Below are 124501 nucleotides of genomic sequence, written 5' to 3' on the forward strand. Positions count from 1 at the left end.
GAGTTGATAGATCATTTGTAACGAATAAAAAAAACAAACATAAATATGCACTGTTTACATAAGAAGGCTTTCCCATTTTAAATTGACACATTATAACTTTGAAAATCAGTGCATTGTGACATCACAATACAACAAAGGGAAGTATTTGAACCTTGTTATATTCAGACATGACTAATCATCCCAAATATAGATGTTGACCCGTAGGTCAGTGGGATATCCGATCACGTTTGTGTCAACAAAGACTTGAAGCTCCAGGCAAAGAATATGAAACTGTGTATGAAGTTAAATGTAAAAAAAAAAAAAAAACACTGTTAAAGTCAGCCAGCCCTTCTGCCACAGTTACACAACATCATTGTTCACATTCCAAACATACATGAATATAGAGAGCAAGTCCAAAACTAGCCTGTACCGTCCTGAAAAACAAGACACATCCGTCCAAAATCTTTAAAGAAAAGTTAAGAATGCAGTTAAATATTTGCATTACCTTTCCCCCCTTGCCTTGACTTTTGAGATCAGAATGTCTGTTGTTACCCAGACTTTTTACAGATCTCATGATTGAAGTTTCCATAATCACAGGCGTCACAGTTCAGGAATGTTAAAAACAGTTTATTCTTTCATTGACTCCACCGCCGTTATACGTGGCCTTTCCACGGTTACATGACATCCACAGCAGAAGTTCTTCTGGGGTTATGGTTAACTGTGGTTGTGATCATTTAAGCTAACTTATACCAGAGGGAACCAGACAAAAATGAAACATTCAAACATCCCCAGAAAATATGTGCATGTTTAACTCACACTGTGCTTTCTTTCAAATAAACCCCCTTTGGTCTAATTATTATTTTTTTATTTCTAATGCAATGACATTCAGACATTTTTAAGTGTGACTTGTAACTCCAAAATCTTTATGGGGCCACTGTACATGTTTCGTAGCATGGATTTCCTGAATGAGGCAATGGCACACCAATGCCCAGTCACTCTTTATAATACTCCCAACCACACAGGAAGTACTATAGAGGGGCAAAGAGAGTGAATATTCAGATTCACTCCAAAATAAGGGCACTTGTAAAAAATAAAAAAATAAGTACACAATTAATTCAGTAAAATATTTGCTCCTTCCGTCATAGCTCTCAAATCTTATTTGCACTATATTGCTAAAAATTTTAACTTGACGCATCACGTTCGGTTATGAGACATGCCAGAACCAATGCCATTTGGTGTCATTAACTAAGTTTACATCCAAATTGCGAATTTAGTTGGGAATACTGCAAAAACAATTTGTGAATAAAGCAGCTTCTCCATCCCATGTGTTTAAGAAACCAAAATGGTCATTTCTGGGGAAACTGGTGCAAAATAGAAATGAAAATGGAATTTGAAGCCACTGTGGCTCTTTTATTAAATGTAAGATACAGTTGTGCTGAAAAGTTTGCATTGATTTTGATAATATGACTGATCATGCAAAAAAACTGTCTTTTATTTAAGGGTAGTGATCATATGAAGCCATTTATTATCACATAGTTGTTTGGCTCCTTTTTAAATCATAATGATAACAGAAATCACCCAAATGGCCCTGATCAAAAGTTTACATACTCTTGAATGTTTGGCCTTGTTACAGACACACAAGGTGACACACACAGGTTTAAATGGCAATTAAAGGTTAATTTCCCACACCTGTGGCTTTTTAAATTGCAATTAGTGTCTGTGTATAAATAGTCAATGAGTTTGTTAGCTCTCAAGTGGATGCACTGAGCAGGCTAGATACTGAGCCTTGGGGAGCAGAAAAGAACTGTCAAAAGACCTGCGTAACAAGGTAATGGAACTTTATATAAAGATGGAAAAGGATATAAAAAGATATCCAAAGCCTTGAAAATGCCAGTCAGTACTGTTCATTCACTTATTAAGAAGAAGAAAATTCGGGGATTTCTTGATACCAAGCTAAGGTCAGGTAGACCAAGAAAGATTTCAGCCACAACTGAAGAATTGTTCGGGATACAAAGAAAAACCCACAGGTAACCTCAGGAGAAATACAGGCTGCTCTGGAAAAAGACGGTGTGGTTGTTTCAAGGAGCACAATACGACGATACTTGAACAAAAATGAGCTGCATGGTCGAGTTGCCAGAAAGAAGCCTTTACTGTGCCAGTGCCACAAAAAAGCCCGGTTACAATATGCCCGACAACACCTTGACACGCCTCACAGCTTCTGGCACACTGTAATTTGGAGTGACAAGACCAAAATAGAGCTTTATGGTCACAACCATAAGCGTTATGTTTGGAGAGGGGTCAACAAGGCCTATAGTGAAAAGAATACCATCCCCACTGTGAAGTATGGTGGTGACTCACTGATGTTTTGGGGGTGTGTGAGCTCTAAAGGCACGGGGAATCTTATGAAAAGTGATGGCAAGATGAATGCAACATGTTATCAGAAAATACTGGCAGACAATTTGCATTCTTCAGCACGAAAGCTGCGCATGGGACATTCTTGGACTTTCCAGCACAACAATGACCCTAGGCACAAGGCCAAGTTGACCCTCCAGTGGTTACAGCAGAAAAAGATGAAGGTTCTGGAGTGGCCATCACAGTCTCCTGACCTTAATATCATCTAGCCACTCTGGGGAGATCTCAAATGTGCGGTTCATGTAAGACGACCAAAGACTTTGCATGACCTGGAGGCATTTTGCCAAGACGAATGGGCAGCTATACCACCTGCAAGAATTTGGGGCCTCATAGACAACTATTACAAAAGACTGCACGCTGTCATTGATGCTAAAGGGGGCAATACACAGTATTAAGAACTAAGGGTATGCAGACTTTTGAACAGGGGTCAAATCATTTTTTTTTTTGTTGCCATGTTTTGTTTTATAATTGTGCCATTCTGTTATAACCTACAGCTGAATATGAATCCCATAAGAAATGTGTTTTGCCTGCTCACTCATGTTTTCTTTAAAAATGGTACATATATTACCAATTCTCCAAGGGTATGCAAACTTTTGAGCACAACTGTATATATATATATATATATATATATATATATATATATATATATATTCTATAGGAGTATATTCGGCAAATGTGTTTCCATTGTAGTTTCTGTGCATGTCTTTAAGAATAAAAAAATTTAACCACCTCAAGTGAGGTTTTTTGGAAACTTTATTCACACCTTGGTGTTTCAACACAGAATTTGTATGCGATATACCAAGATCTGCAAACAAATATGTGGATGGAAATACAGCTTTGGCGTGATGCTTCAAGTTTAAATATGCACATCCACAAATGAGATTTAAAAGATTAGAAGACAAAGCTTCGACAGAGGGTAAGACTTTCAGAGAATAACTTCAATTTTGGTCTATTGTATCACTAAAGACGACTTAGAATATAACACACAAGTCACATTAGCTACTTTTATGGTGATTATTCTTTGTCCTTTTTGTAGCTCAACAGCCCTAGGTCACTGTATGCTTTCATTGTTTGCAAAAGAGCAGTCTGATCATTCTTCAAATTTTCAGAGTTCCAAAGAAGTCATACGAGTTTAGAATGACAATTTAAATTTTTTGGGTTAACCATTCCCTTAAGAGGAAATTAAATCATTGGTCATATTGCCCTTCAAACATGTTTCATATCCTTATGAATTTCCACATAAGTCTTCTGACTTCAGATTAAGTTTATATCACTTCACATTTTTAAAATAGCACAGAGCTTTAGCAGACCTTTCCCTTCAGTTCCATCTAGTTCAGTAAAATAGTTACACGTAACAGGGAAAGAAAGCAGCATTCAAAGCATAGCCTGAGCTATTTTGAATGGCAACGTGGCTATTCAAATAGTGTGGAATGTGAGGGTGTGTGTGTGTGTGTGTGTGTGTTCCTGGCAGTGGGATGGTTTTCATTTATAGAGGAATGCTCATGTGTTGCTTATTTTGCTGAGCTACAGTAAATATGAAAAAAGAGAGGAAAGCACAGTGCATTCTGGGAGAGTGGTGCTTGCCCATGCAAAACTTGCAGCCACAGTGATAGGATGTTGTGGCTGATTGCCAGAGTGTTCTTATGTGTTTGAAAAGTTGTTCTGAGCAGATCTATGTGGTTGCTAGGGTGTTCTGAGTGGTTATATGCAGTTGCTAAAGTGTTCTGAGCAGTTATATGTGATCGCAAAGATGTTCTGAGTGATTCTATGTGATAGCTAAGGTGTTTTGAGTGGTTCCATGCGGTTACTAGGGTGTTCTGAGTGGTTCTATGTGGTTGCTAGGGTGTTATGAGAGGTTCTATGCAGTTGCTAGGGTGTTCTGAGTGGTTCTATGCGGTTGCTAAGGTGTTCTGAGCGGTTCTATGTGATCACAAAGGTGTTCTGAGTGGTTATTTGTGGTTGCTAAGGTATTTTGAGTGGTTCTATGCAGTTGCTAGAGTGTTCTGAGCAGTTCTATGTGGTAATAAGTTGTTCTGAGTGGTTCTATGCCATTGCTAAGGTGTTTTTAATGGTTCTATGCAGTTGCTAGGGGGCTCTGAGAGGTTCTGTGCGGTTGATAGGGTGTTATGAGTGGTTCTATGTGGTTGCTAGGGTAGTTCTTATTGGTTCTATGTGGTTGCTAAGGTGTTCTGAGTGGTTCTATTTAGTTGCTAAGGTGTTCGGAGCGGTTCTATGTGGTCGCTAAGGTGCTCTGAGTGGTTCTACGTGTTTGCTAGGGTGTTCTAAGTGGTTCTATGCGGTTTTCTAAGGTGTTCTTAATGGTTCTATGCAGTTGATAAGGTGTTCTGAGCGGTTCTATGTGATCGCAAAGATGTTCTGAGCGGTTGCTAAAGTGTTCTGATTGGTTCTGTGTGGTTGTTAAGATGTTCTGAGTGGTTATATGCAGTTGCTAGGGTGTTCTGAGAGGTTCTATGCGGTTGCTAGGGTATTCCGAGTGGTTCTATGCAGTTGCTAGGGTGTTCTGAGTGGTTATTATGGTGTTCTTATTTGTTCTATGCAGTTGCTAAGGTGTTCTGAGTGGTTATACGTGGTTGCTAAGGTGTTTTCAGTTGTTCTATGCAGTTGCTAGGGTGTTCTGAGTGGTTCTTTGCAATTGCTAGGGTGTTGAGTGGTTCTATGCAGTTGCTAGGGTATTCTGAGCGGTTCTATGTGGTTGCAGTTGCTAGGGTGTTCTGAGTGGTTATTATGGTGTTCTTTTTTGTTCTATGCAGTTGCTAAGGTGTTCTGAGCGGTTCTATGTGGTTGCTAAGGTGTTTTGAGTTGTTCTATGCAGTTGCTAGGGTATTCTGAGCAGTTCTTTGTGGTAATAAGGTGTTCTGAGAGGTTCTATGCAGTTGCTAGGGTGTTCTAAAAGGTTCTATGTGGTTGCTAAAGTGTTCTGATTGGTTTTATGCGGTTGCTAAGGTTTTCTGAGTGGTTCTGTGTCATTTCTAGGGGGTTATGAGTGGTTCTATGTGGTTACTAGGGTGTTCTGAGAAGTTTTTTGTGGTAATAAGGTGTTCTGAATGGTTCTATGTGTTTTCTAGGGTGTTCTGAGTGATTCTATGCAGTTTGCTAAGGTGTTCTAAATGGTTCTGTGCAGTTGCTAGGGGGTTCTGAGAGGTTCTATGCAGATGCTTAGGTGTTTTGAGTGGTTCTACTGTATGTGATTGCTAAGGTGTTCCGAAGGGTTCTATGTGGTAATAAGGTGTTCTGAGTGGTTCTATGTGGTTGCAAAGGTGTTCTGAGTGGTTCTGTGGTCGCTAAGGTTTTTTGAGTTGTTCTATGTGATTGCTAAACTGTTATGATTGGTCCTATGTGGTTGCTAAGGTGTTCTGTGAGGTTCTATGCAGTTGATAGGGGATTCTGAGAGATTCTATGCAGTTGCTAGGGTGTTCTGAGAGGTTCTATGCAGTTGCTAGGGTGTTCTGAGTGGTTACTATGGTGTTCTGATTGATTCTATGCAGTCGCTAAGGTGTTCTGAGTGGTTCTATGTGATCACAAAGGTGTTCTGAGCGGTTCCATGTGGTTGCTAAAGTGTTCTGATTGGTTCTGTGTGGTTGTTAAGATGTTCTGAGTGGTTATATGTGATCGCAAAGGTGTTCTGAGTGGTTCCATGCGGTTGCCAAGGTGTTCTGGGTGGTTCTACAGTACTGTGCAAAAGTCTTAGGCACATAAGATGTTTCACAAAAGCATTTGTCTTAAGATGGTTATTTATATCTTCAGCTTTAGTATGTCTATAGGAAATATAAATGTTAGACTCCCGAACATTACTTTTGCAAATAGAAAAGATTAGAATAGAAGAACAGGGAGCCCTGCAACAAATGTCATGGCCCCCACAAAGCCCCCCACTGAACATCGTGTCAGTCTGAAATTACATAAAGAGACAGAAGCAGTTGAGACAGCCTAAATAGATAGAAGAATTGTGGCGAATTCTCCAAGAAGCCTGCAACATCCTATCTGCCAACAACCAAGAAAAACTGTGTCCAGGTGTAACTAGGAGAATTGGTGCTGTTTTAAAGGCAAAGGTGGTCACACCAAATATTGATTTAGCTTTTTTATGTATACTGGACTTTGTATGACATTAAGTGATCAATGAAAACTATTTATGTCATTATTTTTGAAGACATCCTCACTATGCAACATTTCTCACAAGTGCCTAAAACTTTTGCACAGTACTATATGTGGTTGCTAGGGTGTTCTGAGAGGTTCTATGTGATCGCAAAGGTGTTTTGATTGGTTCTATGTGGTCGCGAAGTTGTTTTGAGTGGTTCAATGCAGTTGCTAGGGTGTTCTGATTGGTCCTATGCAGTTGCTAAGGTGTTCTGAGAGGTTCTATGCAGTTGCTAGGGTGTTCTGAGAGGTTCTATGCAGACGCTAGGGTGGGTCTGAGTGGTTACTATGGTGTTCTGATTGGTTCTATGCGGTTGCTAGGGTGTTATGAGTGGTTCTATATGGTTGCTAGGGTATTCTGAGCAGTTCTTTGTGGTAATAAGGTGTTCTGAGAGGTTCTATGCAGTTGCTAGGGTGTTCTAAAAGGTTCTATGTGGTTGCTAAAGTGTTCTGATTGGTTTTATGCTGTTGCTAAGGTTTTCCGAGTGGTTATATGTGGTCGCTAAGGTGTTTTGAGTGGTTCTGTGCCATTGCTAGGGTGGTCTGAATAGTTCTATGCAATTTCTATGGTGTTATGAGTGGTTACATGCGGTTGCTAGGGTATTCTGAGAAGTTCTTTGTGGTAATAAGGTGTTCTGAATGGTTCTATGCATTTGCTAAGGTGTTCTGAGTGGTTCTATGCATTTGCTAGGGTGTTCGGAGTGGTTCTATGCAGTTTGCTAAGGTGTTCTAAATGGTTCTATGCAATTGCTAGGGTGTTCTGAGTGGTTCTGTGGTTGTCAGGGTATTCCGAGCAGCTCTTTGTGGTAATAAGATGTTCTGATGGTTCTATGCATTTGCTAGGGTGTTCTGAGTGGTTCTATTCAGTTTTCTAAGGTGTTCTAAATGGTTCTATGCAGTTGCTAGGGGGTTCTGATAGGTTCTATGCGGTTGATTAGGTGTTCTGAGAGGTTCTATGCAGTTGCTAAGTAGTTGCTAAGGTGTTCTGAGCAGTTCTACTTTATGTGGTTGCTAAGGTGTTCTGAGCGGTTCTATGTGTTTGCCAAGGTGTTCTGAGTGGTTCTATGCAGTTGTTAAGGTGTTCTGAGTGGTTCTATGTGGTTGCTAAGGTGTTTTGAGCAGTTCTATGTGGTTGCTACTTATCTGAGTGGTTCTATGTGGCCGCTTAGGTGTTCTGTGTGGTACTATGTGGTTGCTAGGGTGTTCTGAGTGGTTCTATGTGGTTGCTAGTGTATTTTAAGTGGTTCTATGTGGTTGCTTAGGTGTTCTGAGCGGTTTTATTGTATGTGGTTGCTAAGGTGTTCCGAAAGGTTCTATGCGGTTGCTAAGGTATTCTAAGCAGTTCTATGTGCTTGCTAAGTGGTTGCTAAGGAGTTCTGAGCGGTTCTATGCATTTGCTAAAATGTTCTGAGTGGTTCTATGTGGCCAATGTAAGTCTATGGGAATTATTTCACCAGTTTTATTGACAAATGGGCAAAAATTGTAAGCCTGATCACTCAGAAAAGATAACACACTTATCCTCAACAAGTAACATGATTTGACATATATATGTCTGTAGCACAAATGGTGCAGGACAAGTTACGTGCAATTGTTACGTGCTTTTAAACCTAGGGTTAAGTGTTTTATGTGATGTTTGCAAAAAGAGTGAATCCCCTGCAAATCTGACATAAGACATGAACAAGTTTGTTTAATTTAATACAAAGCCAAGCATACTTGATCAAAACCACTTCCTCAAGTCATATTTATTGACTGAATCATCATAAGTACAAATATAGATACAAACTATTTACATGTCAAAATAGGGGTGAGAAAACATGCTTCTGAAGAGCTTCTGTGCAGGCTTAGTTTCACTTTTGCTCTTTAAAGACACATAATTTCATAATTGTCCACACAAGAAATATTAAAATTCGACTCGAGGTGTTTTAGAATGAGGTTACAGCAAGTTGATGGCTTGTGAGAACAAGGCAACACCGACTCTGCTGTACCTGGTGTGTGAGGAGAAGTTTGGTTGACATTTTGAAGTTAGCATGAGGTCAGAAGAAGCATGGTTGACCTCCAGATGCATGGTTCTGAAGGAGCAAAGGGCTCAGACGCAGCAGAGCACGAACAGGAACTCCTAACTGACTGCTCTTGAGGAGCAACTCTGGGAAACAAGAACATCCTGGATGGAAAGACCAGAACATAAGGAAATGAAGTTCAGGATTGATTGGAAATAAGAGGTTAAAAAAAGACCACTACTGGTCTTTTCACACTATAAATTGTCAAGTTTATGATTGTTCCACAGCAGGGCTTCATAGTGCAGGAGTAAAACCCCCATTCAAAATTACAAGTGTGAAACATTGCTAAACCCAGCGTTAAAACTGACCTTTAACTGGGGTTAAAAATAATGTTAACTTACGGTCAAGGTTAGTGTGAAAAGCTCTTATGTTCAAAACCAGAAGACAGACTCTCTAAACAGGGATCTCAACTGTTATCTACTGTACCTTCCAGGTCAGAGGTCACCATATTCTTGAGGCTGGGGATGGAATGATAGACCAGGAAGCAGGCCAACATGTTGCCATGAGTGTCGTTGTTCATTGGCTGTCCGCTCAAGTAAGCACGCAACACACGACTGTTATCTGTGTGTAAAAAAACAAACATAACAGTAAGCTTTATTTGCATTAACATTATTTGCAATTTCCTTATATTAGCTGGGTCTTCATTCACTATTTGTATGCACAAATTGTCATATTCAATTCAATGCAACAAAGGATGTTTACGCAAATTGCCTCATATTTAATTCCAAATGAACAATTTAAATAAAAATGGTTTTACAAACAATTTACACAAATTCCTTCTGTGCATGAACTGAGAATCTCACGAAGAAAAGTCATATTTCACCAGAGAAGTAAAAAAATAAACTTAAAAAAAACAATTGTCAATATTTTCATGACAATTAAGCATATTTTCCCCTAAATTTACTATACTGTAATGTGTAATTATTTCTCAGTCTAATTACTGTAATACATTAATGCAAATGATCTTATATGTACTTACATGTAAGTGTTTGTTTTTTTATTAAATCAGTTTAAAGGAATATTGCATATTAAGTACAAGTTAAGCTCAAAAGACAGCATTTGTGCCATAATGTTGATTACCACAAAAAATATCTCTTTTTCTCAAAAAAAAAAAAAAAAAAAAAAATGCAGTTACTGCAAGACACTTACAATAGAAGTGAATGGGGCCAATTTTTGGAGGGTTTAAAAGGCAGAAATGTGAAGCTCATAATTTTATAAAACGACATTATTTTAACATTTTTGTATTATTTGAGATGTACAGTTGTTTAAACTTTTGTTTACCGGGATTACAGGGTTTACGGCTTTACATCGTCATGGCAACAAAGTTGTAAAACTGGATATAACTTTACACAGAAAACGTATGTGATTTCATCACACAACAATCATGTTTACACACATGAATTTGTATTGAACTTGGAATATTCACTTTAATTCAGTACAACCATAATCAATGAATGCTTTAAATCATTTATATGTATTATGGCCTATAATATTGATGACTGATTCTGCTTTAGTAAATTCAGATTTTTTTTATTTTTATTATTTAACAAGCTGATTAATTAATTTAATTAATCACAATTAATTGCATATTTAAATATTTGCTGAAAAAGGCCCTTAAATAACAATAATTCAATATAGAATGATTAAATAATTATAGTAATATTTAAATGATTATAAATATAATATACACTCACGGAGTACTTTAATAGGAACACCTGTACACCTACTTATTCATGCGATTATCTAATCAGCCAATCATGTGGCAGCAGTGCAATGCATAAACGGGTCAGGAGCTTCAGTTAATGTTCACATCAACCATCAGAATGGGGAAAAAATGTGATCTCAGTGATTTGGACAGTGGGATGATTGTTGGTGTCAGACGGGTTGGTCTGAGTATTTCTGTAACTGCTGATCTCCTGGGATTTTCACACACAGTCACAGTCTCTAGAATTTACTCCGAATGGTGCCAAAAACAAAAAACATCCAGTGAGCGGCAGTTCTGTGGACAGAAACACCTTGTTGATGAGAGAGGTCAATGGAGAATGACCAGACTGGTTTGAGCTGACAGAAAGGCTACGGTAACTCAGGTAACCACTCTGTACAATTGTAGTGAGCAGAATAGCATCTCAGAATGTACAACATGTCGAACCTTGAGGCGGATGGGCTACAACAGCAGAAGACCATGTCGGGCACTTTATTAGGACCATAGTTCCTTATAAAGTGCACAGTGAGTGTATATTATAAATAGAATAATAATTACAGAAAAGTCAGATAATTAAAAAGCATTACATTATTGGGATAGATGAGCAAAGCATTGATAAGACAATACAAAAAGTAGCTTTAGAAGGTAATATATTTTTTATTTACATATTATTGAACATTGGTCTATAGTCCACAGCAATCCATTTTGCAATTAAATTCATCAATCTGTCCAAACTGGATTATCTAAGGACACATCGGATGGACACGTTTGGAGCATCTCACTTTGGTTGCATCACGTCAAAAACACAGCGAATTTAGGTCATTGTGTTAAGTTAAACATAGTTTGAAACTTAGAAAAACACGAATTTCTCTTCTTGTTGAATGCAAGAATGCATCCTCATCTTGTGCTGACGCTAGTGTCAAGTAAGCCAGAGTTTAGTTTGTTGTCTGTACTGCTGAAGTTTCGCTTACTGCCCCTTCTGAAAAAAGGTGGTACTTCTAGCTTGAAGTGCTCCGATGATAGGAAAATTCCTTATGTTCCGGGGACATTTTTTTTAAAGGGTTAGTTTTTATATAATCAAACACACTGAATTAACGCATTATATCAAAAGCCCTAGTATTTTTGTTTTGCATAACGGTAATGAGGTCTAGATTTTATGCATTACAGTATGAGCCATTTCAGTAATATTCTTAATTGTCATGAAATTGTCACAATGCCAAACATCATAATGGACTAGGCTAGATAGACTAGAATTTCTTATTTTCTTCTTATGATTTTGGGATGAAATATGACCTGGACATGTTCTAGACCGGCCTTGTGAGATTCACTCCATTAGCCTTCAAGTTACCGGCTCTGCAGAGCACAGACATGACTACAGTCTTTCACACATGCTCAAGGTGTTGACCAAAACACTAAACACAAGCGAGTTATAAACACTGACTTGAGGGGTTATACAGCAGCTCCGAAACAGAAATTATTGGGTTAATGATACTAGATACTAGCATAGGGTATGAGGGGTATGTGTTGTTTCTCACCACAGAGCCAGTGATCAAGGGCTCGGTCCGCTGAGCTCTTCATGACGGGTAGAAACTCGGAGCTGAGCAGCAGACCATGGCCCTGTCGATGAGCGTCTCTCAGTCTCAGCTGCAGAACTTTGCTCTCACACAGCTCTAACACCAGCTTCATCTGCCACAGACTGAACGTCTCGCATAGATCACCTCGCTTCAGAGTCCGCACGGCCTACACACACACACACACACACACAAATGTGTAGGTATCCAGAAGTGTTGAAAGTCTCTAATTAAAGTTTATTTAACTTAACTTTCCTACACTTTTTGGAAATTTTTGACCAAAATCAATTTGTCCAATGTAATAAAAATGGTTACAAGAGTAGTACAAGACTTGGTGACTTTTCCTCTACTTGCCATCTGAACACACACACAATAAGTCTGCGGTCATAAAAAAAAAAAAAAAAAAAAACTTTTTTGTTTGTGGTCAAAATTGACTGACCAAAGGAAATAAATGGGAAAGCACAGAATTTTTTTATAATTTATCTAATACAATCTATAAACCAGTGCACACAGAAATGAAGTGGTGAAACTATACAACATGCAGAGTGCAAAACATATACACACGAACTGGTGACACTATAACACAGAGCAATTTTTATTTTATTTTGTCAAATAAAATGTATAAATCAGCCACAATGCAGAACACACACACAGAAATAAATAAGTGAGACTATCAACGCCAGAAGGCAGAACGCAACACGCAGTTTGATAATGTCTTAATAAATATATATCCAAATGCATAGCGATTAAGGCCCTTCTTGATCAGAATAGGAGGGTTAAGAGGTTTAGTTTCATAATGCTGCCTTGGCACCAGTGCTGTACAGTACAACAGTTTTGAAAATTCTAATAGGCAACAACAAATTTTAACTCGAGTACTATTTTCTGCTACGAAGAGTGCTGCAACTAAGAACATGTACATGTGGTGTCTGCTTTGCTATTGCCAAATCTCAAGCTCTTGAACTTTAGCAGGTTGCAGTGGACACGTTGTCAAGGTTGTGATAATGTTACTTTCACGCTGTGTGCTGGTCAAGAGCCTGTGCGCAAAAAGAGACGGGCAGAAACGGATACAATCAATTAAAAAACGTGAGATATTATTCTGCCATCAAAGTCTGTGAGCATTTAATTGCTTGATTTCCAGACGACAATTTAAACATTGACGCTTTTGACTCTGTGCTTGACTTGATGCTTTTGCGTTCCTCTAATAGGCTATTCAAATTAGTAGTCAATGGATATGGTTTTTTTCAGCGGTCTACTCTTAAACCTTTTTAATTGAGATGCTAATAAAAAATTATAAAAAAATATAAGTATTGTTGTTTTTTATTTACATTAAGAAAATGTAGGAAATTATTGTGATTGTAAAAATAAAAAATTATCTTGTTTCAAACTAAATGTTTATATATATTTATTCATTTCAATAACTTTTTGTAAATGATACATTTTTATTACTAAATTATTTTTATAATATATTTATAAAATAATTATATGTATGTGTATACTCTCTCTCTCTCTCTATACACACACACACACACACACACACACACACACACACACACACATATATATATATATACTGTATATTTATATTTAACTAAATAGCTGTAGTAAACTAGTAGTAATTAATAAAAATAGTAATAAATTATTTAAAAAATAAAATAATTTCGACCATACTCTTCAGTGTGCTAATAAATTTTAATTTGTGCTTATTCATTTAGTTCACTAGTACAGCTCTGCTCAGCAGGTAGCTGCCTATGTAAACAGAAGACAGTGGGGCGGCTAAATAGTGTTTGGAATAGTCTAATGCTGAAAATAGCATACTGTCAGAGTACTGTCATATTCTCACCCCGAAGCACAGTAGTCTCACAGATGAACATTTTGAGCATGTGCTTCTTTTACGTTATAACAGTAAGATATGCACCTCAGCTAAGGAACAGGTCATGGACTAAGTGTTAAAAGTAAGTGTGACAGAGTTTTGAGCTGTTAGCTTTGACCTAGCAATGTCATTACTGTTTGTTCATGTAATGTTTCTATTGTTTTATGTACTTAAAATGAAACAGATGTGTTTAAAAATATATATATATTTCTTACCACCTCACCAGTGGTGTGCAGCTTACACATTGAACTTAATTGCTTCAAAGGATTTAGTGGATGCCATCCCTAAGTGTCCTGCCCGAAGGTTACACAAAACAGTTCAACTGCAAAATGTGCAGCAATATGGAACAAAGCCCTTCACTCTGCTGTTGCAGTGGAGTCCACTGCATGAAACTTGACATAACTTGACATAATTGTTCCTTGTGTCTCAGTGGAACTCCGCTTTTTTTTTTTTTTAATATTCTGCTCTTTTAGTATATAAAATAGAATAGAATTAGGATGAAAGTAATCCAAAAGTAATCGGATTAGATTACCCCAAAAATGTAATCTATTACTGATTGCATTTTTTTTTTTCATGTAATTTGTAATCAGTATCTGACTACAATTCACAAGTAATCCGCCCCACACTGTCCAGTGGCATGAGTAAAATGTCCAGTGGATGTGCACTTCAAAATCTCAGCAGATGTAGCAGATCATCAGGGTATTTCTTGCCAACACTTTTATGAACACTGAGGATTCAGACATACTAATCCACCGCCAAAAATGCTATGCCATAGTGTCACATCAGCAGAGGTTCCGCAAAGTGAGACATGATTTATTGTAACTGACCTGGTCAATAGACATGTGTGTTGGCAGCATCTCTGGGTTTTCCTGTGTCACACATTCATACAGAACTGCTGACAGTAAAGCCACTGTCCCTTGCTTCTGTAGAACAAGACGGGAAGATAAAACATTGTGTGAAAACTACAGCAACTCGTACCTCAGTCTGTAAAAGCAAACAAAATGTGTTTACTGTATTTACACTAATAATGGAAGCTTAGCATGCAAGTGGGACAAAAGGTTTAAAAGAACTAGCTAGTATTGACATGAGTTTAAATAATGCTAATACAGGTATGTGTAATATTTTAGAATTTGTGGTCAAATATAAACAGGCCTTTTCTTCATGAGATTCATCCATGTATACTGTAAACACAGTTACTGTTTGTGTTTACAATCTGAGGGACGAGTCAAAATTATTGTTAATCAACGGCATGCTACAGTTCCACAGACATTAAGTTGAAACACTACACTTTGCGCTCCATTCACTTCCATTCAAACGCATCCAAAACCGGACGATATCGGAAATGCAAGCTCATGCGAAGACATTTGCTCCAACCCTACCACGACTGCGTAAGATTCCTTAGAGATTAAGTGTGAATTTTCGGTCACAAACGTCACCAAATTGAATCGCAGTTTTTTAGAAAGTTTTGGGGAAAAATCAACCTACAAATGTCTGAATATTAAGCTGGGGAAAGAGAGAGTGTTTAACATTTAAAAAATAACACACTTCACTATTAACCTCGTGTGACCCCGCGTACTCATGCTTGGACGTTGCATTTTGGCTTCGCTATATGCAACGCATAATTTAATTTAAACTGACTGATCTCAGTTCAGGAGTCTCTGTGCTGTCAGTAAAGGGTCATGTGACAAAACAACATGGTGCCGATCACAGCAGAGTTTGTCTTTGGGAGTAACGGCAACAAAACTATATAAATCTGAGTGATTTATCGCGAAACACCACGCTCCTAAACACAATGTACACTAATGTGGACTAACGCACACTTTTTGCTTAGAAATCCTAAATTTACTGTGCATTTTCACATTGAGAATAAATGGGTTCATCTAAAAGCTGAAAAATGTTGCCTTCAGAAGCTTTATATGGAGTTAGGATTAAAATAAGGTACAGTTCTGAGACCAGTGCAGACAGACAGCACACTGGCGGTTAAGTCATTCACTAAATAGGAACCAAGGGCGCAAGGGAGCATCCTATATCTCTCTATGCAGCTAAAGTTCAGTTTCAGGCTGCAGATGATGTTTGGATCACTCAACATGTTTGGCAGACATGGGACAATGATAATCAGTACATAGATTCAGAATTTATAATGTATCATTTTATTTTAACATGATTGTCAATGATTGGATAATACTGGCCATTACTTTGAATCAGAATTAATTATGCTAATTTCTGATGTAATATCTGTATGTCTCAAAAACATGAATAACCAACACTCCTGGAAACAAACTATTTGATCAAAAAACTTTCTATAGCTTGGCATTGTTTGAAATTTCACAACTTAGTCCTGCTGTCCACATATGTTGACATACATTTTTAGGAAACCTATTTCCTATAGAATTGTATTTATTTATTTATTTGCATGGTAATTAGGTGCTACTAGTGACAAATCAAAAAGGGAAATGGAAAATGCACACAGCAGTCACACTCAGGTCCCAGGAGGTTAATGCATCAATAAACAAAAACTGGGGCTGGATTCACAAAATGTTCTTAAGAAATTTCTTCTTAACTATCATTTTCTTCTTAATTTCGAACTTAAAAATGTAAGAATATTTTATATTCCCGAAATTCAAATTCTCGAAATGCTTTTTCTTAAAAATAATCAAATAACATCAAAGTTATGATAACCTCACAGTTAAATTCTAAAAGGTAAGATGATAAATGAATTCACTGGGTTTTTCATGTTGAGTCTGAAGTCGCAATGGGCTGTTTACATAGAAATGTTATTTTAGACCAAAACAATTCAAACAATAAATGTTGTTTTGACGCTTCTTAATGTGGTGACCAATCATGCTAATTCAAACGGATGTGCTGCATATTGCGCTCTCTCAACACGATCCTTAGAGTTCATAATTATAACATTAGAAAGCTGAGACTTTTTTTTCCAGCCCCAATCCACATCCCTATCAGAGTTGGGCACAGCGGAGACAGCCTCCACCACCCTTTCCCATTTACCCGCCTCTTTCCGACGTGATCTTATCAAGCTTCCAAAGGAGAACTTTCCTCAACAAGAACATCCAGCTCTTGTCTATTGAAGTTTTTGTTTCTTTTCTTTTCCTCCATGTCAAATTAAAAGTTATCAAATGGTTAGCAGCAAGTAGATTCTCCTATGACGGGTAGAGTCGTTAAAAAGTAAAACATCTCACACACTTTACATTCAAAAAAATGTTTGCGAAGTGCATGCTACTTTAAAAAAAAAAAGGTACATTTATCGTTATGATTTACCAGTGTTGAAGTACTGAATTTGTTGTAGGATATTAGACAAGGCAAGCCCTTGAGCAGGCTGATCAGACAATGTCAAAGCCTGTCTTTTTATTCTTAAGAAAATATTTGAGAACTTCTTAAGAATCTTTCAAGAATTGCACTAAGGAACGTTCTTACGAACTTCTTATAATTTATCCTAAGAAATGTCTTAGAACATTTTTGTGAATCCGGCCCTTGAAGTTTAACAAGTCCACTGAGAAAACATTTATCACTGCACAATTGCATCCTGTAGGCTGAGGGCCTTCTAGTCTCCTAAGCAGTTATTAAAAGATAAAGTCGTCTCAGAATAGGCAAGTTTTGGCTCTGACAGCTATTAACTCCTTACGACCGCAAAAGGAACATGAACAGGACTAAACCTCTGTAGGCAGTGCCTTTGGAACATTCACATATGAACACTTTCGACTGAACAAGTGAAACAGGGCTTTGCCTTAAAACAACATGTTTATTGTCTCACATGCTTCATGTTTTCCGAGGCTCTGCAGAAGTATTTGGCGAAGGAGACCAAAGCAGCGTCAGAGGTGAAGGTTGAGATGGCCTCAGGCTGCGGGGGAGACAAGCGAGAGAGTGGGTGGGAAGGGAAAAATAGCTCACTGACATGAAAACAAAATTCTTTACTCCTCTCATAGAGAAACACACTATGCTGAATTAATCCAGCTTGGAACACAAATAATGAAATGCTTGACTTGTACTCCTGCTTTACAAACAAACTGTGGAAAATGATCTACAGTAAACATTGACAGGCCTTGGTCAAACCTGTTTGTGCACTGTGGCTTTTTTTGTCATATTAATCGTGCACACAGTCCGACCTTGAAAGTGCGGAGTTCAGGGTTTCTGTTGTTGGGGTTGGGGGCCAGCAGACTCTTCCAGCCATGAGGGTCATCCTTGTAGGGTAGCTGACCAGCTCGCAACTTAACGTACAGAACGCCATCTCTGGAGAGAATGGATCTAAAACAGAGAACTTACTCAGCACACTTTGTTCTTAATCATACACATAACACTGAAGGAACTGTTCCGTGTGGCTTTTTCTTTCTTTGGAACACAAAAGAAGAAATTTTGAAGAACCTTCAAGCTGCTCTTTTCCATACAATAAAAGCATACAGTGACCAGAGGCTGTCAAGCTCCAAAAAGACCCCCCCCCCCCAAAAAAAAAACACCTTAAAAGTAGTGCATATGACTCATGCTTTATATTCCAAGACTTCTAGAGTCATTCAATTTTACAAAATTAAATATAAAATTCAAATTATTCACTGAAGATCGTTCTCAAATCTCATTTGTAGGGTTGGGAACCAAGAACCGGTTCTTGTTCAGAACCAGTTCCATTCTTTAAAAAATTATCTACGTGACTTTCGGATCCGTTAACGGTTCTCCAGCGTGCAATTTTCCTCCGATGTGGCTGGAACACCATCCCCAAATACTCTGACAGTGTTTCCAGAAGTGCATCTCTGCAGCAGCGCTGCCCTCTACTGACTCTACAGCATAAAAACACACAGTTCTAGCAGTGTATTTAATTCCCAGACGAACGAGTCTCGAGCCAGCTCTTTTTACAGCGCAAAACATATGCGCTTCCGGTACAGTTCGAGTCCCGAAATAATTATTCAAAGGAGCTGGTTCTTTTGAATCAACAGCGAAAAACATATGGTGCTTCTGGTATAGTTCGATCCTGAAAGAACCATTCTAATGAGCTGGTTCTTTTGAATCTACGGTGCGAAACATACAGCACTTCCAGTATACAAGTAATCTTGAGAATAAGGCTTCATTTCAGTGATTCAGTTAAAAAGTGTTTCAATTTATCGATTCAAAACACTGATTCAAATATTCATTGCATCATCCCTAAAAAGTTTCATAAAAAGCACGCATCATTTTTCATGTATTAATTTTCTGAAGTAAAAAAATATGTTTGTTAAAAATAATTCACTCAAATCCTTGTTCATTTAGTGAAAAAACATGCCTTGATTATTTAACTACATGATTTATCTAGATTTTTACTTCTTGCTTTAAATACATTAATATCAATATATATTGATCGTTTTTAAATTCATATATATTAGCCTAAAAACAAATAAATTATATTTTAGTAAATATAATATTTAATTAAAATATAATTTGTAAATTAAAAATATTGATTACGAAAAAACATCATTACGGTTGCAAATGGTTTGATATGGACAACCTGTCAGTAATGATACTGATTTAAGTTTTGCATATCTTAGGTATACATAACAGCTCTTTATTCATTCCTGAATGTTTTGAAAACTTCAGTTAAACAAGTGGGTCAAATGCTGAATCAGTAACTGCTCTGACTGATTCAGTGAGTCGTTCAGTAAAGATTTCATCAGGAATGATTCAAACCTCACGAGTTTGTGAGTATTTTGAACAATTCATTAAAGTAACCGGTACAAAAGAGTGTGTTTTTGCGTGCAGCCCGCAAGGACAACTCAAAAGAAAGACTATTATACTTTATCTCACTGCACTCAATCTGAAGTGCCATTTCAGAAGGCTTCAAATATAGCTCAAAAGTCATATGGACTACTTTTATAGTGATTTTAAGGTGGGTTTTTTCCCCTTTTTGGAGTTTGACAGACCAAGTCCCCATCTACTTCGCTTGTATGGAAGAGAGCAGCATGAATATTCTTAAAAACATCTCATTTGGTACTAAATTTATTTTAAACGTTTTGGGTGAACTACTCCATTAATCTACACACAAACTTACCGCAGATATTGAGTTCCTTTGCTGATGTCGATGTTTAGCTCCCAATATCTTGGCCCTTTCACCTTAATCTGCACACAAAGAGACAGAACGTGTTCATAGGCAAATTAAGATTTCTTTATTAGAGCTTGTATGAGCTATATTTGGGAGTGCTTTTATTTATTGCCTGTTTAAGGAGGTGAAGTTCAGGCAGCATGGTGGGAGCCATCAACTCCACGGTCGTCTCCTCATACCACTGCGTCTCCTATTAAACATAAACACCACGCACATGCACAAACAGATTACAAACCTAACAGCCATGCATCACAATGTATACATCTACTACGCGTGATTGTATGCCTGCTTGAATAGAGGCGTATTTGTAATTGAGGTGAACAGCTGGTCTCCTTCCTTTGACCGTCGTCATTTAATTGAAATGATTAATCCTCTCCAAGCTCCAGGAGAGAAGCGTTCAGATGCCATGATCATCCTTCAACAGCCCTTCACTGTGTGTTTATCACCCAAGAATCTCTTTGATGTGGCCTAATGTCCTCACACACAACAGGGCGGCTAGAAATTGCAGCGTGGAGGAACGTGATAATTACAGTCATTCCATCACTGTGTGTCATAAAGACTTTAAAAGCTATTAAATCTTTTTCTTACAGAAAAGGTTCTTCCAAAAATGACAATTTTGTCATCATTTACTCACCCTCTTGTTGTTCCAAACCTGTACTTTCTTTCTTCAGTGGAACACAAAAGGAGATATTCTGAAGAATGTTCACTCTGCTCTTTTTCATAAAGTGAAAACGAATAGGGACAGATGCTGCCGAGCACAAAAACTAAAAGCAATCATCTTAAAAGCACCACAAAAGTATCCCATACAACTTGTGCGCAAGATTCCAAGTTTCCTGAAGCCATATGAAAGTTTTATGTGAGGAACAGACTGCAAATATAGCAGCAAGCAGCGATGACGGGCGCAAGCACCATGAGTCCATTTCCACCCGGTGGCTTTCGGAAAACAATGCAAGGTGAACATGCATTTGGCATTTGACATTATTCTAAACAATTTTGAAGCAATTTGGGTAAATATAAGAGGACTATTTTAAAGTCTGTTGTAAGAGCCACACTTCCTGCTAGCAGGTGGTGGCACTATGACCTTGACCCAAAATAGTCACATCCATGTGATTAGCCCCCAAGACTGAACATACATCTAAATTTTGATCTAAATCACACATTGCACACTGAAGATTTGAGACACTTCCTGTTTCCCATTTTTCGCCATTAATTTAATGCCTCGCCATGGCAACACCGTTCGATATATCAAAATCTGTTCGCAGTTTAGCATCTTCAAAGTCTTCGCATAATGTTGTTTAAATGTGGTGACAGTCTCATGAATCACCTAGGAGGAGTATTTAAAAGTTCAGAGACTGCAATATTCAAACAATCCAAAATGGCCGACTTCCTGCTAGGCAGACCTAATAACTATAATTATGAAAGTTGTCCAGCTTGATGAGAACTATATATGTACCAATTTTGGTGACTGTAGGTGAAAATGGGGGTGCTACAGAGGCCGTCTTACACATCCATTTTAAAGGGGGTGCTATAGAGATTTGAATTACGGAAAAACAAATGAGATTTTAGAGCTGCAGCGGAGGGGAAGATTTTCAGTGAATAACGGCTTAAATTTATGTCTGTTCCTCACACAAAGCATTAGTCGTATGAACATCTTTTATTATACTTATTTGTCCTTTTTGGATCTTGTCATGCCTTGCTCACTGTATACTTCAACTGTATGGAAAAACAGCGTGAACATTTTCCTTTTGTGCTTCACAGATGAAAGTCATAAAAGTTTGGAATGACATGAGGGTGAGTATAAAAATTTTAATTATACTAACTCTTTCCACCTGCAACTCCTATTTTAAAAGTGCACGTTTTAAAGATTTCGTCAAAACATGCAGCACGTGTGACATTTACTGTACCTTGTAGGTGACATCTAGCAAAGCGTAGCACGGTTTAAGTGTGTCCACGTCCACAGGCACAAGCAGACGAGGTTCTGCTGCAAGAACAGCCAGGTGACGCAATGCCTGGAGGTGATATCTGCAGAGAGGAACACAAACATATTTTTACATGTTAAAAAACAACAATTAATCCATCATCCTTTCAACAATAAACCCAAACCTATCCACCAGTCTGACATAGCTGGTCATAGTTAGGAACTTTGGGATTGCGCTTTTCTATCTTTGTCAAGTCAAATTTGGTTTACTGTCATCTCTGTTTTAACTAGTAAGAGTCAGTGCACAGCATATACAGAGGCCCCAAAAATAATAACATTACTTTCTGCAATGACTTGTGGTGTGGCAGTGATTTTTAGTGGAGGCAAGTTCTCCTCAATTTCACACAGGTGTCCGTGCAGAGTCACCACAGGTGGAGTTCAACACATTAAAATGTTCCACTAACATTAGACAGCCACAGTGTTAATACTTTTACTCTTCATTTTGAACTGGGTATCTTAAGATGAAGTTTCCGTTTACAAACAAATGCTCGGCAGTGGCACTTTCGGGTTCTTTTGCCTTGTTCAGATTGAGCTTAAGTGGCCCAAAAGTGCAGTGTGTGGGGTTGAAACACCCCGTTCCCTAAAGATTATTGAAGATTTCGGCTTCTTTAGATTTCTATCACGATTTGTAAATCAGGACAAACTCAGGATTTGACAAATTATAATATTCAACGGACCAGCGTCATTCTTTATCATGTCAAGTCATTTTTATTTGTATAGCGCTTCTCACAACACACATGATTTCAAAGCAGCTTTACAGAAAATTGTGCTTTAACAAAAAAAGAACATTAGAATACTGAATAAGTCACATATTTACTACTGAATGTAGACCAAAAACTTTAGTAAAGATGCATATTGCATGTTTGCAGTAGGGCTGGGCAATTTTTTTGATTAATTCGAATTTACATTTTGACAACTATTTTTCTTTTTTTAAATTGAGGTTTTGCATAAAAATATTAGCAAACACTATAATTACATACGTTGTTAATCCCACAAAGGCTGAATAAAGGAAGAGAAAAAAATGCGCTTGGCTTGATGCCGCTCCAATCTGATCAGATGCATGTGTGCAAACTCCAAATGAATGTAACAGGTTAACAACATGGAGACTGATATAAAAGACACAGGTAATATGTCAAGTATGACTATACTGTGTGACTGTAGCTCAACTTAGTCCATCATGCATGTATACACCGGCTTAAGGCCATAACTGGGCTTGGCATTCTGTGCATGTCGATGAACGGTCTCGTTTCTTTTTTTTTAATTCCCCATAATAAACGTTATTTACGTGACAGTTATGGCCGCTTTATATCAAACCACATCGATAGGCTATAAATGAGACAATCAAACATCCACTGCTCTTTTTACCATGATTATTCAGATAGATTGCTAATTATTGCTTTGATCTGTGACTTGTTTCAAGTTTACTGCATCTATAGCCAACATTTGGCAAGCAATCATTTTGACAAACTTCGCAAGTTGAATTGTAATGATTGTAATTATGCAGAGGGTGCCGTGTGCCCTGGAATCTATCGGCAGCGGTTTATGATTATGCATACAAATTGTTAGATATACAATGAGTACTGTCTAGACAAACTTGATATTGATTTCTAGATAACTTTCTAGATATAACTGATTTAGATAAAAATTTATACCTGCATTGGCTAAGTAGTATTTCGCGTTTTCATATTTTATACTATTATTTCTATTAGATTTTAATTGGTTTTAATTTGAATCATGTTGGAGTTACTTTTTAGTTGAGTACATTTAAAAGCTGAAAAACTGAATTGTTATACCGCTCAGCCCTAGTCTGCAGGTAGTTTTCAGCCTTAAGATAAAATGCTTTATTTTTTTTTTTTACATCAATCTATACTCCATACCCCATAATGACAAAGCAAAAACCAGATTTTTGATAACTTTAAAAATGTATTAAAAAGAGTATTCAGTATAAATATTCAGACCCTTAACTCAGTAATTAGCTGAAGCACCTTGGCAGCAATTACAACCTCAACTCTTTTTGGGTACGATGCGACAAGCTTTGCACACCTGGATTTAGGGATTTTCTGCCATTCTTCTCTGCAGATCCTCTCAAGCTCTGTCAGACTGGATGGGGACTGTCGGTGGACAGCCATTTTCAGGTCTCTCCAGAGATGTTTGATTGGGTTCAAGTCCGGGCTCTGGCTGGGCCACTCAAGGACATTCACAGAGTTGTCCCTAAACCACTCTTGCATTGTCTTGGCTGTGTGCTTAGGGTCATTGTACTGTTGGAAGGTGAACCTTCGGCCCAGTCTGAGGTCCTGAGCGCTCTAGACCAGGTTTTTATTAAGGATATCTCTGTATTTTTCCTTCAACCCTGACCAGTCCCCCAGTCCCTGCCACTGAAAAACATCCCCACAGCATGATGCTGCCACCACCATGCTTCAGTGTTGGGATGGTATTGCGCAGGTGCTGAGCGGTGCCTAGTTTCCTCCAGACATGATGCTTGGAATTGAGGCCAAACAGTTCAATCTTTGTTTCATCAGACCAGAGAATCTTGTTTCTCACAGTCTGAGAGTCCTTTGTGCTTTTTTTCTTTCTTGACCTGAAGAGAGTCTTCCATTTGGCCACTCTGCCATAAAGCCCAGATTGGTGGAGTGTTGCAGTGATGGCTCTCCTTCTGCAAGTTTCTCCCATCTCCACACATGATCTCTGGAGCTCAACCAGAGTGACCATCGGGTTCTTGGTCACCTCTCTTACCAAGGACCTTCTCCCCCGATTGCTCAGTTTGGCCAGGCGGCCAGCTCTAGGAAGAGTCCTGGTTATTCCAAATTTCTTTCATTTAAGAATAATGGAGGCCACTGTGCTCTTGGGAACCTTCAATGCAGCCGAAATATTTTGTAGCCTTCCCCAGATCTGTGCCTCAACACAATCCTGTCTCTGAGCTCTGCAGGCAATTCCTTTGACCTCATGGCTTGGTTTTTCCTCTGATATGCGTTTTCAGCTGTGAGACCTTATATAGACAGGTGTGTGCCTTTCCAAATCATGTCCAATCAACTGGATTTGCCACAGGTGGATTCCAGTCAAAGTGTAGAAACATCTCAAAGACGATTTAGAGAAATGCGATGCACCTGAGCTAAATTTCAAGTGTCACAGCAAAGGGTCTGAGTACTTATGCCAATGTGATATTTCAGTTTTTTCTTTTTAATACTGTGACGAGGAGGAGGGCGTGGCCGGGCCGAGAGGATTCAAGCCCGGCTCTGAGTTGCCCAATCAGCAGGAGAGAGATAAATGGCGGAGCCGGGGACGCCAGAGAGAGAGAGAGGCACGCAGCTTTTTGTGTTTTGTGTGTGCACTTTTAGGTCAGTGTTTTATATTGAATTAAAGTCTTTTTGATTGTTAATCCAGTTCCTGCTTCCTCCTTTCCCGATGAACGAGAGGCTTGTCTGCCACAATGGTGCCGAAACCCAGGACTGGAGGAAGATGCGCAGTCAGAGAGCCCTCGCTGCTGGCGGAGGATTGCGACGCCGAGGAAATGAGTGGTTTGATGGTACTGGAGCAGTCCACCAGGAAGCGGAGGAAGCGCTGATGTCTGCCAGGAAGCGGAGGAGCTGTTGCCATCCACCAGGGGAACGGAGGACCCGCTGCCGTCCGCCGGAATCCAGTGCCATCACCCTGGTGTCGCGGAGGATCGCTGGACAGCTGGCTGAGGACTGAATTGCGGCTCGGTCGGGATCTGGAGTTTTTTTATTTTATTTTTTATTTTCTCTCTCTCTCCCTCTGTCTCGCCCGCTATCTTTCTCTCTCTCCTCCCCTTCCCTCCCCTCATCCTACCCAGGTACCCATGTAAGTCAGACCGGAGGTTTCCCCGGCCTGAATTAGGCGGTGTGGGTATGTGACGAGGAGGAGGGCGTAGCCGGGCCGAGAGGATTCATGCTCGGCAACTCAATTCAGCGGGAGAGAGATAAAAGGAGGAGCCGGGGACGCCAGAGAGAGAGAGAGACGCATGCAGCAGTGTTTTGTGTGTGCACTTTTGTTATGTTTCAGTTCAGTGTTTTATGCTGAATTAAAGTCTTTTTGATTGTTAATCTGGTTCCTGCTTCCTCCTTTCCCAATGAGCGAGAGGCTTGTCTGCCACAGATATATTTGCAAAGTTATCAAAAATCTGGTTTTTGCTTTGTCATTATGGGGTATTGAGTGTAGATTGATGTGAAAAAAAAAAATGTTTAAAGTATTTTAGCATAAGGCTGCAACATAACAAAATGAGAAAAAAATGAAGGGGTCTGAATACTTTCTGAATGCACTGTATATATATATATATATATATATATATATATATATATATATATATATATATATATATATATATCTCAGAGACAGTAAGCATCAGCTTGCTACATGTCCAACAAAATCTTGTTCCAATGCAAGTTTTAACTGTAATGCAAGTTCTTCACTATAAACCATAAATCTCCCTTTATAATAAATTTTATTAACATTAACAAACTTTGTTAGATAATACAATGCTTAAAAGATTATTTAAACCATAGTCTGAAGAACCTTGAAGTCACAGTCATTTTATCTATTGTTTTATCATTTAAAACCAATTAAAATAACGCAAAAATGCCACTTGGTTTGATATTTCGTTATCTGATACAATGACATTTTTAAATGTGGCTTTAGTGTCTAAATACTTTTAGGGCCACTGTAACAAAACAACATTATTTTGAGTTTACATGTGCAATAAATATAGCCACAAAGTGGTTTTCCTCAGAAGAGAAGACAATATAGTTCCATTACAACCATTTTTTGCTCATTGACAGACAGAGTGTTTTAACAGCTGCTGTGTTTTTGTTTTTTTACCTGTTGTCTGTGCTGTGAGCTGGAAAATGGGGATAAAGTGCACACAGGAGAGCGGCAATGGCTGAGTTGGAAGTGCTGAGTGTGTACCTGTTAGAAAAAGTCACCTTACATTGTTTAAAAAACATTAGGCACGTTTGTTAATATTTTCAGACTTGTTTAGGTTTTTTACTTTTCTGTGACAGCATAATACCAACTGAGTGTGGTAAACAAATCAACAAACAATACAGAACAATTGATGTCGGAAAATTAGTGCAAAAACAAACAATGAGCACGCATGCTACATATTCAATTGTCCCCCGAGGCAATTGTCTAGCGAGGGAGGAAATTGGTCATCCATTGTTCAACGCTACTATTTGTGCTCTTTAAAAGGTCTCACTTAAAAAATAATGGGCTAGTTGAAGGGTACACTTGAACAGGTTCTGACAGGAAGAGAGGCTCTTATTGTGCCAGCCATAGACCTGGTTAGAGGTCATTTCTGTTTAAAAAAACCCACTTGTTTAAGAGCCCTTGTTCCTGCCCACCACACCACCTGCAAGTGCGTCACAGAGGCACGTTTTTGCTACACTTGTTATGAGGCTGAAGCAATACAATGTGTTATCACAACAAGAATTCTTCCTTTGGCTGGCGTCTGCCATTTTCTGATATAGCTAGATTTTGCGCAACATTTTTGAAATGCATTACTGAGCAGAAAATAGAAACTGGGGTCAAGAGAAATAAAGAGATCAGTTAGGTAATAAAGGTCATAGCACAGGAAGCGTCATAACAAAAGGCAATTATAATTTCTTTAAATGGCAAAACAGGAAGTGTCAGGGGCCAAAAGTAATGGATCAAGTTGGGGGCCAAAAATATAAATTTACTTTCCGTGTGGTTATTTTTAGCATTAACTTAACTTAGCCTGCTATTGTTTAAGCTATGCACGACAGTTTTGGGGAAATTACTAACAAACAGGAGTAAACGACACTGAAGCTATTTAAAGGGAACAATATGTTCTAGATCAGGGTGACAGCATGAAATTGAGCACTAAATAGAGCCAATAAAACTAAACATTAAATTGAAAACATTTCAGAGAAACACAGTAACTAAATATTTATTTTGCGAATTAATAGAACAAGTATAATGACAAACTGAGACTTTTGTAAACAATGTTGAGTGATGGTTCATATGAATCAGTGAATCTATTTTTTTGAACCAGTTTACTAAAAATAACCACCGATTCACTTTCTGCCTGAAGCAAATATTGTAAACAATAATAAGTGAATCTGTAAAATTATTATTTATTTATTTATTTTTTTTTTTACCAAGAATTAAAACAAGGGGCCTGGGTAGCTCAGTAATATTGACACAGACTACCACCCCTGAAGTCGCGAGTTCGATTCCAGGGCGTGCTGAGTGACTCCAGCCAGGTCTCCTAAGCAACCAAATTGGCCCGGTTGGTAGGGAGGGTAGAGTCACATGGGGAAACTTCCTCGTGGTCGCGATTAGTTGTTCTCGCTCTCAGTGGGGCGCGTGGTAAGTTGTGCGTGGATCACGGAGAGTAGCACGAGCCTCCACATGCTGTGAGTCTCCGTGGTGTCATGCACGACGAGCCACATGATAAGATGCACGGATTGACGGTCTCAGAAGCGGAGGCAACTGAGACTCACCTGGATTGAGGTGAGTAACCGTGCCACCACGAGGACCTACTAAGTATTGGAAATTGGGCATTCCAAATTGGGGGAGAAAAGGGGATTAAAAAAAGAAAAAAAAGAAAGAATTAAAACAAAATCACTTAAATGAAAAAATTCACGAAAACAAACAGACTTTTGTGAATGATATTGAGTGAATCAGCAAATCTATTTGCCAAAACAAACTGGCTGAACCATCTTTTGAGATCACTACTGAGAGACAACTTATTTAAATCTGCAAATCTATTTTTGAACCAGTTCACTCAGATAAATTGCCTGAATGAAGCAGTTCACTAAAAACTATGTCCAAAGCGACATTTGTGAACACATTTGATGTTGACTGTTATGAATCTGCAAATCAATTTTGTGAATCAGTTCACTGAAATGTACTGTCCGAATAAACTGATTGGCTAAAACAACTTATTCCAACACTAATATATAACTATGAAAACAAAGTGGACTGAGGTGCAGGGTGGTACAGATAAAACTAGACTCTGAACTGAATCAGATAATGATTTTGGTAGAAAGATTCACATCAAGCTCACTGGTGAACTAACCTTCCTCCACCTAGGAAGAGCAGGCCCAGAGCCATGTGGTGAGCCATGTGAAATCCATAGTTCATCTCGCCAAACGTGCGTTTGTGAAGAAAGCGACATAGTTGTAACACTTTCAAATTCCCTGAACCGGCCATCACCATGGAAACAGCCAAGAGCACCATACTCAAACACGTCTGCAGGTTATACTGACCAGTCTGGAGGATACACAAACACAAGTTGAGTGAACAAGCATTTTTGATTAAATTAGGGTGGATTCAATAAAGGCAAACAGCTGCTTACCACCGTAGTCGTAGATGTTGTCAGACACTGCATGAACTTTCGTGCAAATTTGTACTAAAAAAATAAGTGAGGGAGAAAAAAATTGAAAACTTTCATGGTAACATACCATTCCCATATTCATTTTTTCATGGTTTTACCAAAGAAAAAGTCCAAAAAAGAAAACATGGTATTACCCAAGTACCATGTCCAAACAAACATGGTAATATTTGGTACTTTTTTTTTTTATTAGCAACAGTTAAATGTCCTCTCTCACCAGGCAGTCAAAAGCATCTGAATTTGCAGAGCCAGCAAACCGGAACCCAACGGCCAGGCAACCTCCGGCGATTATATAGTCATGAGCTTGACTGAAGAAAGAACGACATTTTAGCCTTATTTCACACATTCACCTTCAATGGAAAAACTCTCAGACTATCAATGGAACATTTCTGAATACACCTCCACATCAAAATACTAAATGTCCAATTAGAATATGTGGCAAACAATACTGTATCAATGTTTAAAATTCTGTTTTGATGTTTAAAACATCTTTAAGAGAATGTTAACTCACACTAAGGTTTCCATGTTGAGATCTTCAGAGACGTTCGCCTGCTCCTGGTTTCCAATGTTTTCTTGGATGATCTAAAAAAAACAGTTTTATTAATCATGAGTCTTACACCGAGGGGGGAATTCACTTACAGTTGCAGCACTTTTGCACGTGGTATTTTGGCACAAATACCTGCGTCTTATTCACTAAACAGCTGCAATATCATTTTAGCAGGCGCAATCAGCACTGAAATTGCACAGCATCTTGAGTCATTGTCATTCCTTTCCTCGCAAACACGCCTCCTTCATATGTAAATTAGGCTCATTATAGATTGCGCTTCACAAAAATTCCCTGGTACAATTTACATCGCAATATTACCGCCAGATGAAAGCAGGTGGTACAATGGCCTTTATTTTTTTTTTTAAAGAGATGTTTGTGTACATTTTCTATCGATCATATCAGCAGTGATTCATCAAATAATAATCAAACAATGGAGAAAAGCATTATAACTAAGCGTTATAACCGCCAGTCGATTCAAATGTTAAATCACGATTAATCACATATATTTTGTAGTTAATCTGATTAATCGCAGATTTTGAAAATGATGAACTTTGACACCATGTATATTTATTTTCCTGTCAAAATACATTTATTTCCATCTTAGGAAAGAAAACAAAACAATATGTAACAATATAATGCTTTATTAACATTTTCCAAACAAATCCATCCATAATAGAATGTCACCTATTCAAGTAACAAACGTTTCCAAATTTTTATTGGGAGTTTGACTTATTAAAAGAATCAGTCCCCATAGGTTGAGTATTCAGTCATATTTTCATTAATTTCATATTTCTATATTCATAATTTTAAATATTCATCTCATAACATTATTTATGCATTTGCAACTGCTGTGTAAAAGCATTTATTCCTGCTCTGTGAAAATACACCTAATTGCCACTTCAGATGCAGCTTCTATGCCACCTTTACTGTGTAAAGATGATTTACTGTGAAGTTGGCTTTAGTTCCAATAGGTTTAGTATTCATTGCAATTGGCCTTAAATCTCTTAAACTCTCATCCTCCACAATATTAATCTGCCGGTACCGATAGACTGTGACTATCCGCTTTCTTATAGTAATCGTGAAGCTGTGTTCATGATTCACGTCAGAGCGTCAACGCCAGCATCCAGAGCCACTTTGAACTCCACAGGAAAATTGGAGTGATAGTTAAGACTTGGCGTGCTTCAGTGGTAATTAAAATGCGCTGAAAATACTTGATTTCTATCACAAGTCCCATCTAGGCTTTTTTGTACAACAAATAATAATGCTAAGAGGTCCTATTTCCATCTTTTTATCACTGACAGGGAAGCGCTGTTGTGGTGTGTCCATCACTTTAATGACTCCGGACGGATACATCGCAAAGGTTCTGCCCTCACGATAAGCGTTTATCATGGTTCATGCTGTATTAACGGTAAATGTGTTAATCACCATTAAGAAAAATTAACGAGTTAAACTTTAATTAATCGTATGCGATTAACGCTTTAATTCCGACAGCAATAGTTGACATGCCTGACATGCATCCAGATGCGCGGTGTAGTCGAGCACTTTCGGCATGTTTAAGAGATGATTCAGGTGTCTGGATCACAGTGATGCTGTACAGTCCCGGCAGAGTGTGTCCGATCGCTGTGGTCTGCTGCATCCTCCGCTTTATAGCGCTCAGAATCAGACTGCAAGATTTGATTTGTGTGTGCAAAGTGCCTTCTGCATTTTTTTTATGAGCGTTTTTGCGCTGTTGCTGCATAGTTCCTGATCTGCAAAGTTCCTGATAGTGAATTGGGCGCTAAACAAGGGCATGCAAATAACCGGCATCTTTATCGGGACAATTCATTCTTAGTGAATTTTAACAGAAGCGATTCATCCTAAGGAGGAAGTAATCAGAGAAGTGCTGTAATGTACAGAAGAGTATCAATGCCTTGAAATTGATGCGGTTAACCATTGCTAGCCAGTGCAGAACGATGAAGAGAGAGGCGTGATGTGGGCTCTCTTAGGCTCATTGAAGACCAAACGTGCCACCACATCCTGGATCAATTGCATAGGTTTGACTGTACATGAAAGAAGTCCTGTTAAAAGAGCATTTCAGCAGTCCAATCTAGATATAACAAGAGCCTTTACAATGAGATGTGTAGCATGCTCCGATAGGAAGGGTCTGATCTTCCTAATGTTATACAGAGCAAATCTGCATGATCGGGCTGTTCTTGCAATGTGGTCTGTGAAATTCAACTGATCGTCAAACACAACCCCAAGATTTTATGGTCAGGAGTTATTTAAACGTATTAGAAATGAAACGCATAATTAATTTACAAATTTGATAGTTATTACCAAATAAAAGCATTTTATTTCAGACAGATGGAGTAAATAAAATGGTCGTAGCAAGGCTTGGGGTCAAATCGGTAGATTTTCCTGATGATTATCGATATATATATATATCGGGATTTTTTCGGATATAAATAGGCACATTCTAAAATTAGAAACAATTATTTATTTTCTACAAAAGGTACACACACTGCCAATGCTCAGTGTCAAATTTCTGAAGTGCCACTGAGCTCAACTTTATTTTTCCATTAAATTAGACCCAAATCATTATCAAAGGACAAAGATTATTTACTCTAGCCATCACTGGATGATCTATTGTTTATATGTATCTTTCATATAGCCTACACAATGCGTTTTCAGTTACAAGTATGTCGTTTTGTGGTTTGACAGCTTGAATGAAAGACCTACATAGAGAGCAACTGCATAATAAACATTCAGTTATTAATCATTCAGTTTGCACAATTACACCAGTTTCACTAACCTAAAAAACTCCTCAACGTTCATTTTTGAAGTACCAAAATTTTGTAACTTTGGACAACCATCTCCTGTGCCCTTTCAACTCGTCCTGTGTGTGTGTGTGTTCTTCAGTTAATTGTATATATACCATCTTGTGGTCTCCCAACACTACTATGCCAGACTGTTAAACAGAGGCCAACTGAGTTTACTGGAAAGCATGCAAATTGGGCTTCTAATTTAAATGTCAGCTAATTTTAATAAATCGATGCCTCAAAAATATATCACTAAAAAAACGCGTGGATCAATAACCGATATATCGATATTTTATGACATTCCTAGTTGTAACTGAAAGCTGTAAGTCCAAGTCTTTGTGAACACATTCAATGGGCCGTTTTCAAATGTGTACATTTTAAAAGACAAAGAACTCTTACTGGGCCCAAACTGCAAGATTTTTGGGTAATTCTGCACAGAAATTAACTCTAAATAAACTGCCACTGTAGCAACTACAAAATGGTGTATTTACTTTACAATTAAAAAGGTCTAGCACACTTTGGGAAATCGCAATGACCTTCCTTTTCCGCTTTTCTGTTACCCAGTGAACCACAGACCACCAGTACAGCTGCAGTGACCAAACAAAGTCTTTTGCTTTTGCAACCCTATCATTGCTAAATGGTTGACAGGACTATGAACCGAAATGAGCAAGGGGGAAATGGAAACATGACCTGAGGCAAACATGTCAGCTTCCTCTTTTGAGGAACCAATCAGAAATGGAATGCAACATCGGGCTGAGCATATCTAACAAGCTCTATCAAAATGAGTCGGAAGTCACAAAAATCATATCAGTAGAAAGCTCAAAACTTCCTTTTTACATTAGTACAAAAAATGTATTTTGCATCAGTGTGACTCAAAATGATGGAGCAGGTCACACATGTTTGAGGAGTTTTGCTGCAATCCCTCTGATATACCTGAGGAACATTGCTGGTCACCCAATCAGCGTTTGGAAAGATCTCGTCCCACATGATTAGACATCTGGCCAGCGTCTGTAGAGAGAACAAAGACTCTTTCAGTGCTACTAAACAGAGAGAGCTCGCAATAAACATTTTAAAGCTATTTGTCAAGAGGGAAATGTTTTACATTTACATTTATTCATTTGGCAGACGCTTTTATCCAAAGCGACTTACAAAAGAGGAATACATTATAAGTGAATCATCTTCAGGAGACAGTGGTACGAAAAGTGCTGCATTACAAAGTTTCACTAGCATCAGAAAAGCAGTATTCAAGACAGATTAAAGTGCCACAAGAATTGAAACATCTTGAAAAGTTTGAAGTCACTTTCTTTGGAAACAGTGTTAATGTTTTAAAACATGTATGATATGTTGGTTCCAAAACCTAGTGAGCACTACTTACTCTGTATCCCAAATGACACACTACTCACTATGCACTTACAAAATATACTATGCACTCAGCCATGTAGTGGATGAATTTTCAAAGTGTAGTATCGTCCCAAATGGAACACTTACTGTTTTTTACTACAAGGATTGTTTTTTACTAACTTTAACGCGTTAGCCAACCTCAGTTCAACACTTGTATCTTAAACAACATACATATTCACAGTGTGGGGTGATGGTAAAGCATTCAGCTCACATTTGTGAGGTGCTGTATCCAGTTTCGCTAGCTGCTACATTCTTCATTATTTACAACTGTTTAGTAGCACAGCCAGGTAACTCCGCCCCTTCCACTATGTACGGCAAGCCGCGTGTTTGGAGCACACAAAGTGTCCAATATTCCACACTCCATTTTGATGGCTGAAAATGTGCATCATCCAGGTACTTAAAGTACACTACTTTTTGCTGCATTTTCAGTTAACACACTACTCGCACTACAAAATGGCGTAGAATATTGCAGAAGTGTGCGGTTTGGGAAGCAACATTCGTGTTCAGTGAGAATGTGCATTGTTTAGCACCAAAAACAACACACAAACGCGACACTGCGAGCTTATCTGATATTACTCGTAAACATGGAACAGACTTCAAGATTTTTACCGTATGACTTCAGAAGACTTCTTGAATGGACTACTTTTATGATTATTTTTCATCCTTTTTTGAAGCTTGAAAGTGAATCACTATCCACTGCCACTGTATTGAAAAGACCGACCAAGAAATTCAATAAAACATCTCCTTTTTTGTGTTCCCCAGTAGAAAGCAAGTCATATGGGTTTGGAACAACATAAGGGTGAGTAAATTATGACAACAGAATTTTAATTTTTGTGTGAACTATTCTTTTGTTCCATTTTGGCAAAAAAATGGAACCTCCTTTTTGATTTGTAACTAGTAGCACCTAATAAACGAGCAAAAAATTCTAGAGCAAATAGTTTTCCTAAAAATGTATGTCCACATATGTGGACAGCAAGACTACGTTGTGAAATTTTAAATAACACTAAGCTATCCACAATATTCCTGAGTCCCATGATGCTTTGCGGGCGATGTGGGCAGAACTTCTGGTTAAGCGTAAACAATCGTTATGCTATGTACTAACACAGCATTAATGATCACAGAATTTTAGCAAGGCGGTGTTCTTCCCCACCTATCTGTTAATGATTATGGGTTTGAGGATGATGGCCAAATATTGTAAATAGAAGCATTTTAGTTATTTTGTTGAGTTTATCCATCGATGGAAGAACCTGAGCAGACTAACCTCAAAAGTTGGACATGTTTTGAGAACTGTAGATAATTGTTTATTTTAAAGAATATATTGTTAGTTTATATACATAATATCCATATCTAAATGCTATAACCTACATGAAATGTTTTAGTGTTGACTGAACAACTGATCCTGTTGATAGATTGAATTTATTGTTCTTGTGTAGGAAATAACAATGTATTAGCAGCCACACAATAAACTGTACCGTATATAAAGAACTACATGCAATACAAATAAACACATTTATTTGGACATACATTATAAACGCTGTACACAAAAGTTCAATGCTCTCAGTAAAGCACTGTACAAATAAATTTAACTGACACTAAATTAATGTCCACATTGTTTTCCAAATAACCTTTTCCCCCTTAAGAGAAGACATGCACAATCTGCAAAGACACTCAAAAGAAAGTGAATTGCAGCCAGGAAAAATGCAGGTAAGAGGAAAATCATAATACAATTAATTTCACATGTGATAAAACATCTCACTACTGTACATGTCTCATCTAATAATTATGGTCTTTCACTGTAGAATTTGTGAACACCAGTCCGATGGAAGAAGCAGTATTTGCGACAGGAGCGCTTTGCGAGTGGTTTCTGATCATAACATGCTGTTTTAGATAAAACTTTAGTTTCGCTTGATTATTTGGAAAACCATTAACTGCACACATTGTCCGGGGAATTTATAAGACATCTTACAACGTTTAAAAAGCAAGAATCTAACCGCAAGACACGCAAGCAAGCAGTGACCGGCTACACACAAAACGGCAACTTCCGCTAGCCAACTGGAAATTCCGCCCACCTAGCGAAATACAGTGGACTCGCTGAGAATACTGTGGATAAAAAGTCCGATTGTTTTCATCAAATTGTTTATGTTTCCAGGAGTGTTGGTTATTCATGATTTTGAGACATTACAGCTGATTTTCTGTAAAGCTGAATAAATAAGTCTGATTCAAAATTATGTTCAGCATCATCCAATCACTGCCAACCATGTTAAAATAAAATGTTGCATTCTAAAATTCTGAATCTACTGTATGTACTAATTACCACTGTCCCATGTCTGCCAAACATCTTGAGTGGTCCAAGATCATCTGCAGCCTGAAACTGAACTTTCAGTCAGATTTTAGGACTGAATGCACTTTGCTGCATATTAAGCTATATGATGATGCTCCTTTGCTCCCTATTTAGTAAATGACTTAATCTTCAGTGTGCTGTCTGTCTGCACTGGTCTCAAAACAGTTTGAAATGCACCTTATTTTCATCCTAACTCCATAGAAAGCCTCTGAAAGCAACATTTTTCAGCTTTTGATGAACCCATTTATTCTCACTGTGAAATTGCACAGTGAATATAGGAATGCATTAACTAATGTTAATAAACAGAGTCGTAGGCTTCCTAAGCAACCAGTTGGCCTGGTTGCAAGGTTGGGTAGAGTCACGTTGGGTTAACCTCCTCGTGGTCACTATAATGTGGTTATTGGATGCTGCGGAGAATAGCGTGAAGCCTCCACACGCACTAGGTCTCCGCGGTAATTCGCTCAACAAGCCACGTGATAAGATGCGTGGATTGATGGTCTCAGACGTGGAGGCAACTGAGATTCGTCCTCCGCCACCACGAGGACTTAGAGCGCATTGGGAATTGGGCATTCCAAATTGGGGAGAAATAAATAAATAAATAAAATTAAATAAATAAATAGAATCGTATGGCATAGAGAAATTAAATATAACAAAATTTATATTAAATGAAGCTAAATGAAAGTTATTCAAAATAACTAACATGTTTTTTCTACTTTTGCAGTTGTGTTGCGTCACTTGACTCTGTGCAGCTTTAAATGACAGTCTTGAGTCTTGTGAACAGTATTCAGTAGGTTTTTATTCATTTAAATTATGCGTTGTGTATAGCGAAGTCAAAATAAAACGTCCATGCATGTGGACGCGGGGTCGCACGAGGTTAAACATTTTGGATCAACTTTCACATCGGGAGCATGCCTATGAATGTTGCCGACGTATGCAGCTCACTAGGTTTCGGAACAGACAGAGCCATAGTCTGTTGGGCAGAGAAAAACCTCAGAAGGAAATGAGGTTCCTTTTAGTTAACAAGTACATCAGGCTCTTCCGAATTGACCCCATTTGTGCCCTTCAAAGCCGTCATAAAACATGAGAGCATCCCGCAACCCCTCTGGGTAAAAGGTGTGACTGAACCCAGCATGAGCTGTTAATGTGTAACCCTTCAGACAGCTCTCCCTTACCCTCAACAGCAAAAACTCAGGCTTGATGAAGTCCAGAAGAAACATGGTGTCTGGGGCTTTCAGCCAATCAGCTATAGACCTGGAGTGGGCCAGAAAGACAGGTGTCAATATAAAATATTTTTTGGCCATAAACCAAACCAACCAGCTCTAAGGTGAATCACAGCATTACAAAAAACAACAACAATGGAAATGTATAAACTACTGATTTTAGGTTTTAATACATTAAAACCATTCAGATTAATGGCTTCAACAGAAGCATATACCATTGATTAACAACCTCAGAGCTCTCAGCGGTCTTAAAAGGTTTCGTTTAAAATCAGTTCCCCTATGGAAATATTGAATATGGGATTTTTACTTTCGGAACCAGACTACTGCATCACACGGGGTAGCTCCATCCACAGTGCAATCTCATTGGACCAAAATCCTGCTCCACATAACTTTATAATAAACATCAAATGTTCTGTTTGGCGCACCATTTTTCGTTTTCAGTGAGGACAAAAAAATGGATTTGAAAAATTAATGTTGTAATCTGTTTGTTGATCTATCCAAATGTCAAACTAAACTAAATAAGTGACAATAAAAAAAACTCACCTGTTGTTTGTTTTCAGGTAGATCATGGCAAGGGCAAGTGTTGCACCAGCACAGGTCACATCCACATTGATAGTGTCACCCTCCTAAACCAAATAAACAACAATGTTTAATTAGAAACATGCTTTTTACGATTATTAGTGTAGTCTAACAACAAGTTCAGAACAGTATTCTAGCAGTCAACTCTATCAGTATGCAGTATGTCAACCATGCACAGAATCTATAATACGCACATTTTCGGTATGTCTACTTTGAACTTGCATTTAAATAGAAAACAAAATCTAAGGACATTGACGATGTGGCAACATTATGACAATTAAGCACATTTTCCTGTAATGTGAGAAATGATTATATTTTATCTAAGAATTCATCTATAGTTGGTAGTATTTGTTGAAAAACAAAACAAAAAGTGTTAGAAGAGAATGATTATATTATTTTACTTTAGTAATGATTTATTTATTTTATTTTTTTAAATGTGCTTAATTATAAAGCAAAAGAGTCTATGACATGATGGCCATTTTTTTGTTCAGATCTATTATTTTAAAATACATTACAAATGCAGTTCACACAAAACTTGAAAACACCCCTTCTATTATGAACATGTAACTTCAATGTCATTTGAATACATTTTTTTCAGTGGCTTAGTCAAAAATGTACATGATGGAGAAAAAAAAAAAAAATTGGTAACACTTTATATAATGCATTGTAAAGGCATTATAAATATATTATACTGCATTCATAATGTCTCATAATACACCTTAGAATATGTTATAACTTCTCAGAAATAAATTATAACTACAGTTATAATACAATATATGACTTCCCCTATTCATAGTTATACTTTAGAGTATAATGCATTACAACACAAGCAACATCCAGTTTTAACGCAGCAGAAGTGAATAAAGTTAATCATATAAGTGCTGTATAGTGTAAACAGTCAACAGGCTTTATGACGTGATCATATTATAAGTGGTCTTTGCCTGCTTTAAGTAAAGTTACAAAAGCAATATCTTCTTATAAACAGCCATAACATAAACTTGTAACATACAAGTCAGAATTATATAATGGAAGTTATTTAGAAAATAAGTCTCTAAATAAGATGCACAAACATTAAACTTTAGAGTCCAGTATAGAATTTCATTTATATATAACTATCACAATATTTATTTATTTTTTATTCTTGGGTGTGTTTTATAAGACATTGCTTTTGTCACTTAAAGCATACCTATTATATATATTACAAATACATATAAAACATTATAACTTCTGTAGATAAAATTGATTGTTGCTTGTGTTATAATGCATTATACTGTAATGTATAACTATGAATAGGGAAGTAGTATAATGTATTATAATTGAGGTTACAATTATTTATGAGATGTTATAATGTTATAACACATCATTATAATGCCTTTACAATGCATTTCAAATATGGGCTTCATAGAAAGTGTTACCAGAAATTTTATTAAAAGCTGAAATTCTTGAAAAGAAAAATGTTGGCATGAGTAGTGCAGAAAAATCTTTAATTATTTTTTATATATTATTTATTATATATATTTATAATAAAAGATTATTATAAATAATCTTTGCATTGATGGGATTGTAGTTCATTCCCTGATTAAAGATGTTAAGTACACAGTCTTGTAACTTTCTTTTTTTGTCTGATTTTCAATTTATTTTTTTTTGCTTCAAATCAAAGTTTGTAATGTTTAAAATTTAATTTGTCATAATTAAAAATCAATATTTTGACATTTTTATGAAAAGGCACAATTTGTTCAGGTAATTTGGTGTAACCCTGAGAAAACTTCTTGATATTTAGACTCAAGTCATGATATTTAAAAAAATAATAATAAAAATTTAAAAAAAAATTATGAAAAAATAAATAAAATAATAATAAAATGAAAAAATTACCTTGAATTTGTTTTTTAGAAAACTTTTTTTAAATTAATGATTAAGTTGCATATACTTCTGTATTCAAGATGCAATAAAACTATTTTAATACCTTTTTATTTTAATCACCTCAGACAACCTAATTTGTCAATGACTCACAATACAATTTTTTTATTTTGTTCTTTTGATCTTGTGGTTAAATATGGTCATATTACTTTGTGAGATAATTATTTAAAATGCAAAGCACAACCACATGAGCGGCATTAAAGCTCCAGATGAATATTGATGGTTATGTGATGACTCCACCTTGATCTGGTAGCTGGGAGACTTGTGCTTCTCTCTGTTGGTACCAGCATGAGTGCGGTGATGTCCACCGACCATATACTGATAAAGCTGCTCAGGCACGTTCAGGTCAGTCATCCCAATCAGGTTACTGCCATGCTGCAGTAAACAAAACAGCAGTGTCAATGTGGGAATAACTCTGCTTCTGTCCTCTCAGAGGAACACACAATACCTCTCAACACAGCACAGACTACACCAATCAGCCACAACATTAAAACCACCTGCCTAATATTGTGAAGGTCTCCCACATGTTGCCAATACAGAACCAACCCGCATCTCAGAATAGCATTCAGAGATGATATTCTTCTCACCACAATTGTACAGAGTGGTTATCTGAGTTACCGCAGACTTTGTCAGTTCAAACCAGTCTGGCTGTTCTGTTTTTGCTTTTTAAAAATGTATACTTAAGAAATGTAGAATAAAGTTTGAAAATATCCTACTGATTTACATAGTTAAATGCACAAGGTTCCCACACCTTTTGAACCACTGAATTTCAATTATTTTTCCACAACTTTTCCAGTGTTTATCCAGTACAGATTACAGGATACATTTCTGCAAATATTTAAAAATATAAAAACATTAATTTCTTATTTAATTAAACTCACAGCTTTATCAAGCACTGGCATTTACAGAGGTATTTGCGTGAAATTGTTAACAGTTACTGCTGACTATGCAAGGTCTTTTATATAATTTAGGAAACATTAAGAATCTCACCCCAAGGCAGACCATGCCAAGTGCCAGCCCTGCTGCGAGTGAGTAGGACTCTCTATCTGTACAGTACTCCAGCTCAGGACCAGGTGGACGTCCTTGAGAACAAATCCCACATTTACAGTTGTTACAGACTCAATACTGTACAGTATTACACAGTTAACCCTTTAAGCTCTGAGGGTGTTTTTAAAGAGTTCCTGTTTCAGTCGCATACCCAAAATTAAGGCTTATAACGTGAAAAAACAAAACGAGGAGGGTTGTGTTTATTTAGTTGTAAAGAAAACTTTAAAAAAATTTTATGATATAGATTCTGATACATTTTGAGAATCTCAGCCTAAGAAACTGCTATAAAAAAAAAATCATGTGAGAGCCAAAAATTTACTTTTCCCCCCCGTATTTTTCTGATTTGACATTATTTATCTCTAAATGCAAATAAGGTGGCTATGAAAAACTGCTTTTGTTTTGTTCTCAAGCATGTCAACTGAAACTGAGAAAAATTGTGTTGATACGACAAAGCAATCAAAAGTTATAGCATTACAAAAGGAATTTATCAGTGTCCAAAAACATCTCCAAACAAACAAAACATAATAATTGTACATAAGAACGAATTACACATGCAAACACAACAATGACTAAAGGTTTGCATAGCATGCAGACATGATTATAGTAAAGAGATTTCACAGAATGAGTGCCGTTTGACTCATTGAGTCTGTGTCATGTATTTGGCGCCATCTCCTGGTGGCCATATGTAAAATTGTGCTTCATGTGATTTATCTAATGATCTATGCATCTGATTACTTTGTGGGTGGGCTTGTAAGATAATCACCTCCTCTAAGTAATGGTATGTGATATTTTATGTTTTGTTTATTTTTCGTCAAGTAATAAGCGAAAACGCGGCCTATAAGCAACACCAAATATAACGAAATATGAAACACGAATGTCAAAGACATATGCTTAGCTATTACTCAATATATTTTTGTCTGTGAGTAAAACAAATAAGCTGGCTTTATTCTCCTCTTTGAGAACAACAACATATGACATATGGCTGTTTGATCAGTCTGATGTTTTTTTACTGATTGCAATAATGTGGGCAGTGCAAAATTATTTATAAATTATCAAAATGAAACACTTCTGATTTGTCTGCAAATTTCAAAGCACTTTTTCAGTTTTGGAAATAATGCCTGCATACATTGGAAAGTACAGCTTCTAAGCTTTCAAACAATACCCATTTTGTGTTGGTCAAGACTGTAGTTATTAATATTTTGATAATTATTTTTGTCTCGCAGGCCCTTTCGAGCTTAAAGGGTTAAAGGAACATTTCACCCAAAAATAGAACGTTCTGTCCAACCCATATGACTTTCTTTCTTCCATGGAACATAAAAGGAGATGTTAGGCAGAAATTAGGCTTTTTGTGTACAACAGAAGAAAAGCAACACAAATGAGTAAATTATGATAGAATTTATGGGTGAACTATCCCTTTAAACAAATGAGAAGACTAACCAATCTCTGCCAGCAGCACCTCAGCGTTGTGCCGGTGGCCGGTACCCTGGTAAACCAAACCGATGCCGACCACAGCAGCCACCTGCACACTATGCGGTACATCCAGCTCAGTGGAGGTGGGGGGTAACAGAGCAGGAATATGGATGCTTAGCAGACGTGTGATGGACATGTCCATGGTGCCCAGTTTGGCGGCAGAAACGCCCAGCAATAGCCCGATGCTTGTCATCTCATGACTCTGGAAGAGACAAAATAAACAACGATTAGAATTTCATAATAGCTCCGTTCCAAAACCAAGTGTGCTGCCCAAGTAAGCAGGATTTTATGGCATCATAGGTATTTCAAAAGGTACATCCTAAAATACCTTGTTTTAGCCTACTGTAATTCTAAGGCAGCACTGATTGTTTCCAGTGTTGGGTAGATTACTTCTGAAATGTAATCTGATACAGATTACAAATTTGATTATTAAAACTGTAATCAGTATCATAATCTTTTTGGTTATACTTCAGGTAATCAAATCTTACTACTTTTGGATTACTTATGTACTTACTGCTTATGATGAAAATCTAATTTTTATGTTTATTTAGTACCAATTTACATTAATTAAACATTAGAAAGTAAGAAAACAAAACCAATTTAACTTGCCACAAGACTGATATAAGTAGTAAAAATTTAATGTAATCTAATTAGCAGTGCTGTCAGTCTATTAAATTTTGTAATTGAGTTTAATCGCATAATTTTTTGTAGTTAATCGCGATTAAATCGCAGATTTTGAAAGTGCTGAAATTTGACAAAATATACTTCTTTTCTGTCAAAATGCATTTATATACTTCTTAGGAAAGAAGAAAAAAAAAAAACAATATGTAACAATATAATGCTTAACATTTTCCAAACAAAGCCTTCATCAGTATAAAGATAGAAATGCACTAAAATAGCACCTATTCAAGTAACATTAAACATTTCCCAAAGTCTAAGTGTGAGTTTGACTAATTGAAAGAACTAGTCCCCCCATAAATTGCATTTTCATTGCATTAGGCATTAAATCTCTTAAACTCTCATCATCCACAATATTAATCTAGCGGGAGACTGTGGCTATCCACTTTGTTACAGCAATCGTGCAGCCGCGTTCATGATTTGCGTCAAATCATCAGCGTCAGCGTCAAGCACCACTTTTAACTCCACATGACAAGCGCTTGCAAACAAAAATGTCTCATTCTGAGTTTTGGTGATAGTTAAGACTTGCTTCTGTGGTAATTAAACTGCGCCTTACATAGGCTGAAAAATACAGAAAAATTTGTACAACAAATAGCATTAAGAGCTCCTTTCCCCATCATTTTATCACTGAATCACTGCTGTGTGTGTTGTGCGCCAGTGTAATGACTCCAGGCGTTAATTGCGATTAAGAAAAATTAATGCGTTAAACAAATTAATCGTAGGCGTAAATGCATTAATTTTGACAGCTCTACTAATTAAAAGAACTTTATTTTTTTGTAATCTGATTGCATAATCCAGATTACATGTAGTCCATTACTTCCCAACACTGCATGTATCCTTCATGGAAAAGACTATGAAATTATGCATTGTGATGGCTATAGTGGAAAAAAATTATGAAAAGTTGCCGGATAAAGCCATAGAAGTGTAAAAAGAGTTAAAACATTCAATCTAATGAAATATTATTTGTGTACGCAATGTGTTTTTGCTTGTTAGCGTATCATAGTGCTATCTTAGCATCATGCTAAAGCCAAACTCTACTGAAATCAATTGCCAATTAAGTCTACCATGTCCTTTGAATGACACAGAGTTGCTACCTATATGGAGTGTTCCAAATCACTGACAATATGAGGTTTCACTTCAGTAAGGATGCTCCCTATGCAGACAACAAGGTAGCACACTTGAAACCTTGAAGCATTGCGACCTGCATCTATTCTTCATTCATTCATTAAATTCACTAATTCATTAACTCTGTGTTTGTATGAAGTAAAATAGGATGTTTTTCTCGGAGATTCTTGTTAAAACGGCATGAATACTATGAGAGACTAGAAAGCTCCGCCAAAGAAGTCTCAGTGTGGGAGCGGGCAGTGTAAATACCAAGCTAGCTAAAGGCTCTATATAACTTATAGATTACAGATACGCACAGCGACCACAGAAAGTCTCAACAAAGCCTGGCCTGACTGGAAATGAGAGACATCAGCATGCGTTACTGCCCTGTGAACTGTCAAAATGAAACTGAGCTTTACGTTTGCCTTTCATGTGACAAAAACAACAGGATAAGAGCAAAAACCCCAAAAACCCTGCAAACCTGACAGCTCCAATGCTAAAAATGGAGAGATAAGAGAACTGGGGGAGGAGGAAGATGGTTTCGGTTTTCAGGAAGAACCTCTTAGCTCTCCAGGTCAAAGATTCATGCTTGCCTAAACTGTATTTTTAAAAGTTGGCTTATATACACATGCATCAGATGCAAGTCTTTGGCCAAAGCATCACGTCTGTGTGTTTTTTCACATAGTCATGAACCATGATTATGTTGTTTTTAAAATGTTGTGATAAAAATAGTTATTTTAGGGGGCCTGGGTAGCTCAGTGGTAAAATACGCTGGCTACCACCCCTGGAGTTCACTAGTTCGAATCCCCGGGCGTGCTGATTGACTCCAGCCAGGTCTCCTAAGCAACCAAATTGGCCCGGTTGCTAGTGAGGGTAGAGTCACATGGGGTAACATCCTCGTGGTTGCTATAATGTGGTTCGTTCTCAGTGGGGCACGTGGTGAGTTGAGCGCGGATGCCGCGGTGGATGGCATGAAGCCTCCACACGCGCTATGTCTCCATGGCAATGCGCTCAACAAGCCACGTGATAAGATGCGCAGGTTGACTGTCTCAGACGCGGAGGCAACTGGGATTCGTCCTCCGCCACCTGGACTGAGGCGAATCACTACGCGACCACGAGGACTTAGAGCGCATTGGGAATTGGGCATTCCAAACTGGGAGAAAAAAAAATTGGCCTATTCCTCCAGACAGAACTGGTGTAACTGAGTCAGGTTTGTAGGCCTTCTTGCTCGAACATGCATTTTTAGTTCTGCCCACAAATTTTCTATCGGACTGAGGTCAGGGCTTTGTGATGGCCACTCCAATACCTTGACTTTGTTGTCCTTAAGCCATTTTGCCACAACTTTGGAGGTATGCTTGGGGTCATTGTCCATTTGAAAGACTCATTTGCGACCGAGCTTTAACTTTCTGGCTGATGTCTTGAGATTATGCTTAAATATATCCACATAATTTTCCTCCCTCATGATGCCATCTATTTTGTGAAGTGCACCAGTCCCTCCTGCAGCAAAGCACCCCCACAACATGATGCTGCCACCCCCATGCTTCACGGTTGAGATGGTGTTCTTCGGCTTGCAAGCCTCACCCTTTTTCCTCCAAACATAACAATGGTCATTATGGCCAATCAGTTCAATTTTTGTTTCATCAGAGCAGATGACATTTCTCCAAAAAGTAAGATCTTTGTCCCTATGTGCACTTGCAAACTGTAGTCTGGCTTTTTTATAGAGGTTTTGGAGCAGGGTGCGTGAATGGGTGAATGAGTCACAGTGTAAAGCGCTTTGGAAATGCTAAGGTTAAAAAAAGCGCTATAAAAGTGCAGACCATTTACTGTTCCTTGCTGAGCAGCATTTCAGGTTATGTCGATATAGGACTTGTTTTACTGTGGATATAGATACTTGTCTACCAGTTTCCTCCAGCATCTTCACAAGGTCCTTTGCTGTTGTTCTGGGATTGATTTGCACTTTTCGCACCAAACTACATTCATCTCTAGGAGACAGAATGCGTCTCCTTCCTGGGTGGTATGATGCCTGCATGGTCCCATGGTCTTTATACTTGCATACTGTTGTTTGTACAGATGAACGTGATACCTTCAGGCATTTGAAAATTGCTTCCAATGATGAACCGGACTTGTGAAGGTCCACAAGTCAAGCAAAGAGGCACCGAGTTTGAAGGTAGGCCTTAAAATAGATCCACAGGTACACCTCCAACTGACTCCAATTAGCCCATCAGAAGCTAATTGGCTAATTGCCTAAAGCCTTGACATCATTTTATGGAATTTTCCAAGCTGCTTAAAGGCACAGTTAACTTAGTGTATGTAAACTTCTGACCCACTGGAATTGTGATATAGTCTATTAAAAGTGAAACATTCTGTCTGTAAATAATTGTTGGAAAAATTACTTGATGTCCTAAAGGACTTGCCAAAACTACAGTTTGCTAATTTTAAAGATGTGGAGTGGTTAAAAAATGTGTTTTAATGACTTCAACCTAAGTGTATGTAAACTTCTGACTTCAGCTGTATATATACCACATCTGGCTGGACTATTAAATAAATCAAGCCATTTTTCGCAGATTCAGGGGAATAGTGGCACAATAAAAATGCTACAACTGTTTAGTAAATTCGCTCTTCAGTGTTTGCATAGTTACTGCATGTTGGCTTTGTAGGGCATTATACTGTTGCTGCAAATTGCTGATGAATCGGAATGCAAAGGACCAATTAAAATGATGCCATAACCACCACCACCAAAAAACAAAAACATTTTGTCACGCAATTGTTGTTTTCATGATCGATCATTGTCACTTTCGAGTTATCGTTTCCATTCCTAATTAGGTGAAACACCATATTCAACTTAAAGTAATATTCCGAGTTCAATACAAGTTAAGCTTTTGGACAGCATTTGTGACAATGTTGATTACCACAAAAATGTATTTCGTCTTGTCCAACCTTTTCTTTAAAAAAAAATCTGGGTTACAGTGAGGCACTTAAATAGGAATCGAGTAGGGCCAATTGTTAGAATTAATTTTTGTGGTAATCATCATTATGCCACAAATGCTGCTGATTGAGCTTAACTTGTACTGAACCCGGAATATTCCTTTAACAATGAAATTCAACCAACTTTAAGTGTTTCTCTGCAGGGCCATTCATCGTTGTGTCCAATTTTCATCAAGTGGGAAGTCAATTACATTTTTCATTAACAACTTTATTAACAAATATTCCATTGAAACCCGTTACGCTAAATGCTCGTTTCGGTTTTTCCCTCTGAATAACCACGAAAATTAACACATTCCTCGCAAACGCCCAGTTCTCATCTAGATCTCACATATAGATAAGCGTCGGTGACTCACGTAATCTAAGGTGAATCATTCTGTTAGCTACACATGAACGTTTGGATCAGTCACACATTAGTGGACGGTTGCTATATAAGATACGTTCCCTGGGCAATCTTTAGTGAAGCCCTACTTCAGGGCCTGTATTCACAAAAAATCTTAAGGCTAAAAGTAGCTCTTAACTATTCTCTTAAAATCTATATTAACTACCTATTTACATCACGGCTCCACAAGCGTACGAATATGAAATCAATATTGCAGCTTTTATCACGACAACAATTAAAATGTTGTCGTGCTCCACTCTGCTCCAATATAAAATGAAGCTGCTAACTAACCTTGGTGAGGTAGTCATGGATGTTAAGTGTTGCTAGTTTGGTGAGGTGTCCGTTAAGACCCAATGCCATGAGGAAACCAGCGTACTCGTTTGCCAGGTCGGCACTTTTTGGTTTGTTATAGGCAATCCAGGCGGATTCAACCTGAGAGACAGGAGCTATCTTGAGCCCGGCTGCCACGCCATTATGGAAGCTCGGCCAGCTGGTCATGTTGGGTGGCACATCGATGTTACCGCTGTTTAAATCCACCGTAGTGTTCCTGGGAGGAGCCCGGCCTGAGGGGGGAAACAAATAAAAGGGCAGTTTCAGTGAAAAGTTCATCCAAAAATGAAAACTACGAGTAACAGAGGGTAACATTTTCAGTGAATAATGACTTAAATTTTGGTATATTTCTCACACAAGACGACGACTTAGAATATAGTGCTTAATTCATATGGAATACATTCATGGTGCTTTTTTTAAGCTTTTGGTGGGGTTCTTTTTGGAGCTTGAACTGTTTTTGTATGTATTAAAAAAAAAAAAAGAGCTGCATTAAGATTCTTTAAATTCTCATTTTGCGTTCTTCCGAAATAATATATGGCTGCGGGTTTGGAATGAAATGAGGATGAGTATATAATGACAGAATTAGCATTTTTAGGTAAACGATTAATTTAACCACTGAATCACTGCATTGAAGCTAGTTAAGTTCAACAAAAATAACACGCCTCAAACTATAAATTGGTACATTTTAAAGTGCTAAGTCTAAGTTTTACAGTTGGGAGTGGAAAGCTGTTTGGAAAGGCATAAGAAGGCAGAACTGGGGTGATTTTTAGTTGTCTGAAGCAACTAAACTACATAGGAAGAGGTTTATGACATCATATAGCATGTTATAAAATGTAATAAAAGGTGAGCTATTGACTTTGTTAAAAATCTTTTCAAAACTGTCAGACAATCAAAACATTTTCCTCAAGGAATTACAACAACCACAATACAATAAAATGCTCCAGAGATAGTGGAGTGGACTCTAGCATGAGACAAACAATGTTATATCTTTGTCTGACAGTAAAAATGTATGTGTAAGGGTAATCATTAACCCTAAGTATGAGCAATAGTGATACTTGCCTTAGCAAACACCACTAATTATGTTTTGCAACCCTGGCCTAAAATATCTAAGCACTAGAAAGAGTGAACTAATAAATTTGAGCATATATTTTATCTTTAACTGCCAAGATATTGCTGAAGATAGAGTGAGAGATATAGCGCTCTGTGGTGGGAATGGTCTGAGGTTTGCGTGTTGGCAATTGGACACCCCTACCAAATTCAAGAGGGCTCTTAAAAACGTTTGGCTCTTAAAGGCTATTCATTAGGGAGCTTCAAAGCCGGGGCTGTGGTTTATAAGAGTACCAGTCAGGTTGAGTTTGGGCACAGGGAGTGGTTCGGTTGGCACAGGGTGGTACGAGAATAAAGTGAAGAGTCCACGGCCCACTGGAAGAGACATGGTGCGCTGGCACAACTGCAGCAGTCTGCAACCAAAACCAGAAGAGAACAGCATGAATTTATTTATGTAGAAGCTGTGTTTTCTTTGCTATCACATTAAGATTCAGTATTTCAGACTTTGGCCACATCTACATGAATCCATTTTCAGTTTCCAAACGGCATTGTTTTCGTCACCAATTTCAGTGGAGGAGTGTGAATGAGTGTAAACAAAGCAAAACCAATGCATTTACAAACTAAAACGTATTAGTGTGGACAGCTTTAGTATTACAAACACGTCACAGCATTACAAAAGAAACTCAAAAATTCACTTTAAGCAACAGAGATGTCAAATGTTTTACTCTTTCCCATAAAGGAATGTATATAATGACTTGTATATTGTATATAATGATAATTATGACTTTCTTCTGCAGAACACAAACAAAGATTGGTGAACAAAACTTTGAAGCTCCAAAAAGCACAGAAATGCAGTATAAAAAGTAATCCATTAGACTCCAGTGCATTTTTTTTTCTTCACTTTTTTTATTATTTGTTTGGAAAAGCCAAGTCAAATAACAACATATAGCATACAGTAAATAAAACATATCTTAAATTTCAGCATTGCTTTTCCGTTCATAAAAGAAAATTCACAATATATTATTTATTTTACAAAGAAAAAGATGATATATCAATAGGAGTAATATATTCAATCCATGTTGATCAATATTGATCAAACATTTTTTGTTGCAAAGTTATAGAAACAAAAAACTTTTTCTTTTACCAAAATATCATTCATAACTTCTACAAATTCTTGCATGGTTGGTGTCTTAGGCTGTAACCATTTTTTTTTTTTTCTGGGCTGGTGTAATAAAATATCGAATTACATTTTGCCATGGTATTACGCATGTTTTCCGACTCTTCATCAGATAAAATAATATTGCCTTTCAACTCCCACCTTTCTTTTATATACTTTGAGATTTTATTCTTAATCTGAAACTCTTATATGACCTAGAAATACTCTGTTACATGGCATGATTTGTATGACATAAAAAACACATTCATTAATGCATTTTTACTTATTTTATCTATGGCATTTATTTTGATAAATGCCATTTGTAAATATCTCCATATCCAAAACTATTTTTGAGAGTTTGATAATCTTGCAGTTCACCATCACTCATAACTGTACAATAAGCAGAAAACCCCTTAGTAACCCAGATTTTAAATCTATTATCTAGATTATTATCTAGAGTCATATGAACACCATCTTATCTACTTTTCCTCGACTTGTAGACCATATGTTTTTTACTACAACATCCCATACTTTAAGAGATAGATTAATCCAAGGGTTATATTTATCTAACAAATGTGCTCTTAACTTTTTATCGGCTATCATTGCTTGAATTGGTATATTATCAGTTAATGAAACCTTGAAATCTTTCCATCGTGCCATACACTTATTGTTACACCAACATAGGAGATGTCTTATCTGTGCAGCATTAAAAAAAAAAAAAAACTTTTGCAGTTGAAGTGTTTTATATCTGATCCTAGGTTTTCTACCTTGCCACAAATAATGCAAAATATGTTTATCCCATTCTGCAAATTGCTTATTAGAAATCTCAACAGGTAAGGCCTGATACAGATACAAAACTCTCGGTAATATATTCATTTTTACTGACTCAACTCTTGAACCAAAACTTAAAAAAGGAACCAAAATCCATCTGGCTATATCTACCTTTAATTTAGAGTTCAAGGCATCATAATTGACAGACTTAAGGTTTTTTAAATCTTTACATAGGTGAACCCCAAGATATTTAATTGATTCTTTCTGCCAATCAAAACTATATTCATTTTTAATATTTAATGGAGGATTATAATTTTGTATATTTAACTTATAACATGAATAAGACCCAAAGGTATGTAGGAGTTTCATTAATACAGGAAGGGAGTTTGAAGGACCTCTTAAATAAATTAATGCATTGCATTGTATGGACCTACAGAGCTGAGATATTCTTCTAAAAATCTTTGTTTGTGTTCTGCAGAAGAAACGTCATACACATCTGGGATATCATGAGGGAAAGTAAACACTGAGTGAAATTTCATTTTTAGGTGAATTATCCCTTTCAACTTTAAACATGGTATAAATTGTTTTACATCTCGAGCATCCCTCGAATGCATTTCTTCTTCAGTGACTAACTAGACTAGTTCTTTAAAGACCTCTTGAAAAGGCTTGCCACCACTATAAATAGGGACAGCTGAGTCACTCACTTGTTCTCCTTCTCCTCGATGTACTCATGATCACTGACTTCAGGCAGGTGGGGCACATTGACCCGTACAGGTCTGGAGCTCTGAAGCAGACGCCTGACCTCCTGCACCCTCAGGTCCTGACTCCAGATCAGTCCAGTCACCTCCGGGTGCAGGTCAGTCATACCATCCTCTTCCTCATCGGCCTCGCTGGTCACTAGAGGCTCCAGTATTACGTTCAAACCTACAGTCTAGGGAAAAGACAAAGGTCTAATGTCACCACACAATTAAATAAAAATACATTTGATAAATACTTGCTTGTGTGAGGAAAATTTCAATTTCTGCATTCATGTTAGAATTACTGTAATTACAAGTTCCCAACTAGCAAAAAATAGGGATGTATCAGCCAACAATATTTATCTGTGAATTACAGACAAAATCAGCATGTTGATCATAAGCATGAAAACACAGATATGAAAACCCGATGGTTTATGTATACTTAACTACATAATATTTTTGCATTGTATAAAGTTTATAAACGTTTTCTGTGTGTAATATAAAAAAATACCTACCAAAATAAATCAGAAAAATCCAAAAAAGCATGCCAAATGCAAAATATGAATTTGATAAATAAACAAAAATTAATTGTCCTATTGTTCTATTGTTATACAGTATATACAATAAGAGTTGTATTGTTTAGAACTGCAATAACAGAAGTGCAAAATCTTTTAGAAGCGCAAAATTAAAGAAAATTCCTTCATCAATCGTTACCATATTCTTTCATCTTTTTTTAAATATTTATCTTTTTTTTAATCTTGTATTTCATATGGGCCTGTCATGCATTCAACATATACAATCCATGTTCAATGGAAATTATTTATTGTTAGAACAATAAAATAGCTTTTAAATGCATAATATCTTATGATAAAATAATGCTATTAAGAGGCAAAATATCGGTATCAGCTTCTAGTTTCTTGTTAAAATAGGTATTGGACAAATGTATTCATATTGGTGCATCCTAGTAAAAATTATTGACATCTTCAACAAACAAGCTGGAAACTCAGAATTTTATGAAACCTCTGACTTTTTTCACTTCACCTTATTGACGTCATGTACAAACAACCAAACTGGCAACAGCTACAATATTTAAAGTGTTATGTATCTTAAATTTATATTTCATGTTTTCTATAATTTGACAACATAAGATATTTGACTTTTACCTAAAAAAACAAAACAAATACATGAAAATAAACTTAAATGGAGTCTGAAATGAATTTTGCCATTATAATTATAGCCTTTAAAATGAATTATTTTTGCTCCACATGAACACCACAATTGCTACGCCCTTGTAAACGTTTACACATACACTGTACTCCATATGTCATTCACTTTCTTACCGATTTGCGATGGGCTAGGGTCACTTTGTGAGCTTGCCTGGTCAGGTCCTGTCGTCCAATTAGAGCACAGACCTCCTCAGACCAATCAGAGCAGGGGTGTTCTCTGCACTGGTAGATGGCATCTCTGATTGGCAGAGCCACACCAAATGGAACTGACTCCAGATCCTTTAATGTAAATCCTGATGCAAGAATCAAGCACATGTGAAACAAACACTAAAGGATCTTATTAGACACATACAGTGCATCCGGAAAGTATTCACAGCGCTTCACTTTTTCCACATTTTGTTATGTTACAGCCTTATTCCAAAATGGATTAAATTCATTATTTTCCTCAAAATTCTACAAACAATACCCCATAATGACAACGTGAAAGAAGTTTGTTTGAAATCTTTGCAAATTTATTAAAAATAAAAAATGAAAAATAATCACATGTACATAAGTATTCACAGCCTTTGCTCAATACTTTGTTGAAACACCTTTGGCACCAATTACAGCCTCAAGTCTTTTTGAGTATGATGCTACAAGCTTGGCACACCTATTTTTGGGCAGTTTCACCCATTCTTCTTTGCAGGACCTCTCAAGCTCAATCAGGTTGTATGGGGAGTGTCGGTGCACAGCCATTTTCAGATCTCTCCAGAGATGTTCAATCGGGTTCAAGTCTGGGCTCTGGCTGGGCCACTCAAGGACATTCACAGAGTTGTCTCGGAGCCACACCTTTGTTATCTTGGCTGTGTGCTTAGGGTCGTTGTCCTGTTGGAAGATGAACCTTCGCCCCAGTCTGAGGTCCAGGGCGCTCTGGAGCAGGTTTTCATCAAGGATGTCTCTGTACATTGCTGCATTCATCTTTCCCTCGATCCTGACTAGTCTCCCAGTTCCTGCCGCTGAAAAACATCCCCACAGCATGATGCTGCCACCACCATGCTTCACTGTAGGGATGGTATTGGCCAGGTGATGAGCGGTGCCTGGTTTCCTCCAGACATGACGCTTGGCATTCAGGCCAAAGAGTTCAATCTTTGTTTCTCATGGTCTGAGAGTCCTTCAGGTGCCTTTTGGCAAACTCCAGGCAGGCTGTCATGTGCCTTTTACCGAGGAGTGGCTTCCGTCTGGCCACTCTACCATACAGGCCAGATTGGTGGAGTGCTGCAGAGATGGTTGTTCTTCTGGAAGGTTCTCCTCTCTCCACAGAGAAATGCTGGAGCTCTGTCAGAGTGACCATCGGGTTCTTGGTCACCTCCCTGACTAAGGCCCTTCTCCCCCGATCGCTCAGTTAGGCCAGGTGGCCAGCTCTAGTAAGAGTCCTGGTGGTTCCAAACTTCTTCCATTTACGGATGATGGAGGCCACTGTGCTCACTGGGACCTTCAATGCTGCAGAAATTTTTCTGTACCCTTCCCCAGATCTGTGCCTCGATACAATCCTGTCTCGGAGGTCTACAGACAATTCCTTGGACTTCATGGCTTGGTTTGTGCTCTGACATGCACTGTTAACTGTGAGACCTTATATAGACAGGTGTGTGCCTTTCCAAATCATGTCCAATCAACTGAATTTACCACAGGTGGACTCCAATCAAGTTGTAGAAACATCTCAAGGATGATCAGTGGAAACAGGATGCACCTGAGCTCAATTTTGAGTGTCATGGCAAAGGCTGTGAATACTTATGTGATTTTTTTCGTTTTTTATTTGTAATAAATTTGCAAAGATTTCAAACAAACTTCTTTCACGTTGTCATTATGGGGTATTGTTTGTAGAATTTTGAGGAAAATAATGAACTTAATCCATTTTGGAATAAGGCCGTAACATAACAAAATGTGGAAAAAGTGAAGCGCTGTGAATACTTTCCGGATACACTGTAAATACTGTGCTAAACTCAATAGAAATTGTGTGTATTTAGAAGGATAGCAAACCAGCAAACATACTCTACACAAGTGGCGCTTCTAGCTATGTAAGCTTGATTTTATGCATTATTAAGTTCTGAAATGTGCCGAAACTCTCTTCATAACGCAACGCAAGTACGAAATGCATTTTCAGCATTGCAACTAGGGGCGCTATAATCAGTTTTCTCTTTTAGGTGAACTATTGTCATAGCAGAGCAACAGTTTGCTGAGCAAGTTAGTTAAACGACATATAACAATATAGAACTAGCTACCTGAAAAAGAACTCATCGGGTTTAATGGCACAGGCATTTGAGGTTTATCATGCCAAAATAATGCAAGACTGCACGTTAAGCATAACAGGCCATTTGCGTACTTGTGTAGATAGCATTTTTCTCGGCTTGCAGGTTGAAAGAACTGTGTTTATTGAGTTGCTCTGACCTGCAGAGGTCAACCACACAACCAGTTTCTCAGCCAAACAGCCGGATGAAGGAGCGGACTTCACACTGCTCTCCCTGTGGAACACACCCGACAATCAAACAGAGAAAATCAGCTGACTAGAACTTATGACCCAAGACTTATCTAGGTAAACAACAATAAAGCACATGACATTGTATAAACCACGAGTACCTTCTTAGAAAAGGTTCACTGATGTTTTTCTTTTGCCCTGCAAATAGACAGAACAAATCAGTAAAGGTTAATACAATTAAAAACAAAGGAAGCAGCACAAACCTATTCATAGCCAAAAAAGTAACATATGCTGGTCATTTGATGAGCAGGTGAGTAAAACCCAAGAAGAAATGTGATTTATTTCACTCCAAAATAAATAACTTATAATACAGGGAAGCAAACTCATGAGAGGTGAGAAAGTCATTACAGGTGTACCAAATGTATATTTGCAGTTGATTTGTCTATTGTATTTAAAGCTTTAAGTGTTTAAGCTTAAAGTAACCCTTTCAAGTCATTTTAATAAAGAAAATGTAGAAAACTTTACCAAACAATTTGGGCAAATTAGCTTCAGAAAAAGTGACTTTAGCTGAAAGGTGAGTAGTTTGCATCCCTGATTATAAGTTATAAATTATATTTTGCATTACAAAAAAAAAAAGAAAATGTGACAAAGGAAAAAATCTAAATGGTCTTTTTGCAAAATTTCGTTTTTCTCTGTTTTCCTTATTTTATGCTGAAATACGATCTGGACATGATCTTAACAGGTTTACCGATATTTACCCAGGAATGAAATTATCAGCATATATTAAACAGTTCTAATGCAATGCCTGGCCAAAAAAAGTTGCATACTCTAATATTTAGTTGGACAGCCATTAGCTTTGATTACAGCTCGCATTCCTTGTGGGATTGTTTCGACAACCTTATGCAACGTTTTAATGCAACTCTGGACATCCATCCAGATTTGCATTCATTTTTGGCTGAGATCTTGTATTGATGACGGGAGATTCGAACCACTCCGTAAGTTCTTCTCCAGCACAACCCAAAGACTTTCAATGGGGTTAAGTTCAGGACTCTGTAGTGGCCAATTAATGTGTGAAAATGATTCCTCATGCTCCCTGAACCACTCTTTCACAATTTGAGCCTGATGAATCTTGGCATTGTCGTTCTGGAATATGCCAGTGCCATCAGAGAAGAAAAAATCCATTGATGGGATAACCTGGTCATTCAGTACATTCAGGTAGTCAGCTGATTTAATTTTATTGATGCATAGCGTTGCTGAGCCTAGACTTGACCAATTGAAGCAACCCCAGATCATAACACTGCCTCCAGAGGCTTGTACAGTGGGCACTATGCATGACGGGTGCATCACTTCATGCGCTTCCCTTCTTACCCTGACGCGCCCATCGCATTGGAATAGGGTAAATCTGGACTCATCAGACCACATGACCTTTTTCCATTGCACCACAGTCCAATCTTTACGCTCCCTTTCAAACTGAAGTCGTTTTTTCCGATTAGCCTCACTAACAAGTGGCTTTCTTGTGGCCACACAGCGGTTTAGTCCCAATCCTGTAAGTTCTCGTTGCATTGTGCGTGTGGAAATGCTCTTACTTTCACTATTAAACATAGGTGTGAGTTCTACTGTCGATTTTTTACGATGTGACCAAGCGTTTTAGTGAAGATTTGTTTCCGACCACATTTCTTCCGTGAAGCTGACGGTTCACCACTATCCTTCCAGGTTTTAATAATGCGTTAGACAGTTCTTAACCCAATTCCAGTGATTTCAGTAATCTCCTTAGTTGTTTTCTTTGCTTGATCATGGCCAATAATTTGCCCCTTCTGAAACACAGTAACATCTTTTCCATGACCACGGGATAGGGGATACGTCTTCCGACATCCATCTTCATGGTTGTTTAAGAAGTGAAAAGCTACACACTGCATCAGTTAGGGTTAAAAGAATTGTTGCCAGCTGAAACATATTAATCAATGCAATAATGATCCAATCATAGGCTCTTAAGTATCTGCTTATTTAAATCCAAACGGTGACTTTTTTTTTTGACCAGGCAGTGTATTAGAGATGCACAATATATCGTATACTCTACTTGCATTAGTGTTAATATCATAAACGAAAACCCAAATTAAAACAAATGAAATCAAAAAGCAAACATATTTAAAAAAAAAAAAATAATAAAAATAATTAACAAAACTAAAACACTATTTGATGACTCCAAAACTAATGACCTCTAATTATATTAGTTTTGATACACAGTATATAACATATGAAACCATTACAACATTCCTTCATGAAACATGAAATTGCCATTAGATTGTGATAACACATGCCATTAAAAATGCAATGCTGTTGAACATATTTAAATAATTTCAGTTAATGTATTAAACTTTGGTTGCCCTAAAATACTAAAACAAAATAATGAAAAATTAATACTAGCAATCAGAGCAAAAACTAATGAAAACTAAATTGAAATGACAAATTTAAAATATATTAGGTGTCTTTAACTACTATGTACTTAAGCGTTTGATACAACGTACTTATGTAGATACATGTTGTTGCATTGTACTTACAGTACATTTAAAGCACATGCATTTAATTTAGCAACTAACGATTATTTTTATAATCGATTAATCTTTGACTATTTTTTTTTATTTATTAATCAATTAATCGGATAAATAACCATTTTATTTCCTGTTTTTTATTAAAATGTGCGGGGTTTTTTTTTTTTTTTAACAGAAATGATTAAAAGTGTAAGGATTTGGTCTGATTTACTGAATTCACAATTCTACACTCACAAAACTTTGAACAAAGCCTGAATCACAGTTAAGTTTGAATTTCTAATTATTATTATTACTTTCAGGACATATGCGAAACAGTTCCTTTACTTGTAAAACTTAAAAAGTACTGTTCATTAAAGAGTAAAATGATCCAACAGGGATGGAGTGGGACAAAAAAAAAGCCTAACAGAGGGCAATGGTGACAGCAGAATAGAAATATTAATAATTCTGCCCAGCTGAAAAATACATAATTATGTTCGTTACATATGCTTGTATACAGTCAATGATTACATACATTAAGCATTTTAAATGAATATTGGAAGTTTTAAAATAGCATTTTCACTTCATGATTACATGTTTCTAAAATAAAAAATAAATGTTGAATGGTAGTATATGCTTATCTAGTAAAATAATATTTGCCATAGTATACATTTACTGGTGAAACCAGACATTACATTTGGAAATATCAGGACTATCAAATATTAGGACCCTTAACATTATATAGTAAAACCATCAGATTCACTCTTGTGCTGAAAAGTCTCATCCCGGCGGAGCTCATGATGAGAAATGATCTAAAACACTTAAAAAACCATCACACTTTGACCTCTATGACAACAGTGCGACAGTCATGAAAGATGCACAACTGATTACACAGAAACTGAAAACATGGTATGATGTTGCACGAGTTTCATCAAAATGATTGCGCTCCCTTTCTCCATTGCGATCGGGTTGATTGACGTGGATGTGCTCACGCTCGCTTGCATTAAACTAGATGGTTTAATGGAGACTCGCTTGTGGTAAAGACAAACACTTTTGCGAAACACATGGAAATATGTGCCTGATTTTGAATTCATAACATGTATACATTATAAAACGAAGAAAATAGTCAAATGTAAGGTATGCGCTTGAGAGAAAAACTCTCAGCATCAAAGAGCACATGCACTCTGTCAACACAACTGACGCAGCACCCTGTCCACATTAAACTATATGCTTATTACGATATTCTTCAAAGAGTTTATAAAGTGCTCTCGTGCGCTGGACATCTTGGGTCATGTTTTTTCTGCTTCAATTTGTCTCCATTTTTCAAATGAGTTTCATCATGCCACACATTTTTTCACTGGGCTGTAAAGTGACAGCATTGACGGAGCTTATCCGTGCTCGCCGCATATATCCAACTAATCGATCATTAAATTAATTGTCGATGATTTTAACAACTACATATTTGATTGATTAGTTGTTGCAGCCCTAATTTAATTACATCTGTAATTACACTGTTAACCTGACCCCTAACCCTAAACCCTATAATCTAAACCCTAACCCTACTCCTAAACCTACGCGTAACTCAACCTCAGTAGCAACAAATGTGAATCCTGTGATTTTGCAGAACAACATGTAGTTACACAATAAATACATTGTATTGTATGTGTTTTATTGTATGTAAAGCCTTCATCAGCCAACTAACAAAGGACAATGCATCTATATGAACTTCTGCAGTTAATCCAGGATGAACTTCAAAGACATTAGTCATTAATCTTACAGTTCATACTAAATCTTTGTTTAAATACTGACCCTCAACACTTACTTAGTTTACTCATTTTAAACCATGACTTGCACTATACATAAGTAATATTGGCATTATATTCATGATGTTAGCCAGAGGGGAACTGGCCCCCCCAGTGAGCCTGGTTTCCCCCAAGGTTATTTTTCTCCATTAACCAACATCTTATGGAGTTTTGTGTTCCTTGCCACAGTCAGCTTCGGGGTTTCTAAAACCAATTATTATTTAACTATTTAATTATTTATTTTTATACACAATTTACAATTACACAATGAAGACTTTATAGATATTACAGTTTAATTTTCTGTTAAAGCATGATTTCCTGTAAAGCTGCTTTGAAACGATGTGTGTTGTGAAAAGCACTATACAAATAAAAATGCCTTGACTTGACTACTTTAATGTTGGTACATAGCAGTTAGACACCTTTTTTAAAATGTGACCTAAAACGGAAATAAAAACTACATTAAAAATTCTAAACTATAATAACCCTGATCTGTATCTGATATGAGGGGTGATATTAGAAGCAGATAATATCATGGCTTATTTTTTTCCCCATTTAAATGTACTTAAACTGTTTTTATAATTTACATATTACAATTTTGTATGCTTGATTTAAAGTATTTAACATTCTAGTGTGAACATATCGGTAATTAGGTCTGAGGATTGTAAAGACCGCCTCATAAGCCTCTGATCGTACACATACAAACTAAAGCATCCAATCTCAGCGAGCCCACCTGCTGACAGTCTGGAGAGGTACTTCGCGATGTTAGTCGAGATCGCGTCCTCATCTCCCACCACGTACAGGGCATAGCTCTGAGACACAGACAGAGAGAGAGAGAGAGAGAGAGAGAGAGAGAGAGCGAGAGAGAAAGTGGACAATTTAAAAAATTAGCCTTGGGACAGCACCTGTGTGGTTTGGGTTTACTGCTGTCATGTGTGGGGAGAATTAACATGTTTCATTGTGACGTGATGCAGGAATGTAGTCATCAACCACATGCATGACTGCACACATCATAACAGCAGCACACAGGTAATATGATGCCTCTGGAGCGCACGGCTCATTTAGAACATGAATTTCAACAGCAGCAGAGATATTATGCAGGAAGATGGTTTAGTGGCAAGATGTTTAAAATGCGAGAGGTGTTTGCCTGTGCAAAATCGTTGCAATGCTAGGGTGTTGTTGTGGGTGGTTGCAAGGGCGTTTCTGTGCAATTGCTTATGGTCTAAGTCAAATGAGCCCAACCTCAAATCTGTTTGACTTTGGCTTGGGTCCCTCCTCAGATGCATTTCTGCCTACTTCCAAATGTGGTTTTTGTGATTCTATAACAAAACATTTTAGACCCCGTTTACGCCTATATTTACTAACGCTGTCAACTTGCGATCAGATCACCTGAGAGATCAGTTCATGTCATGTCAGAATTACTGTACTGTAGATTACTGAGTAATCGATTACTTGTAAATTAAAATGCAAGTTAAAAATATTATGACTTGTAAATATTTTTAGTTTTATTCACAGAAGTTACCAAGAATGGTTTTACAATTAGCTAACTTCTTCATACTATTCTTTTGGGAATAAATGAAATGAACAATTTGCATTGACAACAAATAAAAAGATCTAAAAATAACAGTAAAAAACATTTGCACTCACCCGGAGCTTATATTGAAACCAATACCGACGGCATTGGGGTAATACACATTTATAAACTGTTTCTCAAGTTCTAAAAAAAAAATACTGAAAAAAGTAGTGAAAGTTGGCTTTTTAGAAAATGTGCTCTGCCAGTGCAGATCCAAATGGAAAGTACAGTAATTCAACTTTATAATTCAGTCAAATGTGCAGAAGAAAATCATTTTGAGAAATTCGAGCAGTGTTTTTAATAGTTGAATAGCTGTTGCAGAATTAGTACTCGATTTATCAATGAATCCTTCACAACCCTAAGAAATACAGTAATTTAGAAATTCCCACTTGTTAAAAAAATGTTCAAGTCTTTGTTGAACTCCTAATTACAAGTTGCAAACTTTGAATTCTATTGAAGCTTGAACTTGACTGAAATGGCAGCAGACACAGCGGTTAGACTGCCCAGAGCATCACACTCCCTCCACCAGCTTGTCGTCTTCCCATAGTGCATCCTGGTACCATCACTTCCCCAGGTAAACGGTGCCTACTACACAGCCGTCCATGTGATGTAAAAGAAAATGGGACTCATCAGACCAGGCGACCTTCTTCCACTGCTCCAATGTCCAGTTCTGACCCTCGCTTGCCCATTGTAGGCGCTTTCAACAGTGGACAGGGGTCATCGTTGGCAATCTGACCGGTCTGCGGCTCCGCAGCCCCATACGCAGCAGGGTGCGATGCACTGTGTGTTGTGATACATTCCTTTCGTAACCATCATTAAAATTTTCTGTGACTTGTGCCACAGTAGAGCCTTGGGCGCCCAACACCCTGTCGCAGGTTTGTGGTTTGTTCCTCTTCGGACCACTGTCGGTAGGTACTCACCACTGCTAACTGGGAGCATCCCACAAGCCTTGCCGTTTCAGAGATGCTCTGACCCAGTCGTCTGGCCATAACAATTTGTCCCGTCAAAGTCGCTCAGGTCTTTACTCCTGCCCATTTCTCCTGCATTCACCATGTTGACTACGATTACTGATTGTTCGCTTACCATCTAATCTACCGAGACCTTGACATGTGGCCTCGTTAGGAGATGATCAACGTTATTTGCTTCCTGTGAGTGGTCATACTGTTTTGGCTCATCGGTGCATAGAGGTGAAGTTATGAATTCATGCAGTGATTTACACATGTATCCATTTTGCCATTACAAGCGTTACCACAGAAATTAATTATTTCTGAGTCTGACGAAGTTGTCAAAGTTGTCATCTCGTGGTTATAACAGTAATACCATCAGGACGTGACGGTAGCATTAATACCTGATGTATTTACATCAAAGTCTTTACATTGTAAGTCTGATCACTTAAAGAAGTAACATCACACCCCTAAACAAGTCACATGATTTGAAGAATCATTTATCTCTGTAGCACACACAATGATGGACGAAATACATGCCAAAGTTTAATACTTAGAAATAAAGGTCTGTTCAAATCCCTAATCCCAAGCATGAACAGTAATATTAGAGATGCTTGCCTTAGCAAACACTATTAAATATCAGAGAGAAGGAAAAGGTTTGAAAAAGTCAAAGACAGGCAGAGTGAGAGACAGGGTGGGTGGGGGCGAGGGGGGAGTGTTAGTGTATGAGACATGGAGAGAGAGAGAGAGAGGGTTAAATGGATGCTCTAATGTTCTGGACTCTAATCTAAGGGACAGTGGGGTAAACACAGTCCATAATTGCGTAACAGGTTGTCAGCACCGTGGGGTTGTGCGTCATTTTGCTGGGTCTGATGGAAGAAGTACACAAACACATACACACCCATATACTGCACCCGTGACCCCTCCCAGCAACCTTACGAATGATTCAGCCCTGCACTTTCATGAATTAATTAAGGTGGGGCATCTCTCGTACACACTCACAGGACGTCGAGAACGCCCAGGGAGGACTCAGTGCTCGTAAAATGTCATTATGATTAGCTTGCAGCACTCTGCCATCTAACTGCTTGACATTTGCACAGAACATGTGTGAGTTAAGGGCATGAGACCCAGCTCCTCTGCGCCCCCTGTTGGGCATTCTGGAACCCTAAGAGGACTGACTGGTCACACACACTGCAAAGTTTTGGGAGTGACAACTAGTTAAATGCAGGAAAACTAGAAAAATGTCTCCATGACTTTTTAAGATCATGGAAATCACGATGGAAATCACGATTTTAATATGGTTTTTGTACAAACTATGTGGACTTAATGAAAATGCAGTGAATGATAGGAGTGAATACGATTGGTCAATTCAGTATGTACAGTAGGGCTGGGTGATATGGCTGCAAAAATTCTCTCTTGATATTTCTCAAAAAAAAAAATAAAATAAAAAAAAATTTAAAAAAAATTAGAGGATCCATCATTTCTACTAAACAGCCATTGCAGCCAAGCAGAATCGAAATGTTTGATGTATGAATTAAAAATCTAGTTAAAAATAATGAAGGCATGTCTTTCACAAAATGAACACAAGTAAGACTTGTATTAAATAACTGTCACATAAGCACCAATATACAACTTCACAAATATTTTGAAACCCAGTTGAATATTATTATAATATAGAATTATTATTGTTGGACTCAGTCAAGTTTATTCTAATAATATAATGCTAAACTACTATTATTATTTTTTAGGATTAGATTTGTTTTATCCAAAAATACCCTAATGTTCTGCGTGTGTATATATATATATATATATACACACACACACACACACACACACACACACATGTCGAATTTACTTCACCTTCACCTGGAGCCTTTATTTCGGTGGAAAATAAACAAAAACCTGGTAAAATACTCTCATCTCCCCCTTTTTGTGTAACAATAGTGGAGTTTCCCTTTACGTAAAACTCTGGGATTCCCTCAATGTACCAACACATCTACACGAACGTGAGGGACCATAGACATTTTACAGTGGTGTTTATGAATGGGTATATTTTATGGTGTATTTGCTTTTCCCACTGTATTCCCAGAAATGTTTTGTTGGCTTCTTGTTTCCATAGACACATAAGCAGCTTTCTCCAGAGAAAACCAAGGTGTGTTAAACTGCTTTCTCTTAATCCTTTAAACGGCGTAAGGAAATCGGCATTCTTGTTTACATGACATTTCAGAAAGCCGCTTTCTGCAAAAACCCTGCAATAAACTGTTTTCATAAGTGCATGTAAATGTGGTTACTGTGTCACATTTTTAGATTTGTATAATAACCTGTAGCGTTTACAAAGGTTGTGGACGTGCACAAATGTATGAACTGCAGCAATTTGCTTTCATAATGCACACAAAACGCACCGAGAATGCTGAAAACAGTGTATTATGAGCCCCGCACACTCATGCAGAACAGAGCGTCCACCATTCACTCTGAAGCACACACAGATCTTGTATCAATTCAATCTGAGCTTTTTGTGGTTTAATAATCACATGAGACAATATTGCGATTCCGATGTTATTCTGATTAATTGTGCAGCTCTGAAGGATTGTGAAACCAGTTTAATGAAATAAATGGAAGAATAAAAGTGCATTAAAATCATTGCGACATTCGTTCATGACAATCATTGTAATTACGGTATATTGTGCATATTCAATACATCGCTTAACCCTAGTGTACAGAACAGGATCAAGCACACAAAAGAGGAGTGGCATCCATATTTAGCTGCAGTGTGCACATGGCCATTGAGTCGTCTGAACCAGACTTACAAATACATCCATTAAAATAATTCATTTTGTCCTTACCAGCACCAGTAGCTTTGTTCTCTCACAGATGCTGGGCAGGTAGGGAAAAGGAGCCACATCTTGCCCTCTCAGACAACGACTGAGCCAGTCGAACACACATGGTGCCTCTCCATTCAGGAATACCGGCCAAGTCATCAAATCCATCTGATCTGAACATGGACAGTTGACATGTCATATAACAGAAGTGACAGTGGTTTCCTGTGGTGTGACTATATTATTTCCAAACTATTTTAAACAACATTTATCTAATTGTTTTAGAATTACACAAGCAACTTTTTAAACATTAAACATTCCATTTGACTTTCATTAAGTGATGTATAGCTGAGTGAAACAGAAAATGAAAGGCAGGCTGGAACTTGATTTTAATAGAATCACTTTAATGAGAAAATTGATTTTAATTAGGGCTGGGAAATTTAACGCATTAACTTCTGCAATTAATAGCTGACTGTTTAACACAAATGAATGCAGTATGCGCTTTTTTTACTTCCTGAAACTTTACTAATGTTTTTCCTCACTTCCTGTGGCTAAAACTGGTATATATACATTTCACACCCGACTCGACTGCAGATCCTAGCACAGAAACTGATTGTGTGGAGCACTGCACGCATATTACAAGCAACGCCTGTCCCGGGTACAATAAACACTGGAGCGGTTTTACTGTACGGACTGCAGAGAATGGAGTCTTCCCCTGCAAGCAGTGAGTCAGGTGTGGGAGAGATATGGGCAAGCTGCCGTATCTCTTCATATCGCCTGAAAACACTCACTCACCATCATCTGAACCACAGTCAAAATCAAAACAAAAGGAGAGAGACCCAGCCCTAATTTTAATCAATTGATTGGATCGTTATGATTATGATGGCCAGTCCTTAATGTGAGTTTGCTAAAACAATGTCTAAATAGCTATTTGTTAACACTATCAAATAGCCTGCATGGGCTTGGTGATGTCAGCCAAAAATAAATAACATTTCAGATGCGGAGCATGATAATACATTTTGATGAAATATTAAAAATTATTATTTGGAATAACATGCATGCACATAAGTCATGCACAATAAGGCAAGAAATGTGTACTAAGAAAGTTCATCATGTGAGAAACATGAAATATTTTAACTTTTAATAATTCATTTAGTCACACCACAAGACTAATTAGGTGAAGCAATAAGGAGATTAAAAATAGCGAAAAACTTAAAAGAAATGGTGACCAGTCTCAATAGAAGTCCATGTAATTTGTCAACTTCCCACATATACAACTAATCAAGTAACTTAAAATGGTTCCCATGGTAACAAATCCTGTCAATCAAACCTTGAGCATGGCCACCAGCACATCTAGTGTTGCACCCCCTAACAAGCCAGCATTGTCTGGTAAATTAATAGAAATGCCTTTAGCTGCTAATGAGGGGCCCCTGACCGCATTGATCGGCCTCGTACCTTGATCAATCACGCAGGCCTCCTTGAACGTTTTGATGAATGAGGGGTAATCGCGCCAGTACAGATCAATGTAATCGTCCAGCCGCAGGTCCCTAATGAAATGAGAGGAAAAAAACAGTTTGCAGGTAAAGGAGTCGTCAGGCGCTCGATTTATACACTAATACTGGTGTCAGACTCGAACTAGATCATGACTCATACAGCACAGAGTTTAGCACAGCACTGATTAATGGGGTAGACTGCAAAGATCTGCATCCGGTGGCTGTAAACCTAAAAACAGACCTTTATTAAGTCTCATTACCAATGCTAACGAGGGATATATCGAATATTTACAATATATTCAATATTCTGTTGATTGTAAAAGTTTACATGCACTATCTATGCATAAGAAGCAGTCATGTAAATGTGGTCATGTAAACAACTTAAACGGTTTTCCTTTATAGGGATAAGGTCATAAGCCATTTAAGCAAAAAACGGCCGATACGGGTAGATTTTTGCCCATCATCCCGATTTTGCTCTATATGTAAACAGCTTTACATGCATTCTTACCATGTATGCAAGTGTTGTGTGCTTGCCTGTTTACATTTTGACATTAAAAGCAGAGAATAACTCAAGGATTTCAAGTCTTATGTAAACACAGGTTTCTTTTATTGTATGTTTTGTTTTTTTTAGAAGCTGATTTTTGGTTGTTATTGGTGTTGCATGTAAACGCAGTCAATGTAAAATTGTATGTGCACTAAGTAATTTTCTCGTCATTAAAAGAGTTTTACCCCTAAAGGAATGGCAACTACTTGAGATCACATGGCTAGTTGAATACTTCACATATCTTAGACTATTAAGAAACTCTTGGCACTAAGCAGCTGTGCCTTATTGGCAGATAAACGGAAGTTTTTCAGTTTCCTTCTTAAAGTCATCCTTTTAAGCCATTTTAGAGCAAATACATAGAGATATCAGACCACAGATTTTCAGTAAAAGGCTTATAATTATAGAGACCAGTGTCAGAAATTAACTTTTAAATTAAGGAGCATTTATTCACCTTTATGAGGGCATTTATTTTTCTAATAATTTAACAAATGGTTTCTCTTCCATTTATGTCAAAAACGTCCATTTAATCAATTTGTCACAGTCCTGTCACCTTGTCAGGTTGGGTTTCTGTCTGACGGGACCGTGGCATCATCGTCCCCTGTCTGTCTCGTGTTTCGCATACATTCTTTGTGTGAGCGCATGGGTCCGGTTGTTAGTGACCGCCGTGTGCTCTCCAGTGATGTCACGATCCTGTCACCTTGTCAGGTTGGGGTTTTATCTGACGAGGACCGTGGCATCATTGTTCAGTCTGTCTTATGTTTCGTGTCCAGGACATGGGATCTGGATCCTTACTTCCTGTCTGGTTCGGGATCCGGACACTCATTCTCCATGTTCTGTTTGTTTTGCTCCAAGCGTGTTGATGTTTTTGCCCTCCTGCGTTTCAGGTGCCGCTGGCACGCGGAATCAGCGTTTCCATGGGAAACCTGATTGTTTCCATAGGAACGCTGATCATGCCAACTTTCAGCTGCGAGCGGCACCTGCCCCTTGTTTGTTCATGCCTATATTAATCCCTTTGTGTATCATGTCCTTTGCTGGATTGCCTGATTTAATGTTAAATGTAGTTCAGTGTTGACTGAATGTCTGGCTAGATTGTTGTTTGGTGTGAAGTAACCTTACTCTCTTCGCCTAGTTGGTCCTGTCTCGTGTATCTGTTGGTTGCCTGTGTGTCGGGTGTGTAGTTGCCTTCCAGTTTGCTGCGTGTCAGCTGGGTTTCCACAGAGGATACCTCTTCTTTATCCACGTGTCGGGAGCTAGATCGCCCTACCCTGCTGGGAGTCGCGCTGCACCTCACTAAGCTTCAATGGAGGATTCCACGAATCTTTTCCTCGACATCCACAGTGACTACTCACATTTATTGTAAATAAATCCTTTGAACGGTTCCTCTGCATTTGGGTCTGTTTGTCTCGCTATCGCTCGTTACACAATTAATACAAATTCTCAAGTTTTAGAATGTATAATCCCTCAACATATGAATTAAATCAACATTAATTTCATGCCATAATTTGTATAACTAGTATTACAATAGAATATTAAGAACTAAATCAGAAGTAAATTAAAATAAAAACAGAAGAATTAATTATAAGGGCATTTTTGCCCTCACATTTTGAATTCCGGGAGCTTTTTTTTTATTTTTTTTTATTTTACTTATTTATTTATTATATTTTTCATTTTTTCCCCGAGCCCCCCTACATTTCTGACCCTGATAGAGACAGATTTTTTTTGCCAACCTACAAACAACAGACCCAAAAAATATTCAGATGGTCAGGGATGGTTATTAGAAAACAACACTTTCAAAGTTAAGTCAGCTCCAGTTAATCAAACTGATTAAAACCAATTAAGCCCTCCACATAACAGCAAACACTTGACATTTCATTAAACAATGATATTGACATTACAGTTAACTACCCATCCAAAAATGGGATCCACCTGCAAATAAAAGCAGTGATTACAATGTGAACTGGGAGGTTTGATGAGCTTCTGTGCCATTATTTGGCCAGTCGGAGGCACGGTCTAGTGGTATAGTGTATGTGTAGTAATTGGCATAAAGTGCAATTTAGGGTCAGGTTCATTTGAAAAGGATGATACCACAATAATATACAAGAGTAGAAAAAATGTATTCAAATTATGGCTTGAACTTTAAACAGTAAACACCCAAGAAATCTGGGATCAGAATTTCTGTCCATCTAAAAGCCTGTTTCAAAGACAGAATACAAAGCGGAATACAAATTTCTGCTCATATATATCTAGTTAACTTGCTATTAAGTGCCTAAAATAAAACTCTGAATAACCTTTAAAGATTTAAAGCTACAAACCTGTGTCAAAAAGGTCCAAATTTAAATCAAATACATACTTGGCCAGCTGTTGCAGTAGACCGACCAGAGCTCTGGCCCCACTCCGCTGTAACTCATCCAACTTCAGATCCTCATAGAGCAGGTGTAGAACATAGAAAAGAACTGGGATATGTGGGAAAAGCAGGGCAGACGACTCTAGCCTTAGAGTGGATTCATGGATCTCCACACCACCAGGGGGTGAAACGGTTTCCAGGCCTTGAACGGCCATCGCAGGTCGCATGAAAACCTGCCAATGGTACTCGGAGCAACGGAGGTATCCCCAATCCTGTTGATGCCAAAATAGATGTAGCCATATCAACAAACCACAGGTGAACACCTTCAAAACAGTTTTATATTATCAGCCCTATACATTGCGAGTAAATCACTCGCATGTGTGACAAATTTTCAAGCTATGCGAATAAAATATGTCTGCTATTAGCTACTGGCTAGTAAATGTTCATGAGTTGTGTAGTGGTGAATAACTTGCACAGCGATCCTTTTACAGAATAAAAAGCTGGCGTTTAAGAAGCTGGATTCAGCCTCATCTTTTACTGCGTGCTGTTGTCTCGTGAGTGCACACAGGAAATTGACCTTATTTGGCTGCAGTGGGCCCTGAGGTGATGTGATTGCGTTGTCCCTATCGCTTTAGTTGAGCCGTGATATGCCATAGTTACATTTACATTGCATTTAAAACATCAACTCTAATTTTGGTTAAACTTTGCCACAGACTGTTTTCACAACAGTCTCCATATTTCAGTAAGGCTACAGACCAGTAACGCGCCAGTATGGCATCTGTAAGTAGGTTAAAGTGTAAAGAGCTTGTAGATTTGAATTTGAGAACATGCACAATTAATATTTGTCCACTTAAGTCAATACACATTATGCAAGTACAAGTTTCCTTTTGGCTCGTTCTGTGTACTTTGTGTCCAAAGACGAGATCCACACACTCCATTTCCATTTCATGTCTCTTTTAATATAATTTCTGTTATTTTCAGTCAGTTGGTGATCTAAAAGTAAAATATTAATTCTAATCATACATTGCACAGATGAGAGAAAAACCACCGTGCAACTTCTCTCTCGTTAATGTGCGCTGCGCTAATTCAACCGTAAACATTTGCTCGCAGAGCTGCTGGTTCTCTTAAAGAGACAGTACCATTTTAGCGCTTGTTATTCATTTAAATGTAAACTCAATGTAAATTGTACAATTGTACAACACATATACACAAACACATAACAAAATGTAGTAAGTGTAATAAATGTGTAAATATAAATATTTAAAGGGACAATCACACATTATGAAACATTTTAACTTCAGCAAACATTGTAAATATGGAAAAATTTGACAAATAGGCTCTTGCAGCATCTATGCAGGGGTTTTTACAAAACATAATGCTTTTACAATGTACTTTTGATATAGTAGCACTTAAATTAAATTGTTATATGTGGAATTCTATTTTCATTATTAGGTTCCAACCTTGTGAATTTTTTGCTAAAAATGTGTATAAATGCAATTTAATGACATCATATAAATTGATAGAATTTGAAATTTGTACTTTTTTAAATCTGTAAAATGTGATTGAAACGATAAAAAGTGAAATATGAAATAAAATGTTCAATTTCGCATACTATCTCATGGAGTCATATATATGAATACTATATAGCCTCGTGCGACATGCGTGGACGTTGTATTTTGACTTTGCTATTAGCAACGCATAATTTAAATGAATGAAAAACCTACTGAAAACTGTTCACAAGACTCTAGTCTGTCATTTAAAGGGTTAACTTCTGCCGCATCGAGTCACGTGACACAACAGCATGCCATCGAATCCTTGAAGCGCTCCTATGGACGCAGCGGCAAAACCAGTTCATTTTTCGCACGTCAGTGTGCTGATAAAACATGCTGTCCTGATATGTGGAAACTGGCACCGCATTTCCTCAAAAGTAAAAAAAACATGTTAGTTATTTTTAATAACTCTAACACATCTGTGGGTCATTTAGCTTCATTTTACTATACAATTTGTTGTTTAATTTTGTTGTAAATGTGCAATATGATTCTATTTATTAACATTAGTTAATGCATTCCTATATTCACTGTGCATTTTCACATTGAGAATAAATGGGTTCATCCAAAAGTTGAAAAATTTTGCCTTCTGAGGCTTTATATGGAGTTAGGATGAAAATAAAGTGCATTTCAAACTGTACTTCACTGAGACCAGTGACGACAGACAGCACACTGGAGGTTAAGTCATTCTGAAAGCGGGTTGGCGCTGTTTTGGTGGCACGAGGGGGACCTACACAATATTAGGCAGGTGGTTTTAATGTTGTGGCTGATCGATGTATTGAGCTCTTGAATTCTTGATTCTGGTCTCTCATATCAACTCCATGAACTCTTTTTTTCTCAGATAATAGAACAATTGAAGGAAAATCAATATTTCATGAGTAGCCATGTAATAAGTGGCTGTGCTTTGCGTGGGGGTCCTGAACCCCCATTTGGGGTTTATTTTGCGATAATGACCTGTCTGTACATTATCCCTAAACTATTGAAACACTGTCAAGAAAAGAAACATACCTTGAACTGTTTTTATCCACCTTAACAATAGCAGTACAGGTGATAGCAAATCAAGTCACAGGAGAACGTAGATGATCAAGGGTGTTTGACCCTGAGGTCTAAGGTCACTCACCTCATCAGAGCCTGTGTCGGCAGGACGAGCCTTCTTGGGGGCAATTACTGGTGAAAGAGGCACGTCAAAATGAAGCTGAGGAGACAGCAATTATGTTAATGACAATAGTTAAAGAACATACAAGTGTGTAATTGACCAATTGCAAATATCCCTACAACATTTTTAAATGTTGAATATTTTTACAGATGTCACAGTTCCTGTAAGTCACTTCAGTAAACAACCATCAGCCAAGAGATAAATGTAAATTTACTTTAAAGTTCAATTAAGCACTAAGCAATTTGCAAATAACATCATTTTAAAACATACACAAAATCTACATAGTAAGATTTTGTGATTAAAGGATTCAGGATAGACCAATATATCAGTTGTGCTGATTAAAAATAATAAACTTGATTGATGAAGCAATTTTACTATATGACTCTGTGACCTCAATTTTAACCTGTTAGCCCAGGTACTTGAGAAATATTTGTACATCCTAAAGCAATCTAACCTCTAAAAGTAAAATGTCTAATTCTAATTAAGTGCTCAGATTTAGGAGACACTCACATTGCGTGTCCACGTTAATCGTTCCGTATTGTAACCCATCATTGTCATTAAGCATGTGACAAACATGTTCCACTCCAGGTGCATGCTGGGACCTCCAGGGGCATTGTAGCTGTTGTACCACTTGACCAGCACTTTCATAGCAGTGTCCTTGGGCAGAATAAACCGGATGGCCTGCATACAACGTTTGACTGTAGAGATAGGATTAGAAAAAGAATTACCAGAAAATTAACAATTGGTGAGCAAGTTGACAATATAAACCTATTGCATTTCACGTTCAAATGCTTTTAGAATGGTGGGATTTAGTCTTCTTTAAAACAGTAGACTAGATTTTTAGTTTTGCATAAGAAAATGTGAGTTGTAAAGGTTGCCACCACGATGCTAGGTTGTTGTGGATGGTTGGCCAGGGCATTTGTATGTGGTAGGACTGGGTGACATATAAAATATTCATGATATAATCGCGTTATAAAATTAAGCAATATCGTGAATATAGCAATGATTTTAGAGCAACAGAATTTTTATGATGAACATTGTAAACTGTCAAACGCACACTGCCCTTTCCTTTTTCTACCAAAATTAAAGCTCAAGATGAAGTAAATACGAGTAAATATACAGTCACTGATACTTTATTAGGAACACCTGTACACCTACTTATTCATGCGATTATCTAATCAGCCAATCGTGTGGCAGCAGTGCAGTGCATAAAATCATTCAGATACGGGTCAGGAGCTTCAGTTAATGTTCACATCAACTATCAGAATGGGGAAAAAATTTGATCTCAGTGATTTGGAGCGTGGCATGATTGTTGGTGCCAGACGGGCTGGTTTGAGTATTTCTGTAACTGCTGATCTCCTGGGATTTTCTCGCACAACAGTCTCTAGAATTTACTCCGAATGGTGCCAGAAACAAAAAACATCCAGTGAGCGGCAGTTCTGTGGACGGAAATGCCTTGATGATGAGAGAGGTGAACAGAGAATGGCTAGATTGGTTTGAGCTGACAGAAAGGCTACGGTAACTCAGATAACCACTCTGTATAATTGAAGTGAGCAGAATAGCATCTCAGAATGCACAACATGTCGAACCTTGAGGCGGATGGGCTACAACAGCATAAGACCACTGTTACGAGCCCGCTCGTAAAGGTTATTGTGGGAGGGGTTGTTGAGTGTTCTCTCTCCTTTCTTTTTCTCCGCTTATCATTCTTTGTAGGTCTGCCGACGGTTCTGTCTCTGGTTGGCTGTGTGTGATGCAGTGTTTCCTGCACCACTATACAACAGCTGCACTCCGCCGCTACTGAATATCCAGCGCCACAGCAAAAGAAGAAACTCAAGTTGTGCTTGCAGTCTGAATTGAATATGATGAGATAAAATTAGTGCGTGCCGCAAAATAACGCAAAAACAACACGTCTAATGCATTGTGTTGGGCTGAACGATCCATCGAAATAAAATCGAAATCAAGATATGATCTTTTGTGAATATTAAACCGCAAAGGGCTGTGATGTGATTTAATCAAACTGTACATGATACTCGTCGTGTGGAGCTCTGTTCTGAGCACATGTGAGGCGGTTCTGTGTTTCACAAATTTTATCTCATGCACAGAATAACAGACTTGTTCCGCTGGTTTCAGTTTGGTAACGTGCGTTGACCGTATTATTATATGTACAGCACTCCAAATTCACTTTAATTGTTCACTACAAGTTCCTATATATAAATCTTAAACAACACTATGACACCAGGATTTTGTGGACAGAAGAGGAGGTGAGATCATCTCGAAGGTTTAACCAGATCTCACGGCAACGCCGCGTAAAAGTTTATTAAATTATTAGAGAAATATTACTTGGGTATAATAATAATATTAATATAGTTATTATTAGTTATTATAATACAATTGTAAGCCTAATATAATTCTGTAATTTCTTAATGTAGTAATAATAACAATTATTACTATTATTATTATCAGGGCATGAAATTCGGTGTGGATGCGGGTACTGCGCACAAATTTAATCACTCCCGCATGTTCAACGTTCATAATGCAGAGATTCGGCACTATTTTATTCATTTTAACATGTAGCTGAGAACTGGCAAACCAATCCATACAGATGAACAAATCAAATCAATAATCTTGTCTTTGTATCAAACTGTAATTCCACAATCTGCGCGATTAAATCATTTCTTCCGAATCTATCGCTGCTCATTAAACCCTTGTTGAGTTCAGTGTGAGCGTGTGCAGTGAGGACGCACATATTTACTGAATTAAGATGGTACATATCTATAAACATGTTAATTCGACATGCAAATGCCATTGTATTGAGTCTCTGTAAGCGACCGATGCATTAAAACTATTGCTAATGTTTATAATCAACAAAGCTGTCAACACTGCAACATGTGTGTGATGTTGGAGCGATCTACCATACCGTGGTGCTCCATCATAAAATAGCAAACAAATTTAAAAAATAAGCCTTGTGTGCAACCAGAACTGCTCAGCTGCAACTTACACAGCTATTAGTCTACATCTCTCATCTCCCTAGAGCAGTTTTAATAAATATGTAATATACATAAACAATAATGATAGTAATATTAATAATACATACAATGAAAATATTATTATCAATCTATCTTTAATATACATATTATATAAGCAAGGTTCTCTCAGGATTTCATTTGTTAAAATGTACATTTTTAATGTAACTGTTGAGAATTTACTTAAAGTGATAGTTCACTCAAAAATGACATTTCTGCAATCACTTACTCACCTTCGTGTGATGCAAATCTGTATAACTTTCTTCCGTGGAACTTAAAAGGAGATGTTACGGAGAATGTTAGTTTCAGTCATTATTCACTTTTATTGTATGGAGAGTAAGATGCAGGTACAGTGAACAAGTGACTGAAGAAAAGGGCCATAATGTAGATTGTATACTTAAAATAATCATTGGTAAGCACTGAGAAAAGTAGCCTTTGTGTGATATTTAGGTGAGAATGCTGTAAAATTTCAGATGTTTTAGTAGTACAAATTTTATTTCAGCCGCGGGGTTGTTTGTGTGACTTGTTGTACCTTTGCAGAGTTTGTTGCAAGCCTTGACTTACAGAGAACTAATCTGATGTCATACACTACGGTTGACTATACAAAGTCATATGTCTGATTTACAAATTCCTTTCACATAGCTCACATGGAAACGGGAAGGTGTCTGTTGTTTGTACTTCTACTTTTTCTAAGTTTTCTCCTGTTGTTGGTTTAGGTAGGGAGCTTATGACTGTTGTTTATTTCTTTATTTTGTCATGGACAAGCTTAATTTTGAAACCTAGATAAGGTTCTAACAACCACGTCGGGTTCCACTTCTGTCAGCCAAGAACAGAAAACTGAGGCTGCAGTGGGCAAAGGCTCACCAAAACTGGACAGTTGAAGGCTGGATAAACGTAGCCTGGTCTGATGAATCTCGATTTCTGCTGAGGCACACAGATGGTATTTGGCACCAACAGCATGAATCCATGGACCTAACCTGCCTTGTGTCAACAGTCCAGGCTGGTGGTGGTGGTGTAATGGTGTGGGGAATGTTTTCTTGGCACACTTTGGGCCGGTTAATACCAATCAATCATCGCTTGAATGCCACAGCTCTTTGAGTATTGTTGCTGGCCATGTGCAGCATCCCTTCTTGGTCACAATTTACCCATCTTCTAATGGCTACTTCCAGCATGATAATGCACCATGTCACAAAGCAAATGTCATCTCAAACTGGTTTCATGAACATGACAATAAGTTCACTGTTCTTCAGCGGCCTTCCCAGTCAGCATGAATGCGCAGCTGACAAATCTGCAGAAATTGTGTTAGGCTGTTTTGAGAGCAAAGAGAGGCCCTATCCAGTATTAGTGTAGTGTTCCTATTAAAGTGCTCAGTGAGTGTGTTACTATTGTAAAAATCAACAAAAAAACAAAGCTAGTCCTTATAATAATAAACCTGACTGGGTTCCACAATCATAATTCTGTATTATAATATACAACCGGGTTGCAAAAACATAAGTGAGTGAAGCTGTAGTTTTTGCACACCTTGATTATTCACAAAAAATATTTTAGTAAAAATATATTTTGGTAAATAAAGTTATTACATTGTATTTTTGTATATTGGTGCATGTAAATAAATTATTAAATGTCATTTAACCTTGTGTTCATTTAGTGAAAAACTGTGGAAAGCATCCCTTATTTTTAACTAGATTTTTACTTCATGCATTAAACATTTTGAATCTACTTGGCTACCATGGCTGTTTGGTTGGAATGAAAACAAAAACCCTTTAAAAACCATTTCAGAACAAATACATAACTATCGAGATATATATACAGTATATCGAATATCGTCAATAGGCTGAACAATACAGAGATATTGTTGTAGTGTTCGTAGCACAAAGGGTACAGGACGAACTATGAACAAAAGTATAATACTTGGTTTTAGGGGTTTGTTCAAATCCGCAAACACTACATATGAACTAGAGTCATAGTGCTTTCCTCTTAATGACAATGACAGAAAATATAAAAACATAATTTTTAGGCCATATCGCCCACCCCCACGTATGCACGTCAAAAATGTGTGTGTTGATTAAACGTGGGGGTGAAGATTGAATAGAGATGAATGCTGTACGCGGAGGTGATCCATAAGAAGGTGCACACAGAGGGGGCCGCCACTTCAAAAGACACAGGCAGAGCTGGAACGCACATCTGAGTGAGGGGGTGGCCATGTGCAGAGGGCCACTACACATGATATGGGATTTACAGTATACATGACTGTTTGCCAAAGAGTTTGACTGCGTGACATGGGGGCTGAAAGACCAGCTGCCTGATGCAGAGAAGGAGAGGATATCTGATGGTTGCACCATACATTGGGTTTGTTTGATTGAACTTCTGCAGCAGAATGAAATAAAACAGGAAGTGTAGGGCTGTATTTTTAAATCGGTTTAAAGGCTGGTAGGATCACAATATAGTTTGTTTAGGAACACTTATATACTGTAGTCTTTTACTAATATTTATTGCAGCTAAAAAGGTTCATTACAGAGGAATAGAATGATGGAAAATGACTTTTTGTTTCAGTATATGAAATACTACTACTATGAAACAGTTAAAGGAATAGTTCACCCAAAAATGAAAGTTCTCTCATCATTTACTCACCCTCATGTCATCCCAGATGTATGACTTTCTTTCTTCTGTAGAACACAAATGAAGATTTTTAGAAGAATATTTCAGCTCTGTAGGTCCATACATACAGCATAAAAGTAATCCATATGACTCCAGTGGTTTAATACACGACTTCTGAAGCAACGCAATCACTTTGGGTGAGAAACAGATCAATATTTAAATCCTTTTTACTATAAATCTCCACTTTCACTTTCAGAATGTGAAAAAGTGAAAGTGGAGATTTATTGTAAAAAAATGACTTAAATATTGATCTATTTTTCACTCACACCTATCATATCACTTCTGAAAGTAAGGACTAAACCACTGGAGTCGTATAGATTACATTTATGCTGCCTTTATGTGCTTTTTGGAGCTTCAAACGGTCTGGCCACCATTCACTTGCACTGAAAGGACCTACAGAGCTGAAATATTCTTCTAAAAATCTTTCTGTGTGTTCAACAGAAGAAAGAAAGTCCTTCACATTAGAGATTAGAGAATGAAACATTTTTGGTGAACTATCCCTTTAACTTCCATTGCATCTTCTTTCTATGCAATGACAGTGAAGGTAACTGAGACTAACAACCCGTCTAATATCTCCCTTTGTGTTTCACGTCATACAGGTTTGAAATGACATGAGGGTGAGTAAATGATGACAGAACTTTTAGATGAGTCTTCCCTTTAAGTTTTGGTGCATATCTCATCCCGCACCGTTTGTGCTATGGATATGAATGATTCATTTCCATCTTTGATTCATTTAGTTTTCCTAGCTGGCTTTAGTCACATGCTGATCGCATGCGATATCTGCTCATCCAGCGTTCTTTACAATTATTTTCAATTAATGCCGGCTTCCTGTAAGTAAATGCTTTAGATTAAAAGTGGTGGGCTTTGTGCCACCAATAAAGTGGCATTTTCTTCAGCTCTGTTCTGACCTTTCCCTGTTTGTTTGTCTAATTAAGCTGTAGGCAGAGAGCCTATTGAGAGCGTGTGATGGTATGAAGCAGAGCAATAACTTGAGCGGATGATGTCGTGATTTTTAATGTACGTGATGTACTCAACAGAAGTGACCCAAAACATATACAGAGGAAACACAAATAACCCCTTCCTCACAGAAACAGAGCACTAAACACACACTTAACAGATTTTTCAGATTCCTTCATCATTTATTCACCCTCAAGTCATTCCAAACCTGTATGACTTTCTTTCTTCACTTTGATTGCATCTTTTTTTCATATAATGAAAGTGAATGGTGGCTGGACTGAACATTTGGCCTAACATCTCCTTTTGTGTTCCATGGAACAAAGTCATAGAGGTTTTGAACAACATGAAGGTAAGTGAATAATGACAGACTATTCATTTTTGGGTGAGCAGTCCCTTTAAGCTCATACTAACACACTATTACACACTTTGTTCAAACCCCTAACCCTAATTGTGAGCAATAATAATAGCGATGCTTGCCTTAGCAAACACCACTAATGACAGGGCCCAGAGCATGTGAAATATATTCTACCTGGAATATTTATAGTAAATGTGTAAAACTATATGTAAAGGTCAAATATCTAAATGGAGAAAGGGTGGGAATGACTCACTGACTTTCATTAGTGACAGGTCCTTGGGCAGTTTTACATCACATTTTTGCTAAAGCATCATGATCGAAGCTTTACAAAGCACATTACAAAATAGCATTTATGTGGAGTGTGGCTATTAAAACAAATACTTTGAGATGTGGCAGGACTCAACAATAAAGGCCCGTTCACACCAAATGTGTTTTTGCGTCTCTACGCACTGTTTTTCATTTTTTTTCTATGTAAACATGCGTTATTTGAACGTCTTTGGCCGCTGCAGCGCGTCTCGCTGTTTTTTCAGCATCTTGCGCAGAAGTGCCGCATTGTTTGGACGGCGTGTGAAATTAAAATGCCTCTAGAGACACCCGCTGCGTCCAGCTTTTCTTTATTGCAAGAACGTGAATCGGAGACATCGCTTGCCCTATCAGGATGGTATTGGGTTTTCATTGCATCTTATGTTTGCTGAACATGTACATGCGTTTTAATGCATTGCAAATGTAAATATTTGGTTTTCTATGCATGTATTGAACAATTATGCAAATTCTGATGATTTATATCCAAAGTAATGTAGTCTAATTAGCTAATATAGATGAGGTTTTGTCAAAAATAGCAAGAATTATTTATGATAGTCTAAACATCATCTGCAATGGGTCGAAAATTATAAATCACTGCATGCTATTGTTTTCCAGCAAAAGAGTGTTAATCAGTTCATAGCTGATGTGGAGTTACATTATAGCTGTAAAATTTCCAGCAATTTTTAATAGGGCTGTCGATTTAACGTGGTAATTCAGTGCGATTAATTAAATAAAAAATAACGCATATTAATAAATGTCCCCAGAGAGTAATTCAAGCTTGAAGTACCACCTGTTTTCTCCAGGGGGCAGTAATCAAAACTCCAGCTGTATAGGCAGCGTGCAGCTTATATACGCTGTCCATCTGACAGGTGTACATTGACACGTCCTTAGAAAATCCATTATAATAAATCTATCTCAGACAGATTGATGAATTCAATTGCAAAATGGATTGCTGTGGACTGTAGGCCAATGATAGGCTTATGTTCAATAATATGGAAATAAACAATATATTGGATTTTAAAGCCACTTTTTCTATTGACTTCTAGGTAACACTTTACAATAAGTTTCCATTCGTTCACATTAGTTAATGCATTAGGTATCACGAATATACAATATGTTTTTTACTTTGTTAATGTTAGTTATTAAAAATAGAATTGTTCATTGTTAGTTCAAGTTAGATCATAGTGCATTAATTTATGTTAACATCTTTCGATTTAAAAAATGTATTAGTATATGTTGAAATTAACATTAACTAAGATTAATAAATGCTGTAAAAGTATTGTTCATTGATAGTTAATGTTAAGTAATGTTAACAAATTCAACCTTAAAGTGTTACCGTCTTTTTTAATGCTTTACTCGTGCCACAATAATGTAATGCATTTTAATTATCTGTATAAATTTTTTTTAATAATATATACATTGTATTTATAGTTATTTAATCATTGTATATCAAATTATTGTTAAGAGGCTTCCTCAGCAAATATTTACATATGTGTTTGTGGTGAGCAGGGCGGAGCCGAGCAGCGTCTGGGCAGAGCGAGGCCGGGAAGATAAGTGGCGAATGACTTCCACCTGCGCGTCACACCTGCCTCGCGTTCCAGTGAGGGGAGGCGGGAGTACTTAAGGAGAAGAGACAGCGGCAGATGGGAGAGAGATGTACGAAGCTTGTCCGGGGGTTTGTGTGTTTTATGATTTGACGCAGCTGACTGAAAAGCAGTGCGTGTTTTTGTTTCTTTGTATGCTGAAAATTGTCATTAAATGTCTGTGTTTGTTAAGCCGGTCCCAGCTTCCTCTTTACCTTCTTAATTGCTACACTGGTGCCGAAAACCGGGATGGAGGAAGGACGTGCCGTCAAGGAGTCCTCACCACTGACAGAGGATCACGACGCCGAGGGAGTGCTCGATTCGGTGGCGCTGGAGCACTGCATCAACCAGCAACCTGAAGGGACGGCTGAGGGGTCCAGTGAGATCGCCCTGCGTCACAGACAGAAGTACGACAGCGAGCTGAGGGCCAGTCGACGGCGTGTGCGGGGCCAGTGAGCCCGTCTCTCTCTCCTCTCTCTGCTTTCTCTCTCCCTTTTGTTATTCACCCCCGCCCCCCCCGCCTTCGCCCTGTTCGTCCTCACAGGCACGCACAGGTCGGATCCGGAGACTGGTGTGACACGTCGATGCTCCCTCCCTAGAAATGGGGGGGGGGCGGAGAGAGTAGGTCACAGGTCAGAGAACTCCCCAACCTGAGTTCAGCGATGGGGGTATGTGGTGAGCAGGGCAGAGCCAAGCAGCACCTTGGCAGAGCGAGGCCGGGAAGATAAGTGGCAAATTACTTCAACCTGCGCGTCACACCTGCCTCGCGTTCCAGTGAGGGGAGGAGGGAGTATTTAAGGAGAACAGACAGCGGCAGATGAGAGAGAGATGTACGAAGCTTGTCTGCATATTTGAGTGTTTTTATGATTTGATGCAGCTGACTGAAAAGCAGCGTGCGTTTTTGTTTGTTTGTTCGCTGAAAAGTGTCATTAAATGTCTGTGTTTGTCAAGCTGGTCCCAGCTTCCTCTTTACCTTCTTAATTGCTACACTGGTGCCAAAAACCAGGATGGAGGAAGGACGCGCCATCAAGGAGTCCTAACCACTGACAGAGGATCGCGACGCCGAGGGAGCGCTCGATTCGGTGGTGCTGGAGCACTGTATCAACAGGCAACCAGAAGGGACGGATGAGGGGTCCAGTGAGATCGCCCAGCGTCACAGACAGAAGAAGGACAGCGAGCTGAGGGCCAGTCGACAGCGTGTCCGGGGCCAGTGAGCCCGTCTCTCTCCTCTCTCTGCTTTCTCTCTCCCTTTTGTTATCCCCCCCCCCCCCTCTCTTTCGCCCTGTTCGTCCTCCCAGGCACACACAGTTCGGATCAAACAAAACAGTTTTATTTACCAATGCCATTGTAGACATTTACTATTCACAGTTAGCCATGCATGAATTATTTAATCCATGAGTGAAAGTGTCCAATTATAGGGCGGTTACAATGATTAAGCAAGTAGCATTTCATGGTAATGTGATCCAAACATGGCAGCCACCATGAGAGGACCCTCCTGATGTAGAATAAAACAGCTATTATAAAGTTAATGATATGACTGAAGTCTTCATCTCATGTGAGTGCTCACGATTTAATAAATGTTTCAAAATTACTTTTAATTTTTTACGAGTAAAACATTTTTAATGAGGAAAAAATTAAGTAATTAAGCACGTCATTGAATGATTTATTTTCAAATTTTTTAAAGCTCAACAAAACGTATTTGCCTTCTATATAAATGTGTTTTACAATATATGACTAATAATATGCTACAAAAAGATGTCACTAAAAAGAAAATTATAATTTTGCGGTGGGGCTGGGGGTTACATGACTGCTTTGACTAGGCTTATATAGTCTTGTTCTCATAAACATACTGTGACTCAGCTGTGTATTGTGCTCAAAGGGACGCAGTATATATATGAGTGTTTTCTCTTACCCAACTCTGAAGTGGCCACCTCAGGAATGGTGATTCTTAACATGGATCCGGTGCTCAATTCCTGAACAAAAGAAATGTGAGAGGTGGATACATTACCAGCGCATACTAAATTAGCTACACCACAGCATACTACATCACATAGGGACTCAAACCTACAGGCGTCATGTTGCTATTTATATCTGTTCTGATTCAGAATGGAAGAATATTGCTGTCCCTTTGCTGAGAAAAAACAAGAACAATTGCTTCCGACGGAATTGACCTGGATGGACGAAAACCTCTGTAGACGTTTGCTATTTTTAAAACCCTTTCTAAGAAGCATTTCATCCTATGTAAGTTTGTGGCGGCAAGGTTGCGTTGACAGGCCTGCGAGGGGATTTTGTTTGGCAGGAACACATCATTCAGTGGGAAATGACAACACCGGCCCTGCAGACAGTGAGGCCCGACTTGCAGGGGACCAGACCTTATCGAGTCTTGTCAAAACAGTGACGATCTCCTGGTGCTCATGTCTGAGCAGCCACACCGCCATATCGGTCACGTCCTGTCACTGTGGCAGCACTCCATTACAGGCCGGGCACAGTATGACAAAAGCAATTACTAGCTCCCGCCTTCAGCGGTAGTGGCCAGCACAAACACGAATGCAACAGTCTTGACCTTGCTTGGCCATAATGTTTTGAAAATGCATTTAGAATTTAGTTGCAATGTTGTTCAGATTGATAGACTGATATATCAGATGGTTTGGGGGTTTTTACCCATTGGCAACGGACGTTAACCACGCCTGCCCAGCTGATTAACTCTTCGTGTCAGTTACAAAATCTACCAACAATGTTGTTCATGGTTACTGCAAATGGTTGCGTTTTCATATATTCTTTATTTTAGGGTGGATTGTGTGTAAATATTGCATCAATTAAATGCTAATTTAATTTCAGCTATTTTGTGCATGTTTCATTTGCTTTTCAACACTAATATAAGCACTATATTGGCATGAAGATAAAATGATATGCAGAGATTCTCTATATATAATATAATATAATAGCTATTCAAGTTGGATGGGTTCCAATTGACCACGATTAAAAATGCACATTCAAGAACTGTTAACGGAATGTCATGAATTATCAAAATAGAACCTCAATGAAGCACTTTAACTGTAATTTCAGTTCAAAGCTGCCAGACGGCACTGACCAGTGTGACTCTGTTACTGACAGGGTCTTTGAGCGTGTGAATGTGTGGAGCAGCCTGTTGAAACAACGAGTCCTCCAGCCACGATGATTCGTGGTGCTGCGTTGAGTTGCGGACCTCCAACACTGGAGACGGCATGCCAACCTGAGAGTAGAGAAAGAGGGAGGGAAAATATGGCATAAGGAATTAGAAAAACAAACATAAGTATGAAACAAAAATAACCAGTCATTCGCTAAGGTTATGAAAATCGTGAACATAAGGCTGATCTTTAGTTGCAGGTTAAATTAAAGATATAGGCAGATAACACAGCAAATCAAATTTAAAAAGTTTACTCATAACTAATTGCACTGAATTGCACGTTAAAAGCAAATGCTACACATCACAAAAATTATTTTCAGCCTTGCCTTATATGACTGTGAAAACTACATTTAAATGTATGGCTTCAGTATTGGGTTTCAAACGATTGTTGTAGGTGAATATAAACTTGCCTGAGCGTGAACCGAGTTTCAACCACAAAAAGTCTACCATTCACAATCTTTCCACTTACATTTTCCTAGCACCTCCATTTTATTTAACATTATTTACACAGATATTTACTGTGTGTGTTTTGAGTTTTATGCTTTATTCAAACCACGGGTCTTTTAAACACAAAACCAATTCTCTTTGTTTTTTTAACTTGATTTGAAACACTTGCAAAATAGGTACAGATTGATTACCATATTTATGTTCCATTTTATATACATGTCCAAATAACCAAGGTATTACCATGATATTACAATAGTATATGTCCAAAAAAATATATATAATACCATATTCAAAAAAACATGCCAGTTCCATAGTGCCTTTAATACCTCTTCATTAGCAGGAATGCTGATTTCCAATTAAAAAAAAGGAACAAACTGTTATTCCCATTTATTTTTCTGTACAAATAAATCAGCCACTCTTAATGTAGCTCTCGGTATATGGAGTCAGTAAAATGCTGTTTGAGGTTTTAGAGACATTTGCGAGCACAAGAATGACGTATGAATGACACAATCCTTCATGTTAAATGGCTGCTCTAAATGGGTTTTCTGTGAAGCACCTCTTATTTCCCAAAATCCATAAATACTCTCTATTGGTTATGATTAATAATTGATTTAGCCAACAATCAATAGTATATTTGATCCCATATCTCAGCTTAATCGAATTAGATTATCAAACCAGCATTCGATCAACTCGTGAGCCAAGTTGTGTTTGTTGTTTCAGAAGAAAAACAATGGAGCTATCCATTACATTGCGATTTAATTATTGATCCATTCGTAAGAACAAAGCGAATGGCCATTTGCATTAGGACTGGGACATCGACATCAAAAGTCCTCTCTAAAAGAGAAACTTCTTGCTGAGACATATAAAGACTCAATTATTGTTTCAAGTCACAAAATAATGTTTGAGGACACAATATCCCAGTTGTACCCCCAACGAAGTCCAATAATGGTACCTCCTCTAGTCGGCTTATATGCTGAACTGTAGCTCTGGCGGGAGTGCTCACGTTCTCCAGAGGGGTGCTCAGCTGAGGCTGGTGGTTTTGCACACTGAACGTGGGAGACAGAAGACCAGGGACAAAAACTTTGCTGACCTGAAAGCAAAAAAAAAGTGTTACGATTATTAGGAGTGATGCATCGGAATTAATAAACTTGGTTGAAACCGAAATCCACAAATCTGGACACAGTATGCCGAAAAACTCATTTACAGTGGCAAGAAAATGTATGTGAACCCTTTGGAATTTTCTAGTTTTCTACATGAATTAACAAACAATTCTAATCTTACAAAATATCTAAGCTTTTCAAGATAACTTTGTAACCCTTTCCAGCTTTATGCAACGCAACAATTCTTGATCGTAGGTCTTCTGAAATCTCTTTTTTGCGAGGCATGGTCCACGTCAGTAAAAGCTTCTTGTGAATAGCAAACTCAAAATGTTTGAGTGCTTTTTAGAAGTCAAAGTAGCTCTAACCCACACCTCCTCTTTGGAATAACTATCTAATTTATTTAAATGTTAAGTTTAAAATGACTGCGCTATGTTACTAACATCTAGACTCCAACTATTTTTTTTAAATATGGTTTAAATAAAGTGATACATTTATTACTAAAAAAATAAAAATACATTTGAAATTATTGTTTAATAAACAACACAAGCTGATTTTTATTTTATTTATTTGTTCTTTTAAAAAGGACAAACTGATATTTGCTATTTAACCATTTCCATTGCATTAACATTTTCAAGATTTGGCTTTTTGGTGGCCAAAGTTTCTGTGCATTTTTATCAATTAATGTGAGTTGAATCTGAACATCTCAGAAGAAAGTCAAGTATGACATTCTGTCTCAAGACATCAAAAATGAAAAGATAATACAGAGTTTTGCACAATTATTGGAGCCGGTTAAACAAATGAGGTTTTCTTGAGAAGAAATTGCTTGTTTGAGGTTAGTTTTAGCTTAACTTTTTGTTACCAAAAGTTGTTTTGTTTTAACTTTTTTTCTTTTGTTAGATGATGATTATATTAAAACTGACTTTTTACCATGTCTTCTTCATTTATTTTTGGTTCTTTTCAAATGCCTTTTATAGATTTTTTTTTTGTTTTTTTTTTTGCCTTGTCCCAGACCTTGACTTTCAAATGTTAAACTATGAAAATCCATTATCAAACTATGATAATCTAAACAAAGAGTGAATCGTGTGAAAAATATTTTTCAAAAAGTATGACTGTCTCAAAGTGGTCATTTCCACCACACCAAACAATTTTACTCCTAACAAAGATTTTCCAAAAGTTAGTGTACTTGTTAACCAAGTGGACAAAAGTGTCAGTGAAGAGCATGCTTGAGATGAAATATGAGACAAGTGATGTTTGAAGAAAAAGAAAAATCAAGGGAATTATCACATATTTTTATTGGGTGTCATTTCCAATCAAACTGTAATTTTGCAATCAAACGCAAAAAGCGTGTAAATATTAATTGTGTGTATATAGGACACTTAAAATGTTAGCTATGAAATTAGCCTTAGCAAAACAAAAGAAAACCCCATTTTATTTCAAAAACGTAAAAAATGTCATTTCCATCAGCATCATTTCACCACTGTATTCTGTTAAGCACAATACAGAATTTCAGATGTGCTGGAAATGACACTGTGGTGGGAATTTTCATGACATAAATCTCCTTTGTTGCATGTACATCCACAGTTGGACATTATTAGTAGCCTTTGTATTGTGTTTGATAGGTCACCTTCCTCAATCATGATTTCAACCAATCAACAGAGAGCTAGAAAATTAAAGAACTACAAAATTTGTTTTGGATGAGTCACACACATCTAAATCATCATTGATGCTGGAGAGAAATATATATTGTTCTATAAATAAATCATGCATACATTTGTAGATCTGCAGGTACTAACTTCTGACATTCCTAAATTATGTGAATTCAATGGTATAAACTGACAATCGATGATAAATATGCCTTTTTGTCTGTAAACAACCCCTCATTTCTCTCCAGCACTAATGACGGTCTATCATCCAGATATGAGTGACTCACCTGTAACCAATTTTCAAATCTCTGGTGATTCGTGGGGAACATGATGGAAGCACGTGATGTTTTGAAGTGACAAGACCGAGAGAAAATTTTTTAATGTACAGATGCCTTTGGCTTATTTAATAAAAGAGAGCTTTGCATGGAGAATACACTGCATATTTCAGGATGGTCAAATCTCCAAGCAGAAGACCTGAAAGTGAATAAATGATGCACGCTCACCCGAGTGACTCCAGTGTACAGAACCAGACTTCCATTGGCCTCAAGCACCAGCATAGCGTGAATGTCCTTTCAAGAAATGAAGAAATAATAGTTTAGGTCCTGATAACAACATTGGAGCAAAAGAGGGCAATACTTAGCAGCCATTCACACTGAACGTGTATTTTTGCGTCCATCTGCACTGTCTGTCAATTGTTTTTCTATGTAAACATGCGTTAAACTGACATTTTTGACCGCTGCACCGCATGTCGCTGTTTTAGCAGCGTCTCACGCAGGAGCACCACATTTTTAAAGCACCGTGTCAAGTTACATTTTTTTTTTAAATCTTTAAAGACACCTGTGTTGTTTTATTTATTGAGCTGCGTCTAGCTTTTTTTAGTGCAAGATCACATGCAGTCTACAACATTTATTGGACCATCTGCATATCAGTGATAAGCATGAAAACACCGATATGAAGTACAAATTTATTTACAAATAATTACGTAAATTTCTTGTTTAAAGTTTATAATTGGGATGCACCAATATTACATTATTTAGCCGATAACGATATTAACAAAAACTGTAAGCCGATATTGAAACCAAAATTTTGCAACTTAACTTATTTTGTCATCAGATAACTGTTTTACTTAGGAATGCTTAAAAAAGTAGAGTGTTACAAAAGTTTTTTTCCCTATTGTAATAAATAATATCCATTGAACATTGGATCTGTTGAACATGACAGGTCAAAATTTTAAAGAGAGCCACAGTGAAGGATACATACCTAAATAGGATAACATGATGATTGATATGAAAAAAAAAGGTTATTTTGCACTTCTAAAACATTTTAGCACTTTTAAGGTTCAGTAATCGTACAAGGCCATATTGCAATTTCAATCTTAATTCAATCAATCATACAGCATTAATGGATATCATACCGATATCTCAGAAGTTAAAGGGGACATGAAATGGAGAATCACATTTTCCTTGATATTTAGACATATAAGTGGTAACTGTACTATAAAAACTTTAAAACAAATTTCAGAACTCAAAACTTCCTCCCCAGTCTAAAAAGAGCATTTATAGTTGCCACCCCACTGAAACGTCTTGAAATCTGTCTGTTCTTGATGTCACGAAACATTGCTCGTTTGTATTTACACATCCCACAACATGCTTCACACCCTTGGCCCCGCCCACTGGCGTGCAGTTCAAGTCAAGAGAACAGGCCTTCCGTGGCTAACTATTCCAAACACAACACCAAAGGGAACCCATCTGAACTATTTTTTTTATATATATTCATACACGAGACAGACATCTCTGACCACTTGATACACATCTCGTGCTGCTTTTAAAAGATGCAGTGTCAAGTTACAACTCTGAAAGGGAGAAGCAATTCTCTTACATTCAGCTACTGCCTGTGTTGCTTTGAGCACAAACACGTATTCTTTTGCACATCTGTGCTATTTTTAATTGTTGATGTATGTAAACACAGGACGTCTTTGACCGTTTCAGGTTGTTTCTGGCGATGTGCACCTCAGTGCACCTACAGTATGTATGTGCGTAATTTCACTGTTCTTTGGACTATGATGTTTTCGTATTTTTTTCGGCTCATGTTAGTGTCGACTGTTTGTGAACCGTCAAAATACGATTCAAGCTTGGCAAAGGAACTGTTATTGAAGGATGGTGTAGTTAAACACTTGAAAAACGTAAATAAACCTTTTCATTCATGAATATTTCAAATGTCATGACTGTTTGATAGTTTATGGTGGTGAGTGTTAACAGTTGTGCTTGAAATGAATTCAGATGCAATGTGTTGGATGTGCATTATGTGTAAACTCTGCAATTTCCGTTTGAGTTTGCTGAATTTGAGGGGCTGCATGATGTTAGCCCATCAGAACAGTGGCCGTTTACGTTGAAGTTTTAAAGAGGCGCTTAGGGCCAAAAACAGGGTGGAAAATTATCATATATTACTAAATTGTGACTGTTTTGGTGCAAAAAAAACTTTCATAACATTATCATTGGACCTCAGTGAAGATAATAAAATAAAAATCACTTAATGACCCCTTTAAAGTCTGCTGGTTTCAAAGTGTTTTGAATGGTTTCCCTAATCATGTAGCCTATAGGTAAGTGCTGTTTTCACAACCGTCACATCCATTTGTGACGTTTTTTACGCATTAACGCAAGAACGAGACAGAATAAAAATTAAATATTACATGTTCATAGGAGTGCCAGCCCTTCTACACATCGCGGCTATTTTTAATTCTTGACTGCGCATTTGAATTCACAGAGTTTTTATAAGTGTGTTACTAATTAATTACAAATAATAAGAAAATCATATTGGCTTTTTCATGCTTATCACCGATAAGGCTGATAAATATCGGCAGTCGATCCATCCATAGTTTATAATAAATTTCTGTATGTAATATAAAGAATATACAAAACAGTAAAGCATGTTGAATGTACATAACATGAATTTGTAATGTTCTATCACAATATGTAAAAAGTGATTTCTATGGTTTAGAACTGCATAACAGAAGTGCAAATTTTTTTTAGAAATGCAAAATAATTTTTTATTATCTTTTTTAATCTTGTATTTATCTTTCATTGTGGCTCTCTTACAATTTTGTCCTGTCATGTGTTCGACAAATTCTTTTGTGAATTAATTCCTAGCAAAACAAAAAAAGGAGACCACGTAGCAAAATATCGTTATCGGCCTGTATGTTTTTTTTTTTGTTTGTTTTTTTTTTTATCTGTTTTCCAATTTTATACAATAAAATCTGTTTTACAAATACAATTTTAATCTTACAGAACATTCTAGAATATTCTAGATTCTACTCTATCACGATGTCCAATTTTGCCTCAAAGTGGTGAAATGTGCAACACCATAAAAAAGATCCACTATCTTTAACTACATTGGGCAAAATGGTTCACAATTTTTAAAGGAACAATATCAAGATGACAAAAAGCTTTTATGTTTCTCCTCACACAGATTTCAAATTCATGCCTCCAAAAGACCTATCAAGGTACTCACCTCTAGAGGAGCTGCATCTTTTGCAGTTATAATGGTCACTGATGCAAATATCAACTGAGAAGTTTCATTGCTCTCAAGAAATTTTACACACCTGTGAATAGCAAACAAGAGAGGTCTATAGTTATTCAAGTGCTTTAAATGAATAGCTATAGACAGAAAATTGGTCTAAAACAAACAAAACATTAACAGAAGGTTAGAGAAGAGAAAAACGTACTCACCTGAGCTGCTGGTGGGATTCAACCAGGAAGCACAGATACCTGTTCTCACACAGGTCAGAGGTGATGAAGACTTTAGAGGCCTGACAACCCTTATCCCTGCACACAGACACAACACTGATCGCATGATCTGATAACTTGCGACATATAATGAGGAGTTGGCTCATGAGGAAAGGGTTTAAATGTGCTCTGATGCCATTTCCCCTCTCTCTACCTCCAGTCTCTGAAGTCTGTCTTATAAAATAAAGGCTACAAATCTCACAAATATTTTTTTAAATTAAATAACTGAGCAATGAAGCTTGAGCAGACCTGGAGATTGCGCTGGTTTCAGTCCAAAGCTGCTCAATGCAGAGGTCAGGTAGAATGGGTTCCATCTCCGGCAGCAGGGCGGTATCGTTCAGGGTACTGTTGGGCGAGCCCAGGATGCTGTGCCCGCGTGTGGACGGGGTGTGGCACGACATGTTGAAGCGCTGAGCTCCAGAGAAGGAGGGTGCGGCAATGCCAGGGGAGTGAGCCCGACTGACCACCAAAAAATGTTTTTTTGAAGATTAATTACTGTGGTTTTTTGCAAAATGCTATATAACTGCTATTGACTGCTGGGTGGTCGCAAAGTCGTTGTTCTGTCTGCATCCGAGTTACACACCGAAGTTTAATACTAAGCATTGGGATTTTATTCAAATCCCTAATCTTAAGTATGAGCAATAGTACTACTGATCCCTTAGTGTAATTAGTGCACTACTAATTATTCATATGTCAGAATTTATGCACAGCATCTTACTTGAAAACAAATATCAATCACAGACTTAATGGCTTCTTGTATGGACGTACCTAAGAGCAGCCATGTTTGAAATGCTGGGCGAGTGAACCCGCGAGTGCAGGCCGGGGGAGGCAGGGATTCGACTCTGGTTGTGCAGGGCATGGCAGTGCAGGGGCGAGGCGGGTGAGTCCAGCCGGGTCACATTTCTCAGGTGTGTACTGAGGAAGCTGGGCGCTGAGTTGGGAGTGTGAATCGGTCCAGGCTGCTCTGGACACTTCAGCACGGTGGTCTGCTCCTGCAAAGAACATTGCTTCTTTAAACACCTAAATGTTTGTATACTGTGTACCGTATATTTACATGTATAGTGCATTACATTTTGATGTATTTAACCCTTTAAGCTCTGAGGGTGTTTTTAAAGATTTTCGGTTTCAGTGGCATACATACAAACATTATGACTACTCACAGGAGAAGTGAACAGCATTAATCATCTCCTAACAAGGCCACATGTCAAGGTCTAGGTAGATTAGATGGTAAGCGAACAATCAGTTCTCGTAGCCAACAAGTTGAATGCAGGAGAAATGGGCAGGAGTAAAGACCTGAGCGACTTTGACAAGGGCCAAATTGATATAGCCAGACAACTGGGTCAGAGCATCTCTGAAACAGCCAGGCTTTTGGGGTGCTCCCAGTCAGCAGTGGTGAGTACCTACCGACAATGGTCCAAAAAGGGACAAACCGGCAACAGGGTGTTGGGCCCCCAAGGCTAATCGATGCACAAGGGCAACGAAGGCTATCCCGTTTGGTCCGAACCGACAGAAGGTCTACTGTGTCACAAGTCACAGAAACTTTTAATGATGATTACAGGAGGAATGTGTCACAACACACAGTGCATCGCACCCTGTTGCGTATGGGGCTGCGTAGCTGCAGACCGGTCAGAGTGCTCATGATAACCCTTGACCACCACTGAAAGCTCCTACAATGGTCACGCGAGCATCGGAACTGGACCTTGGAGCAGTTCAAGGTCTTCTCAATCCGATTGAGCATCTGTGGGATATGCTGGATCAACAAGTCCGATTCACGGTGGCTCCACCACACAACTTACAGGACTTGAAGGATCTGCTGCTAATGTCTTGGTGCCAGATACCACAGGACACCTTCAGGGGTCTTGTAGAGTCCATGCCTCCTCGGGTCTGTGCTGTTTTGGCGGCACATGGAGGATCAACAGCATATTAGACAGGTGGTCATAATGTTGGCTCATCAGTGTACTTAAGGGTGTTAATAAGGTGGCGAAAAACTGCTTTTGTTTTGTCCCCAATCATGTCAACTGTAACTCAGTAAACTTTTGTGTTGATATGACAAGCAATCAAAAGTTATAGCATTATAACTTTGGCCCATCCGAGCTTAAAGGGTTAACTCCACTTTTAAAGTATTAGTTCACACTTATGTCATTCCAAACCACTTTCTCTCTTTTGCAGAACAAAAAAGGATAATTTTTAATGAAGATCCCAGTCCCTATTTTCAATCCAATGGCCAGTGGATAGTGACTCACTTTAAACTGTAAAAAATGACCCAAAAGTATCATAAAAGTAACCCATGTGCCTCCTGCACCATATCCCAAGTCTTCTATAGGCATACATAGCCTAACAGCCCAAAACTGAAGTAATTTTTCAGTGAAAATCTTGATATCCATTGCAGGTTCATGAGCACTATGAGAGAAGCTCGTTAACCGTGGCATGCATATTCATGCAAAAAAATTATTGATTTTAGCACTAAACAATGTAAATGTAAATTATGACAGAATTTTAATTTTTGGGTGAACTATTCCTATGATGGTGTGTTTTGCTAGTAGGTCATATTTCATACTAGATGAACTTGTAATTGAATTTCAACGTATAAGTGCAAATTACTTTTGTTTGAAAATCAAATATGGGATTAATTTATAAATAAATTAGCCGTTGAGATGATCCGTCAAGTAGGGCTGGGTAAAAATATTGATTTTCGTATGCTTTGCGATCTTTATTTGAACGATCTCATTATCGATTTTAAATCCCACTCTATGTGCAACTTTCTAAAATATGAGTAAATCACTTGCATATGCAACTAAAAATTAGCCTGTGATTAGCCAGTGGCTGGTAAATTTTCAGATTTAACTCATGAGTGATTGAAAAATATATACAGTATATAAGTAGTTCAGCACTGAGTTTGGTTTGACACGTTCCATGTAATGAATGTCCAAAGACTAAATCCACGCAATCCATTAGTCAATGAATAATGTCTCTTTTAATATCCTTTCTGTTCTTTACAGTCAGTTGTTGATCAAAAACAACAACAAAAACATTTAATACTAACCACACATTGCAAGGATGCGGTAAAGAAGCCATGCAACTCAACTACAACTCTTCTGTGAGACGCTCGCTGAACTGCCACTATTCTTAAAGAGACAGTACCGTTTTAGCTAGGGATGGGCTCGAGTACTCGGACATGGCAGCAATGTTCAATCATGAAAACGATGATCGATGGTGATCATGCATGATGTAACTTTTCTCTTAATCACAAACACAAACATGTCAAAGAGGGAGCTTACTTTTAATTTTGATATTATGTTGTGATTTTGAGGGGTACATTGATTGTCAGAGACTTCTCATAGCAACCAAACAGATATACACTGCAATGCTATCATTACGATAATCAAAAGAGAGTGTAATTAACAGTGTTTTGAACACCTGTCTCTGCAGAACATTTGCTAAACATGTTTCATGTCATTTCATGCAAGAATTTTGACTCGTTAATGGATATTATTCCATTATTAATTCCGTGACTGCCGTCTATTATTTTGAACGGTGTGGAAAAGCGACTTTAATAAATAAACGGATGGCTACCGCGATTAAATTAATCACAATCAGTGGCCATTAATTTGTTCTCCATGCACTTGTCCATGTGCATGATATGAGATATTTGTGTTGGAAGTGTCATGTTTGCAGTGATCGGATCTTTATGCCATTAAGATCAATCCATAATCACGTACAATCAATTGGCTTTCAAGGATCCTATACCTTGTTGTCATGATTAACACAGGCTAACAATTGGGGTAAATTCTGTCATGTGACTACATTTTTGCATTAATGCCAATTTTCTCGACTAAAAATGTTTCCAAACCTGTTTTTCGCGACATCTGATGTATCGACAGAGTTTATGCGCTAGAGTCAAACGGAAAAATATTATGTCGACACTTGTTAAATTTTAGCGATAATTTTGCGTCAGCTTTATATTGATGCGCTAAAACTTTTTTTTGCAAAAAATCCTTGGATGCAAACGTAGTTAATGTAAATACTTGTAAAAAGTATAAATTATGCATGTAAACAATATATATATATATATATATATATATATATATATATATATATATATATATATCTCTCTCTCTCTCTCTCTCTCTCTCTCTCTCTCTCTCTCTCTCTCTCTCTCTCTCTATATATATATATATATATAGATATATATATTGCAAGAAATATTTATTGATGGAAAACATGAATTTGTACATTTTTAAAAAGCCCAAAAGTATAAAAATGTAATGATAAAATAAAATGTGCAAAATTAAGATTTTCGTAATGTAACTAGTCAAAAGGTCCCCTGTATAATTAACAGCATTAGCTGAGAGAGACTTTTTTCATATGTAACTACAATGAACATTTTAACAAAAAAATACCCATGTGCATCAGAATTGAAAGCTTGTGAATCGAATCAGGAAACCCAGCCCTACTGTTAACATCATTTACTAATAAACAAGATTCTTTAATAATAATAAACTAATCAAGGTAACTTTGGCAGCCCTAGTTATGACATCATCCCTTAACCACTGACACAAAGACAAGGTGAAACACAGGAGTGCATTTAATGTACCTCAGGTGTGACTTTGCGCAGGGCCCAGACAGTGTGTGTGCACTGCTGCGTGTCATAGGTCAAGATGATAGAGGGCTCAAGGCAGGTGAACAGGACTCTCAGAGCGTTGTCTGAAACATACTGAAGCCGCGCCTCAAACAGACCTGAATCAATCAGAATCAACAAATATTATACATTCAAAAGAGGTCATGTTACAGTTATGTACATGTCATTAACCCTCGAGTATCAACGATTAATTAGGTCATGAGGTCATTGTCAAGCTTTCAGGGTTTTCACACGAGCACTAAAAAAATATCAATATTCTTAAACTTTTCTTCAGAAGGTGTGAAAATAACAAAGGACCTTACCGGTGGACTTACAAACAACAGGAGCGATTTCATCTAAAGGATGCAGCATGCTGAACAGGATCGGCAGAGGTTCCCTGACAACAAGATACGATTTCAATTATTTCAAGCTGACATCAAACTAAACTGAAGGAGCACAAAACTAGACATTTAGCAGAATGGTCAGGCTGCTCTTTTCCATTCAACATACATTGACATTTCAGTCTGTTTCTCACAAATCTATCACAGAACAGTGTCCTCTCTTAAGACATTCATTTTTGGGTGATTTCCCTTTAACATTGAGGACAATTTATAAGAGTAAAAAGCCGAAATAGCAAAGCCAAAATTTCCTGTATGCGTCATACCTGCTGGGACTCATGTGGCCATCAACTGTGATATTTTTGCGCTCCAAAAGCAGGCCAAACTTTGTTGACCAGAGAGTGGAAACCTACAAATGAAACCCAGCAATGAGAAATAAAACATTCAGTGAAAAGAAAAGGGAAACCTAAAAAGTTTGCAACAATTGTGACTATATTCACAATATTGCACTGCCTAAAGTGCATTGAGCATTTATAAAATGGCTAATACACAAGAAAAAAATTAAAGCCAAAAAATGTTCATTAAAACGCTGTTTCATTCAGCAAATTCATTAAGTACAATCCTTCCATTAGAAGATATATATGTGTGTATATATATATATATATTTATGTGAATAGTTGGCCTAAATGGGATCTGTGGAGTGATATACACAGAAGCAAGGTAAAGAGATGATATACGTCATAGCTTCTACTACAGTGAGTTTTAGTTTTATAATAAACATTTTCACATACAAAAAGCTTTTACAACAAGCACCTATGGAAAAAAATGAAAAAATTCATGCCAGAAAATTCTCACAAAACATAGCCCACATTACCCACAGAGTAAATTGCGTTGATCTAATGTTGACACTTTTCCAAACTCAAAACTACTCCCCTGTCTTCATGCCAAATAACCCATTACATCTCATGGACAACTTCCACGCAGTATCAGTCATGGATACAACAGTCAAAAACGACAGTTAGGCTGGTGAAATCCCTGATGACACTAACAAATGCTCTAGAATAACAACGGCTCTGAAAATTCCCTCCAAACTGAAGCTGATACAGCCAAATCTGTTCTGTGAGTGATGGAGTCCAACATATGACAGAGATCTGCTTCAGAGGAACTCAAAAGGGAGAGTGTGCAGAGATCAAACATTCTGACCTGGAAGGGAAGTGGAGATATGAAGTCTTTCCCACTCATGCTGTGCACGTTAACACAGGTGCTCTGGACGATACACACCGTTTGCTCCACAACGTCCTTTCCTGGAGATCATATGGGACAAAAATATCAACTGAATAACGCTGGGGACAATTTTGCGATAACGACCGGCTTGCCGTACATTATCTCGCTTATTACACAACTTAACAAATAAACAAACAGGCAAGAAATGTTATATATTTTTCAATGCGAAAATAGAGAGATACAAGAGACTAGCAAAGCTACTGTATGTGTGAAATAGGTTGCCTGAGGTAACAGACCTACAGTGTTAACCCTTATGTTCTGTTTGGGCGTTTTTGTCCGATTTGATCCCTTTATATATATATATATCAATTTTAACCTTCATCGGTGTGGTCTGGGTCATTGTGTCTTTTCCTCTTTTTACCATCTAAATTCACAAAAAAAATCCTGAAAAGATTCCATCAAGTTCAGGTAGTTGTGATGAAGAGGAGGGCGGGGCCGGGCTGTGAGTCCGCACGGCCGGCCCCAGTTGGGCTAATAAGCCGAGGAGAGGGATAAGGCCGAGCCGGATGAGGCAGTTTGGGAGAGAGAGAGCCACACGCAGCTGCCGTGTGTCTTTGTGTTTTGTGTCTTTTTGTTTCATTAAATATTACTTTGACTGTTCAGCCGGTTCCCGCCTCCTCCTTGCCCATTTGAACTGTGTTACATTGGTGCCGAAGCCCGGGAAGGAGGAGGGATGCGCTGTCGTGGAGTCTTTGCCACTGCCGTCCGCCCAAAGGAGAAGATGGAGTCGCCGCTGCTGGCCACCTGGACGCAGAGGAACAGCCGCCATCCGCGAGGGGCTCGCTGCTGGCCACCTGGAGCGGTGGAGCCGCTGCCAGGGGTGGAGGGGCTCGCTACCGGCCACCAGAACACAGAGGGGTGTTCCATCCGCCAGGGGTCGGAGGACTCGCACACATGCACACTTACAGAACTAAACGTCTGACCCTACATTGCATTTTTTGTTTTTTTTTGCTCGTTCCAGAAACACTTATATTCCTATACAAAACCATTTTTCTTACAGGTTAGAGTTTATTGAATAATAATATTATTGATTTATGTTTACAAAAAAAACGGTAGATAACAAAATACTTTCTCTAAGTCTTCTCTTTGTAACACCATGGTCAGGTTTGACTGTATATTGAGCACTACACGTGGCATTATTGCAAAAAATTAGTATTCAGAGCAAGTGGTTTAAAAAAAAAAAATAACATGAACTTTGACATTTAGAATGCCTCAATATTATTGCTGTCAGTCGGATAACATTTTTAAATCGCATACATTTTTATATTAAATCGCGATTAAACGCAGATTTTAAAAGTGCTTAAATTTGACAGTATATGTACTTCTCTTCCTGTCAAAATGCATTTTTTTATCTTAGGAAAGAAAATACAGCAAAATGTAATAATATAATGCTTTATTAACATTTTCCAAACAAAGCCATCCACAGTATAAAGACAGAAATGCACTAAAATATCACCGATTCAAGTAACATTAAATATTTCCAAAAGCCTATGTGGGAATTTGACTTATTGAAAGAACTAGTCACCCATAGGTTTTATTTTTATTCCAATGGGCATTAAATCTCTAAAAGTCTCATCCTCCACAATCTACCGGTAGACTCTAGCTATCCACTTTCCTACAGCAATCGTGAAGCCACGTTCATGATTTATGCAGATTTTACTTCAAACTTCACATGAAGACTGCTTCCAAACATAAACGTCTCATTCTGCATTTTGGTGATAATTAAGACTTGACGTGCTTCTGTGGTAATTAAAATGCGCCTTCCATAGTAATCAAGTATTTTTCAGCCTATCACCAAATAGCACTGAGAGGTCCTTTCTCCATCATTTGATCACGGAAGCGCTGTTTTGTGTGTGGGAAGAGATTCTTTTATTTACCGAGATAACCTCTGCAGCTCTATCATAGGAGAGTGTAACGGTCAACTAGCGTGTTATGACAGTACCACCCATAGAATGTCTATGGGACTGCCATGTTATGCTATTTTATGCTAAGGATGTAGGCTCTCTTGGTAGAAGGGCTCTGGTGTGAGTGTGTTGTGAAGTTTGGTCAGTGTAATGACTCCGGGCAGACACATTACAAAGGTTCCGCCCTCCCAACAAGTGTTTATGCTTGTTTATGTTGTATTAACAGTAAATGTGTTAATCACGATTAAGAAAAATTAAAGTGTTAAACTTTCATTAATCGCATGCATTAACGCATTAATTCTGACAGCTCTATTAAATATATTTCCAAATGTATAACTTGTGATAATATCTATAAATTAAGTTACAACACTGGGTTACATACACCATTCAACAATAAGGGGAACACGAGGCCACCTATAGGTTATACTTGACATTGCTATGAAATTGCATATTTTTGTCATTTTTTCCAGCAGATTGTAGCAGAAACACCTAATGCATGACATATTTATGACACCTTTTCATAAATATTCAACTATTCAAAAAGTATAATATTTTATATAAATATTTAATGGTGTAATTTGAGCTAATTGTGTTCTAAATCTATACAGACCACCAAAAATTCAAAAATTGTGGGCCTGGGTAGCTCAGTGGTAAAATACACTGGCTACCACCCCTGGAGTTTGCTAGCTAGTTCGAATCCCAGGGCATGCTGAGTGACTCCAGCCAGGTCTCCTAAGCAACCAAATTGGCCCGGTTGCTAGGGAGGGTAGAGTCACATGGGGTAACCCCCTCGTGGTCGCTATAATGTGGTTCGTTCTTGGTGGGGCGTGTGGTGAGTTGAGCGTGGTTGCCGCGGTGGATGGTGTGAAGCCTCCACACGCGCTATGTTTCTGTGGCAGCGTGCTCAACAAGCCACGTGATAAGATGCGTGGGTTGACGGTCTCAGACGTGGAGGCAACTGGGATTCATCCTCCGCCACCCGGACTGAGGCGAATCACTATGCGACCACGAGAACTTAGAGCACATTGGGAATTGGGCATTCCAAATTGGGAGAAAAAGGGGGAAAATCCAAAAAAGAACTATGAAAGCAGTTAGTTTAGAGGTGTGACAAGCAAAATATGTCAATAAATGTGTAATTGCATATTTTGGAAAAGACACGTTCCACGAAGACTGCTCCAGACATTTTTGTGTTTTTGTATCCAATATAAACAGAACACAAGGGTTAAGTGGTCATTATACGAAAATATTTGACCACAGATTGCTGCGATTGACCAATCAGAATCAAGTATTCCATACAATAGAAATCAATAAATACATGTGATTATAATAATACAATTAATTTACCATCTTTTTTAGATGCAGGGACGGTGAAATTGCACCACAGAGCCTGTGAAAAAGTTACGTGAAATCGTAAGTATGACAAAGTGATAGATGCCAGGCACATACACATTCTGCATGATTGTTTCGTTGCTCATACCTGTTGAACGAGGCTGTCCACTGTGAATGCCTTGTACACATATGAGGCTTGATTCTTACTGCCACGACTCCATATGACCATGTTTCCTGCCACATACAGCTCCTCTTCGTACTCAACATCATCAGGAGCTGTGCCCTTCCTCAGCTGCCAGCACTCCTGCCAATCACAACATCACAATCTTACTTGCAACATCCAGTATTTATCGCCAATCATGGCCCAAACTATTGCTATATCTAAGGGCAAAAAATATAAAAACCAGTATACAGTGTGAGATAAGTGGACAGTTACCTTCTCTCTCTCTTGTAGAGTGACCTCCTGAAGAGACCCCACGAGTCCAGCTGCACCGTCAGAGGACCAGAGCTCAGACGCGGGCTGCAGCTGTCGTAGCTGAAGATTCACTGCATTCGGGTGATTTTTGCAGTGCTCACGACCGAACGGGACAAACGACTGCAATTCGCCTGCGGCTATCATTGTGGCTCTCTCTTCATACGAGTGCGACATGAGTTCCCAATATCAGCATTATTTCTGTGAACAAAAGACATTGAAACCATTACACACACTCATCTCATAACTTTTACGTCCTCTGGACAGGTTATTGATAGATGATTTGTTGACATTAGACATCTGGCAGCAAAACAACGTTTTTGGTGGTTTCAACATCATGATTTTAAGTTCAAATGTAAATTAACTGAAATGGTAAAGTTAATGTTTTTGGTGCTGTGCCTGTGACAGGTCACCATTTCTTTTAAATTTGCTTTCAAGCAGTTCTCTTAAATATTCCTGTGGTGTTACAAATAATGGTAGACCGATATATCAGTTTTACAGATTAATCGATGCCAATAATTGCTTTTTTGAAATATCGGTTATCTGCAAAAAAAAGCAACACCTATATTTGCCAATAGTTTTTTTTCGTGTTCGTCCACCAGATACAGTATAACAGCGGCCTCTAGAGCTTAAATAAAAACAATAATTGACAACTCAAATCCAAAAGTGGATTTGCTATATCTAAATCTTTCATCATTGACAACACTTTTTCCATATTGTTATCCTCACTTCAATGTGTATTTTGTTATTTTGATTAGATAGCATTCTAAAATGAAGCAAGGGCATGCAAAAAAAAATGCGAATATATGGAAACGTGCCATGTTAGCGCATACATCGAGTCTCCAACTTCATTTCTTTGGTAATTTGGTAAGCACTTAAATATAGAGCATTGTGGCAAGTATACTTTATTTCAAATTAAGAGTCCAAAAATAAGTGATAGTATTTTGGCCTTGTTTCCATTATTTAATTTTTCCTGGTTATTATAAGGATTTTGGTTGCACTATAAACTGCATCTGGGTCTTTATTAATTTAGGACTTTTGTAGCATCTATGTCTGTGCCAGTCATAGTAAGACAGAAATATTTGTAACATTCTACAAGATGATTTTAAAGACTATCGTTCAATTAATCGGTTATCTGCCTTAGTCATCGGTCAACCTCTATTTACAAACGAACTTTTAATGCAAACATTCAATGCAGTTTTAATTAATATGGACAAAAAACCTGCATGTCTAATAATGGAATAAGAAAAGATTTTAAGTTTTAGATTAAAGGAATTTTCTGGGTTCAAAACAAGTTAATCTCAATCGACAGCATTTGTAGTATAATGTTGATTACCACAAAGAATTTTTGACTCATCCCCCCCTCCTCTTTAAAAACAGCAATGGAAGTGAATGGGGCCAATACGTAAATGTTAAAATACTCAATGTTTTAAAAGTATAACCACAAGAATCATGTTAATATAATGTTAGTGTGATACAATAGCTTACTTTTTTTGGTGTGCAAATCAACATTATGCCAAAACTGCTGTTAATTGAGCTTAACTTCTATTGAACCTGGAACATCTACAGTTGAAGTCAGAAGTTTACATACACCTTAGCCAAATACATTTAAACTCTGTTTTTCACAATTCCTGACATTTAATCGTAGAAAACATTCCCTGTCTTAGGTCAGTTAGGATCACTACTTTATTTTAATGTGAAATGTCAGAATAATAGTAGAGAGGATGATTTATTTCAGCTTTTATTCACATTCCCAGTGGGTCAGAAGTTTACATACACGTTGTTAGTATTTGGTAGCATTGCCTTTAAATTGTTTAACTTGGGTCAAATGTTTTGGGTAGCCTTCCACAAGCTTCTCACAATAAGTTGCTGGAATTTTGGCCCATTCCTCCAGACAGAACTGGTGTAACGGAGTCAGGTTTGTAGATCTCCTTGCTCACACACACTTTTTCAGTTCTGCCCACAAATTTTCTATCGGACTGAGGTCAGGGCTTTGTGATGGTCACTCCAATACCTTGACTTTGTTGTCCTTAAGCCATTTTGCCACAACTTTAGAGGTATGCTTGGGGTCATTGTCCATTTGGAAGACCCATTTGCGACCGAGCTTTAACTTCCTGGCTGATGTCTTGAGATGTTGCTTTAATATATCCACATAATTTTCCTTCCTCATGATGCCATCTACTTTGCGAAGTGCACCAGTCCCTCCTGCAGCAAAGCACCCCCACAACATGATGCTGCCACCCCCATGCTTCATGGTTGAGATGGTGTTCTTCAGCTTGCAAGCCTCACCCTTTTTCCTCCAAACATAACGATGGTCATTATGGCCAAACAGTTCAATTTTTGTTTCATTAGACCAGAGGACATTTCTCCAAAAAGTAAGATCTTTGTCCCCATGTGCACTTGCAAACTGTAGTCTGGATATTTTAGGCAGTTTTGGAGCAGTGGCTTCATTGCTGAGCAGCCTTTCAGGTTATGTCGATATAGGACTTGTTTTACTGTGGATATAGATACTTGTCTACCTGTTTCCTCCAGCATCTTCATAAGGTCCTTTGCTGTTGTTCTGGGATTGATTTGCACTTTTCGCACCAAACTACGTTCATCTCTAGGAGACAGAATGCGTCACCTTCCTGAGCGGTATGATGGCTGCGTGGTCCTATGGTGTTTATACTTGCATACTATTGTTTGTACAGATGAATATGGTACCTTCAGGAATTTGGATTTGGATGAATCAGATTTGTGGAGGTCCACAATTTTTTTTCTGATGTCTTGGATGATTTCTTTTGATTTTCCCATGATGTCAAGCAAACAGGCACTGAGTTTGAAGGTAAGCTTTAAAATACATCCACAGGTACACCTCCAATTCAGTACACCTCCTATCAGAAGCTAATCGGCTAATTGTCTAAAGGCTTGACATCATTTTCTGGAATTTTCCAAGCTGCTTAAAGGCACAGTTAACTTAGTGTATGTAAACTTCTGACCCACTGGAATTGTGATATAGTCAATTAAAAGTGAAACAATCTGTCTGTAAACAATTGTTGGAAAAATTACTTGTGTCATGCACAAAGTAGATGTCCTAAACGACTTGCCAAAACTATAGTTTGCTAATATTAAATCTGTGAGTGTTTTAATGACTTCAACCTAAGTGTATGTAAACTTCTGACTTGAACTGTATCTGTCTGTTTGTCTATCTATCTATCTGTCTGTCTATTTATCTATCATCTATCTGTCTGTCTATCATCTATCATCAATCAATCTATCTGTCTGTCTGTCTAGCTAGCTATTCGTCTGTCTGTCTGTCTATCTATCTATCATCTATCTGTCTATCTATCATCTATCATCAATCAATCTATCTGTCTAGCTAGCTAGCTAGCTATTCGTCTGTCTGTCTGTCTGTCTATCTATCATCTATCTGTCTGTCTATCTGTGTCATCTGTCTGTCTGTCTGTCTATCTATCTATCTATCTATCTATCTATCTGTCTGTCTGTCTGGCTATTTGTCTGTCTGCCTGGCTATTTGTCTGTCTGTCTGTCTATCATCTATCTATCTGTCTGTCTATCATCTATCTGTCTGTCTGTCTGTCTATCATCTGTCTGTCTGTCTGTCTGTCTGCCTATCATCTGTCTGTCTGTCTGCCTATCATCTATCTGTCTGCCTGTCTATCTATCTATCTGTCTGTAGGTCTATGTATCTATCATCTATCTATCATCTATCATCAATCAATCTATCTGTCTATCTGTCTAGCTAGCTATTTGTATGTCTGTCTGTCTATCTATCTATCATCTATCATCAATCAGTCTATCTGTCTGTCTGTCTATCTATCAATCTATCATCTATCAATCTATCTGTCTGTCTAGCTAGCTATTCATCTGTCTGTCTGTCTATCTATCTATCATCTACCTGTCTGTCTGTCTGTCTGCCTGGCTATTTGTCTGTCTGTCTGTCCATCATCTATCTGTCTGTCTGTTTGCCTATCATCTGTCTGTCTGTCTGCCTATCATCTGTCTGTCTGTAGGTCTATGTATCTATCTATCATCTATCATCAATCAATCTATCTATCTGTCTGTCTATCTATCTATCATCTATCATCAATCAGTCTATCTGTCTGTCTATCTATCTATCTATCATCTATCAATCTATCTGTCTGTCTAGCTAGCTATTCATCTGTCTGTCTGACTATCTATGTATCATCTACCTGTCTGTCTGTCTGTCTGTCTGTCTGCCTGGCTATTTGTCTGTCTGTCTGTCTGTCCATCATCTATCTGTCTGTCTGTCTGCCTATCATCTATCTATCTGTCTGTCTGTCTGTCTGCCTGCCTATCATCTATCTGTCTGTCTGCCTATCATCTGTCTGTCTGTCTGTCTGCCTGTCTGCCTGCCTATCATCTATCTGTCTGTCTGCCTATCATCTGTCTGTCTGTCTGTCTGCCTGCCTATCATCTATCTGTCTGTCTGCCTATCATCTATCTGTCTGTCTATCATCTATCTATCTGTCTGTCTGCCTGCCTGCCTATCATCTATCTGTCTGTCTGCCTATCATCTATCTCTCTGTCTGTCTGCCTATCATCTATCTATCTGTCTGTCTGTCTGCCTGCCTATCATCTATCTGTCTGTCTGCCTATCATCTGTCTGTCTGTCTGTCTGCCTGCCTAACATCTATCTATCTGCCTAACATCTATCTATCTGTCTGTTTGTCTATCATCTATCTGTCTATCATCTACCTATCTATCTGTCTGTCTGTCTGTCTGTCTGTCTATCTATGATCCCACATGCATCACCATTGTCCACAGTTACTTCAGTCTTTCTGCTAATGTGACTGTCGATCAGCTAAAACTACAGGATTAACAGATGAATTCCTCAGGAATGTTCCAATGTATGTTTTATTGACGATGTTTAAGGCAAACATGAAACTCTTCAGTCAGTCAGACAGCATTAGCAGCAGCGCTAGTGCTAACAACATCCGCTCACACACGCACCTGATAATAACAAATATTCAAGTTTCCTGTCCTGGAGTCCGTCTCTTTCCTTTAACAGATGCCTGTCCCGCCGGAATCGCCTGCTCGTTGATCCCAACATACAAACTCATGAAAATCTGCAGTGAAAACTGACGAAGCACACTTCACAGCACTGTTTCAAATGAACGCGGACATGTTGGAATCCCCTGACGCACTTCCGGGGAGCGTGACCAATCAGAGAACCGCTTTCTGGCATAGTCAGATGAATGCATGAGGTGCCGTTAACCCTTTCACCCTTTCACTCAAAAAAAATATGTATGCCTTTATTTATTATTATTATTATTATTATTTATGTATTGATTTTTTTTTAATCATGTTGATACATTTTAGGTATTGGAATTTGTCCAATATTACTTCAATATACTTATTTTTACTGTACTCAACAATTTTTGTAATGCCCTCTTAACTGTGTAGACTTGTGTGGATGCCAGTGGAGGTACAGGGTGAGGGAATAAGGGGGGATGTTTGTCTGTTTGCTTGTAAGTGATGTTAGTGTTGTTTTTGTGTTCATAACAGAAAAGTTCAATAAACAAATCTTTAAAATAATAATAATAATAATAATTTAGCCTATTTTTAAGATTTACGCATTTCAGTTTTATAACAAAATTCCATCATTTTGAATTGTGCAAAGTTTAAAGGTGCACTCAGTAACTTTTTAGTATTATTTACAGAAATAAATCAGTATTTTTTTTTGACAATTGGTTTTTAAACAACATTTATACTGTTAGCCAGTTGTTAGATAACCATAGACAGTTATATTCTTTTTCAGAATTTTCCAAAAAAAAAAAAAATAAAAATAATAATAAATATATATATATATATATATATATATATATATATATATATATATATATATATATATATATATATATATATATATTTTATTTATTTATTTTTGTTTTGGTGGGGGGGGGGCTCACCAGAAGAGTATAAAATTGTATTATGTGCCATTCCTAGTGGAATAAAAACACTTTTGAAAGGAGAACAAACGTTAATACTGTTTCAGTAGATGGAATTGTTGTTACTGATGTCAAATTTAATAACCATTTTGTTCACAGTATTATCAATAGAAGGTTTATTCCAGCATCTTCTTTTCATTGGATGGCATTATTTGAAATCAACTGAAACTTGGTCTGGTCTCTTCCCCACTATTAGATAGTAACAAATAAGATTAAAGAAGTCACATTTAAAATTTAAATAAATGTCACCCTTGTAATAGCTCACTGTCTAAATATATTCAAAATACTGAGGAACAAATGCTGTTTTTGTGACAAAGAAGAGACAATTGAACATCTTTTCTGTTATTGTGTTCACGTTAAAACATTTCAGAAATAATTATGTACTCACCTCTCGGAAAAAACTAATGTCAAAATATCCATTAATACCTTTAAAATCATTTTTCTTTTTAACAACTCAAACTCTCAAATTCAGTACATTGTAAATTTACTCATTATTCTTGGGATTTCTTTTATACATACACTGCCAGCCAAAAGTTTGGAATAATGTACAGATTTTGAAAAATTGGTATTTAATTCACCAAAGTGTTATTCAGCTGATCACAAAGTATAGTCAGGACATTACTGATGTAAAAAACAGCACCATCACTATTTGAAAAAAGTCATTTTTGATCAAATCTAGACAGCAGCCATCACTCCAACACCTTATCCTTGAGTAATCATGCTAAATTGATAATTTGATAATTTGATAAAATGACTTACCATTATATCAAACACAGTTGAAAGCTATTTGGTTCATTAAATGAAGCTTAACATTGTCTTTGTGTTTGTTTTTGAGTTGCCACAGTATGCAATAGACTGGCATGTCTTAAGGTCAATATTAGGTCAAAAATGGCAAAAAAAGAAACAGCTTTCTCTAGAAACTCGTCAGTCAGTCATTGTTTTGAGGAATGAAGGCTATACAATGCTTGAAATTGCCAAAAAACTGAAGATTTCATATAAAGGTGTACACTACAGTCTTCAAAGACAAAGGACAACTGGCTCTAACAAGGACAGAAAGAGATGTGGAAGACCAGATGTACAACTAAACAAGAGGATAAGTACATCAGAGTCTTTAGTTTGAGAAATAGACGCCTCACATGTCCTCAGCTGACAGCTTCATTGAATTCTACCCGCTCAACACCAGTTTCATGTACAACAGTAAAGAGAAGACTCAGGGGTGCAGGCCTTATGGGAAGAATAGACTGAATAGAATAGCTTCAATGCCATCATTAAGTTCGCTGATGATACGACAGTGGTAGGTCTGATCACTGACAATGATGAAACAGCCTACAGAGAGGAGGTGCACACTCTGACACGCTGGTGTCAGGAGCACAACCTCTCCCTCAATGTCAGTAAGACCAAGGAGCTTGTGGTGGACTTCAGGAGAAGAGACAGAGAACACAGTCCCATCACCATCAATGGAGCACCAGTGGAGAGAGTCAGCAGCTTCAAGTTCCTGGGTGTCCACATCACAGAGGAACTCACATGATCCGTCCACACTGAGGCCGTTGTGAAGAAGGCTCATCAGCGCATCTTCTTCCTGAGACGGCTGAGGAAGTTTGGAATGAACCGCCACATCCTCACACGGTTCTACACCAGCACTGTAGAGAGCATCCTGACCGGCTGCATCTCCGCCTGGTACGGCAATAGCACCACCCACAACCGCAAAGCACTGCAAAGGGTGGTGCGAACTGCCAGACACATCATCGGAGGTGAGCTTCCCTCCCTCCAGGACATATATACCAGGCGGTGTGTGAAAAAGCTCGGAGGATCATCAGAGACTCCAGCCACCCGAGCCATGGGCTGTTCTCACTGCTACCATCAGGCAGGCGGTATCGCAGCATCAGGACCCGCACCAGCCGACTCCATGACAGCTTCTTCCCCCAAGCAATCAGACTTCTGAACTCTTGATCTCCCACGATCAAAATACATCTGCACTGCACTTTATTACCCTTACTCTTATATCTCACACCGGACTGTCATAAATTATATTATTATTATATTATATTCTCTCTTAACAACTTACTATCAACCGACAGCCTGAATGTCAATACAGTACAATACAACATACTGTACATTCTATATATACTATATATACTTTTTTTTATTGAATAATGTGTATCTATATTGTGTGTATTGTATACTGTACAGTGTATGTTATTATTTGTATATTGTTGTGTGTAATTATGTGTATATTAGACTTTAAATTGTGTTGTGTTAATTTGATGTTATTGTAAACTGGTATATGTCTCATCACTGTCACGACTGCTATGTTGATCAGAACTGCACCCAAGAATTTCACACACCATTGCACTTGTGTATATGGCTGTGTGACAATAAAAGTGATTTGATTTGATTTGAATTGCAAAGAAAAAGCCACTTTTGAAACAGAAATCAAAAAGAAAAGGTTAGAGTGGGCAAAGAAACACAGACATTGGACGACAGATAATTGGAAAAGAGTGTTATGGATCTTAACCCCATTGAGCTTTTGTGGGATCAGCTAGACTGTAAGGTGTGTGAGAAGTGCCCGACAAGACAGTCACATCTATGCCAAGTGCTACAGGAAGTGTGGGGTGAAATGTCACCTGAGTATCTTAACAAACTAACAGCTAGAATGTCAAGGATCTGCAAAGCTGTCATTGCTGCACATGGAGGATTTTGTTGAGAACTCTTTGTAGTTTTTTCATATTGTAATAGTAATTTTTCACATTATTAATGTCCTGACTATACAGTGTGATCAGCTGAATGCCACTTTGTGAATAAAATTACCAATTTCTTTCCATAAGAGCAAAATCTGTACATTATTCCACACTTTTGGCCGCCAGTGTAAATTAAAATTTCTGTGTAAGAATCCTCTACTCTCTTTGTTTTTGGTAGATTATGATTCTTATATTATGTCTGTGGTGAGCATAAAAAGCAAAAAAATCCTTGAAATGTAAAAAATTACTTTCAATGTGTAACCTCATATAAATCTCTGGCTTTTATAATTTATTTTATTTTTTTATTTACTTTTGATGTTCTGTACTTACTGAAACTGAAATGCGTAATCTCTAACATAATAATAAAAAACTATAAATATTTTAAGTTTTCCTAATTTTATTTAGTTATACATTACACAATTCAGTTTGATGGAATTCTGTCATTAAATTGTAATGCGTAAATCTTAAAAATAGGCTAAAAACAATTTTGAGTGTACAATGATGGTACTTTGATATATACCATGGAATTGATTGGTATGATTTCCATATTCATACACCATGGTATTTCCATGGTACTCCAATGTACTTCAAATAATATAGTGCCACAATGTCAAGATAAGGCCTGCAAGCCAAAAAAAGGGAAAAAAAGCTTTGTTATGGTACATTTGGTAATCTTTGTTATTATAAACAATATTGACAGTTATATTTAATGTGTAGATTGAAATGCCATAGTTTATGCCATAAAATATGATTGTTTTAAGCACTGAAAATATTACTGTTAGACTATGCAGAATACTCTCCAATGGAAATCTTAATATAACATAGATGTGAAATGCTTTTTATTTATATTAATGTAGCCTATATATTTTGTACTGTATACATTTATATGCTTCAGAACGCTGCATAGGATTTTTTTCTTAAATTCTATTATAAATATGAATATTTTGTATATGTTAACTTGTGTTATGAGATGAAACTGTAGAATTATTCCACTCATTTTATTTCTCCCTGTACTCCCAATAGTCGTGGCCATAAACAAGGATATCTTTGTAAGATTTAATGATGTGAACCTTTTCTTGCGCCATTACAGTTGTACCCATTTGGCAAGTCTTAACGAAACCATAGGCTGTACATTTAACTTTGTACGTTCAGTCTTCATAAAATTTAATAGTGGTAATACTGTCTGTGTCAACCAGGAGGTGTTTGCAAATTGCAATTTCTTTAACAGTGTTGTTTAAAACTGTGAACCAAAATAGCTGTGCCACTATATATATATATATATATATATATATATATATATATATATATATATATATATATATATATATATATATATATATATATATAAACATTGATAATTTGCTGCAGTATATCAACAGACAACACTCCTACATACATGTGTAAAGACACGTAGATCCATACCATATTTTGCATCTTTATATAGTTTGCATTAGCATGGGAAAGATGGTTAAATTATACAGAATTTGAATTTTATTGTTTATTATTTAGATACGTTTTACAATGTTTGTGATTTGTCTAGACATCTATGTGTTTTCTGTATGTGTTAACTCAAGACAGCACAGTTTTTGACTGCATTTAATATGGTTACACAAATCACCTTTATAACTACACTCATGCACCTAACCACTGATGAGAAAAGCTTTTTGATGCAATGCTAACAGAATAAGAAATACTCGTTTTATTGTAGCTATGACTTTATATGCAAACAAAAGATTTTTCCTCTGAATATTGGTCATTTCTTAATCAGCTGAACAAAATAATGCCATATCAACAACATAATATATAATGCTAATGGCATAAGTGTGACCACACTAAAACTGATAGCTACCAAATTCACAACAATACATTTCTGTTTTGCACTCCAAGACTGACAGGTCATAATTTGTTTCATTAGAAGTCTCTAAGCACCACAGAAACTTGTGTCATTTCTCTTAATTGCTCAATATGCAACGTCAACATAAGGTGTAGACTTGGAAAATCAATTTTAGAAAGCTTGCTTGGTATTTGATGACACCATAGTACTTTATTTGTAAGTTATTCATATTTTGATACATATTTGTAAAGCAATCAATAGAGAGATAGATTTGGTTTGAAAGAACCGTGCTTTAGAGTTTCTGGGACGGTGGTGAATTCCAGGTATTTTATTTCCTGACTTCTGACACATTGACAATAGAGATGAATGTGCTGAGATGAATATGAATTCAATAGAGTGAGAAAAAGGTTTCTCCATTTCCTCTGTAGACTCACAGGAATTCCTAATGCGCACCAGACAGTGCGCGACTAAAAGAATGTGTCTCCAGTGTTGTCATTTCACTCTATTATTTTTCAATAAAACTCCTCCCTCTCACACATATGGCAAGCGTCACCTCAGCACTGTGAGTCCCTCAAACTGTCTTTCCACTGCATTAACATTACACATAGCCTTTAGTAAAATTGGCAATATCGGCTGAAGAAGTGCACCACACAACTGAAGAAGAAATATTTCACCAATTATTGAGCACAGTCATATCCATGTCCGAGTCAAGAGCATAAGCAAAACACAGGCAATGGGAAGGAACTGCGAGATTCACGTGTGACACGACGCCTGGTATTTTGTCAGTGTGCGCAAAGATGAAACTATTACTCATTGGATTTTCAACACAGAAACTATTGTGTCCCAATCAACATTTATTATTAAGTTGTGTGTGTGTGCATGTTTTTGTACAATTCTTTTGTAAATGTTTCCATTGTAACAAGGATAAAAAATTGTATGAGATGGCCACAGCATCTGTTGTGATATAATTATAATTATCTTGGCCATTATCATGTTACAGTTTTTCTCAATCGCTTTGGCTCAATTCTTGAATGAGAATTATTTTTTTTGCAAACAATGAGTTCAGATCTCTGAGCAATTAGTTTCTTGTTCACACCAGATTTGAATTTTTTATTCATTTAAGCAAATTGCACGTGTTTCGGCACATGTGTGCAAAAGAATAAGTACAACTGTCTACAGTTTGCACAATAACTAAATGCACGTGATCAAAACTGATGAGTTGATTCTCAGTGAAATTGTCATACTCTTCACAACTTCTAAACATTCTTTCATTGTGTGAGCCATCACATGCAAAATGATCCATTCAGTTATCAAAATCTGTCAGACATACATGTATATTCCATAAATATCTATGACATGGACGTTTTTTTCATAGTTGCAGGTTTTTTTTGTTTTTGTTTGTTTTGTTTTGTTTTTGTTTTTTGCATGGATGTCATTTTGTGGCAATTTTCTGTTCACTATATATGACTTTACATGTAAATGTGTAAAAATGGACATGTAAATGTGAATTATCTGTTTACATGTAACACATTGCTACAAAAATAAATGTACTGTATACGTGCAAATGTGCATATCCTTTTTCTGTGTACTACACTATTGTACAGTATTGACTTTTCCCAGTAAACTTTTACCTACTGTTGAAATCAGTATCTAAAAAGCTCAGTGTGATACACAATAACATTCAGCTAGACAAAACTGACATTCTTGTATAGTACAGTAAGCAGTCAGTGTCAACAAAAAAGTAGAACAAAAATGTAATTTGTATATAACAAACATTTCCAGGGTTGACTGCCATGGTGAAAAGAACATCTAAATATTTTGACCAGTACAGCTCACACGATGACAAAAAAAAAAAAAAAAACCTTTCATTTTGGTGGCATTGGCCAATTTACTGACACAATAACTACTGTAGGTTTTGAAGCATGAATTATATGTTTTGGGTGAGTTACTACATTTTGCAGACATGAAATAGAGTTGTGATGTCCCATAAAACAGTTGTGACAGCTGCACTTACAGTTTAGTGAATGTTCAGACTGTTTCAAAAAATTAGCCAAAGCGATTGAGAAAAACTGTAAAACGAGTGCTGCACCATCAGGGCAACCAAGTCTAGGAACCCGACGAGCACTCATTTGTGAGAATGTAAACATTTACTGTTGATGCTTTAAAAGACTCTGGTTTATGTCATCGTAACAACTGGCCGTGTTTGTCCATTATTTTGGCAGTGATGTATTTAATGCTGAGGGTGATCACATTAGCAGCGGGATTGACTCAGGGTTAAGATGGGGCTAGACAACATTAGCTCAGCGTAAAGAAATCTACACTTATTCATCACTAAACTACTGAAATGCTGCTGTATATACCCAAAAGTACACAGACCACTAATGATATACTGGTGTAAAAGACAACAGGTAGAGGTCACGAAATCCTGATACATGTCTGATATCTTTTGCATTACAGTTTTTCTCATTTGCTAAGACATGCTTAATGAAACTGGGTTCCACTTGATCTTCATCATCACCTTCTTAGCACAGCAGAAGTCTTCTCTTGCAAATGTAATTTGTTTCACACATTTTTCACACCCTTTGTCAAAACAGTTACCACAGATCTCATTGAAAGACCCCAAACTCTATTGGATTAACTGTGCTGAACAAAAAGAAAACATCTATTCACAGCTGATAGAAAGTACTTGCATAATTATGAATCTCTAATGCACCTGTGTGAAACTCGTTTGCACAACTCATCAATCAGCAATTAGTCCTCATCCATCTATAAAAGATGCCACCTCTGTGTTGCTATTTGCAAGCATAGCAAGAAAAGGAAGGAGAGCAAGAGGCCATGGCAGAGGGGCCCGAGGAAGAGGAGTTTGCATGCGTGGTGGAGGAGCCGAAGCAAGAGGAGAAAATAGAGCTCAAGTTTCAAATGAAATTCGTGCAACAGTTATTGTCATCAAAAACATGTCATCAATCATGGCTTGTCCTTTAGAGAGGCTGGACAAAGGGTCCAGCCCATTCTGAGACGGAGCACTGTGGCATCTATTGTCAGGCTTTTTTGTAATGAGAACAGTTAAGTCACAATGTTACTGTATACCACTGTGTATTTCAGGTTTACTGTATTGAACCATTGGCAGAACAAACTGTGTTTACAGTAATGCATAATGTCAATTTTGACATGCTTTTTGCTTTTACTTTATAGAATCCACACACTACCACAAACTGGTGGCAGAGCAAAGATCTTTAGTGTTGAACAGGAGGATGCCATTGTAGATATGGTCGTGGCAAACAATGCGATCAGACTGCGTGAAATCTAGGCAGCAGTAATTGCAGATCAGGGAGCATTTAGGAATATCAACAGTGTGAGTTTGGCAACTATTGATAGAGTCCTTAAACGAAACCATGTCAGAATGAAGCAGCTGTACAAAGTTCCATTCCAAAGAATCTCTGACATCGTGAAGGAGGCAAGATACCAGTATGTGCAGGTACGGATTTGTATATTGTAATGCCTTGTTATACCATACAGTTACATGCAACTGGAATAATTTGCTTTATGAATTTACTTTTTTTCTTAGAAAATAATGGAGCTCGAAGCTGAAGGGGCACATCACAAATTCATTTATGTGGATTAAGCCGGCTTCAATCTCTGTAAAGTGAGGAGATGTGGGAGGAACATCATTGGGCAGAGGGCCACTGTTACAGTGCCAGGTCAGAGGGGCGCCAGTATCACCATGTGTGCTGCCATCTCCAATGATGGTGTCCTTTGCCACATACCAACTATCGGTCCATACAATACAGAAAGCCTCATCATATTTCTTGATGCACTGAAGGAAAGACTGGTTCCACCTGAAGAGAGAGGGCTGTTGAGGCCTGGCATGACTCTGTATGTCATCATTCGGGACAATGTTGCCTTCCACCACTCTCGCCTTGTGAATGAATGGTTTGCAGCACAGCCCTGTATGATGATACAATTCCTCCCTGCATACTCTCCTTTTCTGAACCCAACTGAGGAGTTCTTCTCTGCTTGGAGATGGAAGGTGTATGATCACCGGCCATATGAGCAGATGTCCCTCCTGGAGGCAATGAATGCTGGTTGCCTGGCAATAGGGGCAGAGGACTGCCAGGGATGGATACGCCATGCAAGGAGGTATTTCCCTCGGTGCATTGCAAGGGAAAACATCCAATGTGATGCTGATGAGAACCTGTGGCATAATCATCAGGAACGAATGGACTAAATGTGAAGTTCTGAGTATTTCAACTCTTTATTTTGTTTTTTTAAATATTTCCACCCCTAAGTATCCTTTGGTTGCTTTTTTTTTTTGTTTGTTTTTTTTTTTATACAGTATTCAGCATTTCTGAGTTTGAAAAGTATCATATATTTCAAAAATATTATAAAAGGAAATATTTGCTTTTGTTGCATGTTTTTAATGATTCATGAGTGTTAGAGCATTTTGCAAACAAAATTAGTCATTTTGGCCAGTGAGCTTCAGTTTTAGTCTGTGTGTTAACTGTTTTGAAAATGTGATGTCAGAGTGGACAAATGTGTTAAAGCAATCGAGGAAAAACTGTAAAGATTGTAGTTTAACATGATTCAATCAAGGTTTGTGCTTATATCTCAAATATTTATATATTTGAGATATATACACACAAATCTGATTACTGATAGACAGACAGACAGATAGATAGACCAGAGTTATATGAGAAATGTACAGGTTCATACTGGTTTTTATAAATATTCTCCAACTAAAAAATTATTTAACCAAAAAGTGCATCCATGCCAATAAATAATCACAGAATGAATCACCAGGAATGACACAAAACATTTTGTGCAACCTCAAAATTAATTTCACCGGTGTGTGCATGAACTGAGCATGCAGCCGACCAATGACGAACACATCCATCCCTATGGGACTTTCCTCGTGACGTATTAACGCATATCAAATCGGATTGTCCTCTTGTCTGATGGAAAGAATTCAGACATATAAAACGAGGCGAGGGGTGAGGCTATTCAAAGAGAAGCAAGACCGTCCAAAGGAACTTAAAACATCACCTGGCGACTTTGGGAGATTTGACTGGAAGTGTTTCAGGACCACGGTCAGCGGCACGAATCACATCTCTATAGCACATGTAAGTTTCTTTGATATTATTTGCTAAAACGGACATTTTCTATAGTCTCTTTTTAATTCTATGCATGTAACATTTATAACATACTTATATATATACATATATATACATAACGATTACATGCATACTGTATTTCATACCATATAGCATATGAAATTGTTGAGTTTCCGTATAATAAAAACACCACTACATTATAACTTAATAGTACAGAAATGTCTCTGAGCAATCAAAGTAATCTTAAAATTTGCTTAAAGCAATGCAAAAACTCTTTAATTAATGAAACAGAAACGTCTACTATAAGAAGCTCCAATAATTGTGATGCATAAGACATTTTTGTTACCCAAAGAGCAAAACAGACTGCATGTAACTTAATTCTTATGTTTTGCAAATGCATTCAGATACTAATAATATTGCATTCAGGCTTTGTAAATGCATTCATGTAATGACAATGTTCTCTGTGAAATAACACCTGTATCCATGCACAGGTTTAAAGCAATGCGCGTAAGGAACGGCTCTCAGCTTCTGCTCGTGATAACCCTCAGCAGTGTTTTATATGCCCGGACCTTAAGTTTACCCTACGCCTCCATGAGGTAAGAACACTATTCTGCTTAAAACACAAGAATAAGACAAACTTTTTTACATTTTCGTAATGTTTTAAAGCTATTTTATATTACGGGAAATGAGCGCGTGACGTTCGCGCCATTTGAGCAGCGCGCGAGCTCAGGTGACTGCATCAGAAAAGAATGAAGAAAGACTGAATAAAAGATAAAAAAAAAAAAAACGCGAAAAGAGAAACAAAGACAGAAAGCTCATTTTAGACGTCTTGGTAGACAATTGCGTCAAATTTTAAAGTTGTTTTGAACTCTAAATCGATAAAAGTACGGAAAATAGTCAACCATTTATACATATATCGTTTTTTAAAGAAGCCTAATGGCTTCTGTTACAGTATTTTGAATTATCTCAATTTTCAGTTGGCTTAAGTTACTTTAAAACACTTTTTTTATATGACGGGAAATGAGCGCGTGTCGTTCGCGCCATTTGAGCAATGCGCGAGCTCAGGTGAATCGCCTTAAAAAAGAATGAATAAAAACTAAATAAAGACGGAAAACACCAACAGAGAAAGAAAAAAAAAACGTCAGAAAGCTCATTTTAGACGTCTTGGTAGACGATTACATCAATTAAAACGTTACCACGCTGTTTGAACTCTAAATCGATAAAAGTACGGAAAATCGTCAACCATTTATTATTATATCGTTGTTTTTTTTTTTTTTAAAGAAGCCTAATGCCTTCTGTCACAGTATTTTGAATTATCTCAATTTTCATTTGGCTTAAGTTACTTTAAAACACTTTTTTATATGACAGGAAATGAGCGCGTGTCGTTCGCGCCATTTGAGCAATGCGCGAGCTCAGGTGAATCGCCTTAAAAAAGAATTAATAAAAACTAAATAAAGACGAAAAACACGAATAGAGAAAGAAACAACGTCCGGAAAGCTCATTTTAGACGTCTTGGTAGACGATTACATCAAATTTAAGAGTTGCCACGCTGTTTTGAACTCTAAATCGATAGAAGTACGGAAAATCGTCAACCAGTTATTCATAAATCTTTATTTTTGAAGTAGCCAGATATCTTCTGTTTAGGTATTTTGAGTCAGTACTTTCAGTTAGCTCAAGTTATTTAAAACACCTCCAAGTACTTAGTCGTTGGTTGCCCTTACAAAATTCTGTTGCCATGATCACAGATTGGCCAAAATACCATAGTTGCATATTGTCATTACTGTAAAATCATAATAAATTAATATGGGGTGCAAACAGTGTAAAAAGCCCTCAAGATCTTTCCGAATTGTTTTTTTATAACAGTAGCAGCAAAGGAGGTTTATTGTAGAATATACTGTAGTTACTATTGTATTTTGATTGAAACTGTGGATATCATAGTGAATATTTGTGTGAAAGTTGCTTTTAAAAAAGCTGCAAAGCCTTCAAACAATTAACTATGTACAGTAAGAGCTGAAACAGACCGCTGTGTTCACATTTAAGTTTACATACTAAAGTTGGATATAGTAGTTGTAATAAGCTGGTTTTTGTTCTATGTGCAGAGATACAAGACACGCAGATGGTCTCTTCACAAGCGGATACAGTAAACTTCTAGGACAGTTATCTGCTAGACGGTACCTGGAGTCATTGATCGGAAAGCGTGTCAGGTACATCATCCCTCTCTGTACAACAGTACGTGCTGACACTGCAATTAACATGTTTGAGGAGACATCAGCCTGATGTCAAAAACAGCCTAAGGTGGTTTGCTGGTCTTAGCTGGTTTGTTCAGCTGGTTTAGCAGGTAAAACAGATGGTGTCCAAGATTAACCAGCTGAAAAATGCCCCGAACCTCTCTAAAATCATCGAACCAGACCAGCCTGGCAAGTGGAAACCAGCTTGAGTCAACCGTTGGAGCATATTTATTTGTACTCATTCAGTACGTCATAGACTATACGAAGGAAGATTTATTTAAAATAATCTTTACTTCAAAAAGATGTGGAATAGGTACTTATATTGCTGCATTAAAGTAAATAAATATATAATGAATCTTATAGTGTATTAACTTAGATTGTTAGGGTTTATAATCAGTATCAGTCTACAAGTCTAGCATTCTGGATATTATTTGCATACTGTTATGTATATTCTTGCAAACCTCAAAATTATCATAGAATTGCATGTTATTTGACAAATTATGTTATTGCAATCCTTGTTAATCACTTAATAAAAACATGTGCCAAAAAAGGTAAATGTAAAGTGTTTAGTTGGTGATCTCAGTTAACAATTGAGTCAATGAAAAAAATGTTTATTTTTACTTGTGTCTTCAGAATGAAATGCATATCTGACACATTTCTTTATATGATTTTAGTGATGATTTGATGGAAGACCAGGCACCAATGAAGCGTCATTCAGACGCAATATTCACAGACAACTACAGTCGCTTTCGAAAGCAGATGGCGGTGAAGAAATATCTCAACTCCGTTCTCACGGGAAAGAGAAGGTATAGCCACATTGTTGATTAATGTGTCACACTTGTTGCCAGTATACTGAAGTTTTCTCGTATCCTCTGGCGTCATGTTCGCTGTGTGTAATATTCAGCTAAATATCTTTTCAGTCAGGAAGACCCACCCAGTATGCAGGAGGAATCAACTGGCGGAGAGACCACGTATCGCGAGAGCTATGATGACGTTACTGTAGACCGACTTATGAATCATATACCAATGGTAAGTTGGATGGAGATGACTGTCTACTTTGATTAAGTCGAGCTGCGTGCATAGCATTGAACTCGCCATATAACAAACCCTTTGCAAGTGAATACAGTTCATTTAAACATTCTAATCTTTTCTCTTCTAGCCACTTTGAGGGCGGTTTGACGGCAAGAAAACACAACTATCCATGGCCATCATAGGTTTTCCATTTACACAGTAGCCTAGGACATCAGCATAATACTAAAACAATGTGTCGAACAAAAAAAATGTAACCTATGACGTCAATGTTTGCACTGTACATAGAAAATAAACTTTGAGAGCTGTTAGCTTGAAGATGTACATAGTGTGCTTTGGCCTTGGAAAAGACACTTATGCTTTGACATGTTTCTTGTAAATTGTAGATCAATAAATGCATTGAAACAAGTCCTGGACTGATACAATGAGAGAACCATACGTTTGGACCGGAAGACTGACGATTGAACGAAATGTAACATTATGATGTAACATTATCTCCATGCATTTTGTAAACTGAATTATTTTGTAACAATATTGCTGTTGCTTCTATGTTAATTCTAAATTTAAAGGGTTCACTTGGGGCTGGGAGGGACATGGGCATTGGAAATCTTTATTTTTGCCATTCAAAGTATAATAAAAGTTTGAAGAGCCACAAAATTCTTGACTGCACTCAATTTCAGTGTCACTCATGATCCAGCCACAAACAAGAGGCATTAAGTGACGTGCAAATTTATATTACTGAAGTTGCATCAGAAACAAATTTGAACTTAAGTTGATTCAGTTACTTTGCAATTTGCCATCTTCCAACAATTTTCTTTGGTTCCACAGTGACAACTACGCCAAGAGGTCACTTGTTGTGGGCTATTACTTTGAGTAATGCTCGAACTGTCTTAATTATATTTCCATGACTTATGACTGTCATTTGTTTGTCATCTCAGAAAATACAGATAAATTGGACCTAAGAAGCAGAGGTGCAGAGTAAGATAAAAATGAAACTAAATAAAGGCTGCACAGCTCTCACTTTACCTGAAAAATATAGCAGGACAACTTGAGTAATGGTGTACAAAGTGAGCGTTATAGGATGATGCGTATAAAGTAAGATGCAATCCAAAAAAAGACTGTGGTTCAATCCAAGCACCCTGTTTAAGGTTACTTTGTTTGAGAACTTCTGAAGGAAATGGTCATTAGTACTAGCTGGCCTGTGACTAAGCGTGTCGACAACATGCAGAGCAGCCCTGAAAATTGTAATCATAAATGTCAGAGGATACGGAATGCCAAAGAATGTGTTATATAAGACAAGATTGACTGTAAGATGGGACTCTGGCTGCCAAAATTAGGCTTGTCTGTCAAATTACATTTATCGTGAGTCATATGGCCTGGAAAATTTCTTTGGTTTACACAAATAAACCATAACTGATTTAAATATCTGAAAGAGACTGCTGACTCGTAAAGAACTGCTTTTGTTTTATTAAAATTGGAAACGAGAATGAAGCAACACTGCAAACAATAGCTGTTAGAAAGTTAGAAATATTAAACTTGGTGTGGTTTATTGGTATTGCCTTTCATTTTAAGTGATAATCACACACTTTTACTGTTATACAGTAAATAAAAATGACTGAGTTACAAATACTAAAAGTAAAACATGCGGACATTTTGTGTTAATTTGAGTTAATGTTCTGAAATTAAATTTTTGCACAATGCAAAAAAAAAAAAAAAAAAAAAAAAATTATTTTTGCATAAAATAATTTTATAATTATTTTGTATTGATTTGGGGTTAAATATGACGAAGATATTTTCTTGACAGTTTTCATGAGAATAACCCAATTTACTGTATGTCACCGCTTTTGATCAAAACTTTGTCCAAAGACTTTCTCACATAAAATTAAAAAAAAATTAGGTATTCAAGATTCTCTGAAAGTACGTCTTAATGGAAAGTTTGCTTTCCAGGCACATTTATCTTGTTTAAAGGTTAGATAGTTTAGACATTTTTATAGAAAATCAAAACAAAGATACTGATTAAAGTACATGCTGTAGTTTATGCCCTTCTTTTTTAATAGGTGGGTGGCAGCATATTTATTAAGAGGATGGCTTGTTAACACACAAGGTCACTGTCAGTCCTGTTCCTTTGATTGGTGTGTCGTCTTTGATCAGGTTGTTAGTGTTAAAGAACTTCACTTGGCTTTTGTGTGTTCTTGTCTGGCGTTTGTTCTTTTTAATGCTTCATGTGTCACTTCCAAGAAATGTCAGAAATCATGCAGAACGGAAAAATAACAAACAATAAACTGAGACAACAAAGAAAGCACTGAATATTTTGTGTTTGTTCTTAATTTGTCACATTGAATTTTTATCGTTACAGCACTGAGGGCTAAATAGAGTAGGAGGACATGCAAAAACAGAGATGACTAATAAAAAAAATCACTCATGTGCCAAAAGTAGTATTTGCAGATTGTGCCATAAATACTGCTGCTTATTATTAGTATTAACCACATACAGGATGAAATGAATAAAGATGAGTATACATTTGTTCATGTTCATAAGGGATAATCTCAAGACACATGATGACTGTTCTTTTTTAATACTACTCATTACAATGCTCAGCATCCACTCATAGATTTTCATCAGTGTTAAAGAGGTAAAATTCTGTATTTAAGAAATAACATATTTTCATTTCATGAACAGGAATTTTAATTAATTTGACCACACCCTGAATTGTAATCAAATAGTATTTATATCATATATGTTATGTTGTCTATATACAGTATACACAACATGACATTATATGATATTAATAATCTATCTATATATAGTATATATATACTTTATATACACAACATAACATGATATGGTATTAATAATCTCTCTCTCTCTCTCTCTCTCTCTCTCTCTCTATATATATATATACACCGATCAGCCACAACATTAAAACCACCTGCCTAATATTGTGTAGGTCCTATGCTATTCTGAGATTATATTCTTCTCACCACAATTGTACAGAGCGGTTATCTGAGTTTCCGTAGACTTTGTCAGTTCTAACCAGTCTGGCCATTCTCTGTTGATCTCTCTCATCAACAAGGCGTTTCCGTCCACAGAACTGCTGCTCACTGGATGTTTTTTGGTTTTGGCACCATTCTGAGTAAATTCTAGAGACTGTTGTGTATGAAAATCCCAGGAGATCAGCAGTTACAGAAATACTCAAACCAGCCCATCTGGCACCAACAATCATCCATGCGATTATCTAATCAGCCAATCGTGTGGTAGCAGTGCATAAAATCATGCAGATACGGGTCAGAAGCTTCAGTTACATCAACCATCAGAATGGGGAAAAAATGTGATCTCAGTGATTTGGACCGTGACATGATTGGTTGGTGCAAAACATCCAGTGAGCAGCAGTTCTGTGGACGGAAATGTCTCGTCGATGAGAGAGGTCAACAGAGAATGGCCAGACTGGTTTGAACTGACAAAGTCTACGGTAACTCAGATAACCACTCTGTATAATTGTGGTGAGAAGAATATAATCTCAGAATGCTATTCTGAGATGTGGGTTGGCGCTGTTTTGGTGCACGAGGGGGAACTACACAATTTTAGGCAGGTGATTTTAATGTTGTGGCTGATCGGTGTATATATATGTATATAAATACACACACACAACATATCATAACATTATACTATATTAATAATCTGTCTATATATACTGTGTATATATACACAACATAACATTGTGATATTAATAATATATCTATATCTATATATATATATATATATAGTAACGTTTGTTGCTGGCGCTGGCAATCACAAAGACGATGAAGAACCCAAGTGCAAATTTATTCCAACATATGATCCAAAAAAACATAACTTCAAATATGAATTAAACATAAACTTGACATAACATAAACTTGACATAACATAAACTTGACATAACATAAACTTGACTCTCCAACAAAGTTACATACAAACAATACCTGACAATGGACCATGGAAAACATGAGGGTTAAATACATGACATGGGAGAGCACATGACAAAGATAACCAATAACCACAAAGAACTCTAAACAAGATAACAAGACAATCAACCAATGAAAACAAGACACATGAACATGGAGGGGAAACATGAAATCACATGACAAGGGAACCACATGACATGAAACAGGAACTAGAAATTTCAAAATAAAAGACATGAAAAACATGAACCAACAAAATACACGACATATATATATATATATATATATATATATATATATATATATATATATATATATATATATATATATATATATATGGCATTAATAATCTATCTATATATACTGTATATACACAACATAACATTATATGATATATATATATATATAGGATAAAATGTTATGTTGTACATATCATAACTTAAAACTTAGAAACAGACTGAAATATTTTTTGAGTGTATATGGCAGAATGCTGACAGCTTAAGTCCTCATTTATTGTCATTGTATGGAGAAAAGAGCAGTGTCAACATTCTTCAAAATTTCTCCTTGTGATCCACAAAGAAAGTCATATGGGTTTAGAAC

At 37.4% G+C, this 124501-nt stretch overlaps 2 protein-coding genes across 4 annotated transcripts; one reads left to right on the plus strand and one right to left on the minus strand.

Annotated features, from left to right (window-relative positions):
- Nucleotides 1–8256: 8256 nt before the first annotated feature.
- Nucleotides 8257–106226, minus strand: LOC127411911 (anaphase-promoting complex subunit 1-like). 3 transcript variants are annotated; one of them, XM_051647805.1, is made up of 48 exons: nt 106029–106224; nt 101019–101255; nt 100731–100886; nt 100598–100640; nt 97269–97369; nt 96392–96474; nt 96063–96124; nt 95704–95846; nt 91878–92101; nt 91359–91568; nt 91053–91148; nt 90835–90925; nt 87831–87896; nt 85537–85674; nt 84063–84203; nt 82884–82944; nt 72603–72790; nt 72057–72131; nt 69396–69661; nt 66464–66555; nt 65036–65184; nt 60409–60487; nt 55513–55549; nt 55324–55397; nt 53014–53192; nt 51641–51867; nt 49304–49422; nt 47924–48195; nt 42454–42688; nt 40960–41051; nt 40210–40344; nt 38017–38099; nt 37426–37504; nt 33445–33519; nt 29678–29748; nt 29384–29474; nt 29131–29184; nt 28852–29045; nt 26631–26717; nt 21724–21841; nt 19932–20009; nt 19769–19836; nt 17865–18003; nt 17513–17599; nt 14571–14666; nt 11838–12042; nt 9027–9161; nt 8257–8704 (listed from the first exon to the last, which is right to left on the minus strand). In XM_051647805.1, the coding sequence occupies exons 2-48, from the start codon at nt 101229–101231 to the stop codon at nt 8577–8579; spliced, it is 5835 nt and encodes a 1944-aa protein (XP_051503765.1). In that variant the 5' UTR covers nt 101232–101255; nt 106029–106224; the 3' UTR covers nt 8257–8576. The 3 variants fall into 3 exon arrangements, with proteins under 3 accessions (XP_051503765.1, XP_051503764.1, XP_051503766.1); XM_051647804.1 differs by having other exon boundaries at nt 96051–96124; XM_051647806.1 differs by lacking the exons at nt 8257–8704; nt 9027–9161; nt 11838–12042; ... (2 more) ...; nt 17865–18003; nt 19769–19836 and having other exon boundaries at nt 19873–20314; nt 96051–96124; nt 106029–106226.
- Nucleotides 106227–116589: 10363 nt separating this feature from the next.
- vip (vasoactive intestinal peptide) lies at nt 116590–120604 on the plus strand. Its single transcript, XM_051648006.1, has 6 exons — nt 116590–116715; nt 117198–117302; nt 118806–118910; nt 119609–119740; nt 119855–119963; nt 120094–120604. Coding segments are annotated over exons 1-6 (462 nt in total). The 5' UTR covers nt 116590–116713; the 3' UTR covers nt 120103–120604.
- The last annotated feature ends 3897 nt before the right edge of the window (nt 120605–124501 follow it).

This window comes from Myxocyprinus asiaticus, chromosome 21 (genome assembly GCF_019703515.2).
Source record: "Myxocyprinus asiaticus isolate MX2 ecotype Aquarium Trade chromosome 21, UBuf_Myxa_2, whole genome shotgun sequence".
Lineage (NCBI taxonomy): Eukaryota > Metazoa > Chordata > Actinopteri > Cypriniformes > Catostomidae > Myxocyprinus > Myxocyprinus asiaticus.

Excerpts from the sequence above, each read along its gene's own strand:
- vip (XM_051648006.1), top strand. Across the intron at positions 117,303-118,805 it reads TTACCCTACGCCTCCATGAG|AGATACAAGACACGCAGATG; the intron begins GTAAGAACACTA and ends TTCTATGTGCAG. Across the intron at positions 118,911-119,608 it reads TTGATCGGAAAGCGTGTCAG|TGATGATTTGATGGAAGACC; the intron begins GTACATCATCCC and ends ATATGATTTTAG.
- LOC127411911 (XM_051647804.1), bottom strand. The coding sequence starts at position 101,231 with ATGTCGCACTCGTATGAAGAGAGAGCCACAATGATAGCCGCAGGCGAA. Across the intron at positions 38,100-40,209 it reads CTCCCAGCTACCAGATCAAG|GAGGGTGACACTATCAATGT; the intron begins GTGGAGTCATCA and ends TATTTGGTTTAG. Across the intron at positions 29,749-33,444 it reads TGACCAGCAATGTTCCTCAG|ATCATCCAAGAAAACATTGG; the intron begins GTATATCAGAGG and ends TGTTTTTTTTAG.